The sequence below is a fragment of the Polyodon spathula genome, chromosome 6, assembly GCF_017654505.1.
Source record: "Polyodon spathula isolate WHYD16114869_AA chromosome 6, ASM1765450v1, whole genome shotgun sequence".
Lineage (NCBI taxonomy): Eukaryota > Metazoa > Chordata > Actinopteri > Acipenseriformes > Polyodontidae > Polyodon > Polyodon spathula.
In genome coordinates, this window is record NC_054539.1 from 62521999 (window position 1) to 62666177 (window position 144179).

The 144179-nt window shown below is 37.1% G+C and overlaps 2 protein-coding genes across 4 annotated transcripts in view; one reads left to right on the forward strand and one right to left on the reverse strand.

Annotated features, from left to right (window-relative positions):
- The first annotated feature begins 20966 nt into the window (after positions 1–20966).
- On the forward strand, positions 20967–120849 carry ldah (lipid droplet associated hydrolase). 3 transcript variants are annotated; one of them, XM_041253395.1, is made up of 8 exons: positions 20967–21024; positions 21368–21591; positions 25635–25799; positions 57413–57547; positions 72653–72822; positions 93901–94141; positions 113650–113732; positions 119737–120849. In XM_041253395.1, the coding sequence occupies exons 3-8, from the start codon at positions 25643–25645 to the stop codon at positions 119926–119928; spliced, it is 978 nt and encodes a 325-aa protein (XP_041109329.1). In that variant the 5' UTR covers positions 20967–21024; positions 21368–21591; positions 25635–25642; the 3' UTR covers positions 119929–120849. The 3 variants fall into 3 exon arrangements, with proteins under 3 accessions (XP_041109329.1, XP_041109330.1, XP_041109328.1); XM_041253396.1 differs by lacking the exon at positions 20967–21024 and adding an exon at positions 21047–21088; XM_041253394.1 differs by lacking the exon at positions 20967–21024 and having other exon boundaries at positions 21194–21591.
- A 22775-nt stretch (positions 120850–143624) lies between these two features.
- Positions 143625–144179, reverse strand: part of gdf7 (growth differentiation factor 7) — a 4917-nt gene continuing 4362 nt past the window's right edge. The window contains exon 2 of the mRNA XM_041253391.1: positions 143625–144179. This exon is cut by the window's right edge and continues 437 nt beyond it. Coding sequence (XP_041109325.1) covers positions 143691–144179 — 489 coding nt within the window. The 3' untranslated portion in view covers positions 143625–143690.

The window sequence follows — 144179 nt, forward strand, 5'->3', positions numbered from 1 at the left end:
ATAACATAAATCTGCATGAACGGCTTAGAATTAGTAATAACTGTGCCACTGTACAACTACCTGTAACACTGAATTGATAGAAATAAGCAGGCAGCGGACATGCTATGTTTTGGCTTCCCCAGATACAGATAGAACTTTTATGGTTGAATACCTTATTGGACTAATGCCAATTCTGAATAATCTAAACACTGTTATAAAATGACTAGGCTGAGCAAACAACAAAATGTCTATGAGTTCTAGTGGGTGTAAGTAAAGACAATAAAGACATCATCTATCATAGTTTTATTTCCATAGTGGCAGCTGTGTGTTTTAAAGACTAATATTAAAACAGAGCTGACTTTAAATTGAATACAGCTTTATTTTTACCAATTTGAATTGACCTTCATAAATATCAAAAACTTACACTCATCATAACTTATGGCATTTAAGCCTCTGTGGCAAGCTAACAAGGATCAAATTATATAGAAGGTCACTTGTCATTTCCATCTTTTAGTGCTCCTTATCACCTTAATGAACATAATTATTTAGTTGGAAAACAGGGCAGCAGAACAGCTGCATCACTAGTAGGCTTAACTTTCTAAGTCAACACTACATGTTGTAGAGTGAATAGAATTCTGTGGTCAAAGCACCTGTCTTTGTCAGGTTTATTAATGTTATCCAGCCAAGACTGAGGATTTATAGTACTTTTTTTGTATTTGTCTCAAATACTGTGCAAGTAAAACTGATCAAGATTTGAAAGATCAGAAACATCAGTGTGACAAAAGGCAGTTTGGATCTACAAAACAGAACATACTGGGTAAAAACAAATGACATTTAGGTGGTTATTTTTTTTTGTAGAAACAAAATAAAATATCTCAAGGTCTGCTGTTTCTTAAAATCCTATACTGCTTTATGTCCCATGCTTTGGGTTTTGCCTCTATGTCTGATTAAGATTATTATTATGATTATTTGTTTATTTTGCAGACACCTTTATCCAAAGTGACTTACCAAGACTAGGGTGTGTGTGAATTATGCATCTGCTGCAGAGTGACTTACAACAGTGCTTACAGCAGGTGCAGTACAAATACTTACAAATATATAACTTGAATATATACCAGTAATTACCGTATAGTTGCAATCATGCGTAAGACCTGGTGGGGTTACCAACCAATGTGTCAATAAAAGCTTCAAAGGCTAATTTAGGTTTTTAATCTGTTTAATGTCCAGGAGGTAGTTAGGGCCAATATAAAATGTGTTAGTGTAAGATAGATAGCATCATATAAGACATCACTTTATATTTGCAGATGATATTCGCTGAGAGATTCTCAAGAACAAGACACCTTCATTGTAAACGCATGTGGAATTCATTACATATTTGCTCAGTTGCTGTATATACACAAATTATCATTCCCCCAGCTGCTAGCTAAATAATTTCCCAGTTTTTTATTTTTTCTAAAAGCCATGCCTAGGAAAAAAGACAGATACATTAATTAAAAATGTTACAGTTTTCATCATAAAGAATAATATTCATGTGACAATGTTCAGCAGCTACTTATACCTTCCTCATCTAAAAGACCATGATAACACAGCTGGACAAATACCATAGTATACTTTATTATTTACTCAGAGTTTAAAGGAACTTTGTGGTTTTTTTTATTTATTTATTTGTTTTTTTGCTGTTTTGTTTTTAACATTCCTTAAATATTGTCCTGGGATTAGATTTAGGAGGAAAAAAAAAAAAAAAAATGAAAAGAAATTGAATTTATTTATTCCATAATTTACGTCTGGACTTCAATTAACTTACCTAATTTGAAGCATTGTAATTTAAAACAGCTGAACCCAACTACACTTGAAAAGTTTGAATTTATTATATATTCAAATCCACCTACACACACAAGCATGGTGTTTTATCTATGTGTGCTGTGAAAAAATATAATTACAGACTTTCCTCAGTGGTTTAGCAGAAAACAGGAATATTTTTCTGCTGAAAGGCAAGAACAAGCTGACAGTACTTGTCCTAATCTTGCAGTATATATTGTATTTAAGAGACACCTGTGTTAGTCTGCAAATACAGTAATAAGCCAGGTCTCATCATTTGTCTGGTTAATGGTTAAAACAACCTTTTCAGGCTTTCAGAAGATGAAATCAGTCAACTCTCTAATATACAAATGACATGTCATTATATTCTTCATATTTTCTGGAAAGAGTGATCAGGTCTGTGTTAAGCCAGCTTGTATTTTGGTTAAATGAGCAATTCAAAGTGGTTTCTTAACACTGTAAGCCTGTGTATTCATCCAATGCATTTTCCACACTTAACTTTCAGGGAGGAACATATCGAAAAGCACAGTGGACAGTTCAGTTCTTACAAGGCAGAATTTATTATGACAGATGCTTACTCAAAACCAGATGTGTTTGTGGTATGGTGAAGAGCTTGGCAGAAACAGTACTGTATGTGAATGAGATATTATAACTGAAAAATGTAAATCATAAATAAGTAATACTAATAGAATAACTATATTTTATGTAACAGCTTCCAAAACTGTCAAAAAAGAGCTTAACTAAAAGCAATTATGAAAAAAAAGATGGATAACATGGCTTCACTTCTGTGGCTATCAGGGATATTTCCTTTTATGTTAAACAGTTAGCTGGTTGCTACTGGTTTCAAACTGAATATCTGAGAAATAAGAAATAACTGGTTGATTAAATCATTCTAGACACTTCATAAGCAGGACATGGGTCAATTCAAACCAGCCTGAGATACGGCCAGGGTTAAAGAATATTCATCAAATTCCTTTTTTAAAGGGCATGGTATTAGCTTAAAGAGGAGAACGCGCAAACTGGTCAAGCCAGTCGATTAGTGTTACATCCGGATTCTCAATTGAATTTATGAAGTCATGATGTTGCTCAAGTTATTTTGATTTCTCTGTCATGCTTCAGTAAATGTTTAATTAACAATTGTCTTTGAGAGCGTGCTGAACGTTACCACTTGCATATTAGTAAAAATAACAATTTTTGCTCCATCAGTATTGCCTCCAAGAACAGAATAGACACAGTGAAGAGTGTGAGAGGATAAGACATGGGTTTAAGTCTCATGTTTTGTGTGCCTACACTTAATGCATCTGATGCGCCCACTTCACTAATGAAAATGAAGAGGCGTATGGGTTCTAAAGGACATATACTTTGTGGGAGAAAGTTGCTGAAAGGTACTTGCAAAAAATAAAAAAATAAAAATAAAAAAGGGGTGTGTAAAAAGTAATATCAGTCAGTATCAAGATCTAAACTTGATATCACCAATTTTATAGTGTCAAAAGTATCACAGTGGCTGAATTTCTATTGAATTTCTATTTCTACCGTATATACATTTTACTGCCCTGTAACTCTCACCACAGAATGCCGCACACCTGCCACATATAATATGCTTCTGCTAAATAAATGTAGCATGCCTGTTTTTCTAGGAGTGACCCAGCAGGATAATGCTCTGCAACACATAGATGTGCTGGACCACTGCACGTGATAACCCAAGGGGCAGTGTCGAAATGGTCCTCTCAGAAAGATTAAATTATAGGAATTGTATGACATTTATCAAAGTCAGAATATTTCTCAGAGAAACGTTGAAAAAACAAACACAAAAAAAAAACAACAACCTCAAAGCACTTGGGCCGAAAGAGTGAAATAAATGGAAGGCTGTGATATGCGCTGGTATTCTCATTTGGTCACTGCTTTTGAAATGTTTACTTTAGTAGTGTGACCTAATCAGAACACAGACTGGTTTCCTGAATATTAGATTACATGAGAACTACATAAAGGGAGCCGAAAGTCCTTACCTCACAAACATCCTAGAAGACATAGAAGTTGCTCAATGTGTCTGAGCAAGACAACAGCATCTGAGAGTTGTGACATCTGAAAGACATCAGTCGACATTCACAATAATCAAAACACTGAATTCACAATGTGAGCAAGCTGTATCAACCGATGGACAGTTTAATAGGAACATTTACTCCACACCCTGCAGAGAGACGAGGAGGCTAAAGAAGCAGCAACTCGACAACTTCAGCCTCTTCATTATTTAATTATCATTAAATAATTGGCATCACTGGCTCAGAGCAGAAGCAATCAAGAGAAAAGATGGGATTCTATCTAATACAGAAAACAGCCTGTGTTGATTTTTTTTTTCAGGAAAAAAAATGTCACATTGAGAAACATTAGCCTTACCTGTAATTGAAACAGATATATGGTGGAACCTGAACCACTGAAGTACAATTATTATTTTGTTCAGATGTATTATGCATTTCTCTGTATTTGAAGTATTATGAATTTTCTTATTGTTACTGCATCTTGTAAAGTGCTTTATGATGGTGGTCCACTATGAAAGGAGTACATATATCTTACACTTTTTTTAATGACAAGAGGGTGTACTTGACCACAAAGGGAGCATGTGTATTGCCATTCTTTATATGCCCACATTGTTGGTGTCTTCTGGATCTCATCTGCATGGCCTTTATGTTGTAGCATTTCATGGATTATTGCTTACACTTCCATTAGGGAGGTCAGTTTGAGAAGTGAAGCAGCAAGCCCCAGCAGTGACGCTGGCCCACAGCCAGATCCTTTCAAGCTCTGATTCTACATGAGGTTGTGGTAGCTGGGGTGAAATGACTTGCAGGTGGCTTAAAGGGCATTAGATCGCACAGTCTGGTTCTGTCTGACCTTCAGCACAAGCAGGGAACCACCAACGCCTTCTGACGGGGACAGGAAGTGAGCAGGAAATCTGACAGTCTTGGGTAGGTACCAGCAAACTCCGAGAATAGCAATAGAAAGAAATAACAAAAACAAAGAAGCGGAGTTAACCAAAGGATGCACATTTTAATTATTGAAGTATAAACTTGAAAACTGCTGTGCAATCTGATAGTAACATGAGCATGAGATCAGAAGAGATGTTAACTGGCTGCACCTGTAAAACATGCGAAATGGCGATACACGATCAGCTAGTGTTTTCAACAAAAAAAATAAAAAATTCCTTGCACCACATGAAAACATCAGTTTTCATGTGGTGCAAGGAGGTCTAGATCTGTACTCTAGACCTCCAACCAGTAACAAGACAATGTGTGAGTTTAGATCTCAGTTGCTATGGCAGCCCCCACATATCCATCTACATGGTGCTGTACTGTCTCAGGTCAATAACAACATTCCATATAAGTTAGACTGGTTTCACAAAATGTTCTTACAAGCCATCACATGTTATGTCCAAGTCTTATTGGAACTTTTTTTTGTAGAATTATCACGATTTGTGTAAATTCCTAGACCTCTTTTCATGACAAATATCAAATTTGGAACTAACAAACTGCAGGAGTCTTATGCCATGTTCCAAATTGCCAATTTTTTTTACAAAACATACACCTCTTGCTGGTTAAAATGTTCAAGAGATGATGGAACATAGAGTTCCTGTAAAAAAATCACATAGCCACCAGAGCAGGGGAGTAATTCCTTTCCATAACGTAATGGCAAATAGTCATGGAGGCGTTCCCTAACTCATACAGCAGCTGTCACTAAGCAGTGGATGCAAAAGCTATGGGCCAAATTACGGCAACTTTAATAAAAAAAAAAGTATAACTTGCCAAATGAAAACCCTTAGAAGCAGGCTATATTCTTTTTATAGAGACGAAATGGCGTTCACAGAACATCATCTGGCACTACCTAAACCCAAACAAACACCTGTTACTCCTCTCTCCAAGCTCAGATATGCTCCACTAAACCCCTTGGCCATCTCTCTTTTATGTTATGTTTTCATAAAAGGCATTTTGATCTCCAGCCATGATAAGAAACTACACTGTAAAAGGGTCACATTCCTCAACAATGTTGCACTGTTTTATTAAATCTGGCAACCCTTGCATGCTACATCGAGCAGAACTTTTCCAAAAATGTTTGACACAGCAGGTGTTGCGCTGGCCTCGCTGCACAGAAGGATGCTATCATTTTATTAAGCAAAATAAGCAAGACTCCCATATGCAGCAAACACAAAAGCAATGGAGCCATGGACACAGCAGCAGGGAGACTGCACATTATAAATGTGGTTTGCTTGTATTTCATTAGTATTTTGGATTGAGACCAGTTGAAATCTCCTATTTAACTCTGTTCTTGTCTTAAATGACTTTTTGAGGTTGAGAGAAACTATGTAAAGGTAGAAAAAGTTTTGACAAAGGAGTCTATTTTAATGATTGTAACAGTGGCTATCGTAAACCTCTTCCAACTGAATTTCTGTGACTGTATAATTAGAGATGTTAATATTAAAACAATGAACAGATTAATATGTGAATAGCAGCAAAATGTAATCCCGCTGCTGTTTATTGAACAGCTCGTTAAAACAGACATCAAGCGCCCGAATTCAAGGTCTTTACACCACACCATTTTTTGAAGAAAGCAAAAACATGGTGAAAGATGTACTTTTGTGTAAAGATAAAAGTGTAAGTGTGCGTATGTGTGTGTGTGTATGTGTGTGTGTCTGTCTGTCTGGGTGTCTGTCATTTTATCTTTCTAATACAAGTATAGAGAAATTCAGCTTTTTCAATCTACGGGAAAACATTTGTCATCATATTTAACATGAGTCATTTTTGGCATTTTTTACATTTACTTATAATTCAAAATGAGGTCCACAACAGCAAATACACAATTGAATTGAATCAACTGCCTTAAGGTTGCAATCGAAATATTATGTTGCTATTTGAGTTAAAAGAATTTGTCTAAATAAGATAAATTGCTCTTCCACAAATATAAATAATAGCTCTCCGAAACCATTTGCAGCTGTCCACAGGCAGCATACATTAGGTGTTAATTTCCCATTTAAAGCTGGTGACAGAGGAAATCTATTCATCACTTGTAACCAGTTCTTAAGATTGCTCAAGAGACAGAACCTAAACGGTTACTCATTAAAACTAAGCATTATTCTGGAAGGTGCTTATGTTGCTTTGTGTACATCTGGAAAGTGGTTTCCAAACCCATTTCACTAGAATCGAGCTCAATTCAGCGGGAAGGGGTCTGTGAGTTTTATTTTTTAATTTATTTATACTCCAGAATGAGACTGTTTGAAAATTAAACATTTATTTGGAGCGTATGGGTGGCAGCAGTGCTCTTGGATAAAGACCGCCAGCCTTGTCTGTTATGGCTAAATACCATAAAGGTGCCTGTGAGTGTTGTGCAAAAGGCTTTAATATCAATTTATGTCAGCCATTATTATATTTATGTGTCCTTCTGTGACAGTGGTGTGACAATGTTTTAGAATGTTTTATGCAGAATAACTGAATTGTTATTTCACCTTTTGACTTGCTTGTTAATTCAACTGAAGCAATGGATTACCCTTCTTCACACACACGATGGGATACTTTAACCTGTGCTTTTTAAATGGAAGGTTTTTAAACAGATGCTGCTGGCAAGCAAAGTGTTTATTACACCAGTGTTTCCCAAACTCTTTAATTTAAGAGCCCCCTGGGATGAGGAGAAGTAATCTGACTGATCCACATAAATCTAACACCTTGGGGTTTGATTGAAGTCACTTAGTGTAGTGGGTTAGAGTTACTTACTGCTTAAAGCTGTAATATTAATACAAAAGTATTTGAAATAGACAGCAGTGTTTGAATTACAGGACCTGCAAAAAATAATAACTATATAGAGTATCAACATATCCCATGTTCAGATAAAATACAGAAAGTTGTTATTTTACCATACATTTAGGGGCTGATTTAAGGATAGGCATTGTGCAAACAATTGTGACTGCAAAATCCAAATTGCCTAGCGGCCATGCAATTATTTTGCACTATGTAGGCTTAAGAGCAATGCAAATTACTCAACGCGCACAAATAATGAGCTGAAATCATGATAGTGAGGGTCGCAATGAGCGCCGCCTGTGTACTTGAAACTCACAGCCCAGAGGTGAGGCGAAGTAGGAGTACTCATTCAGTCTGAGACCAGTGGGTGTTGTATGAGATTTGTGGAGCACGAAAATCAAACCAAACAAAAAAAATAATAATATATGTCAGAGGAAGGGCAGCAAAGTCCTCATGGCACATAAGAAAGAAAAGTTTTCTGAGGAGGAGCTGAGAGTCCTTATGGCTGAGGTCACTCAGCATGGAATTGAGTTATTTAGAAAAGCCTCAGCTAACATCAGTTATGCTACCAAAGAGGTCATATGGTCCTCTACCGTGGAGAAAGTCAATGCTGTCGGTGTTACCAGGAGGACAGTGAACCAGGTGAGGAAAAGGTGAAATTCAGCTATTAGGTCTAGGATGACCTGTGAAGTGAGACAATAATGCTTTACCACCACATCCTTAGGCATCCCAAACAAAGTGATCCAGGGTTTGAATATGCAAGATCTTCTCCTCCGAAGGTTTTCCTGCCTGTTCTCAACAAGGACAAAGCGTCACTGCATCAGGAAGTGTACCAGAGCAGCCATCCTGAGACCAATGACAAGTCTCTGAATCCATGTGGTTTTATACAGCTCTTAATTACTCAATTCTACAATGGTTTGCACCTTGTAAGAGGAGGTGCAATATTTTTGGAGGGTCAGCAATTACCCAAGTGCAAGGCAAATTCCTTACATCTCATTAGAATGTTTGTGTCTGATTAGTATTCCAGATTACCGCCCAATTACATGCTATTTTCTTCATTTGAATACATTTCAGTATCATTTAAATTAATTATTGATGGCAAAGTGCTAATTTCATAGCAGGTGCAGAACAGCAGGTGAAAACCATTCTTTACATACGCCGCATTTTTAGTGGTCACTAAAGTCCCCATAGATTATTGTTATTTTTTTAAACATCAAATATAGATATAAATACACTGACATCATCAAAATCAACGTCAAAGTTATTCAAGCACTTTACAATAGCTTGTGAAACACTGTTGTAATTAACAGCCTGTAGTTAAAGTGTATCTGCGGACAGCTTTCAGTTCTGGTATGTCAGATGCATGTTCACCATTTAGGTCTCGCAAAACAAATACAATGTGTAACCCATACTGATCTTGAACATCAGTTGACTTGTCAGTGACCACTGACAAGCAACCAGACTGTTTTACCAATTCCATAATCTCCTGCTTGTGACACTGTCCAACTTTAGGTATGTAATCATGTCTCAGCTGGGCTGATGAAGGAATCACTCCATCATTTGCTACACTCAGACGTAACGTTTGGTTGTCCATTTTTTCAAGAGGGATATTTGCGCAAACAAATGCCTCTGTCAGGTCAACATTCAATGTGTTTCGTGCTTCACAGTTTAGAGAGGACTTTGGAACATAGACGGCACCGTTTTTTGTTTCTTTGCATGTAAAGCAGCCACAGTACTGCTGTGGATTTCCGCCTTTCTCTTTTGGTGAATACTTGAATCTAAATTCCTGTCAACAGCCGACTTTCAGTTGTAACCTCCAGTAACGTTGCTGGACGTACAGAAGAGCTTTGCATCCTGCTGGATACTGCTTTATGTGATCTGCTGCAGACACATTTTAAGACTTTTTAGAGACATCCATTTTCTTGCTTACAGTGTGTAGTATTTTAATTTCCCATCTACATTGCATATAGTCACATGACAATCACTGTACAGCACTATGTGCATAGCGAATAGGCACACAGGCACAGGAGGCACACAGGAGAGCTGCAGTTTCATTAATGTGATTTTTTTGTTTGAAATACAAATAATAATTATGAAATAATTTATTTTTATTTCTTAGGAATATTGTATTGGGTACTGGGTATTGGGTAAGGTATTGGGTTAATTTCACAATTTTCACGCAGCCTGTGAAATCGTGATTTACACAAGGTACCAAATGTAATTGATAAAGTAACATTCAGAGGTTCCCCTGGTATTAAGCTACTGGCCCTTGGGCAACTGAAGAAGTTGCTACTCAGAATTGTTTTTTAAAAAAGCTATAATTGATGTAAGTGTATGCTGGTTCCTGCTAAAAGTCTGATTAAAATGTAAACCTGTGAAATATGTAGTTTATGCAGCATAAGAATTCTTGTGTGCTTCATTCTCAAAAGCATTAGCAATACTACACCTGTCCTATCCATGCATGTAGCCTAAATAAGATAAGAAACAACTGAATATCTGGCTTCGTTCATTTTGATTACAATGTACAGACAGCATTTTTTGTAAAACAAATCTGCGTGCATACGTGCCGAGTGATAAAGTAGGATTACATTTCTTTAATCGCATGTCAGTTTTTTTATTTAAAAGCAAGAACAAAAAACAGGAACCTTGTCTCCTTTGGAAGGCAATACATTCCTGTGCACCTCTGTACAATTTAAGAACTGGTCTGCATGTCATCCGAACCCTGGGCCTCTGGACTGAAAGTTACTATAAATGTTAAAATGCTACAGTGTTCTGAGAAAATGGGAAAAATAAAAGCAGAAAAGTGTTTCAAAACACTTTGATGTTGCCGTTTTTAGTCTTACTGGCAAACTGCTTCCACTCTTCAAGAAAGCCACACGGAAAAGGCATTCCTCCACACCTGTGTTAGAAATAATTAGTCTCACCTCCTTTCACTTGTAATTAGATAATTCTTCACTCATCACTAATATTGCTATAATCAAAATGCGATGCAAAACTGTTGGAACTTGGAATCTACATAAAAGAGGAAGTGCAAGCAGCAATTGCCATAACACCATCGTCTCCCTTTCAAGTTATCACTACAGAGAAAAGGGGAGTACTTGATACAAGCCAAGTTGTCATCTGAGGATTATCATATTTTCAGGCCTTGCAAACATGCAAGCTTATCCCACTGTGTGTGGTGTAACAATATACAGTCTGGGTGAACTGTGCATGTGATTTCATCCCCTGTGCTGAGCCAACATAATCCATTTACTGGAACCAAGTAAAAATATCACTTTAAAAATAAAATCCCAGAGGATGACAAATATTTTTTTTACCAAGTACTTTTTTCATGTCTTAAAAAGGCTTTACCTGTTCTTAAGGAGGTATAGAACCATAATTAAAGTTACAATTGTTTGTCCACATTCCCCACGCAGCATCTGGTATCATTAAACTGTCTACACAATACTTTATTAGCAACTATCGTTTTTTAGACAATGCACCATAACTCTTGGTAAATTAGGTTTAAGTCAGGTTCATGTCATTAGCGTGGGGAATATGAACATAACTAACTAAAGACACAATGACATAATGTGGGCTTTAACATATCATTACATATTAAAGTGTCACCCTAGACCTACTTCCTATTAGAAATCTGACTTTGACAGGACTTCCCATCAATTCACTGCCTTCAGTATTTAGCATAAATTTAGAATTGTAAAATGTTTTCTGAGTGTGTATTATAAGAATCCAATGCCATTTTTTCAAGCAAGGTCTTTGTGTTCTATAAAATCATGTTGGTCTGGAGTTGAAAGAGCTCTGAAAAACACTTTCACAGGTCACAGTACATATTTTCCGGTGAGCTGCCGTGAACTGCTTTGTGATATCATGCAGCTGACAGTGGGCCAGTATAGTTTACATTGTGTGTCAAGTCGTTCTACTAGCTACTGCATGTGATATCAGGCAGACAGCAGCTAAACTCAGCATATGCAGCTTGCTCCAGGGAAGAATTCAGGTCACCTGAAAATGTGTATTTTGCCTGTAATTTTGTATTTTTGTATTTTGTATTAAGTCTTTCCGCAATTTTATGTTAAATAAACACAGCACAAAAGCATGTTTCACTTTGATTGTGGATGGTTGTAAACAGAGTGACGCTGGTACCCTCCCGCGACATGCACGTTGACTCGAACGGTCCTGATCCCCACTGCCCCGCATAATGACTTGAGGCACCGCCTTCAGGCTTCCACCGCAACTAATAGCCGGGCCCACCCGCAACGGCGGGAGGGCGCCAGGCGTGGGATCCCAGCACAACAGCAATCTCGAAGACAGTTCCAACGCTGCCCCAGGCAGCCTCCACAATGGGCTCTGCCCCAGGCTCAGCAGCTCCTGCAGAACCCCTTAAGGCTTGTGGCCTCAGATTCAACCCTTCACACAACACCAGCTACAATATTGGCACATTTGCACCTCAGACAACTGGGTGCTCACCACCGTACACACTGGTTACGTGCTTCAATTCAACGTAGGTCCTCCTCCCTTTCGAGGGATCATGAATACATCTGTGAGCAACCCTCTCCAGGTCTCAGTCCCTCAAACAAGAAGTAGCTTTATTACTTCTCAAGCAAGCCATCTGCCTCGTAGAACCCACCTCTCGAGTTCTACTCAAGGTATTTTTTGGTGCTGAAAAAGGATGGCGGCTTTCGCCCTTCCTAGACCAGAGACACCTCAACAGGTTTTTGAGGGAGAGGTTACAAATGGTCACACACCATCAGTCTCCATTCTGTCCAGCCGGGCGACCAGTTTACTACAGTGGACTTAAAGAACGTGTATTTCCACATCCCAGATCAGTGAAGCGTCTTTGAGTTTTGTGACTCTGCCCCCTTCCTGGTTGGCTGGCTTCCAACTGACTCTGGAATGAACTGCCAGACCAACCAGTTTGAGGCACTCTGTTCCTGTTAAACAGCACCCTCGCAGATTGGGAAGGAAAGTGTACTTGGCAGCCATATCTGTGTGCCATGTCCTCATAGACTCTGTGTCTTCAGGCGCTCATGTCCTGGTGCCACATTTTCTCAGCTATGTCCTCCTAGAAAGGATACCCTCCCTGAATGGGGTCTAGATGTGGTTTTGGAGGCTCTCACTAAGGCCCCGTTTGAGCCTATGCATTCCATACAGTTGAAGTACCTCTCTTTTTGTTAGCCATCACCTCCACTGATCTGGTCAGTGAGCTACATGCTCTGTCAGTGTACAGCTGCTGTATGCGTGTTTAGGACGTTGCAAACAGGGTGTCATTATGAACGGACCGGGCTTTGTTACGGCTTTCCACTTGAATCAGTCAGTGGAACTAGAGGTTTTCCATCCCCCTCCATTTTCTTCGGAGGAGGATTGGAGATTAAACTCCCTTTGTCCGGATCGGCAGCTCTGACATAAAATGCTCAGTAAATACCTGAACGGTGGCAGGCATATCCCAAAAGGTTAGGGTTGTCTTCTCTTTTAGGGAAAAAGGGTTACATTGGTAACTTAACGTTTCCAGTGGAAGGAAGAAATACCACGTCCTAAATGGTTTTGCAGGGGGACAGGTAATGTTTACACTCTGGACTGGAGGTAAGAGTTGATTCCGAGAGCGAAATATTGAGGCCACTGGAGTTTTAAGTAACTAGGATGTGACAAATCAAACAGAAAATTATACGCAATGTGAATGAAAACAAGAACACATATAACTGTGATATAACTGAGTTTTTGATGTTCAGGAGAAAATTTAAAAAGCCACCTACAGTACAACACTCAACCGCCAAACTATTTTCTAAACTGTAAGTGGCCGCTTCACATGATGAGCTTCACATTGCCTCCTGGCCATATAAACTCCTCTTCCTCGTTGTAATTACAAAGGAATTATTTGGTTTTGTTATTTTTTTAAGTTGTTGGGTTTTTTTCTTGTTTTTTTTTTTTTTTTTTTTTTTTTTTTTTGCAACTCTGCTTTATCACTATTTTTGTAAAGCTGTGAGCTACAGGAGTTTCTAAAGGGTATTAGTTGAAGCAGGATTTACCAACATAGCACAAGGTACTTTCAAGGTATACAGTCAAATGTTCTGTGCCGTTACCCAAGACTGTTCTGTGTGAAAGGTTGAAAGCAGTTGTGTGTAAATGTGTACTGCAGTCGAATACCACATGCCAAACTCTAGTTGTGATATTGCAAAATAAACAAAAGAAAAAGATTTACAATAGCAATAAAAACATATTTACCCATGGTACTTGTTCTTTTGATTCTTGCCTACAGCTTTATACAATCAGCACATCTACATGTACTAATGAGGGTACTTGTGTCCTAGAACAGGGAGCATAATTAGGTAGACTATTTTTATATTTACAAATGAATAAAACAGCAGTCTGACTAGATGAAATAATCCAAACCATACACTTGACATCTGATATACTGGAGTGTGATGTTTTACATACGAATCCAATAATGTTTTGGCCCCCTGTAATATCTTTTTTTTCTTTTTTTTTTTAAGTTATGCTGTAAGGAATTTGATTAATGCAATCCTTTGCCCAAAAACAGCGCAGCACATCTGTGTATTGAATTAATTTATTAAACTATATCAATATGCTCTTTAATGAGTGAAAGATACTTATTCTGTCATCCATCAAAATAAATTCAGGAAATACTTAATGCTATAAACATTTTTCTTGTTTGAAAACTAGTTTTAGATCCCACTAAGAATGTTGCGCTTGCCATAATGATCAAGTATGTTTTTACAGGTGCACCAAATGCCAAAGCTTTCATTTCTTTCTCATACAACAGTAAAATGTATTCAGGATATCACTGTGGTCACATATCTTACCATTGGTATTCTTTCACCACATGGCATCACTAAGACCCTGTAGTATCAGTGTAAAGGATAACATTTTTAAAGCTGGTGTGACAACAACACTGTCGACTTGGGCAGCATCTGGTATAAAGTAAAGGTCTTTTAAATATGAAAGATAAAATGGCATTAATAAAATCTGCATGCCATACATAAAAAAAGTGTCTCAATATTTACATAAAATTACATTTTGAACATATAACAACTTTCAACTGCTTAAATACAAACTGAAATTCCTATTACTGTTGCCAGGAACAGCATCAATGCAACAATACATTTTTACATTGAGAAAAGTACAAACCAAGCTACATCATTCAGATGACTTGTCAAGATATCCAGGTGCTCTAGTGGCCTCTTAAAGCACGATGTAGAGCTACTGCTCAAAAGGGAAGTGGTCCTTATCCAGTCATTACTACAACTATTCTGTGAAACAACTGGGGCTGCTGAGTTACTAACACCAATGAAAAATTGAAATATATTTCATCTGTACTGCGTGTTATACAAATCATACACCTAGACATTTGCAGCAAATGTTTGGTTAAAAATAATATGCTTATTTTAAATATGGATTCCACTTACTGTCAAAGAACTCAAGTAAAAAAAAGATCTTTCCGCAGTGTTTCAAAGATGTCTGCATCTCTAATTTCTGTAACTGTGGCTTTGTATACTGTAGCTATATTCCATTATACAGATGCATCAGTTGCATGGGGGGTGCAGTTGCAAAACCACACTAATTAAGTCTTAGACCACAACAGATATAAAACAAATATGAATCTTTATAACTAGAACATCCAAACACATCCAATGCATTTATCCTAATCGCTGAAGTAAGTAACAGGCTTCAGATTTTAAGTAGCACAGGTTAATCAACCAGTGAAACCACAAGCTTCCACTTTAGTTCTTAGAGTGTAGCTTATTAAGAGCTGAACTAAACAAATAACTAATCAAAAACAAAACAGATGGCCAACACATGCACACTTATTATTGTGCTGCACATTCCTGTGCCATGCAGCTGTATGGTGTTAAGCTTGTTTAAAGATGTTAAACGTATTTAAAGAATCAGCAAATACTTGTCCCACATCATCCAATAACAATACAATGCCACGTAACCAGACTCACAGGGGTTTAAACAGTCTGGTTGAGTTGCAAGACTGATAACTATTGCAAGCACCCAGTTGTGCCTGTTCCGAAAGCACCCTAGCCATATGAACATTTAACATATGGTTAAATAAATGTTAGAAAGAAATACAACTACATATGTTATTGGTAGCAGTTAGTGAAACGTTACATTGACAGTTTGGTTACTGGATACTCAACTCTGTTCTGCACATCAGTACACAGGAAGTTATCCAGCCCTGGACAGTCAGTACTCCTTTGTTTTTGGTCTACCAGACAGGCAATTTTTTACCAGTAATAAGAGTTGTGATGGTTTTATGTATTTATACGGTTTGGCCACAATTTACTTATTATAGTTTTTGTTATATTGATAGTTTACAGGGCACTGTTATACAATCCATATTTAAAAACCAAACAAACAGTCTCCTTTGAGAATCAGTACAATGATCTAAATAAATCTGTTTCAGCTTAGTAAAGAGTCAGTAGGTTGTTGTCTGGCCACTGAGAGATTATTTTTCTTGTCTGGTAAATTGCTTATTTTTAGACAGTTATAAAAGCTCTCTTGATATAAAATGTGTGTATCACAGAAAACAGGACCTTTCATTCTGTGCATGCTGTAAAGTGTGCATCTGGACTAAATAGATGTATCATTAATTATGGTTTATTGTATATATAAATACAGCTTCACATTTGCTTTATCATTCCAAAAAGCTCATTTTCTCAACTGCTTCACCAATAAACATCATGTTAAGGTGAAGCAGAAAATCATACAAGCTCAAACTTTGATCATAACAACATTAACAGGTTTATTCAATGTGTTTAGAAATGCTACATGCCATTCAGAAATGGTTGGAACCCCTGCAAGGTCAGCTTACTAACTGTGTTCTTGTTGTTGATGATCACTTTGTATAATGTCACATCTTGGTGACATTTTAAAACCCAGCTGTTTAATGCAACTCTGTGGCCTATATTTTGCACTTTTCAGAAAAAACAACAAAAAAAACAAAACAAAAAAAAAACAGTTTGGAGCAATTACTTCTTTAGATTTAATAAACACAATTCATAACGTGTTGGTTTAATCCAGACTCATTTAACAGTCATTCGCTGAACAATGGAAACTAGCTCCCAGTCCCACTAATGACATATTTTTTTGGTACTTTAATGCAGTTGTGCAGTTAGTATTGTCATTGTTTGATTGACAGCTTGGTTAACCCAGCTTTATTGCTGTAGCACTTAACATAACCCATGGTATCAAATGGTGCACCAGGTGAGATCTCAAATGCCTTCCACCACAATGTTTCTTTTTGTCCCACAAATGTATTACATTAGAAGGGATTAAAGGCTCAGTTCAAAGCCAGGTTACCTTCATGTGTATTAAAATCATATTGAGTCTCTCATTGACAATATACTGGTGGTATGCTACATTTAAAGTCTTGTAATCTCTCTCGTCAACCCATGCGGCTCAAGAGGAGTTTAATAACTACAGCATCGATGCAACAATTTCCGAAATATATCTATTATTTTAAACACAGAATAATCTTTGCAGCTTTTGAATGAGATTTGTGGAAGCATTCAAGAGGAATACTTTCACAAGATGGCACCTGCCCAAAACTATTCTACAGAGATTAAAATCATTTCTGGTTGTTTAAATAGCACTTTAAGTGGTTAAAAGTATGACCTATAGACTTTTGCACATTCTTTTCATTTTCATTGCTGGCTGTGTTTTCCCTGGCCTGGCTCCAAACATTACACCCGCGTGTTAGCTTAACAATATATTGTAGTAATAAAACATGTTCTTCTTTTGTTTGATTTGGAACTTGTGCTGAGCACATTTGAAAATACATCTGTTGTCTGATCTTCACAGCAAGGAGCACAGTATTAAATTAAAAAAAAAAAAAAAAAAAAATCAGACCAAAAATATCAGGCATTAAAATATATTGTCAACAACCTAAATATTAAACAGCACAAGCCTTTATTTAGTTGGAAAATAAACAAGGGATAGACTAAACCCACACTAACAGAAATGAGATTTTTGTCATTCACTTTGACTTTTCTTGTTCTCTTTTCAAAACAAATGAATAAAATACATCAATAAATCCAAAATGTTTCTACTGAAAACAATAAATTATTTTAAATGTTCTGTTGGAAACAATAAGAATTCTTCAAATGATAAGTGAAAAGGTTCAGTCTTTAAGACTTGCGTGTCTTTTTTGGAATCTGCAGCCCATTCCCTTATCTCTCTAAGGAGAACATTAGTAGTTTCTTCAATCTGAATGAATTGTCACACCATGTTAAAGTGGGATTTACGGAGGCACGCACAGTCAGTGATGTATCCATTCCACATTTATAGCAAAGGGTTTGGATTTTTTTATTATTATTATTAAAAAATACATCAAGAGTCTCACAAAATGCTGCCAGATGTGAATCTCTAAATTGTTACAACATCTCTTTGTTTCATAATAGATTGGCCTGATTTAAACTTAAGTGACTACCTGCCAATTTATTAAGGGAAAGTAATTTGTCACGCAATTTTGCAACACTACATTTTCTAACATACACATTTATACAAGTTTATTTTTATAAAATTAGTTACGTTACCCCTGTCCTCAAAATCCCAAATTGAGCTCTGCTGAGCTGTCTTCAAGAAAGTGTTTGTTCATGGTGAAGATACAATGGTACTTCTCAAACAATCAAGCAAGCTAGTTTAGATTTGCACAGAAAGAGATTTCAGGACCTAGACAGATTCTATGAATGTATATTTCAAATCAAGTCTTGACTACTGAAAGAATGAATAAGCATAATAATGATGGCATTATAACTAAGAGGGATTGCACGATTCATTGACTTTTATCTATCTATCTATATATCATAGACCCCTAACCCATGGGGCAGAAGGGGCACGTGGGGTGGGGGGGGGGGGGGGTTGTCAAGCTTATATATATATATATATATATATATTATATATATATATATATATATATATATATATATATATATATATATATATATATAGTAGCGATCTTGGTTCCCGCAGGCAGGCGCATCACACAGGGCGAAGCAATCCACAGATAGGTGGAGGGTGGGCGCTACCAAGCGACCTCTCGCGCTAAAGCATAGCGCCGATACCGCTGTACAAAGGAGACGGCTTCTTTGCAAGGAGCGTATATCGGACTTATGTCTTTGTATGTGCTTATGTCACCTACCAGCCCAGCTGCTGCCTTCCCCCGTGCACGCTACACACTCCCCTGCCAGCCTCAAGTCAGCCCCGGACTTGCTCACCAGGCTACAGTCCAACAAGTGCGTGCCGGGGTACCTGCATCCTACTTCTGTCACCAATGTAGTGATCTCAGTTACCGCAGGCAGGCGCCTCACACAGAGCAAGGCAATCCACACACAGGTGGAGGGTGGCCACGAACCCGGGACCTCTCGCACTAAAGCATAGCACCGATACCGATATACAAAGGAGCTAATATAAACTTAGATTAAGCAGCAGTAAATATATCAAAAAGTGGCATTTAAAAATCATACAAGCCTGATTTTACTTTAGTGAGAACGTTGGCTAGAATAATCTTTTTCATTAAAAATGTGTAACTTTGCTGTTCTTTGCTGATGTTAATGTTCATCTTTCATATCGAAACATGTGTACTTACTAATTTAAATTCACATTCGTTTAACAATAAACATTTAGGTATGTTATGTCCCTGAATGACTAAAATATGTAAAAATAATGCTGATGGAGGTGGGAGGTCGCGATAGCAGTGATCAAACTGGCTGGATAACTCAGTCAGGGAAGCCATACACTGTAAAATACAGTTCCTTAAAAATAGTTTTTAACGTAACTGTTAATCTGCCGACCGCTGACTCAACCGTTAAAATAATAATAATAATAATAATAATAATAATAATAATAATAAATAATAATAATAATTAAAGACTAGTGCCATGCCAGCAGTGCCTAATAAGTTGGCCTGTAACTGTAATACAACTGAATGTATTTTTTGTTATGTGCTTTCAAAATAGTTTTGGAAATGCCAGGGCAAGATGGGGCAAGGTTTTTTTCAATCGCTACTGCCTTGTATATGCACAGATTTAAACATGTATTTAATTCCTTTGGAAATCGCATGCATTATCAATGTTTTCAACATGGTCGTTTTGCCCATGTTGAAAAGTAAAAAATACACCTTGGTTAATGATTATGAACCTATATTCATGTAAGATATGATAACGCATTTTAATATTAGCTATTTAATACGCTAATCTGACATGACGTGCATTTTTGGTTACATTTCATGAAAGTTTAAACCTTATGCATTGACATACAGCTATGGCCAAAAGCTTTGTCCATCACCATAGAATTAACGCACTTTGCTTCATAAAGTCAAACGAAACCTGCTGAATAATGTTAGTTTTAACATATTGGATTAAATACCTCTTTGTAGTTTTCCATATACGGATAAAAATTTTAAAATGTGACATTTCGAAATCTAACATGAAATACGGTTGCCTACTACTATTATGGCTTCCGGTAGACTTTTGCGATATGATAAATAAAATCTATACATTATGTTCATGCATTTTAATTATTTGTATAACTATCTCAATTCTAAAATTCTATGTGCCGCAGAACTTTTGGCCATAGTTGTACTTAAAACTGAATCAGAACAGGAACGCTTGGAAAAAATTGAAAGTTTCTAGAGATACGTATTTTTGCCCAAGTAACAAAATGTATGAGCAGTGTATGGTTGATTTGCACTGCCTGTATGCAATATTATCACGAATCGTCTGTGTGAGGGCAGGAGCTTATTGTTTTAACCTGTCAGCACCAAACATTGTCCAGCAATAGGGTTTACTTTCCGAAAGTCTCGCAGTAGCAGGTTTTGCTGTGTGTAATAATTGATCTCAGCATATGATAACAAAACGTAAAAAACATTCCCTAGCATCCAGGAATATATTTGGAGAGCAAGGGATATTTTAACTTTATTAACTTAACATAGTTATATTAATCAACTTAATAAATGCTCAGTTAGTAAATATTCTATATTTTATGCTGAAACATCTATCCAATTTTGTGGGTTTACTATTACAAAAACCGTAACTTGAAAACGGTTGAACAGTAAAAATGAGATTTACCGGAGCTTGTTAGCAAACAAACAAACAAAAAAAAAGTTAACATTGTTTAGGATAACCTGTTAAAATTAAAAACACTATATATACTCCAGTGACGTCTCCTAAGAGCTCTCAGAATATTGGTGTCAATTAATTCCAGTAGTAAACGCTTTGAAATGCACAACAGTCTAATCATTCATTTCTGAAATGCAAAACGTAAAAAAAAGGTACAAACCTTACAAATGTTATCTAATCACACAGAGAGCGTGAAGTAGCACTTTATGGCGGGACGCAATATTTGGCGTTTTTGTTGTTCAGTCGGACATACTTACACGACGCAGCTTTACTTCCTGTTAACTTTCATTCATTTTGAGAAGGCGCCGTGAAAAGTGAATAATAATAATAATAATAATAATAATAATAATAATAATAATAAGCAAGACCAATAGTAAGGTATCCATATTGTTGTCTTCTTTGGGTACCGTTGACATAAGAGTGTTGTTTCTCTACATTTATAAATCTGGTGTGAGCTGTGGTATTGTGAATGTTGTCTTTTAACAAGATGACGTACTGGTATACTATTATACTATACTAAAACTTAAAACATATCGTACATGTCAATACTATTGATATACTATTTATATTATAATTTTAAATAGTTCACGTTGTTGTAGTTTATTTTGCTGTACACGATGTAAACTGTTCTGAAACACGTTCTCTTGTGTGTTGCAGAGGCTACGTTCTGCATTTATAAACAGTCATTTGGGAAATTAACGTACGCACTACGTGGAAGGGTAGGAAATTGACAATTCAGCAGAAATATCGTCCTTAGAATATGGACCTTGCTTGTTGATCTCCACGGCCAAGTACCCTTGTTTTGTGGTTTTTGAAGAAAGAAAAAAAAAAAGAGGTAACGACTGGCATTTGGATTTCAGAAGTTTCTAATACGTTGACAGGTAAACTGAACTGCTATTTATTTATTTATTTATTTATTTTTAAATAGTTTGATTTAGCATTGACAATACGTGTCCATACATACTATGTACGGTACATTACAATAAAATCTAACAGTGTGGTTTATGTTTCTTTTTAAAGCACATTGATACCACAACTTAAAGAACAAAACAGTCCGTTTTTAATAACATGTATTGTATTATACTGTTAATGAATTGTGGGTAGTTTTTGTTGAAATTAGAATGTACCATACATAGGTCAGCAGAAGAGCCAAAATAAGGCCTGTGTAAGAACAGAGGTACCTCATGGGACATTGTCCTAATATCATTTTCAACATCTTCATAACAGACCTTGTGACAGTTTTATTTAATTTTTTTTTTTTTTTTTTTATATAAGTATACCGCATACTCAGTATGAAGACTGCCATATTTGCCAAGTGCTTTATGCCAGTGGATTGTAGACGAAAGCATTGTTCCAAAAAGATGGTGCGACGGACATGCGTGATAAAGAAACAAATAATAAAAAACATTTGTTTAGTTGGGATTTCTGCCCATGCACATCTATTAACCATGTTCAGTCAGTATTCAGTATGCATATAAACACATCATTCTGGAGGAGTTGCATATTCCATATCATGTGAAGAAAATATTTGGAATAAATGTTGCACATATGGGGGAGTTTACATGTATAGTTATCTATACATGAAGTGGCAATGGGTGTGCACGTTTGGGGGAACAGTTAGAGAGAATCAGGTTTGTGGCCAAAAATAATGTCCACAGAGAGGGATAGGATAAATCTAATTTACTGATGAGCATGACGTAAAACATGTGAAATCCACGCCCATTTTCAAATGGAAACGTCCACTGCTCCCAATCCAGACAGCCTTGGGAGCATACATGAAAGGTGTTTGGCACATATCTCTATGATCCAACATCTCTGCAGGTTTTCAGCCATGGCGGTCTGCAATAGCTGGGTTGGACAGTTTCATTATATACCTTGGGTTAATTATTTTCTTTTTTCTTTAATTAATAAGTTGAGTGATAAATTAAAGTATTATTCACTACTAACCACATGCCACCCCAACGAAGGACATTTGAAAAAACAGTTGGGGCAAGAGCAGTAAAACACATTATTACAACCAGGCACGAGGCATTTACAAATCACAGCTTTATTACATGAGCTTAACTCTGTGCTTTAAAGTTTCACTCAAACAAAATGTCACCAAATGTCACCACAGCACCAAAGGGTCATTGTAACACTGGAGAGCAACCAATGAAGAGCAACCAGACTAATCCCAGGGTTTAAAGAAATGAGCTATGAAGATTTAGAGAGGACATTATTGATGTCTTTAAAATCTTAAAAACACTTGACACAGTCTGTTCTAGATTAGCTGCATGAATGTTGTTTTACACATTAAAAAACACATGAGTTACTTATGATATTTAAATTTAATGTATAATGAATACTGTCACAAAGATGGCTGCAGTGGGTGACGTCAGACCAGAAACAGGAAATAAACGACAGAGAGAGGTAGAGCTGAGTGAATGGTTTCGCTCAGCATTTAATAAATGAACAGACAGCCAGAAAATAAACGGTTGTAACAAACACAAAAACACAGGACACGGCACATTCGCCAAAACCAGAGACAAACAAAACGGACTAACACAACACTGTGAGCAGATATTTTAACTTTACGTTATTATTTTATTATTTATTACCTCTGTTTCCAATCCCGTTCTCCACTCACTGAACACCCAGCCCAGAGTGGGTGAAAACATGCAGGTTTTATGTAGCTGTACCATGACTCGATTGCTAATCAATCAATCAATCAGTTGGAGTCGCGGTACAACTGCACATGAATTAATAAAGTGCAATTCCCTGTGGTCACATATTATTATGTTTTACTTGCACGTGAAGTGCTGTGCAATCCTCTTGCCTAAATACAAATATACATTTTAAAAACTTGTGTTACCCAGACCCGTTTATATCAATGACTATACACCAACATTAACACACAACACAAAATACACACGGGCGATAATGATGTTAAGTAATACAGCCGCATATATTACTTAATTTATAATCCCCGGGTTTACTCCACAAATAATAGTCCTGTTTTTATTATACACCCACACAAAACACGTACACAAGTCTGTTAGTGTGTGAATTAGTGCTAGTGGTGCAAATATAATTATTTGTGCTACAGTGCAGTGCTTTTCCGGGTTTGTTCTGGCCTGTTAGCTGTCTAGTGATAGCAAACAACAAATAGACAGAACAAACAAACACTCACGACACAGATACACAAAACACAGGTCCTTCCGGGTCACTTTTCATAAACCAAAATGAAGGAACAGATGACATCGCTTCAACCCCTATTTATACCATCACTCATGACCCCTTGGTAAACAATTGCAGCCACTCTTCCAATCCGCGGTCAATGAGTTAGTATACCAAAGCTCTGTCTCTTCTACACGACCGACTTCCTTTTAACCATCAGAACGAAGTGCCAGGCCAAGTATTACAGAGTACTCTGTTCCTGTTACTTAGCGCCCTCATCGGCCGGGAGGGAGGTTTACCACCAAGAATCATTGTCTTTCTCTCACAATACCCCATATGTTACCATCACCACAGGTATGTACGGTATTTATTGAAGGTAATTTTGCATTTTACTCACATACTTTATAAATTGAAGAGTAATTTACTTAATAACCCAAAACCTTATCTGGAACATTGGACATAGTTAACCCTAACCAATACTTAAGTGCTGCATAGAAACTAGGATCAGAGTACACAGTTGGAAATTAAGTAAATAAAGATTTAGGACAGATTGAAGGAGACACTTTTTCACACAGTGGTGAGGATGTGGAATGGGTTACCTAGTCATGTTGAGGCAGAATCACTTTGATCCTTTAAGACCCAGCTTGACAAAATTTTGAGATCAGTCAGCTACTAAGAACCAGACAAACTTGGATGGGCCAAATGGCCTCCTTTCATTTGTACATTTTCTTATGTTTTAATGTTTAAGGAAGCTCTACAGGGTGGCATTTTCTCACAAAAGCGTTGGGGGGATATACAATAAAAAGAAAAAATGATCAATTTTCCTGTAAAGTAATTAAAGAAGGATTACTTTCAGACAATAACATATAAGTCCGTCTGTCTGGGTGAAAATATGAATTCAGTGCTAATGAATCACTTCAATAAAGACCTTCCTGTTCAAGCAAAATTAATTTGGAAGAAATTGCGATCATCCTATGGACAGGCTTTATTAGAATGCGGTCCTGGAATGAATACATCACAGACATTGCAGTGCCCTAATAATAATAAAAAAAATATATATTATTATTTTCTTTTGAAGAATGCATTCATGAATTCCCACGAAGAGTGCTATTAGATGACAGTAATACTCCTAGGAGATTATTTCCTGTGGAGTGGGCTGATCACTTCAGGCCCTTGGTGGTATACATTTCCATTACAGGATTGTTTCTGATTACTTGCATATTGAGAATGAATGGTTTTTAACCTATGAATTCATAAATAGGATATAGTTACCCAAAAAAATCCCTGAAGTGGAAGTAAACTGGAAAAGATTGCATTCTTGAGTCTCTGTGAATTATAGGTAACTGTGTTAACCGATGTTGTGAGTACAGTCAGGTCATAAAATATAAATTAGTTTTAGACAATCCTTCTTTGAAAATGTGTGGTTGGCTTGGTGGGTTTTGTGTGTGTGTGTGTGTGTGTGTGTGTGTGTGTTTTTTTATTTTTTTTACTGAAATCAGTCTGATTGGTTTTAAACACAATTTTAATTTTAGATTGTTAATAATTACTGGCAGTGAATGTTCTGAAACAAGTAATTACCATTGGTCTGCTAGCAGACAAAGTTTTATGTTCAGTATTCAAACCTAAAAGCATTTTTCTGTTTTGTGTGTTTTTATAAAACATAGTATACAGTAACATTCAAAGGTGCATGTTTGTCAGTATTAGTATTAATAAAGCAAATAATGGCCATATGGTGATTGCAATACTACAGCACTTTTATTTTTTTTAGGTTCTAATATGGGAATGACCAGTGGAGATGAAGGGTCTGAGGGCCTTGAGGAACACATCTACTGCTGTAGTGCAGCGACAGAAGTGCTGAAGTTTGGGCAACTTGATCTACATCACACCAGCGACCGTGAAAGCTCTGCAAATGTGCTTTTCCTAATTATACCAGGTATCTCACCATTACTATCGCAATTGACAACTTGACAAAATAGAAGTTGAGAGACACTTCTACGGACACTGTACATCTAGCCTAGAAGCTGTGTTACAACTTGTGTTGATACTGTATTTCTTAACAGACCTTTAAAAAAGGTTTACCATAGTGAAAGCATAGCAAACTGTAATAAAGCACAGGTTAAGAAAAGTATTGTAAAGCCCAGAGAGGTATGGTAAAGCATATTAAACAACATTGCAAACCTTGTTAAACTACAGTAAACTGCAAAATGCCCTGCATTATGTACTCGCACACGTTTGATTAACTGGATTGCCATGTGTGTCTGCTTTGCATAGATATGGTTAGGATTAGCTTCATTCCAGTGTGTGTGCTAATAAAGAGGTTAGGCGGTCGAAATAAATGTGTTAATAGTCCTTGTTGAAGGACACGTCAGTTCTTATAAATATGTTTTGCTGGTATGGGTCTTTAATTTGAGGCTTTTAAAGGTGTTGATTGATACTGGGGACAATGTAAATTCTCATTTGAAACAAAGATGGCCTTAGGGTAAGTTCTGTTGACCTTAAAGAGTAAGTAGTGGGGTTCCGAAAAATATAGCGTTCTGCGTTCCCACGTGTTGCTGCAACTGATTAAATAATAATGAGTAATTTTGCTTTTCGTTGTTAACATCCTGTCAACTTTTTACATGTATAACTTCATACTATGTTTCAAAGCTCTTTAAAGTGGCTGCTCTAGTGCATTGGGATTTGAGATCTGTCCTCGAAATCATTGCATTCTGTTCCGTACAACCTTATGGATCATTATTGCTGTGTTAGCTGTTTGACAGTGTAGGCAATAATCCTCACACTATCAGTGAAACAGTTTTAATATATGTGTGTGTGTAGGTTTTTAGAATATGTGTGTAAGTTAAAAAGTAATATAATATGAAGGGCTCCAGACTGTGAAAATGCTAGCTTCTATGTGCAATACGTATGAATGAGCTATGATTAAGACTATGATTTTGGCACTGTAATTTTTTTGTACATTTCACAGGGCAAGATGTGACAAAAAAAACAAGAATTCATGGAAAGTTTACCAAATTTATTTTCAGCTGCAACATACACAATAGATTTTAAATAGTCCACCAAACCCAATAATAGAAAGACTATTGCTTTTCACTGCTGATGAGTTTAAATGTTACTTTGTAGTACACAACTTACAGTACATACTTTAGACCAACATTTTTCTGGTTGGACATGAGGGTCTCCGACCCTGTGCGACAAGTTGTAATGACATCATCTAAAGTTTTGAGACACATCTACGTAAATGTCCATTTATCCAATTTCGCCAATGCAGTCTATTTAAAGTATGAACAACAGCTGTGACCACTTTCTGCAGTCAAAAGGGCTGTGACACGATACATCCTGCGAACAGCAAATAGTGAAGCTGCACAGTTTTTATAGCTGTGCTCCTGACGTTCATCTGCGACAGAACCTGGCTTTAGAGTTTTTCATGATTTGTTCACCTGTCTTTACAGAAAACAGCTCACTCACATTTTTTTTTTGTATTTTAGCTGTCACCCATTTACATGCTTGCTCACTCAGCTATCTCATTCACTGACCTACATAGCTGCATGTAAATGCTGCACTCATATGCAACCAAACAATTTACAGATACTTGTAGATTATTATTTTCAGTGCATGTCATACTGCATTTTTATAGAAATCAAGGAAGCGCTGTATCAAATGTATTTATATATCCATTTCCAAGATTTCACAGATCTTACTCAAATTCACAATTTCCGTGACCTCCTTAACAAAGTTGTAGGCTTTGCTGTGATGCCACTGTGAAAAGGTCGATCTGATCGAATATGAAAGACTGAACATCAGTGTGAGAAATATGGAGCAGAACAGAGACGCAGGTACAAAAATTACCGAACTGAAGTGCTGTATTAAGATAGTGTACAGAAAAAAAATGGTAGTGTATCTGAACTTGGAAACGGTTGTGTGTTTGAGAAAGCTTAATAATAAGGGTCTTGAGAATAAAAGGGTTGAGAATTTAAAAAAAAAGAACAACAAAAAAAAACAATAGGGAATTGAAAAGGTTACCATAGCAAGCTGATAAAGGTTTGTTTGTGAACTCTGCAGCCTCCAGTAAACTAATATAGACTTTAGTTTAGTACAAAGCCTTAGTTTTGAGTCAGGTCGAAATGAAAAATATTGTGGCGAACCTTGGTTCCCACATCAGGGGCTCCTGCAAGGGAGCCCGGCTCTTTTGTACAGCGGTATCGGAGAGATGCTACAAAGTGAGAGGTCCCAGGTTCACGTCCGGCCTGTGCCTGTGAGAAGCCCTTGCTTGCAAGAACTGAGGTTTGCCACATTGGTGCCCCAGCATGCACTTTGAAGCCTGTAGCCTAGTGAGCAAGTCCAAGGATGGAATTGAGGCTGGCAGGGGAGAGTGTAGTGTGTTGGGAGCAGGTGCCTTGTGAGAAAGTAGTGCTGTGTCACACCAGTGTTATTTTCTAATGGAATTGGTTAAAAGTAATAAAAGGATAAAAGTGCTTCAATCTTATTTGCCACTTGGTAAAATGAAAGTGGTTTCGTTTAAAAATAGAAATGATGTAATACTACAGCATTCCTGCATTCTGACATAATTGTTTTTCCCCCAAAGTATCTGGTTGTGGAAGTCTGAGGGTGTATGTGTGTCTCTCTCTCTCTCTCTCTCTCTCTCTCTCTCTCTCTCTCTCTCTCTCTATATATATATATATATATATATATTCTAGAATATAATATATTAGATTATATATATTACTACTGAGTGGATATATATATCATTACTCTGATGATCACATTATGCTTGTGGTATTTAAAATTAGGTGCTTTAAATGGATTTGAGATGTAGAAAATGTTCCCTTTATAGATGCGTGGCTTTTATAAATAGATGGTCTGTAATGATCATTTCACTCTACTCTGTACTTTTCATTTCTCTGTCATTTTTAATCAAAAGAGTAACTGTTCTGGAATAGCAGATGCATTTCCACTAAAATGGCAATGTAAGGCGGTTTACAGATTTAGATTGATATGCTCAAATTGCCTCTGTATCTGTATGTTTCTGTTTGATCTGCCGTGTGCTCTTTGAATAGCTGAGATGAGAATTTAGCGCATTAACCATGTTTATTTATTCTTTTTTTGTATGCATTTAATTTATTTATTTTTTTGCCCAGAATCTTAAAGCAGTACCATATGAAAGTGTGCTGTTCTTTGTAAATTTACTAAGCCAAGCCTCGTCATCCCCTCTATAATGTCACCCCTCCTGTCTTCTAAAGGAGACCTTTATTTTTAAAAAAATAATATCTGGTATCTGTCCAAACGAAAGCATTTATAACACCAGACTTTATAAAGCATGAACTACATAACCCCCAGAATAGAAATGGCTGTAAAATCATTTGTTAAAAACAGTTAAAGATGATACTAATCCAAGAGAAACTGATGGATGAAGATCAAAATGTTGATGACCAGGACATATCATGCATTTAAATGGGGATTTTTTTTTTTCATTTATCTACACACCATACTCCATACTGTTAAGGGGAAAAAAGTTTTTATTGAGAAAAAAATTCAATATTAAAAATACAAAACTGAAAGATCATAATTGAATAGGTCTCCACCCCCCTGAGTTAATACTTGGTGGAAGCACCGTTGGCAGCAATTGCAGCTGTGAGTCTGTTGGGATAGGTCTCTACCAACTTTACACACCTAGATTTGGCAATATTTGACCATTCTTTACAAAACTGTTCAAGCTCTGTCAAGTTACTTGGGGAGCGTTGATTGACAGTAATCTTCAAGTCGTGCCACAAATTTTCTTTTGGATTTAGGTCAGGGCTCTGACTGGGCCACTCAAGGACATTTACCTTTTTGTTCCTTAGTCACTTCAGTGTAGCTTTGACTTTGTGCTTTGGTTCGTTGTCATGCTGAAAGGTGAACTTCCGTCCCAGTTTCATCTTTCTTGCAGAGGGCAGCAGGTTTTCCTCAAGGACTTCTCTGGACTTTGTTCCATTCATTTTCCCTTCTATCCTGACAAGTGCCCCAGTCCCTGCCGATGAGAAACATCCCCATAACATGATGCTGCCACCACCATGCTTCACAGTAGGGATGGTGTTCTTTGGGTGATGTGCTATGTTGGGTTTGCGCTAAACATAATGCTTTGCATTTTAGTTTCGTCAGACCACAAAACTTTTTGCCACATGGCTACAGAATCTCCTGTGTGGTTTTTTTTGCATACTTCAAATGGGATTCAAGGTGGGCTTTCTTGAGTAATGGCTTCCTTCTTGCCACCCTACAATACAGGCCAGATTTGTAGAGTGCTTTGGATGTTGTTGTCACATGCACACTTTCACCAGCCTTGGCCATAAAAGCCTGTAGCTCTTGCAAAGTTGCCATGGTCCTCTTGGTAGCCCCTCTAATCAGTCTCCTTTTTGCCAGTTTGGAGGGACGGCCTGATCCAGGCAAGGTCTTGGTGGTGCCATACACCTTCCACTTCTTAATCATCTTCTTGACCATGCTCCAAGGGATATTCAAGGCCTTTGATATTTTTTTATACACTTCCCCTGATCTGTGCCTTTCAACAACCTTGTCTCGGAGTTGTTTTGAAAGCGCCTTGGTGCTCATGGTTGAATCTTTGCTTTGAAATACACTAGCCAGCAGAGGAAACCTGCAGGAACTGTTGAATTTATCCTGTAATCATGTGAATTACTACAATTTAACACAGGTGGAGGCCACTTAACTTGGTATGTGTGATTTTGAAGGCGATTGGTTGCACCTGAGCTAATTTAGGATTGCTGTTACATGGGAGGTGGACACTTATCCAACAAAGCTATTTCAGTTTTTATTTTTAATAAATTTTATACAAATTTCTAGAATATTTTTTTCACTTGGTAGTTGTGGAGTAGGATGTGTAGATAAATGAAAAAAAACAAAACATTTTAAAGCATTTTAATTCCAGGCTATAAGACAACAAAAGGTGAAAATTTTGAAAGGGGGTGTAGACTTTCTGTAGGCACTGTATATTGACAGTATGTACAGAACAGTATAGATTAAGAATTAACAATTAAATGTTTAATCACAAATTGAAAAGCGGTTCTTGAGATATACAGTATCTGTGTGACAACTGTTTACGCAAGGTGTGTGTATTTTATTTTTATTTATTTTTTTACATTTTGACCACTTTTTAAACTTAAATTGCATTCCCTGCCTCAATATGGTTTCCCATGTACCCATATGGACTTCTCAGAACTACATTTCCCATCATCCTCCTGCTCACCTCACTGGTAAACCCATGGTCCATGCGGGTACATGGGGAGCCATCTTGAGGCAGGGAATGCAATTAAAAGTTTAAAAAAGTGGACAAAGTGTGTGTGTCTCTCTCTCTCTCTCTCTCTCTCTCTCTCTCTCTCTCTCTCTCTCTCTCTCTCTCTCTCTCTCTCTCTATATATATATATATATATATATATATATATATATATATATATATATATATATATATATATATATATAAACATATACAGTTTACCCACAATGTAAACAGTTGTAGAAACACATGGGAAAATGTAACACAATAAAATAAAAAGGTCCTTATGTACCCTTTAAGTAATTGGCAGATAAAGTAACGGACGTGCCAGTAGAGCACTTGCCTTGACTGAATAGTATGTTAAGGCTGTTCCTGGCAGTTCTGTACAATCATAACAGTTTATTGCCTTGTATAACTGTAAGCTTTTAAATCTGCATAAAAACCTGGAGTGGCTTTTGTTACATGCAGCAATTACATCGTTTTTTGTAAAGCTTGCTAAAACACAGCATTGGAAATGTATCTGTGCATAACCTGTTGACAGAACAGTTGTCTATCAGGCCTAATATTGACAATATAAACAATATATAATATGATCTGAGCCAGCTGCTTATTATTTAAAACAACCTGTTGTTTAAGGCATGTACAAGCTTTCCAACTGTTTTGCTGTATGCAGCTGCATTTAATAGCCCTAAGTACCATATTGTATTTAATAGCCCTAAGTACCATATTGTATTTAACAGCCCTAAGTACCATATTGTTTTATAACTCACGACTATCTACGAAGCTCTTTTTTTCTTGCAAAATACATTCATGTGTCATTTTTTAATCAGTTATGTTGTCTCAGGGTTTATGTCTTTAATAGCAATTGAGAGTAATGCTGGCTTGCTATAGATGCTCAATGCCACAAGTGGGTTTTGTGTCATTTTCAAAAACATGTGAAAATGTAATGCTGCTGTGAACCTATAAATGTAGCCCATGATATATAAAGCCTCCTTCTGGAAACAGTTTGCCGAAAAGTATTCAACACAGATGGCTGGATACCAGAATACTATAGCAGGTCACGAAGAAGCTTTGCCAGACAGGTAGGACCACCCTCTACCTCCTGTTTGATACATGGCTTTAATGGTACAACAGTGGTAAGTGATTTTAAAATATTTATATAATCATGCATTTTTTAAAAGTTTTTCAACTTCAGCATAAGTGCAGTATGTTAATCATTACACAAAAAAAGTGACTGTTTAGTCCACACTAAGCTGTTGAGAGGTTAACTGTTGTTAAACAAAACAAAAATCACACTCATTTAGACATTTAATCACTTGTACCTGTTTTTGTTGCATTCAGTAGTAGTGATTGTTAAAAGTAAACTCAGAAGAGTTGTGCATTTTCTAGCTAAGCCTGTCTGTACTTAACCATATCTTCCTACCATAAACTTTTAAATAGAATCTCTAAAAACAGTGTAACTAATAACTATTTAATTACAAACATTAAAATAGGTTTATAACATGGATTACATGGATTTAATTAAAACAAAACAAATAAAGAAAACATTATCCTGTACTTAAAAGCAATGTACAATAGATGAAGTGTTATCCATCATACAATCATATGATATATAACAATTTTCTTTCTGCTAAACATCAGTTTAACAGCTGGATACATCTCCATCTGTCAGTCTAAAGGGAATCCCATGGCTGTCTTGATACTCTTCTCTATAGGGAGCCGCAGACCATGAGCAAGAGAGGGGCAGTGGGGCACTTGCATTCTTTCAATGCATGTGTCATAATAGTCAGTAGAATTAAAATATATAGGCTTAAGAGGTGTTCCCCCAAACCCTCTGTTCTAATAACATGGCAAACCTGCTTTGTCAACAATACTTAAAAAAATTAAATAAAAAGCAAACAAACTGGTAAATGCTTGTTTTTAACTGAAACCAGGTTTTACAGCTAGAGTTGTACAGTAATGAGTTACTGATCTGTGTTAGAACATACAATTAAAGAAGGGAAGAGGCCCCAGTTTTACATATAGTACCTAGAGGATGTCTTGTACAGTTTTAAAAATGTGACAGGCTCTGGTAAATTTAATCACTTGCAAGTAGTGTAGTGTTCCTTCATTATTTCATGATTCACTAATTCACAGATATTTTTTAAAGGGCTATATTTTTTTCTGTACAAGGGCCCTTCGCTAATCCAATGTTTTCAATATTTAACAATGTGCAAGACAGCAAAATAAAGGACTTTATAAACAGTGGATGTAGGTCATGGTGATCTGCTTTTTCTTAATACAGATAACTATAATTGTGTATCTAATGCTATAGTGAGCTGTACTTTTACAGTAAAATAACAATATTTTAATGTACTACCTAATCTCCCTAAACAAGTAATTTTTCTTTCCATACATCACCAGAAGATGGCACTGTTTCAGGACTTTGGGTTGCAGGCTGTACAATGCTAGTGGCTTTTGTTTTCTAAGGTTAATGGGAAGTTGTCTGAGGCGGACACAGTCCTGTCATATACAGTATATCAACTTATATACACCAGTCTTTGTAAGACATCCACTGGATATGGCCCAAAAATCATTTTTTTCTCTCCAGTATGTCCTTTGATGCTTTATAAATAATGCTGTTGTCTTCAGAGCTTGCACTTGTCTTTTACCCATGCGCAGAAGTGCATAGGGAATAGTCCTGATTTTAGACATAAACATAGCAACTGGCTAATTTATACATTAATTAACATTATGAATTAAAATGTGTGCTGATTTAATGGTTTTTCCTTTTTTTTCTTGTTGTAAGGAAGCTGTGTGCCTCATTCACATCAAATTTTAAGGCCTAAAATTTGGGAGGCACATAATTTACATCTTGCCTGTGAGTTTGTGAGTGTGTATTTTTAGGAGGACTTAGAGGAAAAAATGTGGTTTTGTTGTGAGGGAGATACTGTACCAATTTCAAAAATTAAAAGCAACCGCTTTTATGATTGATACCAAGGTCAGGAATATTAATGTTTGTACTTGTGGCATTGATGTCTAGATTTATAGGCCTAATTTATCTGACTGAATGGGTTTTAGTAAATATATTTACAAGTAACTCTTATCAAAGCCCACATAGTATCATAATTATCCATAATCACATTTTACAACAAAGAAAGAAAAGAGCATGTATGACTGACACACGTGCCATAAACCGACTGCAGCTGGTTCAAAATGCCGCTGCAAGGATCCTTGCCAGATGTAAAACATGATCACATTACCCCCTGCCTTGCCCAGCTGCACTGGCTGCCTGTAAAGTTCAGGAATATTCTCCTGCTTGTCTACAAGGCCCCTTATTACAGTGGTTCTGAGTATCTCTCCAGCCTGCTGACCTGCTAAGTCCCTGCCCGCAAGCTGAGGTCCATTGACTCAGGCCTGCTTGTTATACCCAAGCAAAAGCACACCACACTCAGAGAACGGTCTTTTAGATTCATGGTCCTGACTCTCTGGAACTCTCTCCCAGCTTTAGTGCGTGCAGCTCCCACAATCACTCGGTTCAAACCAACTCTCATGAACCACTTGTTCTCTTTTGCTTTTAATGCTCTCTAAGCCTGATATCTGTTATTAGCTGTTGTCTAAATTGCTATTTCAGATTTTAACTCCGTCTTATTCATTTAATTCTGTCTGACACACACATCTACAATGTTTATAATTCACATCCTAGCCTTTTATTTAATGTATTATGCCCATATTTAATGCATTTACATATTTTTTTACTGCTGTATTTAATGTACCATGCCCTGTATGTAATGTATTATGTATTGTTCCTCACTATCTTGTAAAACGCTTTGTGATGGTGGTCCACTATGAAAGGCACTATATAAAATAAATATTGATTGACAAAACTGTGAACCTGCATGTGGCTGGGGTCATATCAGTGAATATAATTAAGGGAACTGTTAGTTACTGAAAGGAGTTGGTGCATTGGAAAATATCTTTCAAAGTGAAGTGACAGGCCAGGTATTGAGTACAGTTTATGTGCATATGCCAACCATGCACAATTAGTCTTGTGCATGTCCTAGGATTAGCTTTTGAAAAACCTCACACAGAACCAGTTGAAATGAACTCCTTAGCCTAAAATAATAAAAGAATAAACATATAATTCACAAACTTTAGCAGTATCATGGAGGATTAGAGGACAGATCTCGAACCCCACTACAGCGGCCATCTTGAAAATAGCTTTGAAACAGACTGTAAAGTTATGAGTGTAAAAAGTTGTCAGGATGTTAACAAAGAAAAGAAAAATGACAGGTCCGTTATTTAAACAGTTGTAGCAACACGTGTGGACGTAAAACGCTGTACATTTCGGGACCCTGCTACTTACTCTTTAAACATTCTGTGTGCAGGTTTTTCAGTCTGTTTCTAATATTGCCATATTATACATAGTCCCAGTGGACTTAAAATCAGTGCTTTTCTTTCCTACTTCACCGGCAAAAATAAAACAGCTGTTCATAGCACAACATTTGTTTTATAAAGCTGTTCAAAAAGTGGCATGAAGTCATATAGTGGATGAAACCAAATCAAAAAGAAGTTCAAAGGGAGCATAAAATACATAAAAGTATACCTCACATTTTGGCAGAAAACTAGCAAAACCTACTTTAATAGTTTTGATATCGATAAGAACAATGGGTGTTAAGTGGTTTTATATAGTGTGTCTGATAGTGTGATTGTGCATAGAAATGAAAAGTATACAAAACAAGCCACTGCTCAAAAACAAAGCCTAACTATATGTTCTATTATACTGTATATCCTTCTCGTGTACTTGTAAACCATTTGTTTTAATGTAGTGTCTGGAAGCTGAATAAATTGTAGACTCCAGATGGAACCGGCAACAGTCCTGTTTTGATAATGAGACAAAATGAGATTGAGTTACATATTGGTTTTATGTTGCACATAGAAACTTTTATTTCTTGAGTTTGTTTACTGCAACAGGACTGTAGAGATGTAACATGCATTACGTGCTATTTACTGTAATGTTCACAAATGATAATGTTCATCAAAAAACACTGTAAATGTTGTGCTAATATATTGTGATTATCTCATCTGAATGTAGATGGTGTTGGCTTGGAGTTATATTTTGAGATAAAGAAGAGAGCTACGTGGGTGGGAGTTCTTGACAAGAACTTTCAGTGGGCAAATAGAATCAAAACAGCGCATATCTACTGCGTTATTGCTGCACTACAGCTGAAGAAAGAGCAGAACATGTAAATAATGAACAGAAAACATCATGGTTCAGCATGGGTATAAATAATCAATTAGTTAGTTTACCATTATTATTTCATATAGCCTATCCATTGCTGGCCCAGTACAGTATGGAGCCTTTTTGTTTTTAATGAACTCTTTACTTACTTTACACGGATAGAAATAAGATTCCTATTACATTGCATAACAAGCTCAGGTGTGTCTTATTAAACTCATAGTAAAACTAAGAGTGGATCCAACTGCTATGCAATGGTAGTCTTATTTCCAACCCCGCTGTAATTTTTTCATAGTATATTTAGCCTTTGTAATTTGCACAGTTTGGAGCACATCATTTTAATGAGACTAGCTGACAAATCTGGTAGAAACTAGAGCTATCTACCAACATCCAGAACAGATTTCCATAATCAAATAATCAGTAAACCACAAAAATACCACTGAGAGTTTGTTTGTATATTTATTAATTAATTTATTTGTTTATTTATTTATTTTAATAAAAAGGCTGACAGGCACATAAAGCTTTAGTATCACACCCTATTCTGTCTAATTTAAGGCTGTGGGGATCTCGTAGTAGGAGAGACAAAGAAAAACTGTTTCAAATATGTAATACTACATCTTTAAAAGGTTAAATAAGAGTTTTCCCAAAGCTCTCAAGTATTAGCTACTGTATATTTAGCCTTCTCACCAAAAACCACACTTGAAATAAATCTTAAAGTTAAACCTCTGCTTGTTGCCTCCAGCTCTTGTGGAAAAACTGACAGTTGACTGTTTTTTAAATGTTCTTTTGTCTCTGACACAGGTCCAGTAATAATGTGCCGCTAGGTACACTCTCACTAAGCTAATGATAACAAATCGTGCTGCACCTGCACAATACGTCAGTGCCGCAGTACTACAGGCCACTTGAGGGTCAGAGCCACGGAAAGCGGTCTGGTTAATGTTCAGTTGAGCAGACTCGTAGGAGGAGAGCTTTAGAAAATGTATGAACACTGGGAACGGACTGACGCTTTTTTGTAAAAGGACAAAATATAGAAATGTGAGAATGACGGGATGAAACTTTAATTTTTTTTTTTTTTTGTCAGAGGATCACAAAGTTGATGATTCTTGATTTAACTAATTAAAAATAATTGGTAACACAGTTTTAAATTGACAGACTGCAATTGGGAAATTAGAGAAACCTTTGTTATTGGCCAGACTCTAGTCTTGCATGTTTTACAAATTGTGTCAGGCTTCTGTAGTGTCTTTCTATATATATATATATATATATATATATATATATATATATATATATATATATATATATATATATATATACACACACATACACACACACACTGAATGTACAAAACATTAGGAACATCTGCTCTTTCCATGAAATAGACTGACGAGGTGAATCCAGGTAAAAGCTATGATCCCTTATTGATGTAACCTGTTAAATCCACTTGAATCAGTGTAGATGAAGGGAAGACAGGTTAAAGAAGGATTTTTAAACCTTGACACAATTGAGACATGGATTGTGTATGTGTGCCATTCAGGGGATAAGTGGGCAAGACAAAAGATTTTGAACATGTCAAAGTTTGTGTGTGTCAAGAACTGCAGCGCTGCTGGGTTTTTCACGCTCAACAGTTTCCTGTGTGTATCAAGGATAGTCCACCACCCAAAGGACATTCAGCCAATGGCAGGCCAGTGGTCGAAAATGGCTCATTGATGAAAGAGGCCAAAGGAGGCTGACACGAATGTACTGGACTGACAGTCCAGTACAACATTGGTGCCGAAAGACCCATAAAAGAATGCACAACTTGTCGTACCTTGACACAAATGGGGTATGGCAGCCGATGACCTAACAGAGTTCCACTTCTTTCAGCAAAACACAAGAAACTGTGGTTGCAGTGGGCTAAGGAACAAAAACACTGGACACTGGAGGATTAAAAAAACATTGCCTGGTCTGATGAATCCTGGTTCCTGCTGTTTCACTCTCATGGGAGGACTAGGTTATGGAGAAAACCACATGAGTACATGCATCCATCATGCTGCGTGTCAACATTGCAGGCTAGTGGTGGTGGTATGATGGTGTGGGGTGTGTTTTCATGGCAGACATTGGGCCCCTTGATGAAAGTGGAGCAACGATTGAATGCCACAGGATATCTGAACATCATTGCCAATCAGGTGCATCCCTCTTGGCAGCAGTGTATCCGTCTGCTAATGGATTTTTTCAGCAGGATAATGCCCCATGCCACAAGGCTAGGATTGTCCAGGAATGGTTCCACGAACATGACAGTGAATTCAGTTTACTGCAGTGGCCTGCCCAGTCACCAGATCTCAATCCAATTAAGCATCTGTGGAAAGAGATGGAATGAGCTATTCGGAGTAGAGGTCTACTACCAGCCAACTTGACCCAACTGTGGGAAACATTGGAGATAACATGGGCCAGCATCCTTGTGGAACACTTTCGACACCTTGTAGAGTCCATGCCCCGACGAATTGAGGCTGTTCTGAAGGCAAAAGGGGGTGCAACTCAATATTAAGAAGGTGTGTGTGTGTGTGTGTGTGTGTATATATATATATATATATATATATATATATATATATATATATATATATATATATATATATATATATGAGAGACACACAGATGAACCCACATTATATTATGATTGCCATGCAGGCATAATTCGTGATACAAAGTGGATCAGGATATAAAGCGGGTTTCACGTTTGCCTATCACAGCACATTACGAGTGCGACGAAAAAAGAAAGAAAACTAACAGTGAGTTAAACAAATGCCTATAGTTTACTACAGGACAAATACATTTTGTATCATTATCTGTCATTATCTAAAAAAAGGCATGAATTGTCGACTGATGAGAGCTATCAATTAGGTGCACTTGGTGTTTTTTTTGTTTTTTTTTTGTGAAAAATAAAATAAATTGGTGACGTTGGTGTTTTGCAACTGAACTGTATCCTGTTAAGACAGCCCATGCAGTATTTGACAGCCTGCACAAAATGTCAGTTTATCAGCCGAGGTGATTATTGGTTGTTAGTTTCACTGGAAATTGATTCTATCACGTGGTTGCTCAGTAAAGCCCAGCCACGCACCATGTGCCAGGCTGCACAACACGTGACAGTAAGCGGGTTTGTGAGATGATATTAAGCAATATGATATAAAATGGGTTATTGTGTGTGTGTGTGTGTATATGTAATTAATTAAATTAAGCAAAATAAAACATCTGGATTGCGGAACATGCACTCAACGATGGATTTAGCCATCTCTTGTTTTAGTACTAGTTAGGTATGAACTTTCAAATAATAGCAAAGAATATTATACATACATTACATTGACTCCTGGAGGTGAACAATTTGTATTATTGTTTACTGAGAAAAAGTGGTTGTCTTGTCGGTTGTAAATCACGGAAGCCTGGGCCACTCCCACCCGCTCATTAGCAGGCATATCTGTCAGGGAGACATTGAGCTACTTAGCTGTTTTTTCCAAGAATTGACATTAGTCCTTTCTTCATTTACAGGACAGTTAAGCACCATATTCTTGCTAAGTTTTACCCTTGGATTAAAGGTAATGTGTTTTGCCTCAGTGTTGACCAGCTTGCGTGAGTCATGGAATCAATGTAATAGGTAGAGGCTAGACAAGACCATAATTATTGTTAAGCATTCCCGTAAGAGTTTGTCGAACCATGTTGCTGACCATAAAATTGGCATTTGACCTAATAAAGCTAATTGCACAGGTTTTGAAGGTACGACTAATGTTATATAATCATATTAGTGCCACACTCTCTTACTGTATCTTTTTGTGTCACACTGATGATGCAAAGAGCCCTTTACGGGGAACTACAGTAACTCACTACTGTAGAAGCATCTACTTAAGGTCTTTAGAACAGAAAATATTTATTCAAAACTCACTGGGCTTTTACTTTTTAAAAATAAGTTTCAGTGATATAATGAAAAACAGAAACAAATTGAAAACCAAATATTGTGGAAGGCTATATAGATTAATTCTGGATTGCACTAGTTTAGCCTTAAATACTGGCTGTAGTTTGTGAACCACAATTTTTATGCTTCATTTTGTTTAGTCTTCTGATGTGAACAGTCACAGTGAAATCAAACAATGTGTTTTGCATGTATCATCGTGAGGAGCTGCATGTTATATTGAAAAAAAAATAAAAAAAACAAAACATGTACTATAGTAATATAAAGTAAATACAGTAAGGTGTAAGGTGTTAATTGTTCATTTTGACTACACCTGCATGATTGTGGTTTTATTGGCATTACTGTGCTGTACATATTAAAATAAGAATGTTTCTTTATGCCATGTACCATTGCAGTTTTGTATTGCTGTGGTCAACCCTTTACATTGACTTTATACAGTTCTGTTACAAATTAGAAAGGTTTATCATGTACCACATACAGGATTCCTAGCATGTGGCAAATGACTTGTAAAATAACCCTCCCTGCAAACTGGACCTAGCGTGAGCTCTCCTGATTCTTGGGGCCCCTCTGTGCGGCTGGTTCATTTGATGGAAAGCATCTACTGCTAGTTGAGAAAATGCTTGAAATAACTGTTGCAATGCTGGGTTCAATAAAGCTGCCTTTGTGTTTGTCTGTCTTCAGTAGCTACATAGAACTTAGAAACAGTAGCTTATTAAATTACGTATTTGCCTATATAACATATCCTGTAGGAAGCAGGATTTTCCTTTGGAGTAGAAATTTCTTATGCTTTTAATTCTCTTGATAAACCTGAATTTTGATAGACTACAAAATGTATTCATTTACTTTAATTAAAAGAGCAGTAATGGAGGCATTACCTATGAAAGTAGATATTTTATTTTGATGAATAGAAATAGTACTTTATGTAATTTTACTTAAAAAGCAATCTGCAGGTCAGATTTTAGCTGGTGATTGTGTACCTTGTCATGTTTGTGATAAGCAAAATGCAGCAAAATGTTCAGTTCCTTAGCAAGGAATTACATTTTCTTAAAAAGGGGAATACCTACATTATGTATTTTTGTCATGTACAGTGGCTTGCAAAAGTATTGACCCCCCCCCCCCTTGGCATTTTTCCTATTTTGTTGCCTTACAACCTGGAATTAAAATTGATTTTTTGGGGGTTTGTATCATTTGATTTACACAACATGCCTACCACTTTGAAGATGCAAAATATATTTTATTGTGAAACAAACAAGAAATAAGACAAAAAAACAGAAAACTTGAGCATGCATAAGTATTCACCCCCCCAAAGTCAATACTTTGTAGAGCCACCTTTTGCAGCAATTACAGCTGCAAGTCTCTTGGAGTATGTATCTATAAGCTTGGCACATCTAGCCATTGGGATTTTTGCCCATTCTTCAAGGCAAAACTGCTCCAGCTCCTTCAAGTTGGATGGGTTCCGCTGGTGTACAGCAATCTTTAAGTCATACCACAGATTCTCAATTGGATTGAGGTCTGGGCTTTGACTAGGCCATTCCAAGACATTTAAATGTTTCCCCTTAAACCACTCGAGTGTTGCTTTAGCAGTATGCTTAGGGTCATTGTCCTGCTGGAAGGTGAACCTCCGTCCCAGTCTCAAATCTCTGGAAGACTAAAACAGGTTTCCCTCAAGAATTTCCCTGTATTTAGCGCCATCCATCATTCCTTCAATTCTGACCAGTTTCCCAGTCCCTGCCGATGAAAAACATCCCCACAGCATGATGCTGCCACCACCATGCTTCACTGTGGGGATGTTGTTCTCGGGGTGATGAGAGGTGTTGGGTTTGCGCCAGACATAGCGTTTTCCTTGATGGCCAAAAAGCTCAATTTTAGTCTCATCTGACCAGAGTACCTTCTTCCATATGTTTGGGGAGTCTCCCACATGCCTTTTGGTGAACACCAAACATATTTGCTTATTTTTTTCTTTAAGCAATGGCTTTTTTCTGGCCACTCTTCTGTAAAGCCCAGCTCTGTGGAGTGTACGGCTTAAAGTGGTCCTATGGACAGATACCCCAATCTCCGCTGTGGAGCTTTGCAACTCCTTCAGGGTTGGTTATCTTTGGTCTGTTTGTTGCCTCTTTGATTAATGCCCTCCTTGCCTGGTCCGTGAGTTTTGGTGGGCGGCCCTCTCTTGCCAGGTTTGTTGTGGTGCCATATTCTTTCCATTTTTTAATAATGGCTTTAATGGATGTTCAAAGTTTTGGATATTTTTTTATAACCCAACCCTGATCTGTACTTCTCCACAACTTTGTCCCTGACCTGTTTGGAGAGCTCCTTGGTCTTCATGGTGCCGCTTGCTTGGTGGTGCCCCTTGCTTAGTAGTGTTGCAGACTCTGGGGCCTTTCAGAACAGGTGTATATATACTGAGATCATGTGACAGATCATGTGACACTTAGATTGCACACAGGTGGACTTTAGTTAACTAATTATGTGACTTCTGAAGGTAATTGGTTGTACCAGATCTTATTTAGAGGCTTAATAGCAAAGGGGGTGAATACATATGCACGCACCACTTTTCCGTTATTTATTTTTTAGAATTTTTTTAAACAAGTTATTTTTTTCATTTCACTTCACCAATTTGGACTATTTTGTGTATGTCCATTACATGAAATCCAAATAAAAATCCATTTTAATTCCAGGTTGTAAGGCAACAAAATAGGAAAAATGCCAAGGGGGGTCAATACTTTCGCAAGCCACTGTATACTGTTCCACTAAGTAAGCTAGTATTAATGCATTTGTGAATAATACAACTAATGTGGATTATAACTGCATATTTTCAGTGCCTTATAAACTCTTTTATATTGTATTACTTTATATATATATTATATAAAGATGCTGCCGCCTGCCACAGTTCCCAAGTCTCAGAAATGATTTGAACTAGTGACTTCATATTTGCAGGATCTATAAGCACTGCATACTAAATGTGCTGGTGACAATATGGCTAATATGGCTACTGTATTTAGGTCATGGGAGTGTTTTTTTTTTGCTTTGTAGAGACAGCACACAGAAATTATCTTCTGGAATCAACATAATTTTGAAGATAAGGGTTGAAGGTTAGGTTCATGGTAAACCTGTTTCAATGACTACAGATTAAACATGTCGGACATACTGCACTGAGGGTTTTCTTTTTTATGGCTTTGATAAAAAGGGATTTGATTGGATTATTCACAAATATTTTATGCTAAATATTCTTAACATCTCAAGCATTTATGTTTCTTTTTTAAATCATTTTGCTTTGCTAAACTTCTTAATCTAGTTCTTACCCATAGAGGGAGTGTTTTAACTTTTGTTAGCTGACCCTAACAAGAAAGAGCAGTGAAGGCATGTTAACAGCACTTATAACCTGGTGTTTGCATTCTGTCTGTTTGAACTGACTCAGACTGTCGGTGGTATTTGATACTTTGACCTGCTGATCTCTTTAAGACAGAAAGTAAACACCTCTTTTCTTGACTCAATAAAATACCATTAGGACCTAATAATTTGTCTGGGTCACTGTGCAGGGTAGATAGCTTGTAGTTTGTTCTAGCTCTAAAATAAACATGTCACGTTTGTCTTTTCAGTCACTTCTGAATGTTGACCCTTTCTAGCAATAGCTGTCGTCTGTTCTGGAACCAGATTTTAATTTAAATTATCTTTACAACACCTTTGTTTAATGTCACCTTTAGAGAATGTGCTAATCCTAAAAGAAATTAAATTTAAGATTTGCGCCTTTTTTTTTTTTTTTTTTTTTTTTTAAAACAAAAGTAAGTGCTTATTTTATTGTTAGTGGCTGTCATTTCAAGGTGTTTATGTTCACACTTGCTGGCCAAAGAGCCACAGTGATCACAAGTCATGTGGACCCTTCACACATTTGAAGTGACCACTGTTAACTTTTATGGCATGGCCATTGTCCACATGTCAGCTGGCGTTTAGCAATCTGATATCCTTTCTTTACACTGCCCAGGTTGCAAAAAGTGAAAACAGATTTAAAGATTAGACCAAGTGCATTGGAAAAGAATATTTTATTTGTAACATAAATATTTTTGTATTCTAAACATTTTTCTTTTTGACTTTGTTGAATAAAATCTAATTCATAGTAATGTTGTCTAAGTTGTACAAAAACAAAAAACAAGCAAGTAGTTTTTGGTTCTGCTGGATAAAGAAGTGGTCCGATTTCACAGTGATCAAGTGTTATCAACACCAATTAACCATGTGCATACATTGTTACGTCCTGTTTTGAATCTGTGTTTGTTGGACAGGAGCTAGCTTTACAATTTGGGGATTAGGGATCAGTGAACCTGTTTAAGCAGGTAAAGAGTGAAGGTAGCAATCATTGGAAATCAACATAAAACACCACATAAGAATAACATTTATTTTGACCAAGTTATTCTCATGGTATTGGGTTTAATCAACAGAAATGACCGTCTCTCAAAAGATTGCTTTTTTGTTATTTATATTTTCTGTTTAAAGCCTTGTATATGTAAAAAAAAGGAAGCTAGACGTTGAGAATGGGAGTGATCTCAAACCTTAGCTGCTTTAACTTGTGGCATTGTCTTTCACATACAATGGGGAGGGAAGAAAACCTAATCTTGAGATATCCCACATTGGTGAAACCTGCTTACTGTATCAAGTAAACTAAGCAGCTTCTCCACACTGTCTCCACCGGCAGTTGTAGCTACAGTTGGAACAATAATCAATTATCGTTACAATGTCAATTACCTTGTGCAGTCTCTTGACAGTTGTCTACAGTTTTTTACACTTTTTTCACACTCCCTCTTTAGGGTCATGCACATCGTTACACATAAATGCATATTTTTCAGCTGGTTTTGCTAGTTTTAGATCCAGTATATTTTTTATTCTATTCCTGGTATTTTCTTGTTCAGATATCCATTTGAAATTTAGAGCCATTATATATAACACAGCATTAAAAAAAAAAAAAAAAAAAAAAAAAAGGTTAAAAATCCATAATGAAGATTAAGCCTTACTTTTCCACAACAGAATTAACCACAAAACAAAGGGTGCCATATGGAAGTTTAAGTGCAAACATAAATTGAAATAACATAAATGTAGAAAAGGGGGCATTGTACAATGAAAAAAAAATGTTACATTCCATATAACAGAAAATAAGATTACAACATAATAATAATAAAAAAAAAAAAAAAAACTACAACTGCCAGGCACTTTTACGGCTCCAAAGCACCTATAACAGTACCAGTAGAAACGAGTTGAGTTCTGAATTTGCCAAGTTTGAAATCAGCAACCACTAGTTCCCCAGAAGAAGATTTTATTTTATTTTTTTTTAAACTTGAACTTGAAGTGGGTTTGGATGTTAATGACATATGCCAAGTATGATATCAATCATTTCACCGGTTCCCAAGAAGGAGGAACTTCAATGGTTGAAAAAAAAAAAAAAAAATGTCAAACGGCCATTTTCGTTTCTGGTCAACACCATTTTTTTTAAAAGTCAGTTGTACTGATACTGTGTCACGGATGATGCTTGTGAAGTTTGGAGTTAGTCAGGTAAACAGTTTGTCAACTGAGGCAGTTTTAAATTTAAGATGTAAATGTACACCTGGCGGCCATATTGTTTTAGAAAACCTGACCATTTGCACATAGTTGTATTCCATGGTTACTGGGACAATAACTATCAAGTTTGGAGTTTTTTGGTCAAACGGTGTTCAAATAGCAGCAGTTTGCTGTTAAGGCACGTTTCGCTAAAGTTTGTGGCAGCCATTTCGACATCAAAATTTATCGCAGAAACTTCTGCTTTGCAAACTTGATGTGGGTTTGGATGCTGATGATATATGCCAAGTGTCAGATCAATCACTGTACCGGTTCCCAAGAAGAAGATTTCGAAAGGTTTTATCGAAAAATGCGTCACGGCACCAATTGCAGGGACACAGCAGCAAAACCTTTGCAGCATCTGACAGCCAATGTATCCAGCGTCTTACCTGCCAAGTCAGAACCTGATCAGTCACACAGCTTCAAAACAGCAGCAGTTTAAAGTTTTGGGAAGAAAAATATAGCGATTATGTAGATATTTGTTCCAGCACTATTTTATTCTGTGTAGTAATGATGATGTCATTGCACCATGCAGAAAATGATCATTAGTCAACATGACCATATCATATAGACTTAAACAAGCCCTGCCCATGTTTAACAAATCCTACTGAATTTTGGCATCTTAAATTTTAAGCATGGCTAAAAAAAAACAAATACACAAACCTAAGACACAAGCATGCTTCATAATCATAAATAAGTGCCAACTTTGAAACACTGTAGAGATGTCATCTCCTGTAGATGCGCAGGTATAGGGGTCCCCTTCAGAGAATATATGAATCGCATTCACCTGTTCCGCAGGTTACCCAGCAACGTGCTTCAGCATTTGGCAAGTGGAGTTCAAACAGAAAAGGGAAAAAAAAAACATGGTACTCAGAGACAGGGCTGATCTTTACCAACATTGCTCATGTAATTGCCGAAATGTTACTTGAACAAAAGCTAAACTTTTAAAAGAAAGATGATGGGGGGTGTAAATGGTAATGGACTAATAAAGGGTAAATGGATTTTAAATCATGACAGACATATTCTTTTGGTTAAAATCCAAAATTATAGTCCAGTTTTGAATATAAAGAGTCAGTGTTCAGCCACAGCAAGTGGTATTTTAGCTGCAGTTCGTGCCTGGTTGGGGTCGCTAGGATATACTGGTTTACATACTGAAAAGCTTTCACACTGAGGCGTGCTGTCTAATTCAGTACTTTTCTGCATGATCTCATACTGGTGATTGGAGCTGTGGCCACCTTGAAGTGAGAACTGTTTTCTTTTTGTGTGTGGTGATGGGTGGGGTCAGACATAAGAAACCACAAAAATGTTCGGTAAGATAACACATTTAATAATGGACAGTAACTGTTTTTTGAGAAGGTTAAGAATGAAGTGCCTCAAAGTGAAAGACGAAGAAAGCAAGAAGGTGTTTCATTGTTACGAAATGCCTTGATAAATAACAGCTCAAGGAAGCAAACACTTCCTTAAAAACATCCCCTGCGCTCTAACGCTGTTTTCGTGATAACGTGAACATTTAAAACAAAAAATAATAATAAAAAAAAAAAAAAAACCTGAAAGAACTTGATCTCTATACCAAAAAAATCCGGTATTCCATCTATACTGTAAATAAGTGTAAATTAAGACTGAGCTTATGAAAAGGGCGCAGCACAGTGGCGTGGTGGTTAGCGCTGCTGCCTGAAAGTGCCAGGATCCTGGTTTTGATTCCGGCCTAGGGGTCTGTCTGTGTGTGCATGTCGCGTGGGTTTTCTCTGGGTACTCTGGTTTCCTCCCACAGTCCAAAGACTGCAAAGGCTGTTCAGTTTGATGGGTCACTCTAAATTGCCCTGTGAGTGAGTGAGTGTGTGTGTGCGTGTGTTTGTGTGTGGTTCCCTGCGATGAACTGGCGTCCCATACAGGGTGTAGTCCCGCCTTGCGCCCTGTGTCTGCCGGGTTAGGCTCCGGCTCACATTCCGACCCTGTAAAGGATTAAGTGGTTAATGATAATTGATGGATGGCTTATGAAAAGGGTGTGCACCTACTGTATGGCTAGTTCAGTCACCTGTTATTATATGTTTTATTTCTTAATTTAATTATATTTATATTTTTGAGATGTCATGTATATCCCTCTTGTATAAATGTCACACTCACATGTTTAGGCACTAAAGATTGGCTGAGTTATTGTAACTTTCATTTTACGGCTTTGGAAAGCTTGTTTTTAGGGATGTTTTTTTTTTTTTTTTTACGGTCATGTTTTTTAAAATCATTTTTGATGGTGCAAATTCACCAAAAAACTTTCTACTGTGTACTCATGCGCTTAAAAGGTTGTCTTGTTCTGAATAAGAGCAGGCTTTCACAATTACACTTTTGAACAATTAGAAAATACATTTATGTATTGGTTAACATACACTTTTGGCTCATGTTGGTGACGAAAGTTTTCTATTTGGAGACAGTTGGGATAGCATGTATTATTATGAATGCATTTAATAGGTACTAGATGTTCAGTCTGTGTGTCTACTGAAAACTCTTCTGTACTAGAAATACAATTCGCAAACGTTTTTCACGTGGAAGATTACTGCATAGTGACTGAATGCATTCATAAGCTGCACCCAATCAGAGTGCTGAACAGAACAGATTCCAGCTTCCTGTTCAGCCTCTGATCTTAGTGTGAGGATGGCTTGACAGATATATGTACATATTAATTTGTCAGAGTAATTTGACATAATTTGCCTGATGTACCTTTCTGCTTTTAATTTTGCTCTAAACCATTTTTTCAAAAGATAGATAAACCATTGCCTCAGCTAGAGCCATAAGCTTTATTTTTAATTTTTTCTCAATATATATTTTTTTTAATGTACTTTTGTTACAAGTCTATATGTACCAGCCTGTTGTCTTTATGTAGATTCTATAAAAGCAGTAACTGAAGGGCAGTTATATATCCCACACTTGCCGTGATGCTTTCCTACAAACACAGACCTTGTGAAATGTTTTTTTAGGATTTGGGAGTGTTCATTACTATTCCCCAGGGACAGCAGCAATGTGTTATTGTATTGTAGTGATTAATGAAAAATAACGTCCTACCCCTGGAATAACCCTGCGTGTGCTAATTATATATATATATATGGGATATATATATATATATATATATATATATATATATATATATTTTTAGTTGAGACCACTATACCAATATACAAGAACATGGAAACTATTAAAGCAATTAAAAAGGCTACAGTAGATGGGGCAGTGGAGTAGAGGATTCAGGTCCTATTGCCCTATACTGAGGGTAGAATTATTATTATTGTTTTATTTATTTGTCATATACCTGAATCCAAGGCAATGTACAGGTGTTACAGGGCAATACAGGGTTATAATGCAATACCTATATTTAAATAAAGTATAGTTTACAGTAAGTGCAAGTTATACTAATAAAATACAATAAGATGCAACACTGTATCTACAATGACTGCAATAGTGCAAGGATAGATCAAGAGATCTACAAGTACAGGCTAAACCAGTGAGTCTTGAGGAGGTGGTGGTTTATTACGCATTTGTGTATGGAGTCGAATAGTCAAGGTAAAATGTGTCACTTACTCTCCATTTGGGAGGAAATAAAGATATATATATATATATATATATATATATATATATATATATATATATATATATATATATATATATATAGATAGATAGATAGATAGATAGATAGATAGATAGATAGATATAAATGAATGATGTACTTGATAATGTCTGGTGCTCTATTTGTGCACTACAGTTTGGTAAGTACTTTGCTGTTTCTGCATGTAACGGGTGTGTTCTGTTACTGTATGGGTATCCGCTGAGAAATGAGGGAGACGCTTAAGCGTCTAGGTTTTATTTAAATCACGGGCAGTTACAGTGGTTGGTGGCCGCCACTAGGGTTCCAGCAATGGTAGCCCTAGTATGGAATGATATACACAAACAGTGTACATAGTAATACAAAAATATAAAACAAACACTTTGTTCTCACTCTCTGACGCTCCGCACAGTTATGTATCCTTATGCTGGTACGTAGAGATCAGAACAGAGCACAGCACAAACCAAGAACAAGACTGGCTTTCCGGACCCTTTCAAAGGCAATTGGTCAGAGTTAATCAGTTAATTTGCACTTGCCACCTGCTGCACATTAAGTTCCAATTAGGCAGGCAGGCGGGGAGGTCTAACCTCCCAGCCCTGCCATCCAGCATTTTCAAATTATACAAATTAAACACATTTTTTGTTACAAACCCCACAAATGTTATTTATAATCAAACCAAAACCATATTTCATTAAGAAACAAAACTGTATTTTACAGGGGCAGGCATTAGCTGTGCCACAGTGCACTACATTCTAAAATATAATGTATTTCTAATGTATTGCAACCACAACTGCTCTCCTGTCCAACTGAAACTGCACAATTACTTTGTTTCAATTTAAGCAGCTGAATACAATTAAAATACAGATATTGCTAATTGGTTACTGGTATGCGTTTTAAACACACAAAAACATAACTACATTGCTGCTGCTTTGAAATTGAAGCATGCGATTAGTCTGCTAACAGTTTCTGAGGTTGACTGTCACTTTTCTAGTCGAGTCTTGGATGCTACCCCTACCCTATACCAAACAAAAGACTTTAAGCTCACCTGTCACAGGATGTTACATTTGGTTGTAACAGTTTAATGTATAGTATTTATCAATATATCAAAGGGCAATTGACAAAGATGTATAATGTTTAAAGAAACATTCAAAACATGATACTGTTAATAACATGATAACATAAATAAGGCCATTTTCAGCAAGTACAGTATAAGACAGGACTTTAGCAAACAGTTTTCAGTTCCTCCTCTTGACTTTTGCATTTTGCACTGTACTTAATTTTAGATCAAGAGATATTCAGTAAATGTCAAGTACAACTGAAGGACTGAATTGGACTATGCTTGCCTGTGGTTTAGTTCAGCCAATATTCCAGTGGGAGTTTCGGAAAGCAGGTGAGGAGCATACTATAGTAGTGCACTTGTGTGTTGACCTCCTCATTAAATAGCACTGGGATTTGCACCTGGTCTCTTTCTGACAGCGTTGGTTTTGACCAGTTCTTAATGCACGTTTTTGATTCTGAGCTCATTCCTCCAAAGAAAGTAGATGTTTCCTGAGAGAAAAAAAAAGTGACATTAACACATCTAGGACAAGTACACTCAAGTGATCATTGGCATATTTAAGCCTATATTAGGGTTATTAGGAGGCCTACTGCTGCTGTAGTCCTTGTTGGTGTTATTTTAAGGGATGGTTTTCAGAAGTAACAGTCTCTGGTAAGGGTATGCATAAGGAATATACAATGTTGTTGTAAAAAAAAAAAAAAAAAAAAGGTCGTTACTCACTTTTGTAGCGGTTTTTAGTTAGTCCTAATACTGACATATGAACATGATTAGCATTTAGCTAATATTTCTGAACAAGACTGGTAACCCATTACTTCTTAGCTTTTTAATGATTACTTTTAAGTGCTTGTAAGGATCCTTTAGGGTTAAGATCTACTGCACATGTACAGTAACCCTGTCTTTATATAAACTATGTTTGAGATATTTTACTTCTCATGTCAAAACACTGAAAATGACTGGGTTTAAATTAGACAGGGAATGCCAAGTTCCTCGTTGCTCTCAGCTGCAGTGAGCGATTGATATTTCATTGGAAGGTGCTAGAGTGCAGTAGTCCAAGGAGCTATTAGCAATTTTTCATTTGCAGTAATGCTTTGTGTCACGGATTACATGAGCACACAGGGACCGTATTGTTTTAAGCCCTTGTAACATGTGCATTTGTTTCTGCAAGAGGCTAATTATTGTGTTTGTTCTTGTTTCTGGAAGGGTTTCCCTTGTAGGCATTTTCAGTATCAATGGCAGCTAAAACAAATGACTGCACAATATGTCTTTGTACTCAGGCAGCTGCATATAATGATGCCTTTTAAATCTTATCTCTGTAACTTGTCCAAAATAAACCTTGGGTAGACTCTCCCGTTTAGTGTGGGAGAAGTCTTCTTTTGTCACAAAAAGACATTAGTCACAAGTGCTGCGGGCTCATTGCAACAGAAACCCTTACTCTTCTAATGTGCTCTGTTAGATTGATGACTCAAGCATGGGGATTTCTGAAGCTGGTGTTATTGGTGCTATGTGCACATAGGACTACTCTACTGTAATGTATATGTTTTATGGAAAAAAAAAAAAACACAACATAATAGTAACTCAGTAGGTATACTGTCAAAATAGGTGCGAGGAGAATAAAAAGGGTGCAGGGGAAGTTTGGATAGATTCTAACACATTATGTTCCGTAAATGTGGCTATATGTATCCGTATTTGGGTACAGTAACTGACTTGAGTGTCTCTTTCCTGGCCTGCAATGATGAATGGCAATTTACAGTAAATATGTTTAATTTTTCCAGTTGCTATTATATAGATTACAAGATAAACATATATTTTTGCAGTAAGTCAGAAACCGAGGTATTTGCACACCCACTTCCTTTGTGTCTGACCAAAAAAAATTTTTTTATATTGGACACTCCGTAGGGAAAAATATATATATATATATATATATAATATATATATACTGTGTGGTGTGTGTGTCAGGGCTCTACGTTTAGATTTTTAACTACTGGCCCCTCGGGCCACTGAGCTAGTGTTTTTACTGGCCCGGATACAATTTTATCTGGCCCAATATATTTATATATTTTTTCATGATGTTTTTTTATTTTCAGTATGTTTCTAATTGTGTATGGTAACCAAAGAGAACCCTCATCTCAAAAGAAAGTAGCTAAACAAAGCCTTTCAATATATGTTACTTCAGCCACTTAACATATATACAGCTGTGGAAAAAATTAAGAGACCACTGCAAAATTATCAGTTTCTCTGGTTTTACTATTTATAGGTATGTGTTTGGGTAAAATGAACATTTTTGTTTTATTCTATAAACTACTGACAACATTTCTCCCAAATTCCAAATAAAAATATTGTCATTTAGAGCATTTATTTGCAGAAAATGACTACTGGTCAAAATAACAGAAAAGATGCAGTGTTGTCAGACTTCGAATAATGCAAAGAAAATAAGTTCATATTCATTTTTAAACAACACAATACTAATGATTGAACTTAAGAAGAGTTCAGAAATCAATATTTGGTGGAATAACCCTGATTTTCAATCACAGCTTTCATGTGGCTTGGCATGCTCTCCACCAGTCTTTCACATTGATGTTGGGTGACTTTATGCCACTCCTGGCGCAAAAATTCAGGCAGCTCGGCTTTGTTTGATGGCTTGTGACCATCCATCTTCCTCTTGATCACATTCCAGAGGTTTTCAGTGGGGTTCAGGTCTGGAGATTGGGCTGGCCATGACAGGGTCTTGATCTGGTTGTCCTCCATCCACACCTTGATTGACCTGGCTGTGTGGCATGGAACATTGTCCTGCTGGAAAAACCAATCCTCAGAGTTGGGGAACATTGTCAGAGCAGAAGGAAGCAAGTTTTCTTCCAGGACAACCTTGTACTTGGCTTGATTCATGCGCCCTTCACAAAGACAAATCTGCCCGATTCCAGCCTTGCTGAAGCACCCCCAGATGAGTCCAGTTTTTATCTTTGCCCAACACCTGGTCATCTAATGGTTAGACGGAGACCTGGAGAGGCCTACAAGCCACAGTTTTTCGCACCCACTGTGAAATGTGGTGGAGGATTGGTGATGATCTGGGGGTGCTTCAGCAAGGCTGGAATTGGGCAGCTTTGGCATGAATCAAGTCAAGTGCAAGGTTGTCCTGGAAGAAAACTTGCTTCCTTCTGCTCTGACAATGTTCCCAAACTCTGAGGATTGGTTTTTCCAGCAGGACAATGCTCCATGCCACACAGCCAGGTCAATCAAGGTGTGGATGGAGGACCACCAGATCAAGACCCCGTCATGGCCAGCCCAATCTTCAGACCTGAACCCCATTGAAAACCTCTGGAATGTGATCAAGAGGAAGATGGATGGTCACAAGCCATCAAACAAAGCCGAGCTGCTTGAATTTTTGCACCAGGAGTGGCATAAAGTCACCCAACATCAGTGTGAAAGACTGGTGGAGAGCATGCCAAGACGCTGTGCTTGAAAATCAGGGTTATTCCACCAAATATTGATTTCTTTTACTCTTGGTAGCCTAAGGGACCAGAGTTCGGGTAATCGAATACACAAAAAAGGTTGCACCAGGTGTATTCAAGTAGGAAACAATTCAAAATTGCCACCCTTAATCCTAATTATAAACACTATTAAAACAATATTCATGATACAAAATAATAGCAATCCTATTTAGAGCGTTGTCGCTTATGTAGCCTCTTCCAAGTCAGCGCCAGTCTTGCTGAGTGATACCAGCGAGTGCTGGAAAGATTGTGAATGGCATTTTCGACTTGAACGCATCGAATCCCTAATAAGTTAGACAACTCGATTGTGTACCTGGTTATCCATCGGGACATCTTACTGTGAGACTGGATATGATGTAAACGAAATGTTTAATTCACAACAAATAAAGCTGCTGTTTTCTGCAAGTCTGGGAAACTGACGCCAAACAAGGCTAAACGTTACTTTTTTTATCTCTCATATTGAAGCCTCCACTAATGTCCATCTTATTTTTTTTTTTCCATAATTGCATTCTTTATGAATTATTGATTTCAGCTCTTTCCTTTGGCTTATTGGTTGCTTAGCTGTAGAAAACCTGATTTGTAAAAGATTTGCCGCGGGAACGAGTACCACACAGCACTTCGGTATGCAGTCTCAGATTCTGAATGTACAACAAATATGACGCGGCGGGAAAGTTAGGATTAGTTCGTAGTCATATTTCTAAAAAATGGTACCATAACTACCGGCCAAACTGCGCTCTCTACTATATATAGTAACATTTTGTCTTGACAAACTTTAGGATTCAGCCATTTTTCAAAGTAATAACTAAATCTTTGCCTGAATATGTTAAATCTTCTGGATTCTCTGATATCAAGGGAAAATGTATTCCAGCTGTCAGATTAGCTTGGTAGCTGAAAGATTATTGTTTTAGTGCTCTGAGCTCTCAGCTGATCAAGAAACCTCCTCAGAAAAACCTTGAATACATGTTAATATGACATGTAATAACAAACAAAGATATACAGCAACTGTATATATTGATCAAATATTCTCCAATGTGCATTAAAAACAAAAAAAAATGTTTACCATTTATTTTCTTTAAAAAAAAAAAAAATAAATAAATCTTTATATCTCACAAGCGTCACACATTTTTCTATGACAGATGTATTTTCAAGATCGTCCGTGTTCCTTCATGCGACTTCTCGAAGTTGACCAGAAGAGTAATTCTGGCCAATTTTTCTTCACTAAGAGCTTAAAATAAATTACAATAAAGAATCTAATTCAACTTTACCATACTGTCAATTACTATGACATTATGACAATACATACTAAGAGAGCTGGTTCAGTACGGATATTATTTTGTTAGCACCATGTAGTTTGAGCTTGAACAACAGAAGGGCAACTATACAATTGGGTACACCAGGTGTCTCCAACCCTGGTCCTGGCGAGCTACTGTGGCTGCTGGTTTTCATTTCAACCAATCTCTCAGTTACTTAATTGAACCAGTTATTGGCTTAATTAGTCAAGATTAACAGGTGTTCCAGCTCTTTAGCCCTGATGATGTAAAGACACCTAGAAAACCTGCTGGATAGGGTGTCTCCAGGACCAGGGTTGGAGACCCCTGGTGTGCACTGTAGAATTCGCTCCATGAACTCTAAGAAAATGTTAACTTTATGAAATATAGTTTTGAACAGTGACAATCAGCACTAGTGTTTAGGAATAATGACTTAAACAGAAATACAATGAATAGCGACCGACCAAACAGTTTTAATCGAGTATCATGAAGATACATGAAGAATAATGATGTCAAAGAATCCACTAATGTTAGAAGGTGATCTTTTCTGTATTGCCGTGGCCTTACTGTGGGCCGTCTTCTGAGAATATAAATAAGACCGGATGTATACAGACTCTGCAGTGTGATTGATTGCGCTTTCCTGTTACGCTACAATCCATATTATGGATTTTTTTAATTAAAAAAAAAAAATGTAGACACTGCAAGAGCTGGTAACTCAGGCACCGTTTTTTTGTATTGAACATTGTAATGCTACAGTGCTACTTTGGATGTTAATTTATTATTCATGTTGTGTTTTCACACTGGACACTGCAATTTCTTACTTGTGGAGATTATGTAAAGTCCTATTTTTTAGTAGCGACAAAAATCTCACGTGTTTATATATTTTTTTAAATGTAGCAACTTTTATGTTAGTGTTTTTCACATAAAGATTTGGTTTTTCATGATGTGGGTTTGCACTGGACACTGCAACTTTAAAGTGTAATGGTTGTTTTTTGAAAAGATTTGAAAGGACAAAACGGTAGACATATTGCGGCAGCTTTGAATTGTACTGTATTTCACCAGTCATTATATATGTTAACTGCATTTCTTGATTCTTTATCGTGACTGTGTGCTGTGCTCTACCTTTTGAATTTTAAGCATGCCTAATTGTAAACGTAATCTATCTACTGTAACAGTCATACAGCTGAGGCTTGTTTTCACCCTTTTTAAATAGACCCGGACACAGAAATTGAAAGTTCAGCACTTTCGTGCACTTTTATTTACACAAAACAAACAAAACTAAACTTAGCTCCATCAAGGAGCAGTAACTAAACCTCAACATAACTACTACTGAACCGCTAAGCAGTTTACCCGTTTCAAACACCGTTTCTCTCAGTTTGTACAACACACAGTTGTTTACTCACACACAGAGTACTCATGGTTCTCATGGTTACCCACACACAAACTTCAACAAAATTACTCCTAGTTCATAACCCACCACCAACACACACAAAGACAAGCTTTTATACACATCCACATTATATTAATTACAAGCACTTAAACAATAATTAATTTAAATGATCCCCAGGTGCACCCAGGTGAGTCCCGTTTAGCCCTTGAGGCTTCTGGGACATGTAGTTTTTTTAGGATACGAACGTGACACCACTCCCATGCACTACAAAATTACACCACACACACCATGAATCCCCAGCAAACACACAGGCAGGTGTTCGCTCTGCCACACTACCTAATGTTAAAAATATTTCTTCAACATTTTCAAAGAAATAAATATTTGTATATTGTAATGATTACATAAATGTTTATCACTCAATCTTGCCTGCATTTTTTGAAGAACACACTGCTTTGAACTTTGTCTTAACAGGTAATTGGTCTATACAGGCATGCATTGCCTTTTTGAGCTGTTCTCTATCTTGCACCAAATATCCCGTCCTGTGTTTACTTGGAGTTCTTTTAATTTTCTTGGCGAAGGTTCAAAACAAATAGTGTCATGGTTATTTTGAAACTTCAGAACTGACACTTTTCTTGTTTCTTCGAGGAAACATAACCCTGGTAGTTTACGCAGTCAATACATTCTTCCTCGGCATCCTGTATCTGTGATGTAAGTGCCTGTCCTGTATTCCATGCTGACACTTTGTTTTCTGCTTTTTGTTTTAACAGGGAACCCAGGGATTGTGGGCTACTACAAGACCTTCATGCAAGCCTTGTACCAGATGTTGGACCACAAATATCCAGTTTGGGCTGTAAGCCAAGCCGGGCACTGTGTACCTCCAGACAGCATGGAAATGATGGAAGGTAGTGCATGAAATTTGGATAATAGACATGTATTACGTAATGCTAAAGTAGGGAATATATTTTTCAGTTACTAACAACACAAGAAAAAAAGAAAGAACCCGTAAATCAGTGGTCTGCAGGCTACTGTCTTGGTTGAACCATCAATAAATAAAAATCTCTTTTATGAAATGGAAGTTGACAGAAAACGTTTTTGGAATTGAACTAGCCAGTAAAAATCTACGGGGTTCATCATGAAGCATGTGTATACACAACGGCCTTTTGATGAAGCAGAAACAGAAACTGGATATTTAGCGTTAGTACTCCATATTCAGAAAGCTTTTGTTGACACTTATTTGATAAAGTAGTCTGTACTGCATACTAATTGCTCATCTGTTTTCGAAATAACTGCCAGTGCTGATATTTGTCCATAGAGCTGCTTTCTCAGATTTTAAAGGATGCACTCAGTAACTTCAAACAACAATTCAGGTCAAGAGACTTGCCCATCATCACACATTAATACCATTCGTTAGTTGAAAATGCCCTGTCATGTATTTTAAGTATCATCATTTAAGGGACGGGAACAATTTATAGTTAAATTATGGAAATTACAGTAAAATAGAAAATAAAGCCTCATTGTGAAAGGTTTTAAACTATGACAAGGATTGGTCTTTGTGAGATGTTGCCAACCAGGGAGACATAAACATGAAGGGGAAATTGAAAATGGGCAAACAGAAAATGTAGATAGATATTTTAACTGCAAAGGGTAATAAAAAAAGAAAAATGAACTAATGTCACTGGAACAAACAGCAAAAAAGGGGTGTATGAATATAAGACATGGAGGCAAAGAGCAGGCTTGTTAAACCAAACAGTCTTTTTCCTTTTCCTAAGATTTCTAAGGTATCAACCTGCAACACATCAGATTCCAGAAAAAAGGAATCTTTTAAAATATTAACCTGTATCCCTCACACCACCCATCCCCACCCCATGAGATCTCTGTCATATGCTTCAAGTACTGTACACTTTTTTCCTCATCTACAGTGCCTGTAGAAAGTTTCCACTTATCTACAGACCATACTCCATGCTGTTAAGGGGGAAAAAGTTTGTATTGAGAAAAAAAATTATATATTAAAAATACAAAACTGAAAGATCATAATTGAATTAATACTTGGTGGAAGCACCTTTAGCAGCAATTACAGCTGTTTGCACACCTAGATTTGGCAATATTTGACTATTCTTCTTTACAGGACTGTTCAAGCTCTTTCAGTTTCCTTGGGGAGCTTTGATGGACAATAGTCTTCAAGTCATGCCACAAATTTTTGATTGGATTTAGGTTGGGGCTCTGACTGGGCCACTCAAGGACATTTACGGTTTTGTTCCTTAGCCACTCCAGTGTAGCTTTGGCTGTGTGTTTTGGGTCGTTGTCATGCTGAACGGTGAACTTCCGTCCCAGTTTCAGCTTTCTTGCAGAGGGCAGCAGGTTTTCCTCAAGGACTCCTCTGTACTTTGCTCCATTCATTTTCCCTTCTACCCTAACAAGTGCCCCATTCTCTGCCGATGAGAAACATCCCCATAACATGATGCTGCCACCTCAGTGCTGCACAGTAGGGATGGTATTCTTTGCGTGATGCGCTGTGTTGGGTTTGCGCCAAACATAACGCTTTGCATTTAGGCCAGAAAGTTAAATTTTAGTTTCGTCTGAGCACAAAACTTTTTGCCACATGGCTGCAGAATCTCCTGAATGTTTTTTGCATACTTCAAACAGGATTCAAGGTGGGCTTTCTTGAGTAATGGCTTCCTTTTTGCCATCCTACTATACAGGCCAGATTTGTGGAGTGCTTGGGATATTGTTGTCACATGCACACTTTGACCAGTCTTGGCCATAAAAGCCTGTAGCTCTTGCAATGTTGCCATTGGCCTCTTGGTAGCCTGTCTGATCAGTCTCCTGCTTGCTCGGTAATCCAGTTTGGAAGGACAGCCTGATCTAAGCAGGCCCTTGGTGGTGCCACACACCTTCCACTTTTTAATAATCATCTTGACCGTGCTTCAAGGGATATTCAAGGCCTTTTCATATTTTTTTATACCCAACCCCTGATCTGTGCCTTTCTACACCTTTGTCCCAGAGTTCTTTTGAAAGCGCTTTGGTGCTCATGGTTGAGTCTTTGCTTTGAAGTGCACTACCCAGCAGTGCAGTTATACTATCCGGTATCAGTTCTGTAAGATTGCATGTATACAGGGTAGTAAAAAAACATAATATGAGACAAAATAAAATCTACCTTAACAGTGAAAACTACACTTTTGATGGGGTTTCACCTTTACTTTCCAGTAACCTTTCATATTTTGGGAAATTAAATAGTGGCAATAACTAAAAGTTAAACGTGGCTTTAGTTTTGGAAAAATAAACAGAAGCACACAGTAAAGTGTTAAGGTTTATATTTAAAATCTTCCAGTGGAATAACCATGTTCCTCTTGCGGTGGAGCAATTTGTGCTTGATGTTTTTGATTGCAGTAAAAATATCTGTTAAAAAACAAACAGAAGGAATATTTCTTCATTGCCAATGTCAATGGAATTTCATTCATTTTGTCAGAAAGAGTTTGCAAGGCTAGTGCTCAAAAGGGATTTTTCCTCTTTGATATGACTAAATTGCCCTGTTAATGTCCAGGCTAGTGAGACAGGCTCAAAAAAAGCAATTTTCCTTTCACTTTGGTGACCTGGGGCCGTATTACTGAACAATTTCTTAACTTGCTATCTTATCTTTCATGACTAGGATAGGGTTTTTCCAAACTTTGTATTTTTCGAGTTACATTACATATGAGCCACTGGTTATAGTTCAATGGAGCGTCTCGCTGTGTACAATAACACACCAGAATCAACACAGACTACTTCATATCTTATTTCTCCGTAAAGTTTCAAATGTCAATTATAATTACCATAATCACTGACAGTAACATGTGAGCATGTCTAACTCCAACCCCATATTGTCCAGTACATAATATGATGAACCACCTTCTCTCACGGGAGGTGGGGCTAGATCCAGACATTACATGCAGATTGCTGCTAAAGGTACACATCCCAAAATATACTAATGGATCATTATGGTTTACTATAGAATATGCTGTATATAATAAGACCTAAATGCCCAGAAATATTTGCAGTACAAAACTTAAAATGTAAAGCAGAATAACAATCATACATATGCATTATTTTCATGCATGGTTTGTTCAGACCTGGCGAATTAACATGGGGCAAATTTAAGATGGGCAAAAAGACATTTTACAGATTTTAAATTCCAAGCAGTTATTAAATATAGTGCACAAACAGTGTTACAAAACAGTACATTCACAAATAGAGCACCAGACATTTTAATATATATGTTTTTTTTTTTTTTTTTTAAGTGGCAACTGTCAGATAAGTGGTTGTTCAATCCCTAATTGATATATTAAGTAGAAGCCATGACCCCAATGTCCTGTACAGTTTCTGCAACATAACATTCAACATGCATGACTGAGCTGTCTTGGGTTACATCCCTTGTGTAACACGGCACCTGTTGTATAACCACACCTCTTGTATATTATCTAATTAAAGACAACACAATACTGCATAGAATACTATTTGAGAATATTACACACCTTGTTTATAATGTGGAACCTGTTTTGAAAAACATGTATTGATTCTCCTAAAGTTGTAAAAGGGTGCACACAATAATCTAAAAATTACGGTAATTGCTTATATGCTTTTAGAGTTGCCAGTTCTGATCATGCCTCTGTAGTGCACATGTTTGACATGTGGAGCCATTTACAGAAGTGACACTTTCAAGTCAAGAAGCATGTTGCAGAGTTTTGAATTATAATATAAAGCATCTAGCAACAACATTTTGTACTATATGTGAAAGCAGAGCTTGCATTTGTGTTGCATATTAAATGGTGTGCTTTTCAGTGACGCAAAAAGTTTGTCATTGAATTCTGTTTCTTTTTGTAATACTAAGTATACGTACATTTAGTGTTATGTTTACTTGTGGTATTTTTAAACAGTACAAACACATATTCTTGGTTTTAAAAAATTGGATTTATAAAGTATTTGATGGCTTCATTGAATAATGCTTTGGGGTTTAAAATAAGCTGGGTAATATAATAAAAATAATAATAAACAAGCTACAAAGTTAGTTAATAGCTAAAAAATGATTAACTGGTTTGCAGATTAAATAAGAATTTACCAGTGATTTGAATTATGAAGGTAATTAGTAAGCGAGTAATTAGTTATACATGTACAAGGTATATACATGTCCTGTGCATAATTTTTGCAGCTTGTATAATGTACTACTTGTTATGTGGCACTTCTGGCCAGCAGATGGTAAAGCTGATTGAAAAGCAAAACTGTTGACACTGCTGCAGTTGCTTCCCATCATGTACTGTATAATATTGTCTGTGACTACGTGCTGGTTTTTCCTTCTCAATTATATATTCATCTCTCTGGAAATGAAAATATTGACACGTTTGACTAATATTCCATATGTTTTTATGAATCCATAGACTGAAAGTTTTAACAGCTCTTATGTTATTAATAACCTTAGGGGTTTTCTTCATTTTCAGACTGCTTTAATGGATTTCAGCTTTAATAGTTTGTGAGACTATTATAAATGTTATAAATACAATTAATTATGGTTTCTAATGTAAGTACTGTATTCTTTCAAATTTAAGACTCAGCCCAAATCTTCCACCCTCATTTTGAGGGGGAAAACAAACAAACAAACAAAAAAAAACATAAAATAAAGATGCATTTATAAAGGTACAACCTCAGTTATGCATATAAGATCCATTTATACCTACTTATTCTGTGCAGGTTTGTAAAAAAAAATGCAGAAAAGTGTTCTCTAACTTGTTTTAGAGGCACTGGCAAATAAGAAATTCAAAACATATTTTTTCTCAGTGGGTCTCAGATGTATTTATTTTTCTCAATGAGTGAGTAGGATAAATGCATTATCATGTAGGATTGTAAGCATTATTTCCTTAGGCTAAGTAATCTGCTACATCTTACCAAGCGACTGTACCGTGTTAAACTTTGAGAACGTTTATTTAAAGAACAACTTAGTGCTTCCTATCCCAGCATTCTTTTAAAAATTCATTGCAGCTTAGTGCCTGGTCTGTAAAAACAGAGCTACTGCCTGAGTGTTGCTGTAAGTAAGTTTCACAGGGATTAATAGGGTGGTCCTTTTAGCGTTGTTATTACAAAGAATACATCTAGTTAATGTTTTAATGGCCTGGATATCCTAGTCAATGTTTATTTTTTTAGGTAAAGTGTTTTTTGTGTGCCTTTTTGAAAACCTAAACTGTATAAACTAAGGTACTGCTAGAAACCGTATGATTTTGGCAAACATTTATGGTGCAACTTACTTCTAACTCTATATACAGTAGCTACAGGAAGGAAGCTGTTGTAGGAAATGGGAATATAAAACCAAAATGAACAAAACCAGGTAATCTGAATTGGACTATAAGTAAGAAATAAAATTGTCCAGAAACAATTGTACTGATGTTAATGACTTATATTGGTCATACAGTTACAGAAGTTATGGTCTATAGCGCTATAGTATGTGACTGTAAAATAAATAAAGAAAAGACCAGAAACAGTGATTTGAGAAAGCACCTGCATGTTCTTATATGGTAACATGCAATCAAATTATGGATTATGAATTTTAAATGAAGTGGTTACAGAATGTTGGTCTTAATGCATTGGTGTTTTCAGGGGGGTGTACCAGTTTTTCAGGAAGTTTGATATTTTAACGTATGTCAACGTTGTGTTCTCTGATTGAATCTACCTATGTGCATTTATAATATGTTGCGTGAAATTATTTGAGGTTTTGATGAGTTATTCCACTTTTCAGTTTTAAATTCCATTTTGTCTTTTTTTAAATATCTTGTTAACTTGGCTGCCACAGACTGATAGAAAGAGGCCTGGCATGTAATAATTTAGTAATATGTAAAACCTGTTACAGTATGACTTGGTGTCAGTTTTAAATGATTGTCATTTGTTTTATAGGTCTAATTTTTAAACTGATGTTATTAGTAATTATTATTAATTAGTCATTTAGCAGACACTTTTATCCAAAGTGACTTAGAGACTAGAGGGGGAACTATGCATCACAACTGCTGCCACAGGGTCACTTACAATAAGACCTCCGAAGGATGGAGCACAAGGAGGTTAAGTGACTCGCTCAGAGTCACACACAGTGAGTCAATGGTTGAGCAGGGATTGAACCAGGAATCTCCTGGTAACAAGACCCTTTCTTTAACTACTGGACCAAAAAGCCTTCAAGCCTACCTTTCTGCTTGTAGTTGGGTAGCCTGTTTGCAGCCTTGTTTGAGAGGATCTCCCGGAACGGACTCCTGGTACCCAGGCTCGTGTTACCCAGGCTGACGCACATATTTTCATATGAGCAGTTTAGCTGGCTTGGACACGATGCTGTACAAGTAGTCAGGAGGCATTACTTAACTTCTCAAATTGCTGTCATGTCATCACAGAGTTTGGTAAAGTCCAGTTTCTGCAAATAACTGAGAAGTTATTACACCTTTTAACATGATTCTACTAAAAGTTGACCATGGCATTTAACTGTTGTGGCTGAAATATGTGTACTTTATTTTCAGTTTAGTCTCTAGTTGCCACTTATCACATGGTAATTCCATCCCCTGTCATTGATTCCTAACTATGAACAGTGCTGAAGGAACACTATGGCCCTTGGGCAGGCAGCACACTTTTTTTTTTTTAAGTTTTAATGTCTCTCCCTCTTGGAATTCCATTGAGGTCTGTGCAAGATTCAGTTCATTTACAGATCAGTTTCACCCCCATGACATTGGTATGTTCACCAGATGATACCATCCCCACTAATTAAGTACAGATGGCTAGATTCAGCAACTCTTTCAAGAAACAGTTTGCTGGTATCTTTTTTTTGACCTTTTCCCTTAGGGTGTGTTTATCATTATGTTAGATGGATTATGTGTGGTGTGTAATACATTAATGGATTCGCACACTTTATTTTTTCTTATTTGAATTTTTCTTTTTTTTTCCAAGAATAGCCTGGATTTTTTTTATATGAAATTGTTCCATGTATTAGTGAAAGTGAATAAAATAAATCATATTAAAATAAATGTTAATTGATTCAAGAAGTTTATTAAACTTTAACTGTGATGTACAAACACTGGGACCTCACCTTTGTGGTCTTGAAAGCTGGTGTTTGACCACATGCTTATAATCTGTAAGGCTAAATCAATAATTTTAGAAGCAATAACATTTCTAAATCGGTCCTCGCTGCCCCTGCAACTCTATTCTGTAAGTAAACAGGAACTACATGGGGTAGCCTATACACTACAGTGAATCAATAATTTTAGAAACAATACACCATTTCTACATCTTCCTCAGTTGTCCGACAACTCTCAGCAATCTATTCTGCTAGTAAGAAGGAGCTGTGATTTGGGTATGTGAACAGTGTATATTTTTGCAACCATTGGCAAGTCAAAAGGGGTATAAATGCACCCCATAAAATTAGAATGTGCCGTTTGAAAAGTATTTGGTATAAAAATAAAGTTAAACAATTCAAGTTTAATCACATGTAAGGATATCGCAAGATCTTAAAACATTTATGAGATGTGTTTATTTTAAACACGCTGGGTTGAATGTGCTCCTCTTCCGAGTGACAAAGAATTAATAAAGTCACCTCCCCTCTTATCCCTGGACTTTTGTAATACAACAGCCTTGCATTGAGTTTGTTATATTTAGGCTACAGTTGTGGAGGACTAATGCATTATAATAAATTAAAGTGATGAGGTTTTTTTTTTTTTTTTTTTTTTTTTTGTTAACATGGATAATTACCTAAAAGGCTGCATGTTGATTGGCTGACGCAGTTTTCACATTCTATAGGTCCAGGTGTTAAAGCTAGCAGTCAGACCCTGTAATGTAAAATAGATGTGTTTATTTGTATTATTTTTGTATTGTTGGTGTTGTTATTGTTTGGGTGTGTTATGTGTTAGTGTTAGGGTAGGTGATGCAGCACAACAGGGTGAAAGCACTGCCTCATGTTGGACATTTTAATATGTAAAACTGAAAGTATTAAGAAATATATACCTAGGTGTAATAATATTATTACCTTATCCTTAGTTACAGTTTTATATTTTCAGAGTACTATCTGTCATGTAAGCACTTGATGTATTGTACATTTTTGACAGATGTGGCCTTTACCAAGATATCCCATCAAAAATATCAAAATACATGTTCTTTTAAGCACCCACAAAAATGAGCTGTTCACAAATGAAAGGCTGGAGACACTTCTAGCATTAGCTGCAGCTTGCCAAACCCAGTGTGTTTGATGCAGAATATTTTAGGAGTGGAAGTAGTCAAACAGGCATTTTAGCAATTTATTTTTCTTGGATTTCTTTGTTATGTCTACAGTAATATGTCATATATGAAATCCTGACCCCCTCAGTGTAGCTACAGTAAATACAATTGTTATGGATTTCTTGCAGCATGGAATTTGTGTTTAAAGGTTTTTTTATTATGGTCAGCTGTAAGCTCAAAATTGTATTGCATTAACTGGCTCCTCTCACATAGCAATTCCACACCCATCTGATAAATGTGTGTGTGTGATATAATATATATATATATATATATATATATATATATATATATATATATATATATATATATATATATATATATATATATATGCATGCAATTGAAGGAGACTGATCAGATGCCCTCTTAACTGTTTATAGATGAATAGTTCCTGTTCTGCTCCCATAATGGTGCTGCCATAATTAATATCCTCCTGCTCAGGTCTGTTGTTGAATTTGGAAATGTGGTTCCATGTTCATACTGAACTTTTTAAACTGTTAAAAATGTATTCAATAAGCACTACTTTCTAATTTTGATGCAGCCATGGCATTTCTCTTTGATCACGGCAGGCTTGATTACAAAAAAAAAAAAAATACCAGGCCATCAGTAACAACATGTGTTTAAATTTTCATAAATCACACTAGGCCAATTGCAAAATATGGTGATATAGTACATTCACTTTCATCATAATGTTAGCACATTAAGGCTACTGTGGTGGGGGTAAAATAACCTAGGGAAAGAAGACTAGAAATACACACTAACTCAAGGTTGTGTTATTGTTAATGAATGATTTACAAAACAAAGGGTTGCACCATCCCATATGGTTTCCAGATTCCCACAGTTACTAAACAAACAAAGTTGATTATGTCCATCAATCTGTATTTAGATGACTAACAAAAAAAGATCCCAAAGTTTGATTCTTAAGTGTGAGACTGCAGTATACTAAAAGCTTTGATATTTTAAGTAGACATGTATGTTTTCAGAACAAAATAATAGCATCACACTGGAATTCCCTAACAGTTAGTTAAACATGAAACTGTTGGTTTTAAAACTGAAGTTCACACTGAAGTGCTGAACAGCATTGTTCCTTGGCAGCTCTCCTAGCCTTGGTAATTTGAGTATTTCTACTCAAAAAAAGAAACTAATTAGCCATGTTTATAAGAATCGGATGAACAATTCTCAAGAGAAAAAGGTTTAAGATCGGGTCAAAGAGTTAATCTAAATCATAAATCCTTGGAACTTTTATGAGTGTTCGGAAGTGTGCCTCCGTATTTAGTAAACATGTCTGTCCTTTACTTAAAGATGTTTTGCTGAATGTTTCATTACTCCACTCAAAAAATCAGATGAGAATGAGCAAGTGGATTTGGTGATCGTGTATCACTGGTTTTAAAATGTACTCCTCTAATTTTAGTCTATTACAGCCTGCCTCAGATAATGTATAATTTTGCAATTTTGTTGCATTATGTCACAAGGTTAGAAAAGTCAGACTAGACTTGACGCGCAAGCAGTGGCATAGTTGAGGGTATATGCAGGTAAACAGCGTTTACCCACTTTGAATTTGGACAATATATCGTTTACCCACTTCTCATTCTTTAGCTCCGCTCCACTCTTTGTAATTCTCGCTCTGCTCCCCAGCTCCAGACAAAATAAGCACGCTTCGCTAACAATGGCATTAAAAAAGATATATAATAATAAATAAATAAACTAGCTGTTTTTCCCCATTGTGTTGCCGATTGCAGATGAAAAGATGTCATGTACATTCAGAAATGACCAGCAAAGAAAAAAGCCAACACAAAGTGCTCAGAGAAGTTATCTAATTCAGTGTTTTCTCATTATTATTGTTTGGTACTGAAAAAATGCATACATTTCAAACTTTGCATATGATTTGCATCAAATTAACTTTATACAGGGTTTGTTTGTATCTGAATATCTCATAGGGAGCTCAAAGCAACCCACGAACACGTATGAGTGAGTCAATGGGGCTGTCGGACCACCATGTACTATTGTATGAACTATCCTTAAGACTGCAGAAAATATAAACTGTGTTCACAGAGCTTTATTGATGCATAACCATAGAACTGTATAAAAGCAATAACCGCAGACAGATGGACACACACACAGGTTATGTTTCTCACATTTTTATATGGCACAAATGTCAGCTCCAAAATCGGGAGAATATATATCATTATGAATTATAAAGTGCCACGACAATCGTATTGAATATAAAAGAAAAATAAAAGCTTTTTTTTTAAAAAAAAATGCAATTCTCAAGTCTGCAAAACATAACACTGCCTGTTTGAAACTGGAAAATGAATGGTTACCATGCACAGACATGATGCTGTATCTGAAAATGCTGTATCTGCATCTGTATTTGTCACCTTTTTCTATGACTCTTTTGTGCAAACTCCATGGCAGAATATATGCGCAGTTCTTCTCAGTCCTGCAATGGAGCGGGCTGGAAATGTCCACTGCAGTAACTACCCCGCTCTGGTCCCCCGCTCCATATACAATTGGCTCGCTCCGCTGTGCTCATACTCTCTGGGTGTTCCTGCGTGTGAGACTGACAGCTGAGACCTCAGTCAGAACTGTGGCGCGAGCAGAGGGCGTGGCCACTGGACTGTGTGTTCTATGATTGGTTGGTTATGTTCAGTTAATGTTTGTTGTTAGGCACGCTGGACCTGCATGGCGGTGCTAGTAACCTTCATCCTAGCCCGCAAAAGGACGCTCACAGAACTGTTCCTATAAAGCGCACCGTTGGGTCTGTGATTTTTTCATGTGAGCAGCACCTGAGAGTGGAAATAGATGTATGAAGGAGGGGGCTTTGGCTGGCTGAGAGACAATAACTGTTATTGTTTATCTGTTCAATCTATCTGTTGAACTCCACCAAATGGCCATTTACCCACTTTTTTTATTTACCACTAAGTCACTGGACATCACCCTCGTCCATTGTTAGAAGTGTGATTCCTAAAGTGTGGGAAGCTCTCACAACCTCAGTCCACTTTGTACTTGCCCTTGGGGTAGAATTTCTCTTTTTTATGTAGCAATTTATGCAAGGAAAATAAAAAATGTGCATCCATTATTTGAAAGTGTACCAGGTACATAGGGAATGAAAAATTGAATCTCTGTAATGAGAAGGAGCTGAGAGGTGCACTTAGGAGCAATTTTGGAAGGTTGTGTTTTGTTACATGAAATGACTCAGCTCTGAACTGTATAATGGAAGAAGTGAAGGCAGTTCTAGGCTATGGGGTACTGGTCAGTCTGTAAGGTCTGGGTTGTGTCAGGGTCTTTTTCACATTGATAAATGAGTAGTAATTGCATTCCCACTGAAGAAATAAAGACAGCAGCTGGCAGTTGGGTACCCATAAAAACAATGTGATGATAGATTTACTAAAGCATTTAAGGTATGCTTTTCTTTTTTCTTTAGATTTTTTAGAATAGTTGCAGCGTGCCTGCCAGTAGTTTTAGACTGTAGTGGTTTGTCAATTTTAAACTTCGTAAGTCAGGGCAGCAGTAATACAAGTTATGGTTGTAATAATAAAAACAATACTAGCATCTGTCATGGTGAATAATCTCAGAATGTTTGAAACAACGTGAAGCGCCTATATTAATAAGGGGATAGGCACACCTTCTCAAATGCAGCCACCAGATTTTTTTTTTTGTTTTTTTTTTTTGTGTGGCCACAGTTGCCCCCCCCCCCCAGTAGCCTCTCTTTTTAATCATCTTTTCAATCATATTTGTAAAGGTAACTACAATGCAGCTGTGTTGTTCCACAAACATACTCTGTTTTGAGCTCAAATACAATTCATTGACTGGTTTTTGCCTTCTGAAAATCATTATCTAAGCAAGTGAGGTATGTCCTTTCTATGACTTGCAGCAGTAGGAGGCTGTAAACAACATTTTAGTTCTGTTACTGTTTAAAGAGTAAGCAACAGAGTTCTGGAAAATAGCGTTACATGTCCCGAATTGTTGCTACAATGTTTAAATAACGTACCTGTAATTTCTTTTCATTGTTAACATCCTGACAACTTTTTAAAAATAGCCGCTCTAATGCACTGGGGTTTGACATCTGTCCTCTAAATCACTGCAGGAAAAAATAAAAACACAAAACAGGAAGTGCTCCGGCTTTTCTGTTCCATACCATGTAATGGATCATTGTTGCTGTGTTACCTGTTTGACAGTGTGGGCAATAATCCTTACACTATCAATACATAGAGTGTCCATTTTGAAAAGAGCTTTGAAACAGACTTTAAAGTTATGTATAAAAAGTTGTCAGGTTGTTGACAATCAAAAGAAAAATTCTAGGTACGTTATTAAACAGTTTTAGTAACACGTGGGGATGTGTAGCACGATATTTTTAGGAACCCCGTTACTTACTCTTTGCGATGTCTCTGTGGCAGGCTGGCGAGTGGAAAGAGGCCCAGAGACAGACTGCAGTTCAAAAAAAATAACTATTTTATTATAAATAAACACAAAAATGAAAGGGCACAAGGGCCAAAACAAAGCAATTTCAACACAAAGAAAGACAAAAAGCAAAACTTACAAAAATAACAATTTCCAGCTGGGCAATGCCTTCACTGGATTCAAACTTTCCAAGCAACCAAAAAAAACCCAACCTGCTTCCTCAGCTCCCTCTCTCCAAATGAGAAGCAGGGGCCTCCTTTTATATCAGGTGGCTGGGCGCTGATTGATCGTTAATCAACCTAATCAACTAATCAACCCCAGCCACCTGAACATAATAAACCCAGGCAGGTAGGGGAAGTTAACCCCATCCCTGCCAATTTAAAGGGCAGAGCTTTGCTCTGCCACACTCATCCTGAAAGAATAAAGTAAAATAAAAAACAAACAAAACATATTGCTTATAGCCTGTTTTGCCACCAATAGCACGCCCACCTGGAACTGTGGCTTAGCTGACGATTGGAAGATAGGCGTAATAGCTTATTAGTTTATACACTGGAACCATTGTCAGGGGTAACCACTAAAAGAAAAAGGTGTATAATATTAAACTAACAGTTTTATAACTTATTAATACATTTCCTTATTTTATTTTTCTGTATGGCTTTCTATTGAAGTTTTAACATGTTCACCGAGTTTAAGAATATAATGTTAAAATATAAGTAACGTCATTAATTAATTAATTTCAATGGTCAATGTGATACCTCAACAAAAATACGCTGAGCCGATAAAGAACCGTGTAGAACACACGTATGGTTGTACAGTAGTTCAAAGTAACATTGCAGTGAAATAGAAGGCTCTTTTTTAATGACTATCCCATTACCATTAAAGATGTACAGTAATAGAGATAACTAATAACTTACTCATGGTAATGTTGTATTTTACCTCTTGAAAATACATTTTACTCTGTGTTAAAATTAGAGGGTAAATTAATCCCTAAAACCTTATCTGAAGCGCTGTGTGTGTAGGCAAACTAGCATATATATATATATAGAAAGTCTACACCCCCTTGAACTTTTTTGGATTTAGGTCGGGGCTCTGACTGGGCCACTCAAGGACATTTACCTTTTTGTTCCTTAGCCACTCCAGTGTAACTTTGGCTGTGTGCTTTGGGTCGTTGTCATGCTGAAAGGTGAACTTTCATCCCAGTTTCAGCTTTCTTGCAGAGGGCAGCAGGTTTTCCTCAAGGACTTCTCTGTACTCTGCTTCATTCATTTTCCCTTCTGTCCTGACCCTGTCAATGAGAAACATTCCTATAACATGATGCTGCCACCACCATGCTTCACAGTAGGGATGGTGTTCTTTGGGTGATGTGCTGTGTTGGGTTTTCACCAAACATAACACTTTGCATTTAGGTCAAAAAGTTCTATTTTAGTTTCATCAGACCACAAAACTTTTTGCCACATGGCTACAGACTCTCCTGATTGTTTTTTTGCATACTTCAAACAGGATTCAAGGTGGGCTTTCTTGAGTAATGGCTTCCTTCTTGCCACCCTACTGCCAGATTTGTGGAGTGCTTGGGATATTGTTTTTACATGCACACTTTGACCAGTCTTGGCCATAAAAGCATGTACCTCTTGCCTGATCTAGGCAGGGTCTTGGTGGTGCCATACAACACCTTCCACTTCTTAATAATAGTCTTGACCGTGCTCCAAGGGATATTTTGAAATGTTTTATACCCATCCCCTGATCTGTGCCTTTCAACAACTTTGTCCTGGAGTTCTTTTGAAAGCTCCTTGGTGCTCATGGTTGCGTCTTTGCTTTGAAATGGGCTACCCAGCCGAGGGAACCTACAGGAACTGTTGAATTTATCCTGAAATCATGTGAATCATTACAATTTAACAAAGGTGGAGGCCACTTAACTTGGTGTGTGATTTTGAAGGTGATTGGCTACACCTGAGCTAATTTAGGATTGCTGTTACAAGGGGGGTGGACATTTATCCAACCAAGCTATTTCAGTTTTTATTTTTGTTAATTTTCTACAAATTTCTAGAATATTTTTTTTCACTTGAAAGTTGTGGGGTAGGATGTGTAGATAAATGGAAAAAAAAAAAACTTAATGCGTTTTAATTCCAGGCTATAAGGCGACAAAAGGTGAAAATTTTGAAAGGGGGTGTAGACTTTCTATAGGCTATGTGTGTGTGTGTGTGTGTGTGTGTGTGTGTGTGTGTGTGTGTGTGTGTATATATATATATATATATATATATATATATATATATATATATATATATATATATATATATATATATATATATATATATATATATATATATATAGCTTGCTTGTTTCCCTATCAGATACCGACGTCATAGAGTTGGAGGATGTCTTTGGACTGAATGGACAAGTTGAACACAAACGGGCGTTCCTGAAGCATCATGTACCCAGAAACATAAAGCTTGTGCTGATTGGCCATTCCATTGGGTGTTACATTATACTGGAAATGATGAAAAGGGATCCAGAACTTCAGGTAGGAATATGTTATATATATATATTGTAATACAGCAGGGAGGGGGTTAATATCCTCCCTGCAGAAAACATGTGCATATGCACATTTTTGTTAATTGTTTTATTATTAATTATCCCCTGCACCTGGTATCTATTTTTAAATTAAAACCAGGTACAGGGTATTTAAGAGAGGCAGCTAAACTGCTCTGCATTGCTGAGTAGAGGGAGACAGAAGGTGTGCTCTGTTTCTGAGCAGTCAAAAGTAAAGTACAGTGATTTGTGTTTGTGTGACAGGTAAACAGCTTAGCCGTCCTGTGAGTTAATTAGGTTCCTGTGTGTAGTAGTTAGTGCTCAAGAAAGAGCTAGGTGTTTGTTTTGTTTATTTTTGTTTGTGTTTTATTTTGTGTATTAAAAATAGCGCTTAAGCGTTTAAACTCCATTTCTGGTGTCCTGGGTTCTGAATTAAAGGGGCAACGAACCGTGAGAGTTGCGAGATCGATTACTATATATATATATATATTAGGGCTTTTGAGCAATGAAATTAATCGTCACGATTAATCTCACGATTAAAGAAATTCATCTTAGTTCATCTTGGTTCCAATTGCGTATTTAATTGATACAATTACTGCATCCATCTTATTCAAGTTTGTGTTATTACTGGTGGTATTATTCTTTTAAATTTCTTCTTATTACCTATAAGGTCTTAGATGGTCTTGGACCTTCTTATCTTCAAAATCTGCTGACCTCATGTGTCCCTGGTCGTTCCCTGAGATCGGAAAATGCTAATCTTCTGACAGTCCCTGCAATTCAGAGCAAGAGTATTTAGTTATAATGCCCCTCATCTTTAGAACTTGCTCCCGATTCGTATCAGGAATGTTAGTACAATTAAATCATTTAAATCCTGTCTGAAAATGTATTTGTTTGGGTTTGTTTATTTGTAGTTGGATTATATATTAGATGCATGCTTTTTTATATTCCTTTTGTAAAGTGTCCTGGAATGCTTGCATGAAGAGCGCTATATAAGTAACATTTGTACTGTATTGTCATTATTATTATTATTATTATTATTATTATTATTATTATTATTATTATTATTATTATTATTATTATTATTATTAATAGTGTTGCCCCTTCTTTATAGCTTTATATTTATTTACAGAGAATTATACAGAAACATTTCAGCATTTGCTGTTAAATTGTTTGAACTGACTGCTAAATCACAATGGAGTCAGTTTATTACTCACCTTGATGCATTTCAAATTTTGAATTTTTTATATATATATAATACACTGTCAGACCTGCTGATGCGATCACCTTTATTTAGCAACCAACTGGTCTAAGGACCACTTTCCTCCCAATGATATTTGTGCTTTTATTTAACTGTATGAAGTGACCACCTGTCGAACGCATACCAGCGACCATAATTCTTTACCCAGCTACGGACTATATTAAGTATCCTTACACAGCGCTGTTGTTATAAGAAAACGATGATTTTAAATGGTACGTCCTAAATTCATAGGAATACGGTAACCATTTTAGCAGTCTGTTATCCGTAATCAATAAAAAACAACAGCGGTCTGTTGTAAAGGAAGAGATAATGTGGAGAAACAAAAGGTCCTCCCTAGATGACATAATCAAAGTTATTAAACTTGTAAAGAGAAACAAAAGGTCCTCCCTAGATGACATAATCAAAGTTATTAAACTTGTAAAGACAGTAAGTGCAAGAAAAGCAATGGCTGGGAAGCTTATTGTTGTTGTTAAGAGTATTATTATTTTTCTTTCCACCAACAAAACCTTCAAAGTTGAAAAAAATAAAAACTGTTGAATGAAAACTCTTGAAATTTCCGAATTGTGGATGCCAATGGGAACTAATGTCCACAGCTGAATGAAAGCGATTGGTCACATGTTTTGACAGCCATATTAGTTCAGTGGTATGACGGCTATGTTGGATAACCTAATTAACACACAAATGTCTTCTCCAAAACCACTAATCTGATCGGAGCAAAACTTGGCATACATGATCTAAGTATGGTTTTCTTCCTTTGTTTGGACAAATAAAGTTGCCACAGAAAAAAAAAAGAAAACATGGCTGCCATAGGCCAGTCAAATTTCAGCATTTGCTCTAGTTGTATGTACTGCGCATAAAATGAACACTGTTGAACAAAAACTTTTGAAACTTCACAGAGTAGGGTTTAAAACTGAGTGAATGGAAACCAATGGAATGCAACCAATCAAAATGCTTAAATTTTACAACAACTCCTTTGGTCCTTATCTGTTACCAATAAAGACTGAAAATTAGCATTACCCTTTCTCTTGCAATATTACCGAACATATGTCTATAACAAAACCCTTGTTCGACATGTATGACTACGTCAACTTTATTAAGGGAAGCACCCCAAATCTAAATACAGCAATACACTGTAATATATCAAACACACTTGATCAACAGCATGCAGTATAACGGCTATATCACCAGTAGAATAATAAACGCAATAATAATCACAATAACAGGCAATTCAATATGACAGTGAGGGTCTCACCCTCACAATCGCATTGCTGTGTCTTGAACCTTTCGGCACACCATACTTCAATCCCGGCCCGGCAACACTAAATTGAGTGTCTGAGTGCAGTTATTGTTTAAATAGAAAGTTAGTCACTGAACTGCATAATGGAGCAAAGCACTAAAAATGAATGGGCTTTTTTGTTTGTTTGTTTGTTTGTTTGTTTTTTATGTTCTGACGGCTCACTGGACAGAAAGATGAAAAAAACTGCATAATATGTAAAGCATACCAATTTTTCTTGTTAGTTTGCAGTTTTTGGATATGATGACAACGTTTCTTTATGTTCTTTTCACAATTAAGTTTCCTAGAAATGCTTACTATAGCTACATGTTTATAACTGTGTGTGTGTTTGTGTGTGTGTGTGTATCCCCATCCAGAATCACATTTAAAAATACATATCCTGTTTATTGTGTTTTGTGGTCTCTGTATGCTGCTGATCAAGCTTGAACTGTACAACTTATTGTGTTGGTTGTTTTTGTCATTTTTAGATTGTTGCCCCTAGTAAATTTTAGTGACAGTCTCAGTGGGTACATTTCCTGGTTTAAATAAATACAGTACATAAATAAATACATTTTTTATTATTTTATTTACAGTCAAGGATACTAATAATTATAATAGCATCAGTAATAAGACAAATTTAAATTAGATGGATTTAGTAATTGTATCAATTTAATATGCGAATAAAACCGAGATTAATATATATCTTGACTTGGTGCTTAACTGAACATCATGTGCAAGCAGCATTTAGAAAGAAATTGAAGAATTAAAATACACTTAATGCACTGATTTTCTTTCTTTTTTTTTTTGAGACTAAACTTGTGTACAATTTCAACTACAGAAGTAGTGCCTGGCAAATTCAAATGATACTAATGTTTTTAAACAACCACCAGATATTTTGGGGCCTATTTTGAAGTAATTGCAAAGGCAGATTTATTGCTAGATTTAAGTTGTTGCATTTGTTTGTATTCCTCTCAGAAAACTGACCTTTGGGTTTGTTACAAAATAAGGTCCTTTATGCTTACTGAAACTATGTTTTAGAAAGATTGTTTACTCTTTTTGAGGAATTTGTCTAGACAGCTCTGAGCTGCCACTTCATGGGAAATATTACAAACAAAAAACACAGCCTGCTGTTATGTCATTCTGTGCCCTTTGTTCGGATGTAGAAAGACAGTTGATTTTAAACAGAATTTTGCATGTAATGTCAATAAAATTAGGTTTTAAAAAAAATATGGTGTGTTTTTTTTGGCAACAAAATGTAGGTAGTTGAGCTTCATTCTGTCATGTAGTTGCTGCAGACTCAACCCTAACCTGCTCATTACTGTACTTCGGGTCTCATATTTTTGACCATTTAAGTAGGTTCTCATTAAGTATAGTTTCACAGTTCCCAGGTTGCCTACCTCTGTTATATTTGAAACACATTACCTTTAAAACATAAGCTTGCATTTTTAGTATCTGAAGTAACAATGGCCCCAGCATCAACTCTGTACACCTGGTCTAATAGATGTTAACATTAAAAATGCTGGCTGGAAAACTGAAGACATTTCCATTCTGGGTTATGTGAACCAGAAAACAGCACAAGGCCTGGCATGGTGCAGCATATAGCATATTGTGTTTGTAATATAAAAAGCTCTGCTCCAGCCACATTGCTTTGTTCAAGTTTGTTTGCTGCCAAGAAACAAATACAAATGATTTTGTCTTATAAAATATGATGTGTGATAATAAGAAACTCCTGTTCCCCTTACCCTGGTTATTTATTTTGGAATAATGGATTCCCTTATGGTTATGGGCACATAGGTATCGTTCACATGGCTGGTTTATTCACATGTACATAAAGGACTTGAGTTCGCTGTACTGTAGGCAGCTGGAATTGGAGTCTCAGAATTATTATGTTTGTGCCATGCACCCAAAACGTTTCTTGGAGGAAGGAACTGGTTGTGACTACTGTAATTTCTGTGAAGTTGGTGTGCAGTCAGATCAGTTTGAATTATCTTGATTTACTTTGCAAAAAATAATAGTTTAACAGTATGGCTGACAACTACTGTAGGTGAAACAGTTTTAGATTAGTTTCTCTGAGTTGGAACAGATAAATGCAGAAAAACTGGGGCCCGGAGGTGTGTTGCCTGTTTGTTGTCCCCTTGCTTACTACTGTAAATAACTAGGTATCCCGGTGTGCAATACTGGTGAATCAGTAGATTTTGTGGTGAACTGGTCTGTAAATCGCAACTAAAAAATAAACAATTTTTGCTTCGTAACTGAGGTGAGTTATGGCCACTTTCTCTTTCTGTATTTTCGATAGTGTAATTGGCTTCTGTCATTACTTTGGATAAAACATCTCTCAATACCTTAATTTAAAGGGCATTTCCATGAGATTGTGGTATTTAGTGTGAAAATGTGCCAAGCCTGTCTTCTCTTCAGTATAAATTTCACTGTGTATTGTTGTACTGTGATCACAGCTAAGCAGGCATAATGTACCGTAACAGATGAGTGATAAAAACCTAATCCTCACAATAACATGTCAAACATCATATGCCTCCTCGTGCTACTTTCTGATCTCCATAATGCTTGGTTATCCAATTTCACTGACTCAGTTCTGAGAAGAGAACCGAGATTCTGCATTTGCTGAGCACAGGAACAAAAGTAAAAAATAAAATAAGAGATGATCTTAAGTGTCCGGTTCCAGCTTGTAATTGCACATAGCCCAAGGGTCGGTAAATGTATGCTTAAGTGCTGCAAAGGTGATCCAAAGGAGAAAAGAATTATGAAAACAATGGGTACCACTGATTCATGAACAATGGTAAAGAATTGGGTATGTAATGTCTTACACTCTTAGAGGAATGGAACGTTGTCTTTGTTGGGGATGTAATGATTAAAGATTCGATGCAGGAACACTTCGCATTCACTACCGTAGGGCCTGTCTTCACTCACTGCTTTTTAAATTTGGTAGTAGCCCAGAAACTTTTGACTGGGAGAATGAAGTTTCTGACTACATGTCTTAACCCCCTGCTGTTACCTGCTCCTTTTTGATGTTGAGTTTTAAGGGACTCAGAACATATACAACAGGTTTCGCTATTTTCGTTTCTGTCTAGCTAAGTGGACAACATGCTATGTGGAGATAATCGGAAAGTGCAAGTATGATTGACACCCGTTTAATTTGCTATGATTTTCCTTAGCTTGGAAATTTCTGTCCCAGCCACACTTGGTCAGCTGCTGTCAGAAGAAAAGAATACATTTACTGTTAACATGTTTCAATAAAGGACTTGGCCTAAGTTATGTTTGACTAATTTGTTATATGCTTATTTTCCTGGCACTACCAAGTTTTCTCTTGGATTATATGACTTTGCTTATTATTGGTAAATTACTAATTTCCTGTGTATTTGTAAAGCACTTCAGCAAAGATACTAATAGAACATTTTTAACATGGTGCAGGAGATGCTCCAATATTTGTGCTACTGAATAATTAATTAGTTTAAGATCTGCTATTATTAGTCTCACAGTCCAGACAGGACCCCCCTATCCACACCTGTATGTGACTGAGACCAGCTGAAAGGAATTCTAACCCTGAAAAGCCTTCATCAGATGTGGATTTCTGTTCAGCTTTGTCTGGGCAAAATTTGCATGCACTTAGAGAGAACTGGGGGGGGGAGGGAGCACAAACACTTCATTATTATTCATGGCCACTGTACACTGTGGACATAGACCTCTGATTAATAGTTTTCAGTGTTTTCTTAAAAGCTGTTTAAACATAGCTATAATAATATATGGTTAGGCTCGTATCCATGTGATGTGAATGACCACATTTTTTTGTTTTTTAAATACCTTTTCAGTACCTACCAATTGGTGTCTCTCGTGATTAACAATTACACAGCTTGTATGCTAATCCAATAACAAGACCAGGTGCCTGTTATGATTGCCTGAATTGCCCAGTGCCAATTGTGTCAACCTGTTAGGTTTTTTTGTGAATGTAGGGTACTGTCCACTGAGGTATAATTTGACACCAGCAACATTTTCGTTGAGAACTATATGAGATTCCAACCCAGACTTCCTGAGGTGAATGTCAGCTTTAATAGCTTTCACCAAGGCATTTAAAAATGTAAAATGAATTGTCTGCTCTAGTTGTGTGCTTTTCTTTCATTTTTTCCTTGGGGGTGGGGGGGTGGTGGCTCGGTTTACTATGTTCTCTAATGTCCGCAATAAAAATGAAGAGAAGAGCTTTGTCACCACCTGTGAACTGTTTCCTACAAGCTTTCCCATTTCCCATTGTGAGCAGCAGCCAATAAAGTCCTGCAGATTTTTTGTGTTAAGGGGTACTGGCTATTTGTACTGCTTTATTTTGCACAACATAATATCTGTGGTTGAAAGCTGTCTTGAAAAAAAGAAAATTACTGCAATTTTCAGTAAATCATATTGCATACTTGTATATCTGTTTAGTAGAAGTAGAATGTGACACTTGACAGTATTGCATCCAAAAAAAAACATACTGCAAGACTGAAGTTTTGAGTACACAGAACAAGCCTCTGTGATTATCTGTTGCAGGTGAGAACATTGTTCATTGACTTCTGAGTGACAGGTTTATTTTTCCAAACTGAAGAAATTAGTGGGAACCAAATTCAGATACAAATAAACATTGTTAATGGTGCGAACTAAGTGCAAACTAAGTGATGTTATTACTGGGATTAATATACTGTAGAAAAACTAACACAAAGTCAGTGCTGAGAGCAATGGTGCTGGAGCTGGGTCAACATGATCCAATGTAAGTGAATCAACAGGGTTTCCTTTAAAATACCCCAAGACTGAGCAGCATATGATGAAGTAGATTATGAGTGGTCCTAAAAAGAGCTACTAAAATAACACCTATATGTCCTTTTGCACCCTTTGTAAGTCTTATTTCTTATCACTAAATGCCCCTCAAAAGTTGTTGTAATGTACTGTGTGGCCATGCTGTATGTGTGGATCAGGACAGATATTGTATGTAATAAGATGAGGTGGAACACACCTGAGCATGGAGTGGACAACATTTGTAGGGTTTTCTGAGATTTCTTGCCAGACAATTGCGTCCTTCAAGTCGATTGAAGTGCAGAGATTTAGAAGGTCAAGGCAATCCTATATGAATATTAAGACAGATCCAGGTTAGCCTGCAATGAAGTGCATCATTTATTTTCTGAAGGTGATGGGTATGCTCTATTAATTCAGAGGCGTGAGGAACTATTTCAGTAGCCCAGGTTGCTGGCTGTCCCAAAACTGAATTTCAAACCCATCACGACTGTAAGTAATCAATCTCTCTCTCTCTCTCTCTCTCTCTCTCTCTCTCTCTCTCTCTCTCTCTCTCTCTCTCTCTCTCTCTCTCTCTCTCTCTCTCTCTCTCAGGATGTAGAAAATGCACTTTACCCAAAGCCACTTTAGAAACATTAAAGAAAAAAAAAACTGAAATATTAAAATATTGAAGAAAATGTCAGGAAAAACCTTTTCAGGTAACTGACAGTCTATTCATTTTTTTTTTACAATCATTCTGCAATATCCATGTCTTCCTCTCTACTTCAACCTCCTCCACTTTACTAGTCTCATAAATGTCACTGTTCATGGATTGAATCATCTCAGCTGATGGCTGAAAGGTGTAACACACCTTGGCCTGTCGTAATCCAAACTTCACATTCAGTAGCTGCTCAACTGTGCTTGTCAAGGAGATGATTGCGCAAGTCAGTTTTAACCAAGTTTACTTGACTAAATACCTACTCAACTTCAGCGCTAGCATGAGGTAGTGACAGTACAGTCATCATGAAGTCTGCCAACTCTGCAGTCAGAAGTGTACCGGCTGCATTTCTCAAACCCCCAACCTTGATTCAATATACTTACGGCAGCTAGCTACTCCTCCTCAACAGGAACATTAAGACATTAAGTTGTGGCAGTAACCACCACTGATCATCAGTTGGCTGTGCCTTGCCTTCACAAATGGTAGGGCATCTTTCCAGCAAAAGTAAGCAAGACACAGAACTATCAAATTTACCTGTAAGTGACAGGCTTAGTAGTTCTAGCTCGTTTGCTATAGGTGCATGTTGTCAACAGCACGCTTCATGTACTCTATGCCAAGATAAACAGACTGTGGCATGAGTAGGGTCAACTGTGACACATCCTTTTACCAGAAATCAGCTGTCTTCTGTGTACCAGGGGAGACTGCGCTTATCAGAGTATGCAGAAGATCCAGCAGAATTGTTGTTGACTTAAAGTGGTCAGTATTTCCCTGCAGCGCTACATTAGCCGCTGTGATCTTTCCTGGCCAGTAGCTGAGGTCTGTATAGTACAGGTAGTTGCAGGGGTTCTTCGTTTCTTTCACCACTCTCTCCACTGATGCTATTTTTTCTTCTGGGATAACTAGCTGGAAGTAATCAGTTAAGTCTTCCCACTGCTCACACAGCCTATGTACACAAGCAACTAGGGGCAGCCATCGAGTTAAGAAAGAGTAACTTTTAAATATAATATCAATTATAATAATATGATATTAATACTAGTTCTGTTTTCATGCATTTCTTTTAAACATGCAGTGTTACTAGAGGTTTAAAAAAAGAAATGTACTCACTCCCTGCTAAAGTGGTTAATACATAGCAATTGACAACAACAGGGTTGCGCACCATATTAATTTCTGGTAATAACTGTTAATAATTAATAACTGTTTGCTCTACTCCATGATTGCTCCAAGGCTCCAACAGACTCTTCCCAACTCTAATTTTGGAGCACGGAGCATATTATGGGGACACTGGGCATGTCTCTTTTGGAATACGGGTAAGAAAACAAATTGCCTCCCGTCAGTGATCAGAGTGAGGACACCCGAGTCCACTAAGCAGACATCTTGAAAATACCTGTGAGCGAGAGTTTTAATTTATAAGTGTACAAATTTGTCAGGATAGTAACAACAACAAGAAAAATTTGATATATTATTTAAATAATTGTAGCAACACATGGGGAATTATCACACTATATTTTTCAGAATCCCGCTACTTAAGCAATGTCATTATTTTTTTCTTCTTTTGGTCAGACAGCATAGGTAGACAAATATTCTGAACCTCATTGAATATTTTCAGAATATTCAGGTCCCTGTATCTCTGGAGCTGGTTATGGTAAGTAAAGCTGGTATATGAAATACATATACCCTTCACTCCAAGCATTTGTAACTCTCTAGATTACTTTAATCAGGATTTATAAAAGTATACAGTAGATTTAAAAAATATTAATAAAAAAATCACTACCAGAGCGCGGGCATGAATCCCACTTCTAGCTCAGTGGTTCCGTTCATGTGGAAGTTGAAATGCTAACATCCTTTAATATTAATCTAAAACAATGTTTAGTAGGATTTTTCTCTGGGCTTCCCAGACATTCCACATGCAAAATGTTTTATTTTTACATTTGTTTAATTCAGCAATCCTTGCATGTTAAACGGTAGGGTTAGTAGATAACTTGATGTTTGTACTCTTTAATATAGTTAGCATTTTTTTTATTTATTTTTTTTTATTATTGGTAAAGCTTATATGGACTGATTATCAAATAAGCAGGGATCCTAGTTTTCCGCAATAAAAAAATTAATTATCCGATAAAAAACAATACACATCAGCGTTATTCTGCAAGTAAAATAACTGTAGTAATAATCAGACACTAAAGATAGTATTCATTCATTCATTCATTCATCTGGATGGCTATTTCCAAACTACGACCCGATCTTGTTTTCGGCATCTTTAAACAGCGAACAAGATACTGAAGTAAACTGCACCCTATTCAACCTTGATTCTACAGTGCACCTCATTCAACTGTGATTCTACAGGGCACCCTATTCAACCTTGATTCTACAGTGCACCTCATTCAACTGTGATTCTACAGGGCACCCTATTCAACCTTGATTCTACAGTGCACCTCATTCAACCGTGATTCTACAGGGCACCCTATTCAACCTTGATTCTACAGTGCACCCCATTCAACCGTGATTCTACAGTGCACCACATTCAGCCTTGATTCTACAGTGCACCCCATTCAACCTTGACCACTGTACACCAGAAGCAGTTTTATTGAACAAGTATGTTTGCGTAAATGTAAAACAAAATTGCCTGTGTTGATGATTATATATGAAAAGTATATCAGACAAACAAAGAAAGCCTTGCATGTTTTTTGCCATGTTGTTCCGCAGCAAACAGATTCATGGGATCCCTGATGATGAGGAAGCTAGCTCTTTACACTTGTGAGGTGTTTCAGGAACATGTTACATGGTCATATGAACAATAAGAAAAACAGGTCCTTTTCACTGTACACCAAGAAGTAACCCCAAGCAGAAGAATAGCCCCAAAGAACAGGATGTGGAAGGGTTGAATCATGACAAAACAAACACATATTATCTCCCACAGAATGCTATCATAATATGTAGGTACTGTACAGTAGATGTTTTCGTGTAGTTGCTGGACAGATACATTGTGGTCTACATTGCTGTGTACTGAATAATACTACTTTTCTGGCGATACAATTTTTTTTTTTTTTTTAAATCCAGTTTTCTTGAAATTAAAGAACTAAATCCAATTTATTGCATATAAAAGTAATTGTCTATTTTTTATGTTCTTGCCAGAGCTGAGTTTTTATTTATCATAATGTTTTATAGACATGTCATATTGTTGTTATTGCTGTTAACACATTTTAATAAAAGTGTTTTTGGCAGAAGTGAAATGAAATTTCTAGTAAACGTCAAGTAAATAAAGTGCTGTTTGACAGACACAATGCACTGGAGGCTGTGGAGAAAAGGCTCTAATTTAGAGAACTATTTGAATGGAGATAAAGTTCCCTGGAGGATGATTATAGCAGTGTGTTTTTACAAGCTGTATTTGAGAGCCCAAGAAATACAAATGTTTCGAAAAATGATTTACTCAAGTTAGATATAATATATTAGATATATATATAATATATATATATATATATAATATATATATTATATATATATATATATATAAGTATTTGCCCCCTGTCTGATTTTCTGCATTTTTGCACATTTTTCACATTGAATTTGGTCAGATTTTTTTGTGGGTTTTAGTAGTATATAGAGGGAGTCTGAGAGAAAAAATGACACCAAAGTTTGGTGCTTCTTTCATTTATTTGGTGTGCAAGGTAATCAAACAGGCAATCTTCAGGTGTGAAAAAGTTTTTGCCCCCCCCAGTTAACTCAGCCTGATTAAAGGGATAATTAGGGTCAGCTGGTTGAATACTTTGGTTAACAGTCAGCCCTGCCCAATATAAGTCTGACTAACTTTGGCCCTTACCATCAGAGTGAAGTTGTCAGCACATAAGTTCTAGAGGCACATCATGCCATGATCAAAAGAAATTCCTGAAGACCCCGGAAAAAAGTTGTTGATGCCTACCAGTCTGGAAAGGGTTACAAAGCTATTTCTAAGGCTCTGTAGCTCCACCAAACCACAGTCAGAGCCATATTGTCCAAATGGAGAAAGTTTGGAACACTACTGAATCTTCCCAAAAGATGATTCTTCCCAACCTCAAAGGTGTGCAAGAACTATCTGGCGAAGAAGGAAAGTGAAGGACAACTCAATCTAATGACCTGGCCTGCCCAGTCTCCAGACCTCAATCCCATAGAACTTGTATGGGACGAACTGGACAGAAGAGTCAAAGCAAAGCTACCCACAAGTGCCCTACATCTCTGGGAATTGCTGCAGAAGAGCTGGGAGGACATGTTGGGTGATTTCCTGCTGAAACTTGTTAAGAGAATGCCTTGTGTTTGTGAGGCTGTTATTAAGGCAAAGGGTGGCTGTTTTGAGGAATCTAAGATTGAGACAATTTTCCATTTTCTTGAACATTGCTTTGATACTCCTTATGTTTTGTGTATTGTAACGTGTTTTCATGGGATATTCAAGTATTTACAGAAACGTATGCGACGTCAATTATGAAAAAAACCTAGTTTCCAGCAAATATACTCAAACTTTTGACTGGTACTGTGTGTGTGTGTGTGTGTGTGTGTGTATATATATATATATATATATATATATATATATATATATATATATATATATATATATATATATATATATATAGTGTTTAGCCATTCCAACCTGCCTAGAGTAAAGTTATGTGTTTGAATAAACTGATTTGACCTTGCGATAGTGTGTGCAGACTGGTTTTAACCAAAATAAATAAAAAAATTCAGGAAAATCGCATGCTGTATAAAATATTGTTCATCTGTCTGCACCTTTTGTATTGTGAGTGCAAGTTTTATCATAGATTTATAAAGCAATAGCTTGACAGACTAACCATTACAGTTGTTTTTTTTTTTTTTTTTTTTGTGATTTCTATACCTAAATATAAGGCTATTTTATTTGAATCTTCTGTCTGTTGTATGATAGGTGTCTCGTGCAGTGTAATGTATTTGAAAGTTATGTTTATTGTCGACAAATTGGAATGCAGTGTCACACAGATCATATTTTGTGGATAAATACCTAAATACTGTACATTTATCTTGTAGCAGACTTGTAGTCGAGTCCTCAAACCTTGAGTCTGAGTCGCAGGTCCTTGAGTTCGAGTCTCGAGTCCAAGTTCTTGAAACAAACTCAAGTCAATTTTCATTTAACTAGTGGGAGTAGTGGGGGGAACAGTTTACCTAACGAAGGTTCTCTGATATCCATCAGGAAAAAGGCACAAATAATAAACAATTAAAATACAAAAAAAAAATTTCAATGTATTTCTTCTAGGTAGATTATTCTATTTGCATGCCTTTTTAAACTTGTCTGTCACAATCTTCTTTTCTTTTGGAATTTGAATACTATTATGATGCACCTGAAGTTTATAGATAGGCTTTAAGTTCAAGTTTCTGGACGTTGTTTTTCACTTTGATAGAAGCCGTGATCTGGACTATAGAGCCGGTGTAGTGTTAGAAAGTGGTACGTCATCAGAATGTGGTATGCGTACCACAACTTGACTCGTATAATGGCAGAAAGTGGTACAATGTCAGATTGGAAGTTGTCATATTTTGGTACATGTGCAATCAGTTGCAATCTGATGGGTGTTTTCCTATTGTCTAAAGAGGTACAGTTACCATTAATTATACATAATTTTTTTGCAAACTTAAAATGGCAACAGACAATTTCTCTAAAAAGAAAAATAAAACTATTCGTGAGAAGTCCACTGCAAAGTTGCACAAGTGAAAAAATAATGTACAAGACCCAATGTATTGCATGTGATATTCGTCTACTATTTTCTTAATGGTGGAAAAATATGATAAATTACATTAAAAACGACATAAAAAAGACTAGAAAAAAATGATAAATTAAATTTAAAAAATATGAAAGTCCGAAAACTGCATAACGTACCATATTTGAATGGGCGCTTCCCTGCTTTCTTAGTGGAAGTTGTTTAGACATGCGCGAGCAAGCACAGTGCGCTGAGTACTACTGCACAGGTAATAAATTAAAGTTAGTTTCACCTCTGACTATAGCATCTACTTTGACTTCAATTCAGGTAAAATCTGCAAACCTGATTTAGACTTTGCCAGAACTGTATATACTGTGTTCTTAAAAAGTAAATTTAGTATAATTTTTATTATTTGTTTTGCAAAACAGAAAGGTTATGTTTCACTTTGATTGCGTTTGCAGTTTTATTAAGTCTGTAATACAATGATGCATTTCCAAGATTGTGCTTCAGTTCATTTGATTTCAGATCATGTATTTTTTATCTTTTCTCTTTTACACAAAAACATTATATTTATGCATTTCCAAGTAGCGACTTGTGGCCAGAATGTTTGGGTGTTCACACCTCAGATGCAGGTGAGGGAGTGGGTTGGTAATCTCAGTTGTAGAAGCACAGTCCAGCCTTATTGATGTGCCAGTGTCACGTGAGAGGGGGAAAAGAAATGCACAAAACGCACATCGCCCAGAAGGGAAGCCCACTTTAACCAGCCACCCCTGGTATTTACCCTTTGTGTAGGTTCATAATGGAACAAAAAAATGACGTTCACAGACAGATTTCTAGGTTGACGCTACACAGCATGTTGTTAATGTGTTTTTCCCGCATCCATAATAAATTATTTCCATTTTGGTAAATTAAGTGGTATTAAGTTGTTCTGTTATTTATTTAATTTTTTTTTTTTTTTTGCGATCAATCAGTCCTACTGTCCTATCAGTCTGATATATCTGACTGTTTGACTGAATTTGCCAGGTGAATTTATTGATGTTTTTTGCAAACACTGATTGCGTGTGCTGGGAACGAGTTTAGATTACAAGCAAAGCACAGAATATTTACTGTCTGATATGAATTAAGAAACTCTGAAAGTATGATTATAATTTATATAATTATTATTTTTTATTCGTTTTTGTTTTCAGTAAACTCAAAATGTAATTATGTATTTTTCCAGAATGCAGTTTTAGAATTGTGTTTCTACAGTGCTTAAAAAACTTAGAACACAATTTAAAGTAGTAAAAAGAAATACGTACTTACTTGCTTACGTCATTTATTCCTTATAGAACTTAATGCAAAAGAGAAAAAAAACTTGGTCTGCGATAGTTGCAGATAGGTTTCTGTGGGGGGGATGTTTACTAGTTGGATTTGTGTGTGTGTTTGGGGGGGGGGGGGGGGGGGGGGGGTCACCTACCTTGCACCTACGGCTGCAACCTAACTTGCTTCCAATTTCTTAGTTTTACTTTTATTGTCTGCAAAGACAACAGGGCTAACCAGTGATTGGATAATATTTTGTTGGGTGGGTTTTTATTGTGCACAGGTTTCCTAGTAACTGTAATATTATTTGTGTAATAGAAAATTAAAAAAAGGACTTGTCATTAATACCACTGAGTCAGAGTCGAGTCCCAGTCTTTTGCGGCCGTGAATCATTTCCGAGTCCCAGACTCGAGTCCTACAAGTTTGCCATGTAGTGATATACTGTTTAGTAGAGCATTAAAATTAGCCTTTGACCTTTTTATACCTTTGCAGGCAATCTTTGACTATCAGCTTTCTTATTCTGACATTTCATTCAAAAGCACCAAATAACTAAATAATGAAGAACTGAAGAACTTTTTTTTTTTTTAAATAGTCCCAGCAGTGTTTTAAAATACATTTTAAGAAATCAAACATAAAACAAAAAGTTGGTTTGTATACTGGACTAAATCCAACCATATATTTTGCTTTCCTTTGCCAAGAAGGTTTTCTTTCAGAAAACCAGCCGCTTCCTTTTGGATACATTCTTCAGCCCACTGGAGATGAACTGTTTCTCATCAAAGCTGCTGCTTTACACATCAAAGATCACCTGCGTCCCATGTCAAACATTCTTTCACCTCTGAGAGACCGACTTTTTGGCCTACATTGCTTATTGTTTGCCAGAATCCTTAAATAAATGTTGTTAAGAATTTCCATGCAGTAGCTGCTTTTCTGTACACATACTGTTTTATTGTAATTGTTATAAAAAACAAAATACTAAATTTATTGTGTATCTAACCATTGCAAAATGCTATGCAAGGCTTAAGTTTCTATGTTACGCATGACGTCAAAGTTAACGCTGCTTGTCAAGAGCTTTTGGTTTGTCTTTAAATCAGGCTTCAACAACCAATCAGGGAGAGTTTTATTTAGTTGTAGCCAATACAGCAAGTTTGAAAATGAAAGTAAAGTCAGATAGATAAAATGCTAGACGACTGAGTTTTATTTTTTTGTTTTCTGTAGGGATCTGAAAAAAAGCAAAGAAAGTTTTTTCTATGTTTTTCAGTATATGAATATATTATGTTAAATATGTTTTTGCTATTAATGTGATGTTGTGCAATGGCTGGAAAGTTACAGTTTCCCCCAATAAAATGTAATTGAAAAGTACTGTCTCCATTGTAATTTATGAGATACATTTTTTTGTAACACATGGAATAATGCATGCCAGGTTCAAATGAACTGTGTGGAATGCTCTAAAATGTTGCCTGAAAGTAGTCAGGGTGACACTGGCTAGAAGGGCTTACTTTGATGTGGGAATAACACCAGAAAATCTTGTCTGTTTTTTCGTCCACAGTTCCTTGGATACTTGTTCTGCACAGCTGTGTTAATAGAATAGATTCTCTTGACCTCACTGATTTGTGCTTGCAGGTTCCAGCGTGCAGCCTAAATAAGAAATTTTGATTAATGTGACATTCTGTCAAATTTAGGCTGTAGATCACCATTAAGTGCATCATTATGTTATCTTTGAAAAATGTAGTGGGTTTCACCTGACAGATGATAGCTTTTTATTTCTGCCAGGGCAACAAATGAAAAAATAAACGTATGCATGGGTGGCTATTTGAAATATATCAGTGCAAGTTTTATATTTGACAGACATATATATTTTCACACTGTTTAAAAGAACCCGCAATGCAGAATGTTAAGTGCACTAATAAACTGTAATGTGTATATGTGTTTACAATAGGAGATGTTTAACTTGTATGGTGTTGGAACTCTGTCTTCAAATATTATCTCTTAGTTGACTTCTCTACAATATCATTGTATCTGTTTCTAGGTGATTGTCAGATAATATTATGAAGAAAATTTCTTTAAAGAGTAAATAGCTTTAATTGTTTCTTTATTCTGGCCTAACTTCCCTGTTATCTTATGGTGTTTGAAATAATTCTGAGTGGTTCAATATCATTTTTCTCTAAATCAGCTGTCTGAAGAGCCAAATCTCTGCTAGCCCTACACACAATGTTTTTTTTTTTATTTATTTTTTAATCATACCTATATTAATATTATTAATTATTTTAACATTTCACATCAACTGTGTTAACTGCTACTCAGAACCTTATTGGTGAACAATCATGAGTGTATTGGAGCTTAAAGTGTTATAGAACACCCAGCAAAGTTTGAAAGAAATGCATTACATTACATTACCTTTGCTGTGTCCGGTTGTGTTATATTGCCGACTATATATTTTAATCACACTTCATGGGTGAAAAATTCGCTAAACATCTAATCGTAAGCATTCACTAAAAGAAAAAAGAAATGTCTTTGTAAGTATAGCAGTGCATTCGGATCGCGCTCCCCCCTGCAACATTGCTAGTTTCTTGTTCCCACAATATGCCTCTCATTTCACTCAGAACACCATCATTGTTGCAGGGGGGAGCATGAACTGGATACACTGCGATGTTTAGAAAAAAAATATCTTTCTCCTTGCAAACATTCCAGAGTGAAAGTTTCTCAAACTGCACTTTAACCATCCACCAGCACAGACAGTAAACAGTCATTTGTTTGCAGCTGCACACTTCCTTGAGCCAGGAAGAATAAGAGGTGTGAACTGAAAGTTTGACAGGCTTTAAATGCACATAAAAAATCATAACTTCAGTCTCACTGTTATTGAGAGAGCGATCAGTGAAAATGATTTTAAAATGCTAGCCTGTACACATGCAAAATGCAAGTTCAGCCATCATGCTAGAATATTTTGGATAAAACAAAAACCAGTTTATACAGTACCTTAATCATAGCATTCAGCAAAATGTGGGATTGCGGGTACTTGTACTATAATTACCCTTGGAATCTTAACAGTGTTTTTACTTGGATCATAAAAGGTCACTGAAAGTGAAGTGCTGTCCATCTGAGTGTTCAGTTGCAGTTTATTGCTTTTAAATTGCGTAACTTAATATAGGTGATGAAGGTGTTGAACATCTTGTGGAAGGGAAGACAAATGTACACTCAGCAGGACTGGAAAAAAGAAGTGAAGTAACTGCAGAGTATTTGCCATCGGTTGCTTGCTAATGACTAGACTGCTCATTGGCAGGTGCTTCCTGTATAGAAGTGTTGGGATATTTCATCCTCAAATTCTCCAAGATGTTTTTTCAGTGAAGTGTAGTGACAGAGTGAGGCCACTGAGTAGAGAAACAGAATTGTGAGAAAACATTAGTAAAAGAAGGTCTTCAGTCTTGAGTCCAGAAATAAAGGAAGTGAGTAGGATTATTGAAAATAGATCTGATTCATGCACAAGAATGTATGACGTTAAACAAACTGAACACTGACAGAAGCAAGCGGCATGGGGTTAGTTGTCAGACTGTGGATGATAATTTCTCTATCATTTTATTGTTTTAAAGACAAAAGCATTACCATATCTCTAGATATTGTTTGTAATAACGAACCAATATTTTACAAAGTTTGTAAAAATCACAAATTATTAATGCGACCAAGAAAATTGCTAACTTACAATTAGGATAAATTTATATGTATGTGCTAAAATCAAACTCATTGAACATTGCTGTATATACAGTTCTGAAAAGGTAGATGATGAATCCAGCAATAAAATAAAAATGTATCTACTTCATTATATTCATTATATACTTCAAAAACGTAGTTCTTATTGTTCAAGCATATTATGAATCTTAGTGGAGAAATCAAGTAAAGATTTAAGTGAAGAACTTGGGTAAAGTATGTGGCAGGTGATTTAAGTTTGTTCTTTGTGTGTTCTGATTTTACAGTTTACAAACACTTCTCACAACTCGGTCACACCTCTTACGATGAAATGTAGCTCAGATAAAATGTTAATTTATTGAATGACAAGATGGGATTAATGTGTCTGACTACTGTAAAAACGCAGCTGATGGAAATAACTAATGAAGAAACCATAAACAAATGATATCTGGCACAAACAAGCATTATTGTTTGCTGTTTGCCCGATCTGAATATAGGAATATAGGAATGGATTTCTGATTAAGCAATATGACCCAGATGGTTCTGTGATGACCATTTCCAGCTTAATTTGGTTGCACAACTCCTTCTTGGTACCCTGAAATTGAGTAGCCTGGAGCTTCTTGCCTTTAGCCCATATTCTGAGTGCTCAGTACCCTTCAATTGCCCACTGTAAGCTGGTACTAAGGAATTAACATCTAATGTAAAGGGACAACATCAAATGAGTTATGTATAGCTGAGCAACGTGTGCACAGTATGTATACAATAAAAATGCAGATATTATCTGAACACCCATAATTACATTAGCATTTATTACTCTACCTCGACATATGAACTACAAAGCGTAGAGGGATACTGAGAGTACATTTAATTATTTAAGTGAACAGTACAGTGATTAGCTTTGTGTTACTCTTTGTTTTGTACAGTTTTCAGTGTTGCAGTACTGGCAAAAGTGTTAATTCTGCAGCTGCTAATAGTTTTGCTGATTGTTTTTGTGTTTTTGCTTTCTACAGCAAGAGGTTCAGTGTTCAATTAGACATTTTACATGTATTACATGTTTTCCTGCTGTTTGTTTTTCTGCAGTGCCTTCTCCAAATATAATCTTTCCTGGATGTCTTCAATAATTTCCCCCATAACAATAATAGTGAAAGGCTGTCAGGACTGCAGGCTGCTTTATTTTTTTTTTTTTTTTTTTTTTTTTGCGGTTTAGAGGCAAGTTTCTCAAATATCGTGATCGGCCTCCGTTTCAAATGAGGCATGGCTTACACTTGAAACTGAGGAACATTCTGCTAAATGTACTGTAGAACAGCAGATTACTCAAATAGCGCTTGTCAGACACACTTCTGTCAATATTTATGGCTGCTGTAGTCTGTAAGACTGGAAACAGACAACATAAACACTACTTATCTCTGGGCTGTCTTTCATTCATTGTCCTTTAGTGTCTAAAGACTCCTGGGCATTGAGTGAATCAGTGATGGTCTGTATCACACTTTGGTCCAATTTTTGCCAGTTCTCCAGGAGAACATAATTCCACCTGGAGATTGCCAGGGCATGGTGTCCTAAAATATTTGCCCATCAATTTAACCCCATATGTGTGATGTGCAGGTTCAGGTTCAGGTTCTGTCACTGTTGAAGCTGAAATAGTTGTTCATTTTTGCTATTTTATTTTTGTAGCACAATATTTATTTTGTAGTAACAACTGGGTGGTCTTGGTTACAAGGCCCTGTAATATGTGGGGTAGGCTTCATGGCTTCAGAATTACGAATTTGCATACAACACCATTAGGGAACATGATTGTAGTTTTACTCATGTATTGTTATTGGTTTCTGATAAAATTATATACATTAAACCTTATTAGTGTTGGTGTTGTTTTTATTTTATTGCACTGATGCATGATGCCTGCACACAATCTGCCTATGTGTCTGCCTGTTGTTTGAGGCCTTACTTTCTGTTGTCTGTGTATTTTCAATAATGCCTTTTCCTTTGAGAGATCTGGAATTGCAGGATGTGCTCCAATTCATGGTTAGGGCACTTGGAAAACAGGCATTCCTGTGTTGTGATAGTGTGAGCCATCCGTTTTTATCAGAACACTCCTTTCCTATGCAGTGCCCTCTTGTGGCCACACCTACAGTTCAGCATCACCTTTGCAATGTCAGGGGAGTGTGAGACAAGTTTCCTTTGTAACTAAGCTACCAACCCCCAGCAACCCTGGTATGTCAGGCAGCATGTAATTACCTTTAGTGTTACTAATGTATCTGACTAACTGCACCACTTCAAAAGAAGACAAAAAGAGCAGTATTTCCAAAATTTGATATGTAGCCAGAGGAAGTAGAAGTAGAAGCAGTAGCAGTGATAGTTGTAATTCTCATTTAGAGTTCATGTTTTTTTTCTTTCTTTCTTTTCTACAGGTTCTGAAATCTGTGCTACTTTTCCCAACTATAGAGCGAATGGCAGCGTCTCCCCAAGGCAAGCTCATGACTCCTGTGCTGTGCAATCTGCGCTACGCTGTGTACATCCCCATCTACTTTCTCTCCTTCTTGCCAGAGAGCATCAAAGCCTCCATGGTGAGGTTGGTGCTGCGAGGCCTGCAGTTCCTGGATGAATCTTCTATACCTGCTTCTGTAACCCTGTTTAGTGTGGACTGTGTAGGTAAGTAAACTAACTTGATCATTATAAATAGCTTTACACCACCAACATTGGTGGCAAGGTTATTCTAATCAGGATTGGTTTAAATCTGTCTCTGCCAGCAGTCACAGGTGTTGGCATTTCCCAATTAGGTAATTGGTGTTAATTGGAAAGTGGCCACATGTATAAAATAAGCCAGAAATCCTTTCTTTGTTGGAGGAGTTTGGGGGTGAGTGTTTGTGCCATGATTTTTGTATTGTTTTGAAATAATACAGGCTGAGAATTCACCTTTACTATAAAGTTCCAAAACCATACAACAATCACAGCACAAAGACATTCCTTCTCACACCCTTTACACAGGCAGGGCTTTTGCCCTGACACACAAACAGTATTCAGAAACAGAAAGCATACACCCCCTAAAATCCAACCACTTCCACCATGATATAATAATAATATTCTAATCAAATCAACATTTGCTTTGTTTTTTGCCTGATAATGATATGTTTCTTTTTAAATGTTTTAGACATATTGATCTGTTAAATAGGGACGGGAATTCGGAATAGTTTCCTATTCGAACTCACGGGGACCAACATTTTCTTGTATTCAAATACCCCGAAATAAAGACTAAAAGGCAAATACGTATGTTTACTACAGCAGACAGCATAAAAAGTGTAATCCACTAAAGTTTACTTTTCGGAGGAGCCAGCCGGGTTCATGAATTGTACAAACAATGTCCAAAGTGAGATTTCTTTGTTCAAGTTACTTGGTTTATTCAGTAACCAGTAAATAATTCAAAACAAGGAACATATCTGGTTGTATTTTTAATGGTCAGTGCAAATGTTGATGTTACTCAATCCATTCACAGAAAGTCAACAGTAGATGTTTTCCATTGTACTGCAGTCCACAGAGTTAAAAAACTACTTCCACCCAGTTTTCTCATTAATCATTGCGTTGTTCTGCGTAGCATTTAGTATGTCTTCATATTCTTTATAAAGCTAAATTAGCACTTGATATGTCCGTTTGTTTACAAATTTAAAGTTAGCCGGTGTCGTGCTCCCGGAAGCTGTTTCACAACTGCCTAGCAACAGTCAGGAGAACTCAAGCACGGGGATCTGTTAACATTAGCTGAAAACAAAGCAACATAATTGGCAACAATTTCAAGCAGAGTATGTTTACTGTAGAATTTCAACATGAACGTGTAGGGTTTAACACTGATTTTGAACACTTGTCAAGCGGCAGCATTTTTAAAAAAAGGGTTTGCTTCTACTAGTAGCTAATATTGACACACACACACACACCCCCCCCCCCCCCCTCCTTGAACGTTTTCACATTTTGTTGTGTTACAACCTGAAATCTTGATGCATCTAAATGGGATTTTTTTCCCTTTGATTTACACAACAGACATTTTGAAGAGGAAAGAGAATTAATGAAATATAAAAAAAAAAAAAAAAAAACCTGAAATGTCTTGGTTAGATAAGTTTTCACCCCCCCCCCCCCCCCCCTTGTCCATACTTGGTAAAACCACCTTTGGCAGCGATTAAAGCTGTGAGTCTTTGGTGGTAAGTCTCTACCAGGTTTGCACATGTGGATCATTTAATATTCGCCCATTCTTCTTGGCAACATTGTTCAAGCTCTGTCAAGTTGGATGGGGGTTTTGGTGGACAGCAATCTTCAAGTCTTGCCACAGATTCTTAGTTTGATTAAAGTCTGGACCACTCTAGGACATTCACTTTCTTGTTTTTAAGCCACTCCAGTGTCGCTTTGGGTGTGTGCTTAGCGTCATTGTGCTGTTGAAAGTCTTAGGTCTTTTGCAGGCTGAAGCAGGTTTCCCTTAAGGATTTGCCTGTATTTAGCTCCATCCATTTTGCCCTTTACCCTATCAAGCTTCCCAGTCCCTGCCAATGAAAAGCATCCCCATAGCATGATAATGCCACCACCATGCTTCTCATTAGGGATGGTGTTACCTGGTTGATGTGCTGTGTTGGGTTAGCGCCAGACATAACGCTTTGCATTTAGGCCAAAAAGTTAAATTTTTGTTTAATTGGACAACATAATCTTTTGCCACAGCTTTTCAGAGTCTCCCACATGCCCTTTTGCAAATTCCAAGCAGATTTTACATAGGCTTTTTTCAAAAATGGCTTCCATCTTGCCATTCTTCCATACATTCCAGATGTGTGAAGTACCTCAGTTATTGTTGAAGACTTCTCAGGTTTTTATTTTTAATTGATTTGTTTTTTCACCCCACCCCCCTCCCCATTTTTTCACACATTGAAAGTGTTGAATAGGTTATGTAAATCAAAGGAAAAAAAAAATCCTATTTAAATGCATCAAGATTTCAGGTTGTTGCACAACAAACTGTGAAAACGTCCAAGGGGGGTGAATACTTCCTATAGGCACTGTAAGTGTTTTTGTGTACTCAAATATGTAATATGCTATGCTAATAGTTTTTTGTTTTTCTTTCGTGTAATTGTGTATTTGACTACACTGACCCATCCCTAGTCTTAATTACCTTTATTTCTAAACAGATTCTAGTATAGTAATGACATGTTTGCAAGTTTTGCTGATGTTTGTTCATCTGCTGATGTGTTCCTGATAATATAATTAGCAGTGCCACTTGTTTTGCCCAACAGGGGCATTAGTGAGTTTGATCCACTTGCTTGGAGTAAGTTTAGTGCCATTGATGATCCCAATTGCAGCATGCCAAAAGTTTATTTGTTCATTGGGATAATCGGTTAAACTAGATCAAGTTTAGAACGGATTGCAGCTAACTTGGTCCACTTGATCAGATTAGCTAAATACATTTACTTGATCTTCTGGTTGGTACGCTGCAATTGGGACTCCTTTTCGTCAGTTCATTGGAATCTTCTAGACCTGAAGACACCTCGCTTGAAGCAGACTAAACCACTGATATGTTGAAAGAGACATCGGGAGTTTAAAGCCTAATTATTTACAGTTGTTGTGTGACCCCTGTAAGATAGTAAGACTGCACATGCCACCTGTAGTTAATCAACACTTCAACCATTTTGCCTCAGAACAGCAGTAAAAATCAACTTGCAAAATCGGCAGATTAAAGTCATGTCTATATTTCTTAATACAAACTTAATACGAATATGACCAACCAACTTCTCTGCCCCAGTCAAAACAATAAAAACAAAGGTCTGGAATCGCAAGCTGCACAACCCTTTTGATAAACAAGCCCAGGGGTTAAGGGTTATCATCTTAAGTAAGGCCAAAGAAAGATAAGAAAAGTATATATATATAGTAATAATAATTTTAGAAAGTGGACAATGTAGGCTATAAACGGGGCGCACAGATTAATGTACTGTGCAAGTTATTTGCTATACAGATATGCAATAACATCTATTTTATCACCTGCTACCCAATTTCATTTAAGAAAACTCGATATCCCATATGGCACTGTGCTGGTCACAAACGCTTTAGCTGCTGTTTACAGTCAAACAGCAATCATGAGCAAATTAAAAACAAATGTTTAATCAAACTTTAGGTAGTCAAATGCTAGCGATGCAAATAATGTAGAGACACATAGTAGTACAACTGTTGAAACTTAAATTGACAGCACGGAGGCAAATGGGAATGCAACTTACTTCAGTTATACAGCAGTATGCAAAAAAGAAAAAAAAAGAGCCTGTTCAGTACACGTGGCTGTACAGTAAGTGCATTATTAAATGTGAAAAGACAATGTTTATGGTAAGCGTGTCTTCTATTCTATTTGTACCATTATTTACACTGTACCGTTTTGCATGTTAATTTTATTTCCTGGTATGTGTGGTTTAGTTCATCTTGCATACAAAGCCTAACATCACCAGTGGAATAGTCCAATCAATTATATATTGTTATACTAATATTGCAAATCAATTTTTACAGCAGTTATTTGATGCATTTGTAAAGTATTCTTTACTTCAACTTTTTGTTTTATTATTATTATTCCACATCATTGCACAGACTCCACATAAGTAAACAGAAAATTCAAATACACTGTCTGTTAGTGACAAGTCTATGTGTATAATATATTTAAAATCATACTTGGCAATGTTTGCTTTAATAAGAGTGGATTTTGGAAATACTAAGATGGTTTGCAAACCTAAAACTTACACAGAGAAACCTACAATGGAAAAAAAGTACTTTACATTGCATATGTATACAGATATTTTAACTCTGCATTCCAGTAAAAAAAAAAAAGGAAATTAAAAACCAAAAACAATCGTTTTAAGTGATAGTAAGAGCTGACAAAGCCAAAAAAGATAGGAAATTGTCAGGTAAGACCGCGACTGCGCTCTTACATAACCCATGTTCAGACAAGGCTTTCCAGCACACACTGCTTAACTGGTACAGTAGGTGGATTCACTTCAGACAACATAGGCAGTCACCACCACTGGGCAGGTCAGTGGGTTTATACTCCATGTACTTCCTAGTGTCAAAACGGCATGGTGGCATCAGACCGATCCTCGACCTCCGACAGGTCAACCTGTATCTGAGCTGAAGGAGGTTCAAAATGTTGACAATGCAACAGTGCTTTGTCAATCCACGTTGAACTGTGACCGCCTATTGACAGTGTCTCACCACTGTCTAAAGGCACCTTCTTAGTGGAAACACCTGGGACATATGCGCCTAGACGTAGTGCTGGGCAGTGTCATTAGAAGAATGGTTGTCACCACAGACACGTCCAGCCTGGGCTGGGGCGCTATGTAGAGTGGTCAGGTCTCCACATCAGTGTTTTAGAGCTCCAAGGAGTTTACCTTGCCTTGCAGAACTTTTTTGCAGGAGGTTCAAGGCAGATATGTGCTTGTCAGTACAGACAACACAACAGCGGTGGTGTATATCAACCACCAGGATGGCCTCCTTTGCTGTGGGCGCAGAAGAACCTCCTCTCACTGCAGGCAGTGCATCTTCCTGGGGTGATGAACTGGGTGGCTGACCTCTCAAGGGGAGTCCCCAGCAGCTTACAAGAGTGGAGGCTTCACCCAGAAGTGGCGACCCTCATCTGGGAGAGGTTCAAGAGAGCAGAGCTAGACTTTGTCTCCTAGGAATCAATCTACTGTTCCCTTTGGTTCTATGCCTTCTCACCACTCACCCTGCTCCCACTAAAACTGGAGAAAATCAGGAAGGTCCGGGCCAAGGTTCTTCAAGTAGCCCCGTTTTGGCCCAGAAGACTCTGGTTTTCAACCCTGACGTAGTTCCTGAGCGGCCAGCCGTGGAGACTGCCGATTTGCCCCGACCTGCTCAATCAGGCACGGGGGACCTTATGACATCAAGTCTGCAGCTCTTGGTCTGGCCCCTGAATGGCTGCATTTGAGCCTTCTGGGTCTGTCTAACAGGGTTATTGACATCCTACAAAATGCAAGAGCAGTGTCCACGTATTCCCAGTGCGGGTACAAGTTAGGTGTCTTTAAGAGGTGGTGTCTGCCTTGTGGGTTCGACAGCACAACTTGTCACATGGCAGTAATACTGCATTTTTTTTCAGCTTGCCATGTTAAGATTGACTCTGTCTCTCCAGGAGCTCACTTCCTGGCAGGACAATTTGAGAAAAGGGACATGGTGGCTTTGGCCACACTGGAGGATAAATGTGGTTCTTTGCACTCACAAAGCCTCCATTTGAGCCCTGACATTTTAATCATTTAAAGCAGCTTTCTTGCTTGATATCAGCACGGCAAAGTGGGTGTAGGCATTCTCGCAGTCTGAACTATTTTTTGTCTGCTATGGGGTGAAGTCCCATGGTCAAGCCCAGTCTAAGCTATCCAGCAGACACGGTTAGGACTGCCTGTGAGCTGGCCGACTTGCCCCCTCCAGAAAAGCTCACTGCCCATTCCACCAGGGGCATGGCAGCTTCATGGGCTTTATTCCAGGGGGCATCTGTCAAAGACATATGCAGTGCAGCGGTGTGGGCTACTCCCAATACCTTCACTAGGTTCTACAGACTTAATGTCCTGATCCTCAGAATCTTGGATTTGGAACTAAAGTGTTAAGGGCAGTTTCCTAGTCGACCCTTACAGCACAGTCATAGAGGTGAGTTTCTACCTAAATTTTTTTCACACTGGGGTTCCGAATGGTAACGTACAGGGTAGCCTCTTGGCCTGACCTGTCACCACCACTGGGCAGGTCAGTGGGTCACTGACCTGTGACACGGATGTCTCTTGTGGTGACGTCAGACTAGGAAGGAAGTCACAACAGTAGTGTGAGTAAATGCACAGTTGCACCGGTTTATTGTAAATAAAAATTTTAAACAAAACAAATGACTTTTCCAAAACAAACAGGCACATTGGCCAAAACAGACAGACAAAAAACACACTAAACAGACAGTAAATACAACAAATATCGCGCTGGTATTAAGCCAGCACCAGTAGCAGTTGTTATTATTCTTTATCTAACATCTCTCATTCTCTCCACACTGAACACCCAACCCCTAGTGAGTGATTTGTGCCAGGATTCGATTACTAATTAGTTATTCACTTGAATCCCAGCACATGAACTAATTTGTGCAATCCCCGTGCCTGAATACACACACACACACACACACACACACACACACACACACACACACATACACATATATATATATATATATATATATATATATAAAAAGAAATTGTTTGATATATTTTGAGAAATTATGTTTGAAGGAAGAACTTTTGATCTCCCTTCAAGCTGACAGCAAGATAAATATCAGTTCTCTTCTGAAACATATGAAAATATAATCTGAATCATCAACAATGTAAACAGTACAAGTGCTACACCTATTCTGTGGTATACATGGCCAGCAACTGTGTATGTTTTACAGATTTATAACAAGAGGAGCCTTTTGTAGCAATTGCTTAATATGCAAATAGCTCTAAGTGCCAAGCCTGTGTGAAGTAAGTAGGTATTTGTCTATGAAGCCTGTCTTTTCAAGTTGTCTATCTCCATATGTATGCCTTAAAACATCAAGATGGTGTAACATAAATGCATCTTGTAGACCTATCTTTAGACGTGTCATTAAGATATTGTCCTTGTAGTAAATAATTAGAGAACATCTGGCTACATCTTTTAGGTAGTACGTGCTTTAGTATATTACATTAACTACAAAGTTGGTCATCATTGTGTCTTGGAAGGGATGAATTAACACGCTGTATCTTTGTGGTTAGTTGGGTTCCAGCCCCTCATCTTTTCAATATGTATTTTGACGGACAGCATGGGACAGAGCAACAGCAATTACTAGCTATTTCAATTCACTGTTACTCCACCAATATCAGATGAGTCTTTAAAATACCCAGAAAATACACACGTTCAACAGTAGGTATCACGTGGAAACCAGGTCAGCTCTGAGCCGCACATAGAGTAAACATCCATTTGACAACGGATCTCCCTGCAGTGTATCCAATACATACTATCTACAGAGGTTTAAGTTGTATTCAGAATGACTACATTTCTACATGCTTCTACCAGCATATAACTTTTCAGTAGTCTTCTCTTGAAGTCCATAAATGTGTTGTTTTGCTAATTTAGTAAACTGTGACAGGTGTATATAATTAACCCATTGACTGCAGACATCGTCTGTATTTTCCAGCCAAGTTTCTTTTAAAACCAGTAAGTTAAAAAATTGTTAGAAACTTCTGTTTGATAGCTTCCATGACCAGCTATACGGTAAAGGTATATACCCTTTTTCAGTGATTTAATTTAGGCTAATCTGAGGCATTTTTTATAATGGGTACCTACTTCCACATTTTTCAACCTCTAGTTAGTAAGGAATTTGTCAATGAATAGTATCCCTACACACACATACATAAATACACACATGCATTATCAGTTGTCACTTAGAAAGACATTTGCCTTTTTACTTTGCTTTCATAGATCAGTTGAAACAGATTTCCATCCAACAGTTATATCTGCCACCCTGTTCTTTGTTGATGAAATGGAAAAATTATTTTGCTGTGTATTTTGTAATTTGAAAGTTTAATATATTATAACGCATTTTCTAGTGTTAGGTAACATTTATGAAAAGAGGGCCTCTATAGGCTCTTGAACAAATGTCCATTCATTCCCCTTGGGATGTCGTTTAGGTAGCTCAGCATTGCACATAATTTGTTACTTCAGGTTAACAGTATTGCTGAAAACGCTATATAACATGTCTGCAGACAGCTAAAACTGAAAATCTATCTTCCTGAGAGTAGGATAATGTCAAAGCTTTGTTATTTATGTATTTGTTTGTTTGTTTGTTTATTTATTTATTTGTTTTGCTTTATCTGTTGCATTATACATAACATGTTATAGTATTTCCTTTAATTAAGGAGAACGGGAGAGAAGAGAGGTTGAATGTCAATTTAAAAAAAAAAAAAACTGCAGGGAATGTTTTTTTTTTTGTAACAAACTCCTAATTTGTTTTATGAGCTTGCTGTTGTCACTCCATCATAGTCTGGGATCCTATCTTTCAGTGCTTGTATGGCACAGCTAGATCACTCTCACACTGCCTTGCTGGTGTGCATAAATCTGGTCCTTTGGGGGAAATCTGTGTTTGGAGAGTTAAGGGGCCAGTCTTTCAACAAGGCAAGCTAATCCAGTCCTTGACCTTTCAGACAGAAAGGTCAGCACCACTTGGGATGGTAGTGTCCACAGGGAACGATTTAGCTCGGAAAAGCATAGTTACAAGAAGCTGCAAGTATCATGATTTGCATCTAACCACAGCAAATAGATTTTAAGTAACCTATAAACTAAAGCTTAAAACCTCCTAGACAAGAACCATTCTTTATTTCTGGATATAGTCAATTATACAGCTATGGCCAAAAGTTTTGCATCACCTAGAATTTTAGGATTGAGACATACTTTTTAAAAAAAATAATTATTATATGAACATAATTTAGATCTTTTATTTAACATTGTAACCAAATAAACTATAAAATGATATTGCAAAAGTTTATTGGAAGCTATAACAGTAGTACAGTTCCCTTTCAATTCAAAGACGATCACCACTACATTAGGTATAGGATATTCCTGCCCTTCGGGTAGGTATTGCTGAGCTCTCTATACCAGAGCTGCCGACAGGCTCCTTCCTAGAATGACGCACTCAGTCCCGCCTGCCAAGAGAATAAAATCGGCAAGACCTCTCTGTTGAGCTGAGCATGTTGATAGAAAAGAGCTTCTCAAGTCGATTTGAGTCGGTTGTATTTCCCTTGCATTTATGATGAAAGCTGGCTTGCCGCTTCCCTGGAATCAACAACTTAAAAAAGACTGAGCCCTTTTTTGCCTTTCTGTCTTCCAGCATCCTCCCCGCTTGCGTGGTAAGCCTCTCTTTATATCTGTCTGTCATATGTGAGCGACTGCCAGTCATCCGCTAGGCCACAACAGCTTTGCTGTTGTGTGCGTGTATGTGTGCTTTTATTTCACTGCCTTGCAGTTTAGAAATAAAAAATAATACAAGCGCGATTCCTCCGTCGGGACCCAGCTCTGCTGCGCCCCGCTGCTGAGTTGCTTACGCTGGCTTGTTTCAGCCCGCCTACTCAGTGGGCTGGTAAAACCAAAACCAAATCAGTTACCTGCATTGCTGTGGTAACTTATTTGTTGCCCACACAGTTTGCTGTGATGTGTGTGTTTATTTGTTTCTTTACTGCCTTGTAGTTAGAAATAAATAAATAATAAACCTGATTCTTCAACGGGAACCCAGCCCTGCTGTGTCCCGCTGTTGAGTTGAATCTGCCGGCTTGTTTCAGCCCGCCTACTCGGCGAGCTGGTTTAAAAAAAAAAAAAAAAAGTCAAATGCGCTGCCATGGTCACTGCTATTTTACTTTCAGAATTGCTGTTGTATGTGTGTGTGTGTATATGTGTTTTTCTTTATTGCCTTGCAGTTTAAAATGAAAAAGTAGCAGCGGCGTGATTCCTCCACTGGGACCCAGCTCTGCAGTGTCCCGCTGTTGAGTTGAATCAGCAGGTTTGTTTCAGCCCCCGTACTCGGCATGCTTGGTCACCCGCCTGGCATGGTGAATGTCTTTCTCCCATAGCTGAATGGTTGTGTGTATAAGCCTGTATGTTTTCCTATTACTGCCATTGCAGTTAGAAAAAAAAAATACACTTATTCATGCCTAACGTGCCACAGCTCCTTGAGCCTGTGCTCCACTCTGGCATACGCTATGCGCTGCCACATTGTGTGACTGCACACGGTCCAGAACCAGGTTATCGCCGCTCTGCACCATGAGCTTCCCTGTACTGCTCTCCTGATTGCCTACCGCAGCCAGTTTAACCTGTGTATCCACCCCGATATATGCTATGCGCTACCCTGGGTTGTGTTGACTTCACACGGTTAAAGTTGGGCGCCTCTCAGTGCTTCGGCACCCTATGTGTTTAGATGCTCCATGCCTCAGTGCTTAGCGCCACAGCATGTCAATAACACCTGCACTCGATGCCCTCGATGCTTCGGTGCACCAGTAGTGTATTCTACTGTGTGTCCTCGTTGCATCTGCACCCTTGGTGACTGAGTGCTTCAATACACAGCTGAGTTGTATGCGGCGTTGGGAGCCCCTGGCCAGGCAGCAGGCTCAAGCCCTTGCTGTGGCCCCAGCTCAGCCGATAACGCTGGCCCCAGAACTGACTGACTGGTGGCTGCCCCGGATAAGAACTGGATTTCAGCTTTGCTTTTCCAGGTTCTACCACCTTAATGTGGTAGACCCTGCCTTTCCTTCTGTAGGCACAAGGGTCCTTAAGGATGTTAGTTCACACCGCTAACCTCTGAGCTAGACAGTGTTGTGCGTCCCTTATATGCTGCCGTTCCTTCTCCCTTGCGACGGCTTTGGTATACATTACTCCAAACCTAATGTATTGGTGGTCATCTTCAAATTGAAAGGGAACATTAGGTTACTTACCGTAACCCTGATTCACTGAGAGAAGACGACCACCACCCACGAGGTCTTTGGTCACCCACCAAAGGTTCAATGGAAAAAGAGGAGGATCTTCCTGTGAGTGACAGTTTTATTCCCTCGGTGGGCGGGACCGAGTGTGTCATCCTAGGAAGGGGCCTGTTGGCAGCTCTGGTATAGAGAGCTCAGCAATACCTACCCGAAGGGCAGGAATATCCCATACCTAATGTAGTGGTGGTCGTCTTCTCTTTCAGGGAACCAGGGCTACGGTAAGTAACCTAACGTTAGTCATGTTGGATTTTAAAATGTTGCATTTTTCAATTTTTGTCAGTTGCTAGCATATGCTAACGTACCATTATTCAGCAGGTTTCTTTCGACTTTATGAAGCAAAATTAGTAAACTCTATAGGGTGATGCAAAATCTTTGGCCATAGTTGTATCAAAAGAAACTAATCTAGTCTTGATTATTGGGATGCTAATCATCTCTAATCAAAGAATGTTGTTCTTCTAGACACGAATGATCTTAGATCATATCCCTTTGACATAAACTTTGTTAAAAAATACATTTACAGTAAAAAGTACAACATAACCACAGGCAGTTTAGAGATAAGAATATTTGCTGATGCAATTTCACATCTCTTTTTACGTAAAGATCATGAAGGGCATGTTTGAGCCTCTGTAAATGAGAAAGAATGCTGCAACTTGCCAAAACTCAGACACTCGAGATACCCCATCAGAGGATGTCTCCTAGATTACTCTTCCTATCAGCCCTCAGTTTTATATACTGTATACTCTAGTTTGTTTCTTATCTGGTTGGTTAGGAGAAGCCAGCTTCTGGAAGATACAGTGTTTATAAAATGGTCCTTTCACTTAGTTGTAAACAGCAAACTGAAACTCTCCCAAACAGATCAATGATAATATTATCTTAGTCTGTAAAGTATCAACCATCCTAATGTGTTTTTTTTTTTTTTTTTTGTTTTTCTTTCTTGATCCAGATTAATAGTACATCTGTGAGTGTTTCAGTCTAGTGCTCCTCAGAACTAGTGCTGTGATTCAGTTCCTGTAGTGTGCATTGATGTCAACTCTGCACTGCATTGTGCCTCACAGTTTGCCAGGGGCATGTAGTCAGAAAGGTTTTACTGCGCACCCTGTCGTGGGTTATTGCACTTATAAAATGGCTCTGTTTATTTTATGAAAAGAAAACAAAAAACAGTAAGATGTATAGTTTCATTGAACGTATCCTTCCACCAGAGCAAAATTGTTCCCATACTTTGTCTTTAGAAGCTACAGATTTGCTGGGAAAAAAAATACTGTTGAGTAAATTTTACATTTATTTATTTAGATACTCAAGGTTATTTTTGAATGTATGAATTCCATTGTAGATATAACTGCTTACTTACATATTTTATACACTTTGATAAATAAAGTTGACATTTTAAAATCACTGTTGCCCTAGTGCAATCGTGGTCTGCATCTTCATTTTGTAATCCTCCAAACATGCTGCCTGTGTCTCTTCTAAACACTAGTTTAACTTCTCCAGAGTCTCGGTGCACGACCTTAACCCATAAGGTCAGACAAACAGTCACTTAGAATGTCACTCATATCAGGCAATCTGAACAGAACGGCTCACTGTATTATAATACACTCTGCAATTACTGTAATGTATTTAACTTTTGTAAGATAGTCTTGAAAATCTGAACCTAGGTTGTGGATCCCCCCCCATACACTGTCCCTTAGTTGTTAAGATCCAATGCAACTGCTCTCCACTCCAGAGCCATAGTTTTTACTAAGACCTCGCCAGCATATTCCAGGTTCTGCAAATCTGACGGGTGTCTTCACATTCTTTCCCCCGTAAGGTGATTTTTGTTGCTAGCTAATAATGGATTTATTTTCTATTTTATCTGCTGATGTCACACACTTAAGCATTTGGTGTCAGCTGCTGGTGTTGACCTACTTGAGAAGGAGAATCCCATTTTAGATTCAGGGTGACTTGTAATTCCTCTAGTGTTGTGTTGCTGAATCGTTCTTGCAGCTGCATTGCACAGCTCGTACTGGCCTACAAATGACATGAAGAATGGAGAGTCTTTGGTGTACAACCTTAGCTCACCACTGATAAAGGGTTAATCCAGCTCTGTAATTAATTTATTAGTTTCCTGAAATACAATGGTAGGAAGTGTTATCCTCAAGTATATCCTCATAATAATAAAAAATCCAAAAAGTTATCCACATCACATACTTAGTTAATATCGCTGAGCTATGCATTGCTGAATTAGTGAGCTGAGGCCTCAAAGCTTTAGTGCTGCTCATAGTTTATTAATGTTATATTCAGATACAAGATTTGACAGTGGACAGTTTTTCTTAACAGAATGTGTGAATAAACTCTTATGAATAGCGAGTTCATGATCACGTGGTCCTATGAACCACTGTCCTCAAGGTGTAGAAATGAATCATTAATTCCCTGGTGTAGCATGCTTTTGGACTGTAGTCCTTTCCCTTTTCTCAATATGAGCTGGTCACTGGGGTGCATGTCAACAAGGGTATAGCGTTTCCTGATCTCAATTTGCCTTTCTCTGTCAAAGCTGACTGTTTTTCAAGTGTCTTAGTAAGTTTCAGCCAGGAGCTTTTTACTAGCACTGCATATTTTGAAAACAGATTAAATATGTACTTTAAAAAAAATGTATTTGTAAAAAGAAAATTATGTAGTGTGTGTAACTAACAACTCTACGTGGTCCTGGTTTCAGCTTCTGTTTGTTTGTAATTTGTACAATTGACAAACAGGCACAATATTGCACAATGTGGCTGTCACAGAGACGGCCGAAGTGGGCGGCGTCAGAACCAGGAAGGATTGAAATACACAAAGACAGATGATGTGAAATGATGATGGCGCTTGCTTGCACCGGTTTATTGTAAATAAAAGGTTTAAACATGAAAACAGAAACACGGCACTCTACGCCAAAATAAGAGACAAACAAAAACGGACTATACTTAACAAAACGGTGCACGGACAGACACACTGACAAACACGGTGAGTTTCTAAATAAAACAAGTATCGTGCTGGTCCCACCAGCACACAATAGCAGTTGTTGTAAATAGTTTATCCTCCTCTCTCTCATGTTCTCCACTAACCGAACACCCAACCGCGAGTGAGTAAAATGTGCATCCATATATACTGTTGTGCTGGGATTCAATTACTAATTAATTATTCACTTGAATCCCAGCACGTGAATTAATTATGTGCAACCTCGTGCTCACATATTAACTACTTTAAATGTAAGGCGGGCACTGCGTCACAGGCATACAGTCTGTATGTGTTCTTCACTTTACAAATATTGAGGAAAAAAAAAGTTGCTTCATGTGGCATTATATATATATATATATATATATATATATATATATATATATATATATATATATATATATATATATATATATATATAATAATAGATGGGCTTCAGTGTGAGTTAGGAAAATAATTAAATCTAGGGTTTTGTTGATCATTAATGAACATTTCTGTACTGTGGGTGTTGTCGAGTAATTGAAAACGAGACATTTTGTGTTTCAATTGAAAGTGATGGTGTCGAGGAGTCGAATGGGTCAAAGTTCAAGTATATTTTCCTCTAGAGGAATTATCACTTTTTGACATCACTACGGTGGTCTTATGCCTTTTTTTCGAATGGCTCAGGATGCAAATATAGGCTTCTTTATATATATATATATATATATATATATATATATATATATATATATATATATATATATATATATATAATGTACAGTGGCTCTCAAAAGTATTCACCCCCCCTTGGACTTTTCCGCATTTTATTGTGTTACAACATGGAATCAAAATGGATTTAATTAGGAGTTTTTGCCACTGATCAATACAAAAAAGTCCATAATGTCAAAGTGAAAAATGAAATCTACAAATTGTTCTAAATTAATTACAAATATAAAACAGAAAATAATTGATTGCATAAGTATTCACACCCTTTGCTATGGCACCTAAATAAGCTCTGGTGCAACCAATTGTCTTTAGAAATCACATAATTAGTTGAATGGAGTCCACCTGTGTGCAATTAAGGTGTTTCAGGTTAAATACCCCTGTCTCTGGGAGGTCTCACAGTTGGTTAGTACATTTCCTAACAAAAACTACATCATGAAGACGAAGGAACATTCAAAGCAAATGCGGAATAAGGTTCTTCAAAAGCACCAGTCAGGGCTAGGATATAAGAACATTTCCAAGGCATTGAATATCCCCCGGAGCACAGAAAAGTCCACTATTAAGAAATGGAGAGAATATGGCATAACTGTGAATCTGTCTAGAACAGGCCGTCCTCAAAAACTAAGTATCCAGGCGAGGGCACTAGTCAGGGAGGCCACCAAGAGGCCTATGGCAACTCTAAAGGAGTTATAGTCTTCCACGGCTGAGCTGGGAGACACTGTGCATATGGCAACAAGAGCCCGAGTGCTGCACAAAACTGGCCTTTATGGGAGAGTGGCAAAAAGAAAGACATTATTGAAAAAAACTCACATCAAATCTTGACTAGAGTTTGCCAGAAGGCATATGGAGACTGAGACCAAGTGGAAGATGATTCTGTGGTCTGATGAGACCAAAATAGAGCTTTTTGGCCTGAACACTAAGCGCTATGTTTGGCGCAAGCCTAACATCGCACATCATCCTGAGAACACATCCATTCCATGGAGCATGGTGGTGGCAGCATCATGCTATGGGGATGCTTCTCTGCCTGGAAAGCTCGTGAAGATAGAGGGCTAACTGGATGCAGCAAAGTACAGAGAAATCCTGGAGGAAAACCTGCTGAAGTCTGCAAGAGACCTGGGGCTTGGGAGAAGATTCATCTTCCAGCAGGACAGTAACCCCAAACATACAGCCAAAGCCACACTGGAGTGGCTTTAAAACAAAAAGGTCAATGTCCTGGAGTGGCCCAGTCCAAGCCCGGACCTCAATCCTCAATATATATATTGAGCTGTCATAGTATTCAGCCCCCTTGGACTTTTCCACGTTTTATTGTGTTACAACATGTAATCAAAATTGATTTAATTAAGAGTTTTTGCCACTGATCAATACAAAAAAAGTCCATCGTGTGTGTGTGTGTGTGTGTGTGTGTGTGTGTGTGTGTATATATAGTATTTATTTATTTATTTATTTATTTATTGTACATGTTTATAATATTTGCAATTGTTCTCAGTGGTTTTACTGAAGTGTGTTAATTGTTTTTCTTTATGAAAATGATATGCATTAATGACATCTAAGAATTACATTTATAAGTACAGTAGGTCTTTTGTTTAACCATGTATTGTGGTTAGGACACATTATTTTAATAGGTTGATGTTGCTTAGTCCACACTGACATTTCAGATGTTTATATTTTTGTGATATTCATACCTGAAATGACAAATATCGAGTTGTCTACATTGCTGGGCAATGGCTTTCACAATTTTTTAATTTTTAAGAAGTGTAACTAAATTTAATGTTTTTATGTGTAAGATTATCAGAATACTTAATTAGATCTAAATCTGGGGTTCTGTCATTATCATCTGACCATATGATGGGCAACATTCTCAAAGATTACAAAATACCTCAACAATGGCCACCACTTATAAGAGATCATAGAAGAACAAGGAGGCTTTATAGATCCCAGATGTTTTGTGTTCTGTTCTTGCTACTGTGCTATGTCAGATTTTCTTTTTTTTTTTTTTCTTACTATAAATAAGTGTTCCTCAGCACATGGGCATTCAAAACTACACATACCATCCTCACCACATACAAACACTCAGCTCTTTGTAAACGGCAAATTCATTCTGTCCAGTGTTATTGCAGAAGTTAAGTAGAACATAATGTATGAATAATATAATCTTATAAATAGGACTGATCCATCCCCAATCACAGGTGCAATATGAATAGCTTTTGTTGTGGGTTGAAGTAAATTCATTGGGCCTTTATCTAGTTTGAACAATTGTGGCAGAACACTTTTGGCAAATGAAAAGCTTGTGGCAAATGATACTCTCCAAAGTGGGTTAAAATTGGAAACCGATATGTTTTTTTCCCAATGTTTTCTAGTACTACGTTAGTCATCGAGGTCAAAAGGATACAAATCAGCTTGAAGATGTGCCAGGAAGGCAGATACATCTCTTCAGGACAAACTGCTCTCTTGGCATTTTTTAGGTCCAGATTATGCTATGAATAAATGTGATCCTTGTCTGGGTTCCACATACCAACACCCCAACGTAGTGTTTGACTTTTACTTAATGAGTAAAGGTAGCCTCATTTGTTTGACGTGTCAGATTTAAGCCTGGTTGGTAATAATTAAATTAACAAAAGAAAACCCTGCACTCAAAAAAAGCATCTCAAAAATAGCAACACAATACGGTGTATAGACCAAAAATCAGAAACGATACGCACTCAAGGATTTTTCATTTAAAAAGGATGAAATGAAAATTGAAAAATCCTTGAGTGTGGACCGTTTCTCATTTTTGGTAATAATTAAATGACAGCAAATGTGGTGTTTGTAATTCTCTGACTAAACTCAGTTAGTTACAGCATACAAAAATGCCCATGGTATAGGAAGAAGCAAACTTTCGAGTTTTAAATTAAATGTGTAACACCAAGACGGACCCTCATAATGACTTTTGAGATCCGGCAAACATGTAAGTTATGTGTTGCTCTATCTAAATAAACAATGCCATTGTTTTACTTAGAATTGATTTAATAACTCTGTTAAAGGTGGCAAACTGAAGAAGACAAAGAAATATTGGATAAAGATTGTCTGGAAGTGATACAGGATGGATTAATTGAGTGTTAAATACTGCTCAAGAGCATTTAAATAAAGAAAGAAAATGCTTCAATTTGGAATTCTTGCTTAATAAAAATGCACCCCCTTAGATCTCTGTTACACTTCTGACAGTAACATAAAATATAATTGTTAAATATCAATGCCTGAAATCACAGGTGTGCTAATAAGTTCTACAAAACAGTGGTTATATTGCAGGGAATGTATTCTCGATTTGTTGAGAGAAGCCTCAGTGGTTCTTGTGATCTTATTTACACAGAAGCTTCAAAATCAAAAGATGTGAGATTTATTGATGCTGATAAAATTGTAAATGTAATTTTACACCAACGTCTGCTGGGTAGTGTAGTAAGGAGAGACAGCCAGGAGAACGAAGTATTATAATTTTTTTTTTTATCTTTTATTAGATTAGTATCAACACAACTTGAAGAGGGACACTTGACAGTTTGAAATACGAAGAATTACAATTACAAAAGTAATATATTAAGGCCACCTGTGTATTAATTGTGAAATATCATAAAACATGCTGATCATGTGATAGGTGTCATTACATTGAAAAAGTATAGCACCATGACCTAAATCGACAGTGATCTTCAGAATGGGTCAAGCATTTTTCACATTGGTAAAATACTGCAGAAGTAGGTCACTTTGACACTCATGCATTTGAAATAACTATGTATTTGAAATAACTAAGTTTCATATCAATGTATAACTGAAGCTTTGGAAAAGCCAGGATTTTCAATACAATTTGTATTTTATTTTTATTAAAGATTTGTCAGGTACCTGGGGAGGTCATGATACATTGTTAAAATTACAGAAGATTAGTTTTCGATCAGCTGTGCTGAGATTTTTAAAATACCAGTGAATTTATCAGCGGTAAAAACAGGTATGTGTTTGAGTAAAAAAATCAATGTTTTATTTTGTTTGGGGGATTAAAACATACCGTTACAGCATATGCAGAGCACATTTGTTGATAAACCCTTCTCGATTCCGATGCCTGTGCATTACCACAAACCCACACAATGCAAGCATTCAAAGCCCCCATGTTGCTCCTGTCACTGATAGTTTCAGTCTTAAATCAGGAGTTCAGGAAAACTATCATGTTGTATGAGACAGATGAAGTGCATTAACTACTATATAAAACAGCAGGAAAATACTCAAAAGAAAAATAAAACAAAATGATATATGAAAGTATTACTAAACTCAATTACCGGTACTATATTTAGCTTCGACCATTGGACACAATGGGTTTCATAGCATGGGTGCATAGCGCAAGGCAACACAGTGTTTAAATTCTGATTTATTTCTCAAAGTCTGACTTGTTCGCATATACAGTCCCTTGTTTCCTCACGGCTGCCTCTGCAAAGCGGATATTTGAGATGGACGATGATCTCAACAACCATAACACTACGGCTGGGACCAGTAGTGAAGGATTAGTAGGAAGTAAAGTTCATGCAGGATATTAATACCCTTCGCATAGCAGTATATATTAGATTTTTCTTCTCTGTGCAAGCCAGTCCAATTCATCTTACTAAATATTTTGCCAAGTGGAAGCCCTTGTGCCATTTCTGAATGACCTGGAAATGAGGTTTTATGAACCTACTTGCAAACAGAAATATGCTTTGTTACTTAAATGCTGACTTTCTCTTGGGTTTTAAAGCTGGTGGCACATGTCTCAGTACCAGTAGACTAAGTGAGAAACTTTTCCACAAGTATAGTATTCAAAGTATACTATAGCAGTCAAAACTGTGAATCTGTCTCAAAAGTCTTTTTGAAATCTGGGGGCAAGAGCAAAACATAACATTTTTTATATATAAGGCTGATATAAATTGTTGTATGTGCAGATATGCATTAAGTTATGGAAGAATAACACTTTGTGTATTCTCTTTCCAGCAAATGCCATGTATCTGGGAAGTCAAGAGATGGTGCAAGTTATGGACAGAGATAATCCAACAATCGAAAAAAATCTAGACAAGGTAATAATTATATTCAGTTTTTATCTGTTCTTTTGGGACAGCTTGAGCACAAGGTTCAAGTCCATGCACAATTAGCAGCACTGCTTCATATTCTGACGACACATCCAGGAAAGTTTTAGATGGGCTAGGGCTGGTGTCGAATGGAACATCAATGATTGGGCGCCAGTCCTCTTCACTGATCTCCTGACCTGATACAGAGGGTTATAGTTGACCATGCAGTGCGACCCAGAACTCTGCAGGAGGTCCAGGATGCTCTTATCTAAGAATGGACACAGCCTCCACAGCAGCATGTGCAGAGTCAGATTAGTGGGATGTACAAGGTTGTCATAGAGTCATTGTGTTTCGTGGCAGACATACTCAGTACTGATCATGTGCAAACGCACAGGAAATTTGTTCAGGAATTTTTATGAAACTTTGTTTGGCGGGAACCTTTATGCATCATTTTCCACAAGTTAAACTTAAATATGTTAGCAAAGTCAGCCATTTACTGTATAAGCGCCTCTTTGTTGAAAATCTTGATCCCTAGCAAAAGTTGATTGGTATACATTGATTTGGGTATACAACAGACAAGAGCAGAATTACCAGAGTCAAAGGAAAAAATTGTCCTTGTTAAATTGTAGCTTGTCACTTTGTCTTGACATAAAATGTTTCTTGAAACTAAATAATGTATCTTATTTAGGTTTTCATTGAATTAAAATAAATACATTAATAAAAATGCATAAACTGTTTGGTTTTTAGGTAGTAAGATTTCTGTGAAGATACAGTGTCTTTCAAAAGTATTCACCCCCCTTGGACTTTTCCACATTTTATTGTGTTACAACATGGAATCAAAATGGATTTAATTAGGAATTTTTGCCCATGATCAACACAAAAAAGTCCATAATGTCAAAGTGAAAAATAAAATTTACAAATTGTTCTAAATTAATTACAAATACAAAACAGAAAATAATTGATTGCATAAGTATTCACCCCCTTGAGTCAATATTTGGTAGAGGCACCTTTGGCAGCAATTACAGCCATGAGTCTATTTGGATAAGTCTCTACTGGCTTTGCACATCTGGACACTGCAATTTTTGCCCATTCTTCTTTGCAAAATTGCTCAAGCTCTGTCACGTTGGATGGGGACCTTTGGTGAACAGCAATTTTCAACTCTTTCCACATATTCTCAATTGGAGTGAGGTCCGGGCTTTGACTGGGCCACTCCAGGACATTGACCTTTTTGTTTTTAAGCCACTCCACTGTGGCTTTGGCTGTATGTTTGCTTCACGGTAGGGATGGTGTTCTCAGGATGATGTGCGTTGTTAAGCTTGCGTCAATCATAGCGCTTAGGGTTGAGGACAAAAAGCTGTATTTTGGTCTCATCAGACCAAAGAATCTTCTTCCACTTGGTCTTAGAGTCTCCCACATGGGCTTTCTTTTTGCCCCACTCCCATAAAGGCCAGTTTTGTGAAGCACCCGGGATATTATTGCAGTATGCACAGTGTCTCCCAGCTCAGCTGTGGAAGACTGTAACTCCTTTAGAGTTGCCATAGACCTCTTGATGGCCTCCTTGACTAGTGCCCTTCTCGCCTGGATACTCAGTTTTTGAGGACAGCCTGTTCTAGACAGATTCACAGCCATATTCTCTCAATTTCTTAAAAATTGACTTTTCTGTGCTCCGGGGGATATTCAGTGCCTTGGAAATGTTCTTATATCCTAGCCCTGATTGGTGCTTTTGAAGAACCCTTTTCTGGATTTGCTTTGAATGTTCCTTCGTCTTCATGATGTAGTTTTTGTTAGGAAATGTACTAACCAACTGTGGGATCTCCCAGAGACAGTTGTATTTAACCTGAGATCATGTGAAACACCTTAATTGCACACAGGTTGACTCCATTCAACTAATTATGTGACTTCTAAAGACAGTTGGATGCACCAGAGCTTATAATTTGGAAAAGTCCAAGGGGGGGGGGGGGTGAATACTTTTGAGAGCCACTGTATGTGTAGCCAGACATATTGTTTGGGAAAAAGCGAAAAGGCTTCTGTAAATTCATTTGATTTGCACTGTAAAGGCAACATTTAATTTATCCTTTAACTCTTCACCCCTTAACACTGTTCATTAACTTTGTGGGCCGGCAACATAATAGCATTGACTTTTGACAACCATTAAACTTACATTTAGGACTTCATACAGTGAAAAAAATCAACCTGCTGATCGGCTCCTGATGTTTTTCTGGTATTCGCAGCTGCCATTTCTGAGTTGGGATCTCCTTTGTTGCAAAGGTTAAAGGGTTAATTTTATTGGTAACCTTTTAAATGGCAGTGCATCAGATATGTTAGTGATAGGGCCTCTGCACTGAGCCATTAAACAGCCTAGCCCATGACTGAATTCCACAAGGAATATAGAATTAGCGGTTTAATTATCAGTTGTTTATTAACCCGTTTCCTTGTTCGTTTAGGACTAGTCTAGAGGAAGTGCGCTGACTCATTGACACTTGAACTATGACTTTGTGAACAGACAGGTGGCAGCTGAGAAGGTGTAGTAATAGCTGCAGGCAATAAAACATTTTATCCTAAGTATAAATTACTAAATAGGTTTTCCTGTTTTTCTTGCCAGGGTCTTTCATCTCACAAACTCATGTAGTTTTCATTAGCAAAAATGTCTACTGGACCTGCAGCTCTTGAAAAGAAACACAATACAGGCATGTACATTCTTACACTGTACAAATGCACGTTTATTTTTAATCCCTTTCGCAAAGTGATAGAAATCCTTTTCAGATACCGTACTCATCTGTGAAAGTATCTGTGTGCCATCCACTAAAGGACATGCACATTATATTCTCTCCTGACTGCTGGTCCATTATTGTAATTATTAGATCCAGATCTTTTTTTAAATGCTTTCACATAACCCTGTGTGTGGTGTTTTGGTGTAATACACACACAAAATGTATAACTTTGGGGACTATAGCCATATTGTTATTGCATGTAACTTTGACTAATCCTTTTCATGTATGAAAACATTTTGAGTTTGAAAGCTCTTCCTGTGAAACATCTGGTATCAATTTTTTACATCCAATTGTTGTCTTTTACTAGGATTAACTTATAATGTAATTAACTTTACTTTGTATTATTCATTTCTGTTATCCGTTTCTGTTCATTTACTATTTATTTTAATGATAAAGGTGATGTTGTAGACTACAGCAATTGAGCTTCTGCAACAATACAGTGCAAGATCCAAGATTCAACATGTGGTAGGTGGGCGAGGTACAAGTTCACCTTACCTCTGTGCCTAATTGATGCGATGGTTGTGATTAAGCTGAACATTAGGGAGCAGTGGCACTGGAACGATTTTTAAAATGGGCTGCTGAAAGCCATTGAACAAAACTGTAACCCCTGTATATGATGGAAGCCTGCAAAGCCAGGGGGTGCAACGCAACCCCAGTAGCCCTAGTTCCAGCACCCTCGTTAGGGAGAAGCTAGAAGTGCTGTCATTCAGATCACAGCAACTTCAAATTTCTCTTTATTATCTCCACAGTCCTATTCCAGGGTGGGCTAAACAATAAGATATCCCTCATGAGTCAGTAACAAGACCCAAGATACATGTTGAATTTGTCTAATTATGAGAAATGTTTTTATGCTACCTTTTGTTTAGTTTTTAGTTTTTTTTTTGTGGATATTTAATAATGCAGATAAAGACTGTCACTGACAGTGAACCACAAGATAATGTACCTCACCTAGTTTTAAACCTATATTAGGATGTTTGAAATAATCTAGCCTCATTCAAGTAGCGAATGAAGATCAAATTTCAATACATATAAATTAATCATGTACTGCTGACATTAAACAGACCACACTGCACCATGTGATTTGTTTGTGGATTTTATCTGTCACTATATAGAACTTTGGTATAATTCATTGGTTATTTTGTATCCTCTTTAAAGCATCCTCTTCTAAAGATTTTAGGACATATAGGGCCCTATTTAGCAACGTTCTCAAACCCCTTAGGCAATCGCAAAACACTTTTGCATACAGTTAGCTCACCAGAATCAGGCACACTTGTGGAAAAGCAGACTTTGCCCACCGATATGATTTAGCAACATGTGTTTTTGTGCCCACTCAGCAACTTAGTGTCAGCACTTGACATGGACATTTTTGCCCTAGCGATAGTGACTGTGCACATATTTGCTAAATAGGACCAGAGATGGACTCCCATTGTATAGCAGTTTAATCCATTCCTGGTTTCATTATGAGTTTAATAAAACAACTGAGCTTGTTACTGGTACACTGTGTCTAAGCAAGCTCATAGTAAAACCTGGAATGAGTGAAACAGCTATGTAATAGGAGTCTTATTTCCATCCCTGCTGTTGCTAATTAAAATGCATTGTCTGATGCCTTTTGTGAGCTGTTTAATTGTGGTCCCTGTGTATTGGAGTAATTGTCATCTTGTAAAATGGATTGTAGATGTTCCCTGTACTGATGTGTTATAATGGAGATAACTATAAACTTTACCATTAAAGGTCTGAGTTCAAATCCACCTTAAGTCACAAGTGAAACAAAAGGTAGTAGTTGCACAGTAGATGAGAAAGATTGGATGGACATGCAGACCAAACTGTTCCCTTTCCCAGTAAAACAGTTATCCTTCCAAGGCATGCTTGCTCAGCAATGTGGGATAGCTCTGCTATAAAGAGTCAGAGTAATCTGTTAGAAATAAATCAGGTAAACATATCTGTTGTATTTATTGCACTTTGTGGCTAGATTTTATTTATGTGTGCTTGCCTTTTTAACTGGTATTTAGAAGTACATTCCACAACATTGAAGTTCCCCATCTCAAAATGTCTGCCTAGTGGTGGCAAACTGTTCATTAAACTGAGCTGGACCACACTTCAGGGGAGATAAAAGGAATAACGTAATGCTTGTCACTTGTTTGTCTGATTGTGCAGCATTGCTGAAGTCTGGGAAAGTCCCGCCCTCAGGCGGGTGCACCGCTTTAGCCAGGAGGCTCTATTAGGTTAAGGGGCTTATAGAGTGCTGCAAAGCTTTGGAAAATAATTTGAAAAACATACTTAAGCTACTGTGAAGCCAGCTGAAAAGCACTGTGTATTGTTAGAAGTCAAGTTATTTTAACACTATATTCAATTTTCTGTTCTATAATCACTCATCCATATGACTTAAAATCTGGTTTGAACACTTTTGTACTTAAAAACTGCCACAACAGGGAAGGTAACCCATCCCTCAGTCTTCACATGCTGCTTTGTATCAGATGTAATTGCTGGATGATTTATAAGTTGTCAGTATACTCTGCTACCTGGTGGTATCAAACACAGTGAGTTCTGTGTCAGGCGTGACATTGTTTTCATTAGTTACTGGCCTTATATGACATTCCATATACTTGGGTCACCATGGCCCCAAGCAATCCCTGATAGCAGTCAATTAGATTTGTTTTAGTTGTCTAAACTAGGGATGCCCAATTCCAGTTTTGGAAGGTCATTCCACTTCAGGTTTAATGGGTAAAATTAAATAGTGAAATACTTAAGGAACAGAATTTAGATTCAATTGGTTCAATTAAACAATTTACAACAGGGTTTTAACAAAAACCTTGCTAACCCTAGGTAAACGGTGGCATCTAATTATTATGTGTCATTTGAATTAGTGTTTCCCCATGTGACCACTGACATGTGTTGACACCAACACATTCGTATATACAACCAGGTTTTGTGAAGTGACCAAAATTCACATATTTTCAAGTAAGGGACATTTTTATTGTAAGACCAAGTGCATTCCCCATATGTTAGCACTAAAGTATCATCAGTATTTATTGAAAATACTCATGACTTCAACGTAATGTTGCAGTTTACTCAGTCAGAGTACATTTTACTCACATAGTGTGTAAATTGGAGAGTAAGTGTATCTGGGGCGCTGCATCTAATATTACTCTGTCAAAGTAATTGAATCTTATTTAACCAGACACACATTTTCATCTAGATGTAAAGCTTAATAAACTCTTTGCTTTTTCTTTCCCTCTTTTTAGATAATCTTTTATTATGGCTCTAATGATCACTGGTGCCCACAGAAGTATTATGAAGACATAAAGAAGGATTTCCCAGAAGGTGACATTCGACTGTGTGAGAAAGGAATTCGCCATGCCTTTGTACTGGATGCCAGCAAGGAAGTGGCATCAATGCTCACGGACTGGTTACGTGCAGACCTTACCATCTTGTAGCACCACCATAGTGGAAGCCTTGCTCGTTTCAGTTCCTGCGCTCCAGGCATCCCTGTAAAAAAACAATACACACAAAACATGTGGTTATCAAACCTGATGTTCAAACCACACAAACTGTTTCTGTGTTTTCAGAGCAAGCAAAGAACTGGCTTGTTAAAAAAAAAAATCAAGCATTCTTACATTGAAAAGAAATGGCCTACAGTTTAGCAAAGGGATTATTTTAATATTTCAAGGTTAGTTTTAAATGTTGTTTTGCAATATATTATATTCAAAAACAATATGATGAAAGACAATGTCCAGTATGCAAATGTTAGATACCAATCGATCATTCATATTAAGGATATTTGTATTGAATTTTGTGTATGTTTTTTATAGGTGTGTACAAAAACGCAAATATCCCAATGTATCCAAATATGTGATCAATACAGTTCACAACTGATGTCAGCTTCAGATCTGTGACAGAAATTGTGTCTTGTATTATTATCTTTAATGCAAATCTGAATGGAATGAAAACAAACTTATGTAAAAATTTTTAGGTTTTACTGTAAGTCAGCATTTACCCACCAAAGACAAGGAAGAAAGGCAAACACGTTTACAGTTAAAAAGAATGAACGGGGAATGTAGCAGACATCTACTGAAACACCATTGCCTTTGCATCAATGAAATACATGCATTAACACACACTGCATGAATTCTCATATATAAACTGTTTTTTTTTTTGTTTTTTTTTTTTTAAATTAACTTAAAAAGTTAAACATATATGAATATTTTAGTTAAATTACTCAGGTTGTTTGTTGGAGATATGGTATGTGAGTAGGACTCCAGGCCTTTGACACCACTGTATATTAAGATTAAATTTGTTTAACTTGTTTTAAATTGATTAAAAAAAATAAAAAAAAGAACTAAAACAACAAAAAAGATAATCTGTCTTGAAGCATTTTATTTTTTTCCCATTTATCGTAAATATGGACGCATGGTATATATTTTTTCATATAATATTTTATTGGCCTAGTTTAGCTTAGTGTTATGTTTAAAAAAAATATGCTGCATTATGATTAGTGGCATATGAAGTGGCTTAAAAACCAGCATACCTGTATTTAATGTATTTAGTGCAGGATATGTTATACACTCATTGCAGCTTTGAAGTGGATTCTAAAACATCAATGTATAAAAAAGTACCTCTAATTGTATCTTTAATATATAAAGAATCCCGGTACTGTATTATTTAGTTCTCTCTTGTACATCCCATTAAAGAGGTACAGCTATGACCAGAAGTTTTGCATCACTTAAAATTTTAGGATTGAGAAATAATAATAAAAAAAAACTATTATTATTATTATTATTATTATTATTATTATTATTATATATTATTATTATTAGTAGTATTATAGTAGTAGTAGTAGTAGTAGTAGTAGTATTAACCCTTTATGTTACTAGGAAATCACATTGAGATTAAAAACTTTTTTTTTTTCAAGTGAGACCTAGCCAAGAAAGTTAGCAGCAGTACAATCAAATATATATTACAGTGCAAACATACAAACACAAAAATAAAATACTTTTAAAACACAGACAAGTCATACTCAATAAAATAATCTGTTTGTGACAGTCAATTAGTGAGTCAACTACTTAAAACAAGCACAATATGACAATATGAACAAAATATGTATATTTTATTTAACATCGTGTAATCGGTGAAACTACAAAATGATATTGCAAGTGTCTACCGGAAGCCATAATAGTAGTACAGTATTTCCTGGTAGATTTCGAAATGTCACATTTTAAAATTGATCAGTTTTTTGTTAAGTACTGTATATGGAAAACAAGACAGCGGTATGTAATCAATATGTTGCCTTAACATCCAGCAGGTTTCATTTGAGTTTATGAAGCAAAATGTGTAAAATCTAGAGGGGGATGCAAACCTTTTGGCTATAGCTGAAGGTCTTTATTAATAAGAGCACTTCATTTTTCCAAAAAGAAAAAAAAAAAAAAAGTCACATTTCAGACTTGAAGAATCCTCATTCCAATTGTGATCTATTTTTGTAGCGTAATGTTCTGTTTTGGTTTTTGGCATCAAAACACACTTATATGTGGAGCTGTTCTTTCAGCACCAGAAGCTGGAGTATGTCACAACCTAATACAATGGTTTTAAATTGTAAAAAGAAAAGGGGGTGGTATTGTATGGTATTGAAAGAACAGTACTGTGGCAACAAGATTGCAAATGATGTGTGTAAGGGGGGGGGGGGGGGGGGTCACTCAAAAAAAAAAAAGAAAAAAGCTTTGATCATTCCACATTCTTAAGGTAAAATAAAATACATGTTTCTTCAATGGTTTATGACAAGACTTTTATGATGATCATATTTTCTGATGACACAGACTAATCTACATACCCCCTCTCTCATTTAATTGTCAAAACATCTCAAGAAATAATTAAAAGGGGAAACTACATTTAAAACCGGTTTTATCACTAGAAAATTCTGCACTAAAGCATTACCATAAGAAATTCTCACTCTACATGTAAACCTCTCCTTTGATATTAATGCATTCAAGTCAACCATTTTATCTGTAAAATGTTTTTATCAATGCAAATGAAACTAATGTTAATTAAAATTTAAGAAAATGTTTCAGTAGCAAAATGTTGTGTTTTTTCTTTTTTTTTTTTTTTTTTTTTAATAGCATAGGTGTAATTTTAAAAAAAAAGCACAGAAGCTTAAATCAAATAATCACAGCTATTTGCTATCCTGTTGGCCATTCGTTTTGTAGGTCGCCAGCTACGTGCTCCCAATCAGTTGTGATCTTTGGAAACATGAGAATTGTCATGTTGATAAAACAGTTTAATGAACAATAAGGTAAACAATGCTGATGGTGATAGTAAATAATTTACTGTTAATAATAACAGGAGTGACATTATTTGTAAACAAATACCAGGACGGACGGTTTATATTTTGTCACTCAGTGGAAAAGGCCATTCAGTCTGCATATTCCACTGACTTTATGTGACATTTTAATCCAATTTAAACCACATTTATGCTTGTATCTTCCATAAAAAGTTAGACATTGATTTTGAACCTTTTTTTTTTCCTTACCAGTATTTTTTTATTTTCATAAGTAAGTTTCTGGTGTGGAATAATACAGTACAAAAAAATAATTATTATTATTTTAATTAGTGATAATAATACCAAAAAAAAAAAAAAAAAAAAAAACCCCACAAAAAAAGGATTGTGTGTAAAAAGATGGGGCACAGAAGAGCATATACTGTTTTGTTGCTTCTGGCAAAGACTTCAAGAAATTTAAATTTGAACACATGTTTCAATGCAAAATGTTAGCTCATCAGTCTTGGCTTAAAACTTTGTAACATTCAGGGAAAACATTCAATACGAAACTCTCAAAGCATGTGAGAAATGTAGTAACCTTTGCGCTGTAATAACTGTTCCTGAACGCTGTAAATGCAAACATTGCTGCAAATGATCAGTAGCACTGATATATAAATAAAATTGAAGAAAACAAGACTAAACTTTTCATTTAGGTAGATAATACCTCATGACTATGGAAACTGTAGAAATTGAATGGTTTCATATTATACCACAGAGATTTTGTTACTAGACCATCTAGAAATGTAAAATGTCTAAGCTATTTCTGAATGCTGAATGCAAAATATGTATTTCATATAGTTTTTGTTATACATATGTATCCGTATTGTTTGTAAGTATTTCAAAGTAAATATGCCTATAAAAATTATATTACTCTATATTCTAGAAACTGTTGGTCAGGTTTACTAAGCTATTTCTTAAGACTTTTTTTTGTATTACAAACCCAACATAAAATGCCTTTGAATGTATTTTAAAGATACTATGTGCATGTCTTTATTCCTTTTATGTAAAAAAAACAATCATGAAAAGGTTAGAGGCTTGAATACCAACATAAGTGCTTTAGAGAGAGTATCTATGTGTGTGTGTGTGAGAGAGAGAGAGAGAGACTACATCAGCATAGAGGGTGACAGCCACATGATTGGACAGATCCCTTTGTACCACACACCCATCACTACACAAGGAACAGCTGTAACAGTGTAGTGAACAAGAGCGGAAAACAGGCCTGGGTCTACATTATTAATGGCAGGACTAGGTGGTGTTCTCTGGGCAGATACACATAATGCAGGTGATCCCTGGGCAACAGTGTAGAAGTCTGCCCCATTACACCATTAAAGTCTTTGTCATCATTAAGTCTATGTGCACAGAGAATAAGTGTGGTATGAAAATTGGCAACCAAAGAACAGAATTTTTCACCCAAGGCCATGGAGTAAGACGGGGCTGCAGTCCAACACTGTACAACATCTACAATAACGAGTTGGTCATGACGGTGGAGCAGTCTGCAGGTGCTGGACTTGCTCTACATGACACAGAAATTAAATGCCTGCTCTGTGCAGGTGACCTGGTCCTATTGTTGTCCACAGAGCAGGGGTTGCAGCAGAGCCTGGCACTACTAGAGCAGTACTGTCAGAAATTGGCACTGACAATAAACCTGGACAAGACCAGAGGTGGTATTCCAGAAGAAAGATAGATCTCAGTGAAACAGATACCGCTTCACTCTTAGACCGCCTTAGAGCATAGCACCAGTTACAACTACCTGGGTCTGAAAATCAGGGAGTTTTAACCTGGCTATAGATGCAATAAAAGACAAGGCATGCAGGGCTTTTTATGCCATAAAAAATTGGCTTTACAAAATTAAACCACCAATAAAAATGTGGCTAAATTCAGTGAATTCTTCTGTATGATATGAAGTTTGGGGTCAAAGCCCAACAGAAAAATTCCATTTAGAATTCAAAAATCTCCTGCAGGTTCACAGGAGTGCAGCCAACAGCACATGCAGGACTGAATTGGTCCGGTTCACCTTGCTGCACTCCATACAGACACGAGCGCTGAATTACTGGGTCCATCTAAAGCAGGCTGATCTGCAGTCCTACCACCACACAGCACTGAGGAGTTCCACACTGTCCCCAGAAGAGAATCCCCTCAGCAAACTGAGTCAAATTAACACCAAAGCGCATCAGAATAACCTCAACTAAAAACTTCCTTCAGCAAAAAACGAGAAACATCTGTGTAAACTTGGAAAACAAATATAAATCCCGTTGGAAATTTTTAATTAAATCACATAATAAACGAGAAAGCTATCTGGCCCTAAAAAAATTGTTTACCCTGGCAGAATATCTTGTCAAGTTCAAAAATACAAAACAAAGGCAGAGCCTGACCAAGTACAGACTCAGGGACCACAGCCTGGCCATTGAAACTGGGCGACATAAAAAATCCTGGATAGCCAAAGAGAAGAGGATGTGCTGTCCCTGTGATCTAGGAGAAGTTGAGACAGAGATTTCTTGTTGCACTGCCCCAAATACAAACAAACCAGGGACACGTTCTTACTCAAATTGGCCAATCAGGCCTCAGAATTCCCTTTACTCTCTGAAACAGAGAGAATATGTCCTGTTAGGAGAAGAGCAGCAGACAGCAGAGCTCGCTGCTCAGTATGTAGCCACCTGCCACAACCTGAGAAAAACAGCCTAGACACTGTACGGGGACCACACATTATTGTTCATGATTGATACTGTAAATATGGAAAGGGCTGGGGTGTGGTAATGAGGGCGGGACAGAGGTGCTAAGTGCTTTGGCAAAACATTTTATTTTGTCATGCTGTGACAGGGGTGGCTGAGTGGTGACGTCAGGCCAGACGTAGGAACTGCAGAGACACACAGGTAGTTCGGGTGCAAACACGCACTGCAGCGCTATTTTTATTTTTCAAACAACTAAAATAAATACAATATTCTAAAATAAAAACACTGCTCACAGAGCAAAATAAAAAGGTTTAAAGAAAAACAAATCGCAAACACAAAATACGAATCTAATATGCAGATCAGGCTGGGCAGCAGCCTTCACTAATCCTACTTTCAGTTTTGTTTTGTTTCTCCTCTCTCTCTCTCTCTCTCTCTCTCTCTCTCTCTCTCTCTCTCTCTCTCTCTCTCTCTCTCTCTCTCTCTCTCTCTCTCTCTCTCTCTCTCACATTCCTCCTCCGAACACCCACACTGAATGTAGAGAGCTGCAGGCTTTTATCCATGTGGCTAACAAAATAATTACAACTATTTAAACAATAATTCAATAAACGGGACCAGCCACATTCTCACAAGATGTCTGGCAGAAACAAGCCGCTATCATCACATATGCCAGGCCACATCCAAACCAAACAATAACAAAGAAAACATTGTATTTTTTTAAATAACACAATATCCATTCAAATTAATAACACATTACTATTCTCTGTCTTTTATATACATAATAAATTATAATAATAATAATACAAACTATACACAGGGGTTGAGGTACCCTGTTCTAAAATAAACAAAGAATATATTTTAAGAGCAGGGCTTGGCCCTGCCCTCTTGTATATGTTCAGGGCTTTCTCCTATCGCCCTACCACACATGCCAATTAATTCTGAATTTGAATTTGAGAAAGAAAAAGATCTACCACAAAAGTAAGCTAAAAAAAAAAAAAAAAAAAAAAAAAGGTTTTAAACCAGTGTGATACTTGCTTTGTTTAGTGTTTGTTTTGTTATTTGTTTTGGCCATCATGCCTTTTTTTTGTAAAAGTCTTTTGTTTATTTGATTTATTTTCAAATAGAGCATTTGCAACTCCCCTGTAGTACCTTGCCTGTGTGTGTCAACTTCCTGGTCTGCAACGTCACCACTCAACCATCCTGTCACGAATTTAAATGTAGTTTTTTTGAAAGGAACAAAACAGGTGTTTCCTAAAAGCAGGAGACTTTGCAATTTGGTGAAATTGTGTCGTACAACGGTTGCTTACTTGTGAATTAAGAAATTGTGCTTGATGGTTAATTGGTCATATATGCTTGTAATAAAAAGGAAAATGCAAAAACCTTTTAAGTGTCTAGAACCTAAGCATTTCTGAGGGTGGAGTAGCCTTTGTCACTAGGTCTTTCATAGTTGTCAAAATAGAATCTAACCTGATAGTTCTGCTTTGCATGGATAAATAAAACCAGTCCTGTGGAGTCTACAGAAGGGAATTCTGTATCCCAGTTAGAAAATAAAACTACAAAATATGAGTGTATTACATCACTTGCATTCAAGCTTCATGGACGGTCCAGCAGGTCTGTAGCTAATCAAATGTTGCCAGTTTGTATGTGATTTCAGATCAGAGTACATGGGCATAATCATCTTTCATTGTACATGCAGACTTGATAAGGGATCTGAATTGGCAATTGTTTTAAAATGATAAGAAGTGCTACAGTACTGAGTAATCAGGTTCAGCAGTTTTATCAGCACTGGTCTATTTGGCTACAGGATCTCTCTGAGGCGGATCCCATTGAGGAAACCAATCCCTATTTAATCCCTTTCTTGGCCCCATCAAAACAATGACAAAGCCCCTTAATTTTCTTATCCCTAATTTAAAACATGAGGGAAGGATGATTTTTATTTTTTTTCTGTGTTCTGTTATAAGGAAATGGAGTAATTCCCAGGCCTCCCAGAAAATAAAGCCTGATGGAATGTGATGTGGCAACAAACATAAAGGTTAAGATTTTACTTAAAAATCTAGAGTAGTTCATTTTAAAGCCTTACAGATGTCTATAGATTATATATATATATATATATATATATATATATATATATATATATATATATATATATATATATATATATATATATATATACTGTAGGTTACAATATCTTGTAACTTTTGGAGCAGACGAGTTGTTCTGGAAGAGAAGGATGTTGAAGTGCTGAATCAAACTGCTCTAGAAAAGGAAAAGCAAATCAAGCTTTGTGTTGTTGAACGAATACTGGTGATGTCAACAGGGGAGTTAAAACAACTTACATGTCTTGAGTGGTGACATCAGGACTACTGGCTTTTTGGCCAATACTTTCCAACCAGTTTCAAATGAAACTGATATAATAGGAACTGCAGAATGATTATATATGTTTTATAATGGGGATTTATTCAATTGATTCAAAGGTGTCAGATCTAAACTATAATTAAAATAGGGTCCTAATTACATATTTTACTTACATACATACACTAAAGAGACTTGCCTGCATTATTGGATTTTTGATTTGTATAACCTTAGTAAACCTATTTAAAAAATGTAAACCATCAGATTTACATTGGACATTGTTTAGATCAAACAAATAGATCCTGGTAATAAATTCTATTTTGGCTGTAATCATGGTATATTTTGACTTCAGTTCCTATATACATCAAATGTCCTCCATGCATAAAGTGTATAAGAGATTGTCAGAAAAATAAATCATAAAACTTCAAGACATTGTATTTATACTAATTATCTTAAGACAAAAAATAAGTATTGCATGTACAAGCCAGATGAGCTTACCTGTGCAGAATTTAATCAGGCCCCTCTCAAATAATCCTCAATAGCAATGCAATGGTTCTGTAATATGTACTATTGATAACATTTTCATATTTTAACATACCAAAAGGACCTCAGCTCATGGGCAGGAATATAACGGGTCAACAAGTTGAGGAGGTATTCGGGACCTGTATGATGAAGGGCATTGTTGGTGAGCAGGAGAGTTTTGAAAGTAATCCTGAACTTTACAGGTAATCAGTGCAGCTGTGCAAGACAGGGGGTGATATGATCATGATTTTTACATCTGGTAAGGATCCTGGCAGCGGCATTCTGAATTAGCTGCAGCTGGTTTATTGTGGGTGCCTGGAGACCACCATATATAGAGTTGTAGTAGTCGAGTCGAGAGGAGAGAAATGCATGACAAAGTATCTCCGCATCTGGGAGGGAAAGGTAGAGACGGACTTTGGAGATGTTTCGAAGATGGTAGAAGGAAGATTTGACCACAGAGGTGATGTGGTTATCAAAGTAGAGGTTGCTGTCAAGAAGTACACCAAGGCTTCGTACTGCGGGGAAAGCAGCAGCAGACAGTTTCCGAGGTCCAGGGCATAGTTGAGTTTTAAATCCTACTAGGAGTATAGATTTGCTAGTGTTCAGCTGAAAAAAAAGTGGCAGACATCCGGGCCTCGATGTCTTGAATGCAAGCCGAGAGCCAGACAATGGCAGAAGGGCTTCCAGAGTTGAGTTTTAAGTATAGCTGGGTGTCATCAGCATAGGAGTGAAACATGAGGCTGTGTTGGCGGATGAGGTGACCCAAGGGAAGCATGTAGATATTGAAGAGATGGGGCCCAAGAACAGATTCTTGGGGGACACCACAAGTGACTGGGTTTGCGACACTACTGCATCCAGCATTAAAAACAGACGGCATGCGTCTGGATAGGTAAGAGGACATCCAGGAGAGAAGAATGCCATTATCTATGGTGTCAAAAGCGGCTGTTAGGTCAAAGAGAACAAGCACAGATGAAGCACCTGCATCAGCATTGAGCAGGAAATCATTCACAGTCTGCAGCAGAGCAGTTTCACTACTGTGATGCAGCCGGAAGCAAGACTGCAGAGATTCAAGCAGATTGTTATCCATGAGATGTTTCATCAGCTGACTGACTACAGCCCTTTGGAGAGTTTTGGAGAGAATGTAGATTGTAGATGGGATGGAAATTAAATAAATCAGCTGGGTTGAGGGAGGGTTTTTTGAGTACTGGTGTAACTCGGGCAAGCTTAAGGGCAGCAGGAATCGAGCCAGAGTCCAGGGACAGATTGAGAGTTTGCATAATGGATGGAGCAAGATCAGAAGCACAGAGATGGACAAGGTTAATCGGCCAGGGGTCCAGAGGGCATGTGGCAGTAGTTGATTTCAACAGTAAGCCGGAGACATCAGCAATGGAGAGAGGAGAGAAGGAGGAGAGGGCAGGAAGGGCAACTGGAGGAGCATCAAGGTGGTTAAGTAGTAAACTGGTTTGTGGTGGGAAAGCGTAGAATAGATGTTGTCAATTTTGTTTTGAGTAATCCTGACAGTTAAGAGCGGTGGATGAATGGGAGATGGATCTGTCGGTGGCTGGATGTAGGATTTGGTCAATGGTCTTAAAGAGAACATTGGATTTGCCGTGTCCCATAGTTATGATTTCGGAGAAGTACTTCACCTTGGCCACGGTAAGCGCACGCTTGTAGCTCGCGAGATGGTCAGTCTAGAGCTCTCTGTGTTGGAGTGCAGTATAGTATCTGTCATCCCTGATATACTAGACTATGTAATAGAAATGATAAATCACCTCAGAATATTACAATTAGCTTGAAGGTAAACTGACTTTAACCACAACCTTAAAATTCTTGTTTCACCAGCTACAATTTTTTTTTACATGAAGCCATGTTGAAGGTTGCAGATATGTGGATGACTGACTTGTAATTAGTTTGCTAAAGTGTTCTAATTATTCATCTTTCCTTGAGTAACATTGACTTCATAATGTAATGATACATTAGCTTTATTAACTATGTTACTAGTCAACATTTTAAGATGTTTGTACTTAGACATTTATTTGTTATCCTAAGTTCAGTCTATGCTAATTTTCTGGTACCTTTGTGTAGGTCACATGGTCTGTCTGCTGCAGGACTGCTGAAGTTAGTTTAAAATACAACACAAAGCAGCAACAACATATGTTCTACTGTACAGCTCTGTGTGTGAAATATCTGCCTTGCTGGTGACATTTGCTTCAACGGTTATTGTTAAAACTACTTACTTTGACACCTCTAGATGACTTGTACTGATTTCTTCTGCTTCGGTCTGAAGACTGACCTTTTACTAGTCGATATTGTGGCGGTAAGTGAAAATCTAGATGCATCACAAATACGTGTTGTAGGGCTCCTTAAAATACTTAAGATAAATAATCTATAAACCAAGGAAAGTTCATGTCCTTGTGAGACAGAGACAGAATGATTCTTAGTGATAAATCTCCCTCCCAACCTATGAGGGTGCTGTGTAAAGGGAACAGAGAGACAATTCATTCCCAGGGTTAGACGGATGTTGGCCATCTAGAAAGGAGGTGGAGATACAGTAAACTAAATCATCGACCTGGAAGGGAAATTATGTAACAGCCACGGATTGGAGGAACAATTTCACTCATTAACCAAGGGGTCATGATTAACGGTACAAAAGGGGACTTAACAAAGTGATCTGTTCTTTTGTATGGTTAAGTGCTGAACGAGAAGGAGAAACCATATTATTATCACAAGTATTTTGTTTGTTTCCGTTGTGTCTAAAGTATCACTTGTTTGTTGTTATTAGACAGCTAAACATGATCTGGAGCTGTCGCTAAAGGCCACCACTTAATTGGACAACACTGCACCATTGTTCACAATTAACTGTATTTACACCATGAGCACTATAGCACTCACTGTGGACTTGTGATTGTGTTTGTATTACGTGTTGGTGTTTAAAATATCAGGACTATTATTTCTGGATCAACCCGTGGGTTAAAAGGAGCAATACAAAACGCTGTATTGCCTCTTATAATTTTTGCTTAACTGTTTTGTAATCAGATGTTGGATTATAAAAATAAAACACCATTGCACCTGGATTATCATTATCTGTCTGTTTATTGATCACCACAGCACTCCAGCACCTGCACACTGTTAACCACTTTGCCACATTATGATTTATTATTCGGGGGGGGGGGGGGGGGGGGGGGGAATATATATTCAATAAATTAATACTTGGTGTAAAATATTAGCAAAATAAGAATGATTTAAAATATAAAAATACACTTTTATTAACTGTCTGCCCTTCCCTGGATGACCTCACTTAATTTTTCCTTTTCTATACTTTACTTGTATTGAAAATAATAGTTTTAACAGTGGACTCACTGTGAACTATTAAGTTTAGTGTTTTACCTTTTTCTTGGTAATATATTGGCCTAAAATCAGTGTTTCCTACTGTTTTAAGAGCCCTGCTGAGCCCTGATGTTGGCAGCTCTTTAAAAAGAAATAGCTTCCAAACTCTTATATGATAAACAGATGTTTATATTATTAGGCTTTTTACTTTTATTTGTTCCTGTTGGCAGTTGGAAACTCACCTGCAGGTTCAGCTTGGTGCCTGAAACCAGCTCTGCACATAGAAAATAATTGACATTTATTGGGAAAACAAATTAGCAAAGAGAAGAATTACAGGCAGTACCACTTCATGGAAAAGTGTCTTCTCATAAGAAGAGCGAACAGCACTACTGCCAGAAGGGTTAATCAACTTCTAACATTTTATCTGTGGGCTTTCTGAAACAGATCCTTGTAGCACATGATGATCTTGTCCAAGAAGCACACATACATTATCAGAGCGATTCTTCAACTTGTGGTAAATTGTGTCACGTTTCCAGATTACATCTTGGCTGATTCAAAGGCTATTTGATACCAGTCCTGTTCATTTTTATAACCAGCAGAATGAGATCACTGTTGAACTGAGACTGTCAGTATCATTTAGGATAGAGAAACGACGAGAGCCAGGATGCCTACGATACGCAGCATTGCAACAAATATCAGCAACTGCTGTTCTATGTGCTTTAAATGGTGAATCCCCACCCCCTCCTCCAGGGTCGTTTTATTTCTATTGTATATTTTATATCAATAGAAAACTTTAACACAGTGAGCTGGAAACTGACAGCAGACAAAAGTAATCTTGCATTACTATCTTGGAGACTGTCCATCTTTGGGAAGACATACACAAACTGTACACAAGCACCTGACAGGGGGGTGGGTGCCCTTCAATATTCTCTGGGAAAATATTTCAACAATTGGCAAGTAACTTATATTGTGCTTGGATAACAGCTTTGACATGGTTACAACTTTGTTATTTCCGGCTACAGGTCTTTGCAATGCTCTGTGTTATCCAGAAATCTATCTGTTTCCATGTTGCTTGAAAGTATGGTTTCTCAGCAATATTTTACACTAGGCATACACTTCTGGCAGCAATGTCCTGTTTCTTTCCAAGCAAAAGTATGTTTTTGCTAACCCTTATGTCGTTTGGCCAGTCATGGCATTGTAAGGACAGGGAATTCAGACAGCTCTCTCAGCGAGTTCCAGTTTAGAGCTACTCTAGCTATTTCTGCCACCAGTTCCTATAGGCGAGCCAAGCTTCTGACAGAACCATGGGCCAAGTTTAAGAGTTCCCATGGCCAAGACCTTAAGAATAGACTTCTCTTTCTTTCTTCATATTTTTTGATGATTAAGCATTAAGATCTAACTTGCTACATGTGTATTGGTTTCCGAGATTTAAAAACAGGAATGCGCTAAACAGGCATTAGCCAGATTCAAGCTGAATCATAAAGAATAATGAAGGCAGTAAACAAAAGTTCAAGAAACGCTACACTGCGTCAGCCAGTCTTTGATGTATATGTTTTTTTTGTTCTTCAGATCAGTACATTAGAATTATTTTCTATCAATAATTGTAAAAGTCAGAGTCATTGATTTTACTGGGTTAAAAAATAAATACAAAGGTTTTAAGCTCCACTGTTATACTCTGGGTTACACTTTGTGAAGTATGTTTAAAATAATTAAGATTCAGTATTCATAGAACTTTTCCCAACTAGTTTTCAAAAAGAGTCTAAAACTTTTAACCTTTTCACACTGTCTCTCTTTAAATTCAAGATTATAGACTCATTGGCTAAGAGTTCTTTGATTTTCAGAAACAGAACATTCCTTGTGTTTTTCAAACGAGTAACTGTGAGAATGCTGGATTGTGTGTGCCTGCTGTCTAATGACACACTGTTGTAAATGTGTTGGTGTAATTATTATGATTTCCATTACATGAGAGTAGGTGTTAAAACTTCATGCTGATACTGGACTCAGCTCTAGCCAAGATAAGCACCAACTAAGACATAGCTTCTTTTACAGTAAAATAATGTGATTCATCTGTGTTTCCTTCCATCTGATGATGTAGATATCCTTCTGCCTGGTGTTGATGGCTGAAGTGTAATGCTGGCTCCAGGGATCAGTCTATTTTGCCTCCCTGGCACATCAGCACACACAACGGCTGCAAAGCTGGCTCCAGGGATCAACCACAGTGCAGCCTCCCTAGCGCATCAGCATGACAACTGTCTGGACTGAGCTGAGTAGGGTACTTCTCTGGGGTCTTCAAGTGGGCACCTTCCATCTTTGGTGTTTAGTCGACTAGCCCACGACCCCACCATTGAGTGGAGACTGAGTATCACCCCCCTCCATCCTCCACTCAGCTAAGCCCACCTTACTTACCTTCCTTTACATCAACATTTTTTATTTCTACTGTGCTTGAGGTCCTTAAATAGAATCTTTTTGTCTCAACCGGAGCCAGTTGCTGTTACTCTCTGCAGCTTCAGATAGGTTCTTCACTGTTCATCGCAATTCTTGACCACTGAATATGATGTCGCTTAGAAACCAGGTTTTGGAGTGTGCCACATAACCTTGACAACCCATCTCCATTTAGTAAACCTGGACTCTCCATCCTCGCTATTCTCTAGCAGCTTCCAGTTGTCCTAGATGAGTTTTGGTTTTAATACCTTTTCTTGGTGGTTGTTTCCCTGGACAGAGGAATGTTGTTCTTCATGTGTCATATATTGCTGGCATTGGTGGTAACCTGCTTGTCATGCTGTGCTTGTCTTCCAATGTTAAGGCCCAACATCGTAGCACCTGGTCATGATGTCATGTAAACCATCCTTGGCTAAGACCCACCTTACATCCTGTCAAAATGTGTCTCACTGTAGCTGACGATGAACACAAAGGACACCACATATCCTCTCCTACCCATAGATTAAGGTTCTGTGGTGATGGGAGAACATCATATGTTCTCATCATCATATCCTCTCTGTTCCATTGTCCATAGAGCTCTCCAGCCAATCTTGCGTTGTTCAACTCACTCCCACCTGGTCCATTCTCCCTGCTTGGCTTGGGAAACTGCCTTTACGCACTTCCTTTTCTCATGCTTCTCGTTGACTAGCATCTTCCTCCGTTGAGCTGGGGCTGCTTTGTGCCATGTAGGAGTAGCTGAACTGAGACCAAGGCCTCCTCTTCCATGCTGTACTTGCCCCATGATATCACTGATATGAATGTCAGCCTTTGCATCTTCCACGGCTTTCTTTGCTGCCCACTTTCTTCCAGTTTTCAACACAGGTGCCCCCCCCCCCTTTCACATTCGTCTTTTGACTCTACCAATGTCATTTCTAATCGAACCTTGGCACGCTTAAACTCCTCGGTTAGACCTGAGACTGACAGCTGCCTTACCATGCAAACTCACTCTGCTGAGGCAGCGTGGAATTGATTAACGCTCCCAGCTTCTCCACTGTTGTTAAGGAAACCTCACAGTGAAGGCCACAGAAGTCATGGCAGCAGACCAAACTGAAAGCATCAGAGTTAAATTTGCCCGGTAAAGCGCTACTGTCTATGCTCTTCAACCCTTGTGCTGCTTGTTTCACTTCTCCCACACAAACTGTGTCCTTTAGGGACCCATCATACCATCTCCCAAGACTTTTCACAGGCTTCTCAGACACTGTTGGTATTGCCTCACAATTAATGAAGAACCTCTTATCCACTACTTTATCTTTAATTTTAGAGATTCTCCTTGACTTAATGGTCTTGAATTTGTGTCCATGCCCTTTCAGTGTTATTGATTAGCTTGCCCAATAACCGATTACTGTTGTAGTCATGATTGTCATGTCACCATGTATGCTCTAATTGGAGACAGTCAAATTCCAGAACCCAAGCGTTCTCCTCCCACTACCCATTTTGATGCCCTAATAATTACTTCTATTGCCATGGTAAAAGCCAGTAGAGAAATGGTGCATCCTGCCATTATTCCAATTTCTAAATATTGCCATGTAGTGGTGAATTCTGAAGTTGAAAAACTAAATTGCAAATCTCTGAAGTAGGCTTTCACTAAGTTTGTTATTGTCCTTGGTGCACTGAAAAAATCAAATGCTGCCCAAAGAAGTTTATGTGGTACTGAACCGTATGTATCACCTAAATCCAGGAATGTCACATGGAGCTCCTTCCTCTCCTTTTTTGCTGATTGAATTTGTTGCCAGATTAAGCTGATGTGCACTAAGCATCCTGGGAAACCTGGAATACCGGCTTTTGGTACTGAAGTGTCAATGAAGCAGTTCTTCAATAGTAATCTGACATTCTCTGAGCAACAATGCTGAAGAAAACCTAGCCTTCCATGTTTAACAGGGAAATAGTGTGAAACTGATTGATACTCGTAGAATCTTTTTCTTTGGGTATAAAGACCCCACCTGCTTTGCACCATGCTCTTGGTACAACCTGTTTTTCCTGTACTACTTTCAGCAATTTCCACAGGATTCGTAGAACACCAGGGGCACTCTTGTACACTCTGTGCAGAAGTCCATTAGGCCCTGGAGATGATGATGCCCTTGCCTTTTTCACAGCTTGCACTACTTCTTTCCACTTAGGTAAGCAGTCCTCCATTTGGTATTCTGGTGGATTGATAGATGGGATGTCTGAAGGAATCTTCATAAACTCCTGGCTTTTTGAATGTGCATTTGCTTCAGATATCTCTCCTGCTCAGAAATAGTTGCTTTTAGTGTGCCATTTTTCTCCCTGGCGAATAACTTATTTGCAAATTTGAATGGGTTTTTATAAAAGTTAGTTCTCGTACGCTTCTTTTTGCAGTGTTTCTGTGTGCGCTCAGTTCTACACAATGTTGCAAGCTTATCTTTTATGACACTTTGTAATAGATTGAGTGCCCCCTTCTGACTTTTTTCTGCTCTCCTCCATTGCTTCCTCAACTGTCTCCTTTCTCTAACTAAGCGTTCAATCTCCTGCTGCCATCTAGACTTTACAGGAATAGTTTGTACTTTCTCCTTTTCCTCTTTTTTCAACTCCAAACCTCTTGCTCCCATATGCCTAGATGGTATCCAGCCTATTTTTGACTATTCCACATAACCTTTCCAATACAAAACAAAGATCTGTGTCCTATATTGTTTTTTTCAGAAGCTCTTGGCCATTTAACTCCAGGTTTGTGCTCGTTGAGGTTCTTTTCTCTCTTACGCTGGTTCATCTGACCGGGTTCGCAAGGATCATTAGGTTCATCACTAGTTGTGTTTATGCAAGTCATCTTCTCATCTATGACAGGGGTGCTGATATCCTGCAAACTTTAGTTTGCTTCCTGTTGCTGCATTTCATTTGGATGACTTGACTGACTTTGTAAAAAAGAATTGACCAATATGAAACCCTTGTCCCTTTTACCTCAAGAATTCCATTCTCCCTTGATGAATCTTCAAACCCCTAACCATTGTGACTTTGCTACAGCCACAGACACAAACCTCGAGCTCAATGTCTTTGCTAACTGCAGGTCTTGAGCTAGTCCTTGGTGCAAAGTACTCTCCGTTCTCATAGCCGTTTCCTTTCCTAAGTCGTTAACCGTTTTGTCAAACCTTGAGTCATCTTCCATCCCCGCTCTTGCAGACTCTGGGGGTATTTTTCTCTTGAATTTCTTAGAAGCCTTGGGCGGGTGTCTCCAGCATCCTGTTCCATTTGAAAACACAGAGCTGGATACTGCTAGCTAGAGTGGCACACCCCTGCCAGCCCCAATGGGGTCTCTTTTCTCCTGTCAGCTGTCTATCCAGGCTGTCACAAGGTTTTCCCAAGGGGGAAACAAGGGGTATTCAAGCAGACTCCTGCAAAGTTTTATTATCAATAAAATATTTAATGTAACTGTACAAAAACACTTAAAAGGTTAATAGCAAGGATATAAATGGTGTTTACTTTTCAAATATTTACTACTGTGTTATATTTCCAAGAGAAAAAAAAATACATTGCAGTTTACAGTTCATTTACAATTCAATATGTACAGTCCTTTAGAAACCAGAAAACGCATACACAAAATGCATTTATAACATCACTTACAGAACTGCCGGTTGCCTAATTGTTAGTTACAGCTCTCGCTCTTCCCTCGTTGAAAATACAAATTACTATGGCCCTTTAAAGCACAGTAAAGTATACGACAAGGGTTTGATTTCTTTACCTTAAATTATTATAAATTAGAAACCCAGGTTTCAGAACTATGTGTACTGTTAGTTACTTTAAAGTATGCAAGGCTTTGAAATTGACATTGGCACAGCTGGAACAGCTTCCTCCCATAATGTGCTTGAGACCCTTAATGAGCTTGATTGGTTCTTTTGATTGCTTGCGATCTTACAGCCTAATGATTTATTTTCCTGTACTGTAATATTCAGTCTTTAATAACATACTCATGGCCTCCCTCACATGTCTGCTGTAAAGTAGTGGAACACCTCTTAGCACCTGGATTTATGGACCCTTTAAGACACTGCATCTGTGTGCTGTTGTGATCTTGCATTGCTCCCACATAAATACATTACCCGTCACACATTCAACACGTGCTGCTCAACAACTTAATATAGTATCTCTGATAAAGTTGTTCTTTATTAAAAAAAGTGTGGTGTATATTACATGGAATTGTTCTTCCAAATAGATTGGAACTTACTGAATATAAATTGAATTTTACATTCTCCTGTACAGAATGGCTATTTACACTAACATTGTACAGGGGCATAAGACCAATAGCACTAGGGCTGTTTTCTCCTCTTCTTTTGTTAAGATAGACCTTATTTCCCAAACTGTAGCTCACAATGTATGTACAGGTCATTTGTTTAATGACTGTTTTGTTGAATTAAATTAAACTTTTCTCTCTGAAAAGGTAAGGGATTATTATCCTTTTGAGTGAATAAACATGTAAATACAAGTGAGCTCATGTTTCATGTGTTTTCTGTACTGAAGTCTACAAAATACCAAGTGTGTCCTTATGTAGCTGCTTTAACGAGGCTTAAGTGATATGTAGGTGGCTTAGATGCCTTAAGACTGCAATGTGGTCAGAAATACAGAATAATATGTGCTGTACTGTGATGTATCCTTATTTTTTAATTTTTGTAAAGGTGCATATGGTACATTTTTCAACTGGTGTTACTGTATATGTTCGCGAAAATAAAAACAAATGGTTAACTTGTTTATAATGTTAAACAAGTAAGCCCATTCTCACTGAATGAATCCCAGTAGTGGTATCTTAGCTTATGGAATGTTTATGCATATTTCCCTTTTGGTGCTTGTGCCAAACAAACTGCCACACTCCTTCAGCTACCTGAAGTAGTAGGAGGTAATGAACATCACCCGATAGCTTATTACAAAATAAAATAGCCTATTTGTTTCACATGGTTTTTTTTTTTTTTTTTTTTTTTTTTTAAAGGAAGCAGAGGCGATTATTTTCAACACAGATAATAAGGTAACTTCTGAAACTGTGCAAATAAATACACATAAAGTTGCACAAGGCATTGTAGAAGACATTTGTGATGTGGCAAGCAATGCATGTTCTTAAGATTGGAAACCATAAGGGGTTTGTATACTCCCAGAAGAATATTCGAAAGAAAAAAATAATAATAATACAGGAAGTGATGCTTATTTTAAACTTTTTTTTTTTTTTAACAAATCATACATCCTTTCACTTGCCAAACACAACTGAGTCATGTTTGTTAGCACCTGTTAATATTGGCCAAAATGTTGGTTGCTATGGTAACACAAACTGCTATCTGGGTATTCCCTGCAGGGGTACTGTTCTGATCCAATTGCATCCTCATAATGAAGCTAATCAGAACTCTGCAAACAATGGTTGCGATTTCCATTATGATATGTCACCACTTGTCCCAGGGAATCTGCCTATATTTTTTCTTCAAATGCATGTCAACATGGGGATGTATCTTCTTCCTAAGCTTGTTATTGTAACATTTTTGCACAGGGCTAGACGGGGTAATCAGCTAAGCAAATAAATGGAAATAAAGAGGGAATGAGTGATTGAAATTTGAGAAATACCAGCGGCAGTATAGCAGGAAGAAACCAGCTTTACACAATGTATATTGAACAAGCTGAACATTTATACCATGTAGTCCATTTTCAGTAGATACATTCTGCAATGTGTTTTTTGTAAAACTTTTTTTTTTTTGTATCGTACCTAAAGTTCTTTCTGTTTATTTTGTATGTTTTAGCCAATTATATATTCTATGAAATGCAATAGTTATTATCAGAAAATGATGTACTGTATAAGACAAAATATGTTTTTAGAAATGTAAATCACTATTAGTTCACTTTGGCTCCAGTACAAAGTTTGAAATCTGTTTCAAGAACTAAGAATGTTAATTTGATACTTATACCCACAAAGTATATAACCTGTTTTACCTGTTGTCTTTGTAAGTGCAGTGATGGACTGTAGTTCCATAAGAAACATGCTAATTGTGATTAAATTGATTTCACTTTGTTAAATCCTGTTAAGTTTGCAGTACTGCAGGCCTAGGGGTCAAGTCAATCAAAAACTTCCCAGCACCAAAGTATGTTTTTGGACAAATTTCCCCCTAACTGAACTTCCTGCCAAGTTGAGCAACTCAGCTTAGCGCAACTTCCTGCTAACTTCCCAAAATGTACAGAGAAGGGGAACATTGTATTTAAATTAGGGATGGTGGTACCTACTCCTTGGTAGTCTACCAAACAAATTGGACAATCTTCCATAAACTTTCAATTAAGAAACTTCCCCAAATAAATGCAGGGATCGTGATGTTACCTAACCACTGCACTACTGACGTTGGCTGAAAAATAGGGTATACTGTCCAGCACACCAGCACAGTGCACTTACTGAGGGAAGTGTGTCTGTGTGGTTAGTCATGGTTCTGGATCCCTCCTGTCCGTATTTCACTGGGGTATGGTTTTTTTTTTTTTTTTTGTTAGTTTATTTGTATATTCATATAAATATAAATACATGTGATTTATTTGCAACATTGATCTACGGGACATTCTTTAATGTGACAATGTTTTACGATCAATGCGACTATGGACTAAAATTAGTGCAGAATAAAATTGGAAACAAAACAAACTACAGCAATGATAAATAACTATAACAGCTACCTTGCCAAATAAACACTTTTTTTCCCTAAATGTACTGTACTCTATTTTTTACTATCGCTAATTAAATATACAGCAGTCTCAGGTGGAAACGTTTTTGAGGAAAAACATGCACAACAATTGACTGTTCTTTTCCACTCCCAAGTCACATCCAGTCTGCATATTTTGTACTTTTCTAAACTTTCCTAAAGTTACCTGCAATTTCCCATTATTTTTAATGCTGATCAACCTTGGGGAAGTTAGTACTGGAAAGTTTGAGGGAAGTTTCAGCACTGCGCTGCAGGGAAGTTAGTTCCATCGACTTTTACTTTTCCTCTGCCTGACTCTTCCTAACCTTGTTTTGATGACCTAATCCAAAAATTGTCCAAGTCAGATTTTTGGTTCACGAAAGTAAATATTTACTGAGCTTTGTTCCACTGAAAAGTTTAAACCACTTTTTCTTAATTTAACAAAAATAAATATATTTAAAAAAATGCTGTTTAAACCTCCCCCCCCCCCCCCCCAAAAAAAGTAAAACTTGGAAAGGTTTTTGTTTGAGGTTAAAATATCAGCTCTATTCTTCAGTTATCATAATTGGAAAGAAAAAAAAAAAACACCATTTGGAAATAAAATTATCGTATTGGAAATAACTTCTAATGTACATAAATATGGGAGTAGACCACGTTCATCACACACACGACTGATTGTCTATTAAACCCTCACCCTTTTTACCGATTAGTGTGTCCTGAGTAACACGTTCGTTCGTATATTTTGTCAGTGTTGTGTATTTTTATAAAACTACCTTGAGATGTGTGTGTGTGTGTGTGTGTGTGTGTGTGTGTGTGTGTGTGTGTGTGTGTGTGTACATATATATATATATACACACACACACACACACACACACACACACACACACATACACACACACAATTTCATTCAGTCATTCAAAAAACACTGAATGACTGTTTGAAAGTGAGTCGATGGGATTGCTTGAACCAAAGCCACTTAATTTGAGAAAAGGTACAGAATGAAAGGCACTCATCCTGAAACACTTACAGCACACTGGAGAGCGTTCAGTGAGGTGTGGGAGATTTTCAGATTCAGAGTGTTTTTTGGTGTACATGAGTTCATTGATATTCTTTGCTATGACATACTTTATAGAAGAGGTTTCTTTTCCTTTGTCAGATGCACTTTCAGGTTAAGGCATGCAGGTATTTAAAGAAAAATTCAAATCATCGGAGGTGATGAAAATGAAAAAGGCCCTCTGCAATAGCTCAAATGTATTGGCTTACACACACAAGGGTATTGTAACAGGTAAAAAGGCCCGAGGGTATAATGTATGGCAGTGAAAAAGGAGGTGCTTTGAGGACACCCCAAACAGAGTAGGCTACCATAAATCATTCCATATCCCCAGTCAACTCCGGCAGACATGGTCTAAGCGCTCAACACATAAAAAACATTTTGTCTCTGGTCAAGAGTTTTAGGAAAGCGCTAAGTGCTTGTACAGTTAAACATGTACAGACATATTCATTTGCCATGGGTCCCCTAAGGTAGCTATTATTTCACTATGAAATTATCCATGTATTTCAAGAATTTAATGTACTGCAGAATTTCAAACATCCATGGGACCTTTTGTGTTGTATATGAAAATGTGCCTTCTAATTTTAATTTATGTAATAATAATTTATAAGCATGTATTTTTTTAATTACATCACATTGACTTTTCAATGACAAGGAGTTTGGTTTGGTTAAAAAAAAAAAAAAATAATAATAATAATAATAATAATAATAATAATAATAATAATAATAATAATATAATAATAATAATATGAGAGAAAACGCGGTGACTTTTCAATATGTGTCTTTTTGAATTAAAAGTGTTTTCAGCTGATATTAGGTTAACAGAAATATACATTGCGTTTTTGAAATTTTGATAATTGGTTATGTACAGCCTATATATATATTTTAATGTGTATAAGATCATTTGTTAATACTCTTTAACAGAGTATGCTCAATAAAAGTACAACAGTTTGTATTTAATATTTGCAATGTATTGTTTAGTCATCAAAATAGACATTTAAATAAATATTGCTAGTCTTATTAATATAGAACACATGGTTTGATGTGCTACCAGAACATAAACTCTTAACAAAAAAAAGCTTTTTTTTTTACTTCATAGAATGACTTTTAATACATCATTAATGTCCATGCAAAACAAAATATGTATTCCATGTTTATAAATGCGCTCTAGACTTGTCGCTTGCTGTTGGGCCAGCATTTGTAGGCCTATAATAGTTTCCTTCTGAAGATTTCATTCTGTTTTTCTATTTTTATTATCACATTTCTGTGCTTATTCTTAGATATTTTCAAGTTCTATGTAAATCGTTTTTTTTTTTTTTTTTTTTTTTTTTTTTTTCCAGGGCTTTCGCTTTTTATATACTGTATGAAATGATTGCTTTGGCAGGTTTTTTTTCTGTCAAAATATGTATAGTAACTCGACAGTACTTGCACGCTTCAGTTGTACTTTCCTTCCTTTGCTGTCTTCCACAATGAAATCCTTACAATCCACCACAATTTGAAATTATGTTATGTTATTTGGTATTGGGGTGTTTTATCGGTTAAAACCGAAAATCAGAAGCCCTAATTATATTATAGTTTTTGACTGTGAGCTGTACACAGCCATGGTTCACATCTACAGCCCCTTGTGGAAGTTTTTTTTTGTTTTTTTTCTGAGATGTTTTGTTCACAGACAGACTAATATATATATATATATATATATATATATATATATATATATATATAATATATATATAATATATATATATATATATATATATATAATCACATATTTACTCAGCTCCTGCGCCAGCCCTTCACAAATGCTGGTGAGCCATGCAGAAATGCTGTTGTTGTTCAAGTTGGGCACCCAGTGTTGAAACTGCTACCTGCAGCCACAGGATTCCACCACCATGTCCTCATATTGCTTGTACACCACGTTGTTCCCAGAGTCTATGTATAAAATACTGATGGGGCTCAGTTTGGATGGGACACAGCAACTCGGTGGCGTTGACTCTGGGTCCATGGAGTTCATCAAGGTTTGGATGATCGCATGGTTTGTAGGTTCTAGGTGAGACCTCAGTGGGAAATCACAAATTCCCTCACAATGGTAAGCCTCGTAATCCAAAGGGGCTATAATCCAATCATCCCAGCCTAGCTCCTTGAAATTAACATGGAGAGGCTTCCGACTGCAGCGCGTTTTTGATCTTTTCCCGTTGCCTCTTCCCCCGCTGCCAGCAGACCTTGTAGAGATTGGGCTTCTTCTTCTCCGCCGATGCTTGCTGTGGGATTTTTGGCCAGGATCTGGAGGACCCAGGAAATCCATCCCACTCATGGATTTCACTTTATCTCTGATCTCCTTAAAAAGATTCTC

Coding starts and splice junctions, on each gene's coding strand:
- ldah (XM_041253395.1), top strand. CDS start 25,643: ATGGGAATGACCAGTGGAGATGAAGGGTCTGAGGGCCTTGAGGAACAC. Junction 25,800..57,412: donor GCTTTTCCTAATTATACCAG/GTATCTCACCAT, acceptor TTGTTTTAACAG/GGAACCCAGGGATTGTGGGC. Junction 94,142..113,649: donor GTTTAGTGTGGACTGTGTAG/GTAAGTAAACTA, acceptor TTCTCTTTCCAG/CAAATGCCATGTATCTGGGA.